At 37.8% G+C, this 102,401-nt stretch overlaps 1 protein-coding gene across 4 annotated transcripts; it reads left to right on the forward strand.

Moving 5' to 3' along the window:
• The first annotated feature begins 19,704 nt into the window (after positions 1–19,704).
• On the forward strand, positions 19,705–101,329 carry MAPK8 (mitogen-activated protein kinase 8). 4 transcript variants are annotated; one of them, XM_037803752.1, is made up of 13 exons: positions 19,705–19,929; positions 21,217–21,308; positions 56,302–56,472; positions 59,982–60,111; positions 63,720–63,778; positions 63,871–64,009; positions 77,650–77,815; positions 81,152–81,223; positions 82,982–83,164; positions 83,446–83,570; positions 84,101–84,164; positions 89,241–89,318; positions 96,940–101,329. In XM_037803752.1, exons 3-13 carry the CDS (start codon positions 56,351–56,353, stop codon positions 97,083–97,085), a joined length of 1,284 nt encoding a protein of 427 aa, XP_037659680.1. In that variant the 5' UTR covers positions 19,705–19,929; positions 21,217–21,308; positions 56,302–56,350; the 3' UTR covers positions 97,086–101,329. The 4 variants fall into 4 exon arrangements, with proteins under 4 accessions (XP_037659680.1, XP_037659679.1, XP_037659682.1 ...); XM_037803751.1 differs by lacking the exon at positions 81,152–81,223 and adding an exon at positions 81,588–81,659 and having other exon boundaries at positions 19,709–19,929; XM_037803754.1 differs by lacking the exon at positions 81,152–81,223 and adding an exon at positions 81,588–81,659 and having other exon boundaries at positions 19,731–19,929; positions 96,935–97,083.
• Positions 101,330–102,401: the final 1,072 nt, after the last annotated feature.

Here is a 102,401-nt window from a genome sequence, read left to right on the forward strand (position 1 = left end):
TATAGATGTTTGATTTATTGTATTGAGGTGATAATTGTGGTTGTGGATGAGATTAATCAGGACAAAAGGATATAGAAAGAGAAGTCCTAGCCTTTGAGGAATTCCACCTTTTAATGTCCAGATAGAGACAATGAGAAATCACTAAAGAAACCTATGAAGAACTGATTTCATTGATTCAGGACAGTGAGTTACTAAGGAAGCTAAGGTGTACGAGTTTCCTATGGCTCTTGTAAAAAATTACCACAAACGTGGTGGCTTAAAACAAAAGAAATTCATTCTTTCTCAGTTCTGGACATCAGTAGTCTGAAATCAGAATTACTGAGCCAACATAAAGGTGTTGCAGGACTACGTTTCCTCTGGAACGGAACCTAGGGAAGATTTTGTGCTTTGTCTCTTCCAGTTTTTGGTGACTACTGGCATTCCTTGACCATGGCTGCCTCGCTCTGCTCTCTGCTTTCATGGTCATATTGCCACCTCTTCTCTGTGCCCAATCTCCCCATTCCTCTTTCTCATAGGGATACTTGTGATGACATTTAGAACCCAACTGGATAATCCAGGATTCTCTTATCTCAGGATCCTTAATTTACTCACATCTTCAGAAACTTTACCAGGTAAAATAATATTCACAAGTTTCAGAGATTAGCACCTGATATCTTGGGGGAGGGGGAGCATTTTTCATCCACCATGTAAGGGAAGAGAATGCATCAGTGATTCAATTAACAATTATGTCAAATGCTTCTGAAAGATCAGGTTAAAAGTAGATTGAAAAAATGTGCTTAGAGAAACCTGTTTGATGGAGTCAGAAGCCAGATTAGAAGGAGTTAAGAGTGGATGGGGTTTTGGTAGCTAGATGTTGCAAGACCTATTGTCTTCTCTTCAGTAAAGACTGAACTCTGGGAGGAGAAGTAGATGAAGTAGGTTGGAAAGTTGAGGAGTGTTCTAGTTTGCTAATGCTGCCGGAATGCAAAACACCAGAGACGGATTGGCTTTTATAAAAGGGGATTTATTTGGTTATACAGTTATAGTCTTAAGGCCATAAAGTGTCCAAGGTAACACATAAGCAATCAGGTACCTTCACTGGAGGATGGCCAACGGTGTCCGGAAAACCTTTGTTACAAGCTGGGAAGGCACGTGGCTGGCATCTGCTCCAGAGTTCTGGTTTCGAAATGGCTTTCTCCCAGAACATTCCTCTCTAGGCTGCAGTTCCTCAAAAATGTCACTCTTAGTTTCACTTGGGATATTTGTCCTCTCTCAGCTTCTCCGGAGCAAGAGTCTGCTTTCAATGACTGTCTTCAAACTGTCTCTCATCTGCAGCTCCTGTGCTTTCTTCAAAGTGTCCCTCTTGGCTGCAGCTCCTCTTCAAAATGTTGCTCTCAGCTGCACTGAGTTCCTTCTGTTTGTCAGCTCATTTATATGGCTCCAGTGATTTAATTTAGATCCACCCTGAATGGGCAGGCCAACACCTCCATGGAAATTATCCAATCAGGGTCATCACCCACAGTTGGGTGGGACACATCTCCATGGAAACACTCAAAGAATTACAATCTAATTAACACTGATAGGTCTGCCCACACAAGATTACATCAAAGATACTGGCGTAATACATTCAAACTGGCACAAGGAGAATGGAGAAAATTTGAAATGGGTTGTAGAGACTGGAAAGTAATTGCAACAGAGAAAAGAGCATTACTGGGCAGTCATTTGATGTTGATCGTGAAACAATGGTTGTACCCATATGTCTTACTGTGTTACCTTTTTCCTCTGTACTTGGGTGTAGATAGAGAGAAAGCAGATAGTTGGGTTCATCTGTGGTTGGGATTTTGCTAGACAGGAAGCTAAGGAATTTAGGGTGTTGACAAAGATGTTTTTAACACAATGGAGTTTGGAATCTTAACTTGCTTGAGAAAAGAAATGAGTTTAATAGAAGGAAAATAGATGGGAAGAAGGTAGAAGTCAGTGTACTAGAAGTTCATCTGAGGTCAAAGAATGTTCATAGGCGGTTAATGAGAAAGCTGCCCTGAAAGAGATTGTGGTTAAAGTGGGGTGCCTGAACTATGTTTTCTACAGGTGGGACAGTTTCAGATGAAGACAAGATCCAGATAGTGACCATGGGATTAGGTGGCTAGGTTTGAGTGGAAAGGTAGGTTATTGTAAATGAGGATGTCAAAGAGGATGTCAAAGAAATGAAAGACCATGGTTTTGGAGGATTCAGTTTCATGGGTGTTGATATCACCCAGGGTAATAGTAGGGCTTTTAGAGTAAAGGGGAGAGACTTTAACTAGGTGTTAAAGTCCTCAGTGAATGACGTGAGTGGGGTGATGAGGAGACCAGTTGATCATAGCAACAAAGAGGGGAAGCAGGTATTATAGCCAGTAACATGAGCTTTAAAGGAGCAGGTGTTTGTGTATGTGTCTTAACAGAGAATATGTCTTATCAGGGAATGATGGTAGCAGTGAGGAGTAAACAGGATGCCTATACCTCCATTCATGAGGGCATGGAAAGGGGTGGTTTCAGACAAGACCAGGTTCCATTCACAGCAAGTAGTCAAAGCACAAGGTGGGAAGAAAGACTGAGTGTATAGGAGAATATGGAGCTGCATTTCTAGTGGCTCCATGAAAGGTTTGGGAGGGGTAGGGAGAAGTGGAGGCCTGGGTCAAGGCCTTAGAGGATCTTGGGAGGCTCCAAGATCATGGAGATGAAGGTGGTGGGGGTGAAGTTTGGCATTGCAGTTATTCTTTGTTGAAGTGAGGAATGAGAGCATGATGAATGTTATCTTGCTCTTCTCTTTGAGGTGGTGGGCTCTAGATCAAGTGCCCAGAATCCCAGAACACCTGAAGTGAAAGCTGCCCCATCAGTTGATTGCAGTCTTGACTTGCCTTACAAAGCAAATAAGTTTTGTAGGTTTTATTTCTACTGTTTTTAGGAAAAGGGAGTAGAGGACTAGGAACAAGAAGTGAAAGGAGGCAGAGGAAACAAGGTGGTACAATACATAAAAATATACTGAAATAAGTGCAGTGAGCTTAACAGTTACAAACCTGGATTTTTCTTATTTATGGATTTGCACTACTTTGGTTCCTGGGCTGATTACCCTTTGTAGCATTTTTATGGTGTACCTCGCCTCTCCCACTTAACCAGGCTATACATACAGAATGCAGACTAAATAACTTAAAATAGAACAGTATCAGAGTAAACAAAGATCCTGTAATATTTTGATTCCAATTATGGGAATTCCTCTTTTGTGACCACAGAGAATTTAGAGGCAACTATAATTGGATACTTTTGAAAATTATTATAAGTAATATAGTCCAGATGAACCTTAGAAAGTTTAGGGTAACCAATTTGCTTTTTCTATATACGTATTTAAACTGCACAAATTTTGTGAGCTGCTTTTGAGTTTACAGATTCTGGTACTCTTTATAACTTCCTGTTGTCTTTATTCCTTAGGAGCTACCCCTCTTTAAGGTAGTCTACAGATTGTGTCATCTGCTGTTTATTTCCCTCTAGTCATTAGTTTTTCATCATGTACTTAACAAAAGCATTTGTTCTGTTATTCCTGCTTTGGAGGTCACTGTTCAGAAGCTGGTTGAGTGTCTTCTTGGTGGCCATTCTCAGTATTTATTTCTAAACTGACAGACTTTTTTGCTTATCAGGATCTCATTGTTGATGGACTCTGTAGCCTCACAGTGTTGCAAGATTAATCATCCTGATTAATTTTAATTCAAAATATTTGTTGAAGTCTTCTGTAAGCAAGGCAGTTTGCTAAATACTTTAGGAAACTTCAAAAAAATGATTCAGATTTATTCTGACCTCCACATGCCTATGTTCAAATTGCATGGGGAGGTAGTATATAGGTAAATATGCCCAAATTGCCTAGTTATAATTGCTGCAAGACAAATAAATTAAATATGCTGTGGCAGTTCAGGAATTCTAGGTAAATGGTGATGTTCTCATACATGTCTTTCTTTCTGTCTTCCTTCCTTCTTGCCTCTGAAATCCAGATAGAGGCAGCAGATAAAATCTAGTCAGATGCTTTCTAAAAGAAAAACATCTGAAACAAAAGTGATGCAGAAAGGTTAAAAGTTAACATTTTTTTTTCATGAATGTTGATAAAAGATCATAAAATTGCAAAGGAAACCAAGAATTAAAATATTAATATCCAGTGTAGTAGACTTCAAGGCATTAAACATTAAGCAGAACAGAAAGGGTTTTTTATATAGAAATCAACAGTTCATAATAAACAACAGAAGTGGGAGACATAATACATAATTGTATGAAGAGAATAATTAAAACCATAGGGAGGTGTTAGAGATTTAGATAAACCCGTCAGGAACTCCTAGTTTCGTGGTTTGATCCAATGTTTCTATGAATTTCTCACTTTATTTCCTCATGATTGCTGGGTGCCTTCTTAATTTGACCTGCGACTCAGTCAATCTGTAGGCCCTAGGTTCTTTGTCATTTTCGCTAGAAAGTTAATTCTGTTATCTTGAACTACATTACGAAGTACTTGTAGAGTCATAGGAAGGCAAAATAATGAAATGAATTAGCATTTCTTTATGAATCCAAGATCTGATTTTTTAGCACACAAACCCACACACATACCACTTACTATCAAGTCTTACCATGAAGAAAATACAAGTAAACTTAAAAATGATGCAGTATATGCAAAGGAGAGGCTAAACTTGCTTATAATTGTGCCTAAGTGTCTCCCCCTGAGTACCTCTTTGTTGCTCAAATGTGGCCCTCTCTCTCTCTAACTGAGCCACCTCAGCAGGTGAACTCACTGCCCTCCCTCCTACGTGGGACCCGACTCCCAGGGGTGTAAATCTCCCTGGCAATGCAGGATATGACTCCCGGGGATGAACCTGGACCCAGCATCATGGGATTGAGAATATCTTCTTGACCAGAAGGGGGATGCAAAAGGAGACGAAATACTTTGAGTGGCTGAGACATTTCAAGTGGAATTGAGAGGTCACTCTGGTGGACATTCTTATGCATTATATCGATAACACGTCTTAGGTTTTAATGTATTGGAATAGCTAGAAGTAAATACCTGAAACTACCAAACTCCATCCCAGTAGTCTGGACTCCTGAAGACGATTGTATAATGTAGATTACAAGGGGTGACTGTGTGATTGTGAAGGCCTTCTGGATCACACTCTCTTTGTCTAGTGTGTGGATGGATGGATAGAAAAATGGGGACAAAAACCAAATGACAAATAGGGTGGGATTGGGGGGGATGGTTTGGGTGTTCTTTTTTTACTTTTGTTTTTTATTCTTATTCTGATTCTTTCTGATGTAAGGAAAATGTTCAGAAATAGATTGTAGTGATGAATGCATAACTATATGGTCGTACTGTGAACAGTTGATTGTATACCATGGATGATTGTATGGTATGTGAATATATTTCAATAAAACTGAATTTAAAAAAAAAAAGGAATTAATTCTCACTACTGATGACTTAGGACATGTCAAGTATTTTTCTTTCAATTTAGTTGGTGTGCTGGTTTGGATGTATTATGCCCCCCAAAACGCCATTATCTTTGATGCAGTCTTGTGTGGGCAGGAAACATATTGGTGTTAATTGGATTGGAGACTTTTATTGGATGTTTCCATGGAGATGTGATCACTCAACTGTGGGTGAGGTCTTTGGATAATTTCCACAGAGGTGTGGCGTCGACCATTCAGCATGGACCTTGATTAGTTCATTGGAGCACTATGTAAGCTCAGACAGAAGGGGCGAGCTTGCTACAGCCAAGAGGGACTCTGAAGAATGCACAGTTGCTGAGAGAGGAGCTGCAGATGAGAGACAGTTTGAAGACAGCCAATGAAAGCAGACTTGTGCTCCAGAGAAGCTAAGAGAGGACAAACGCTCCAAGAGCAACCAAGAGTGACATTTTGAAGAGGAGCTTTGGCCTAGAGAGGAACGTGTGGGGAGAAAGCCATTTTGAAACCAGAACTTGGAGCAGACACCAGCCACATGCCTTCTCAGCTAACAGAGGTTTTCCAGACGCCATTGGCCATCCTCCAGTGAAGGTACCTGATTGCTGATGCATTACCTTGAACACTTTATGGCCTTAAGACTGTAACTGTGTAACCAGATAAACCCCCTCTGTAAAAGCGGATCCTTTCTGGTGTTCTGCAAAAAGGCAGCGTTAGCAAACTAAAACAGTTGGGTATTTGAATATTTCAATTCCTAAAAAATTAATTTTTAAAATCAGTTCTAAAATTTTATGCAAGTAAAGACAAATACATGGAGTTAAAATGTCACAATATAAAATAATGGTTAGGTAATACACTTACTCTCACAGATACATACATCCTACTACAAGAGTAATAAATGCATATTATTTTTATTTGCTCCCCTCCCCATGCTTACATTTATGTTTCCAAAGAATATGTTTGATGCAGATTCCAAAGTCCTTGACCATGAAAGCACTTAATTGCTATAAAAGCAATTAATAATAAAGTGCATGATCTGGGGTATCATAAATCACAATCCATAAAAGACAACAAAGAACTAAAGTAGATGTTGGGAAAAGATGAATGATGAGTGGTCCCTGAGGATCACCAGCAACATACAATATATCTTCCCCTCAATATACTGTCTCCATCCAGTTATGTTCCACTTGGTTTGTGTGGGTGGGATTTTCACAGCTTTGCTTTATCTTTTAGAATGTATTGTTATGTAAAAACATAGTATTTTGAAACATGATGTTATTTGATTGCTATTCCTTTAAATATGACTCAATTATTATTTTTATCTCATAATATTCAGTTCCTTCCTGATATATAGAATTTTCAAGAGATGTTCTCATTTGGAATTTGGAATTTCCAAGAAAAAAAACCTTTTAATAAAGTAGTTCTCATTAAAAAAAAAAAAAAAGTGATGCAGTTTAGACTTCTGCTTCCAGAAGTTTGGAGTAGATGTACTTTTCCCTATTTCTTCTGTTATTTGTGTACAGCTAAAAATTCTGGACATTCTATATAAAACAAACATAAGGTTCTGAAAGGGGAAGAGAAGAAGGTGGATCAAATCAGGATTTCTGGTCCGACACAGTGATGAAAATCCTGTTTGTTTGCTGTTGTTGTTCTTCTTAATTGCCTTGTATATCCCAGATTGGGTGTAAAGAGGCTGTCATCGCAGAAATGTAAATGAGTACAAATAAAAGCCCTAAGAGGAGCCTATTCTTTTTAGCCAAGGACCAGGACAGGGACAGCTTGGTAAGACAGAAGACTTTTTTTTTTTTTTTTTTTTTTGTAAACATTTTTTTATTGTGAAATAAAACAAATGCAGAAAAGTGATAACTTTCAAAGTACAGTTTACCAAGTAGTTATAGAGCAAATTTCAAAGTGTGGTATGAGTTACAGTTCCACAATTTTAGTTATTTCCTTCTAGCTGTTCTAATACACTGGAGACTATAAAGAAACAGCCATATAATGCTTCAGCAGTCACAATCATTTGCAAAATTCTATCTTCTCTGTTACATCTCATTCCTTTCATTTGATCATTATCTCAATCTTCAGGGATATTTGGGCAATGACCATTCTAACTTCTTCATGATGAAAAGGGGTGTTGACAATATGGCAAAAGCTCTTTCATTTCCTTACTCATTGACTTAACAATATGCACGAAATGTGCACTAAACACTTAATGTGGCAGATTAAGGATGCCCAACAAATTTCTTGACACTCGTCCCATTTTGATGGGTTTATGTCTCTTCTTTTTTTTTTTTTTTTTTTAATCATCATTTTATTGAGATATATTCACATACCACGCAGTCATACAAAACAAATTGTACTTTCGATTGTTTACAGTACCATTACATAGTTGTACATTCATCACCTAAATCAATCCCTGACACCTTCATTAGCACACACACAAAAATAACAAGAATAATAATTAGAGTGAAAAAGAGCAATTGAAGTAAAAAAGAACACTGGGTACCTTTGTCTGTTTGTTTGCTTCCCCTACTTTTCTACACATCCATCCATAAACTAGACAAAGTGGAGTTTGGTCCTTATGGCATTCCCAATCCCACTGTCACCCCTCATAAGCTACATTTTTATACAACTGTCTTCGAGATTCATGGGTTCTGGGTTGTAGTTTAATAGTTTCAGGTATCCACCACCAGCTACCCCAGTTCTTTAGAACCTAAAAAAGGTTGTCTAAAGTGTGCGTAAGAGTGCCCACCAGAGTGATCTCTCGGCTCGTTTTGGAATCTCTCTGCCACTGAAGCTTATTTCATTTCCTTTCACATCCCCCTTTTGGTCAAGAAGATGTTCTCCATCCCACGATGCCGGGTCTACATTCCTCCCCGGGAGTCATATTCCACGTTGCCAGGGAGATTCACTCCCCTGGGTGTCTGATCCCACGTAGGGGGGAGGGCAGTGATTTCACCTTTCAAGTTGGCTTAGCCAGAGAGAGAGGGCCACATCTGAGCAACAAAGCGGCATTTGGGAGGAGGCTCTTAGGCACAACCATAGGGAGGCCTGGCCTCTCCTTTGCAGCAACCATCTTCCCAAGGGTAAAACTTATGGTGGAGGGCTCAACCCATCAAACCACCAGTCTCCTATGTCTGTGGTCATGTTAGCAACCATGGAGGTGGGGTAGGCCAATACCCCTGCATTCTCCACAGGCTCCTCAAGGGGGCACTACATCTTTTTTTTTTTTTTTTCCTTGTTTGTCTTTTTTCTTTCTTTTTTTTTTTTTTTAACTTTCCCTTCTTTTTAAATCAACTGTATGAAAAAAAAAGTTAAAAAGAAAACAAACATACAATAAAAGAACATTTCAAAGAGACCATAACAAGGGAGTAAGAAAAAGACAACTAACCTAAGATAACTGCTTAACTTCCAACATGTTCCTACTTTACCCCAAGAAAGTTACATAATATAGCAACATTTCAGTGAACTTGTTCCTACTACATCCATCAGAAATTAACAGACCATAGTCATTTCTGGGCATCCCCAGAACGTTAAATAGCTTATCTGTTCTTCTTGGATTATTGTTCCCCCTTCGTTAATTGCTCTCTACTGCTAGTTCCCCTACATTCTACATTATAAACCATTTGTTTTACATTTTTCAAAGTTCACATTAGTGGTAGCATATAATATTTCTCTTTTTGTGCCTGGCTTATTTCGCTCAGCATTATGTCTTCAAGGTTCATCCATGTTGTCATATGTTTCACCAGATCGTTCCTTCTTACTGCCGCGTAGTATTCCATCGTGTGTATATACCACATTTTATTTATCCACTCATCTGTTGAAGGACATTTGGGTTGTTTCCATCTCTTGGCAATTGTGAATAATGCTGCTATGAACATTGGCGTGCAGATATCTGTTCGTGTCACTGCTTTCCGATCTTCCGGGTATATACCGAGAAGTGCAATCGCTGGATCGAATGGTAGCTCTATATCTAGTTTTCTAAGGAACTGCCAGACTGACTTCCAGAGTGGCTGAACCATTATACAGTCCCACCAACAATGAATAAGAGTTCCAATTTCTCCACATCCCCTCCAGCATTTGTAGTTTCCTGTTTGTTTAATGGCAGCCATTCTAACCGGTGTTAGATGGTATCTCATTGTGGTCTTAATTTGCATCTCTCTAATAGCTAGTGAAGCTGAACATTTTTTCATGTGTTTCTTGGCCATTTGTATTTCCTCTTCAGAGAACTGTCTTTTCATATCTTTTGCCCATTTTATAATTGGGCTGTCTGTACTATTGTCATTGAGTTGTAGGATTTCTTTGTATATGCAAGATATCAGTCTTTTGTCAGATACATGGTTTCCAAAAATTTTTTCCCATTGAGTTGGCTGCCTCTTTACCTTTTTGAGAAATTCCTTTGAGGTGCAGAAACTTCTAAGCTTGAGGAGTTCCCATTTATCTATTTTCTCTTTTGTTGCTTGTGCTTTGGGTGTAAAGTCTAGGAAGTGGCCGCCTAATACAAGGTCTTGAAGATGTTTTCCTACATTATCTTCTAGGAGTTTTATGGTACTTTCTTTTATATTGAGATCTTTGGTCCATTTTGAGTTAATTTTTGTGTAGGGGGTGAGGTAGGGGTCCTCTTTCATTCTTGTGGATATGGATATCCAACTCTCCCAGCCCCATTTGTTGAAAAGACCATTATGGCTCAGTTCAGTGACTTTGGGGGCCTTATCAAAGATCAGTCGGCCATAGATCTGAGGGTCTATCTCTGAATTCTCAATTCGATTCCATTGATCTATATGTCTATCTTTGTGCCAGTACCATGCTGTTTTGGCAACTGTGGCTTTATAATAAGCTTCAAAGTCAGGGAGTGTAAGTCCTCCCACTTCGTTTTTCTTTTTTAGAGTGTCTTTAGCAATTCGAGGCATCTTCCCTTTCCAAATGAATTTGATAACTAGCTTTTCCAAGTCTGCAAAGTAGGTTGTTGGAATTTTGATAGGGATTGCATTGAATCTGTAGATGAGTTTGGGTAGAATTGACATCTTAATGACATTTAGCCTTCCTATCCATGAACATGGAATATTTTTCCATCTTTTAAGGTCCCCTTCTATTTCTTTTAGTAGAGTTATGTAGTTTTCTTTGTATAGGTCTTTTACATCTTTGGTTAAGTTTATTCCTAGGTAGTTGATTTTTTTAGTTGCTATTGAAAATGGTATCTTTTTCTTGAGTGTCTCTTCAGTTTGTTCATTTCTAGCATAAAGAAACATTACTGACTTATGTGCATTAATCTTGTATCCCGCTACTTTGCTAAATTTGTTTATTAGCTCTAGTAGGTGTATCGTTGATTTCTCAGGGTTTTCTAGATATAAGATCATATCATCTGCAAACAATGACAGTTTTACTTCTTCTTTTCCAATTTGGATGCCTTTTATTTCTTTGTCTTGCCGGATTGCCCTGGCTAGCACTTCCAGCACAATGTTGAATAACAGTGGTGACAGCGGGCATCCTTGTCTTGTTCCTGATCTTAGAGGGAAGGCTTTCAGTCTCTCACCATTGAGTACTATGCTGGCTGTGGGTTTTTCATATATGCTCTTTATGATGTTGAGGAAGTTTCCTTCAATTCCTACCTTTTGAAGTGTTTTTATCAAAAAGGGATGTTGGATTTTGTCAAATGCTTTTTCAGCATCTATTGAGATGATCAATTGATTTTTCCCTTTCGAGTTTTTAATGTGTTGTAATACATTGATTGTTTTTCTTATGTTGAACCATCCTTGCATGCCTGGAATGAACCCCACTTGGTCATGGTGTATGATTTTTTTAATGTGTCTTTGGATTCGATTTGCAAGTATTTTGTTGAGGATTTTTGCATCTATATTCATTAGGGAGATTGGCCGGTAGTTTTCCTTTTTTGTAGCATCTTTGCCTGGTTTTGGTATTAGATTGATGTTAGCTTCATAAAATGAGTTAGGTAGTGTTCCATTTTTTTCAATGTTTTGAAAGAGTTTGAGTAAGATTGGTGTCAGTTCTTTCTGGAAAGTTTGGTAGAATTCCCCTGTGAAGCCATCTGGCCCTGGGCATTTATTTGTGGGAAGATTTTTGATGACTGATTGGATCTCTTTGCTTGTGATGGGTTGGTTGAGGTCTTCTGTTTCTTCTCTGGTCAGTCTAGGTTGTTCATATGTTTCCAGGAAATTGTCCATTTCTTCTACATTATCCAGTTTGTTGCCATACAGTTGTTCATAATATCCTCTTATAATTTTTTTAATTTCTTCAGGATCTGCAGTTATGTCACCTTTTTCATTCATTATTTTGTTTATATGGGTCTTCTCTCTTTTTGATTTTGTCAGTCTAGCTAGGGGCTTGTCAATCTTGTTGATCTTCTCAAAGAACCAACTTTTGGTTATATTTATCCTCTCTATTGTTTTTTTGTTCTCTATGTCATTTATTTCTGCTTTAATCCTTGTTATTTCTTTTCTTCTACTTGGTTTAGGATTGGTTTGCTGTTCATTTTCTAGCTTCTTCAGTTGATCCATTAGTTCTTTGATTTTGGCTCTTTCTTCCTTTTTAATATATGTGTTTAGTGCTATAAATTTCCCTCTTAGCACTGCTTTTGCTGCATCCCATAGGTTTTGGTATGTTGTGTTCTCATTTTCATTCGTCTCTATATATTTAGCAATTTCTCTTGCTATTTCTTCTTTAACCCACTGATTGTTTAGGAGTGTGTTGTTTAACCTCCAGGTATTTGTGAATTTTCTAAGTCTCTGATGGTTATTGACTTCTAATTGTATTCCATTGTGGTCAGAGAATGTGCTTTGAATAATTTCAATCTTTTTAAATTTATTGAGGCTTGTTTTATGTCCCAGCATATGATCTATTCTGGAGAAAGTTCCGTGAGCACTAGAAAAGTATGTGTATCCTGGTGATTTGGGATGTAATGTCCTGTAGATGTCTGTTAAATCTAATTCATTTATCAGATTGTTTAGGTTTTCAATTTCCTTATTGGTCTTCTGTCTGGTTGATCTATCTATAGGAGAGAGTGATGTGTTGAAGTCTCCCACTATTATTGTGGAAACATCAATTGCTTCCTTTAGTTTTGCCAATGTTTCTCTCATGTATTTTGTGGTACCTTGATTGGGTGCATAGACATTTATGATTGTTATTTCTTCTTGCTGAATTGCCCCTTTTATTAGTATGTAGTGGCCTTCTTTGTCTCTCAAAACATCCCTGCATTTGAAGTCTATTTTATCTGAGATTAATATTGCTACACCTGCTTTCTTTTGGCTGTAGCTTGCATGAAATATTTTTTTCCATCCTTTCACTTTCAGTTTCTTTGTGTCCCTGTGTCTAAGATGAGTCTCTTGTATGCAACATATTGATGGTTCATTTTTTTTGATCCATTCTGCGAATCTATATCTTTTAATTGGGGAGTTTAATCCATTTACATTCAACGTTAAAACCGTGAAGGCATTTCTTGAATCGGCCATCTTATCCTTTGGATTATGTTTGCCATATTTTTCCCTCTCTCTATTAATATCCTTTATTGTACCCATACCGAATCTCTTTAGTACTGAACCTTTCTCCAGTTCTCTCTGTCCTGTCTTTGTTTCTCTGTCTGTAGGGCTCCCTTTAGTATCTCCAGTAGGGCAGGTCTCTTGTTAGCAAATTCTCTCAGCATTTCTTTGTCTGTGAAAAATTTAAGCTCTCCCTCAAATTTGAAGGAGAGCTTTGCTGGATAAAGTATTCTTGGCTGGAAATTCCTCTCACTCAGAATTTTAAATATATCGTGCCACTGCCTTCTTGCCTCCATGGTGGCTGCTGAGTAGTCACTACTTAGTCTTATGCTGTTTCCTTTGTATGTGGTGAATTGCTTTTCTCTTGCTGCTTTCAGAACTTGCTCCTTCTCTTCTATGTTTGACAGTGTGATCAGTATATGTCTCGGAGTGGGTTTTTTTGGATTTATTCTATTTGGAGTTCGCTGAGCATTTATGATTTGTGTATTTATGTTGTTTAGAAGATTTGGGAAGTTTTCCCCAACAATTTCTTTGAATACTCTTCCTAGACCTTTACCCTTTTCTTCCCCTTCTGGGACACCAATGAGTCTTATATTCGGACGTTTCATATTATGTATCATATCCCTGAGGTCCATTTCGAGTTTTTCAATTTTTTTCCCCATTCTTTCTTTTATGCTTTCATTTTCCATTCTGTCATCTTCCAGGTCACTGATTCGTTGTTCAGCTTCCTCTAGTCTTGTACTATGAGTGTCCAGAATCTTTTTAATTTGGTCAACAGTTTCTTTAATTTCCATAAGATCATCCATTTTTTTATTTAGTCTTGCAATGTCTTCTTTATGCTCTTCTAGGGTCTTCTTGATTTCCTTCATATCCCGTACTATGGTCTCATTGTTCATCTTTAGTTCTTTGAGTAGCTGCTCTAGGTGCTGTGTCTCTTCTGGTCTTTTGATTTGGGTGCTTGGGCTTGGGTTATCCATATCGTCTGGGTTTTTCATATGCTTTATAATTTTCTGTTGTTTTTGGCCTCGTGGCATTTGCTGAACTTGATAGGGTTCTTTTAGGGTTTGTAGACCAGTTGAAGTCCTTATCTCTAATTTATCAGATCTACAGCTTCGTGGAGTACACTTTCTCTAACTAACCAGCAGGTGGCGTCCACGAGCCACCTGTTCTCCACAAGCCAGATCTCCCCTGCTTAGCCTTTTTGTGAGTAGGGGAGTGAGTCTTGTGGGGCCCAATTGGTGTACCAAGCTTGCGTGTGTAGTTGGTGTTGCCTGCCCTGTATGTGGGGCGTGTTTCTGGGCAGTCGGGGAGGGGGGGTGGCCCTAACAATCAAATCTCCCTGATGATCCTAGAGTTTTAAAGCTGCTGCAATAGTCTAATCCTTCAGTTCAGTCCTGCCACAGTTTGTCTCTGCCAGTGACCCACAAGTCTTTGGTATTGGCGTATGGCTCCTGAGACTTGCAAGTGGGCCCCTCTTCCAGGCTGTGCACCCCGGGTCCTCTGTTGAGGGATGACTGTGCTATGTCACAGGTGAGTGCCGTCCCCCCAGGGCAGTTCTGGGCTGCTGGGCTGTGTTGGGAGGCTCCCAGTCTGCTCAAATGATGGCTGAATGGGGCTCTGTTAATTCACACTGCTCCCCCTTCCCAGCTCTGGGACATTCAGCTGAGGTTGCAGGGAAGGCTAATGTCCACGCCCAGTTTTGTGGTGTGTGCCTGTTATTTGAAGCACTTCCGTCACACTGGGTTGTCTGGGGCAGCTCTGGGCTATGGGGCTGGCGATGGGCAGGAGTGTTTCCTGTCCACCAGGATGGTGGCTGTGAGCGGACACCCCCCTTTTCTTGGGAAGTTGTGTTGTTTAGTGAATTTTCTCAGCCACTGGATTATTGCCTTTTGTCTCAGAGCTCTCTTAGTTCTGCTCTTGACTTGACGTGCCCAAATTTCAATTCTTTGAAGCTTTCTGTATTGAGTTTCTTAGAGTAATTGTTTTAGAAAAAGCAAAAAGGATTAAAAAAAAAAAAAAAAACGGCCCTCCTCAGAGATCTAATGGGTTATTGAAATGCTAATAGACAAAGCAACCAGGGCCATTAAGGAAAGGTCCACAGGGCAGAGAGATCAGCTTTGCTTCGGGATTTGCATATGCGCCTCAAGGCCTGATCTCCACCCTTCCCCTTTCTGTGTTCACCAGAACTCCAAAAATCCTCTGCTTTTATTTTGGAGTTTTTCGTGTTGCTTTTTTTCTATGCCTGTCTCCTCTCTGCTGGGCTGGCTGCTCTCAGAGTCTCTGGTGTCTGGTCTCAGTCTATGTATGGTTGGAGTTTGAATCAGTAGAATGAGTTTCCGATAAGAGCAGCCACTGCAATTCTCCCTTCTCCTTCCCGGAGCTGACAGCCCCTCCTCCCCCGGGACTGAGCCTGGCAGGGAGGGGCGCGGGTCCCCTGGCCGCAAAAACTTACAGATTTTGCTGATCTCAGCAGTTCCACGTTTTCATGAGTGTTGTATGAAGTATGCCCAAAGACAGATTGCTCTGTGGTGTCCAGTCCACGCAGTTCCTGGCTTTTTACCTACTTTCCTGGAGGAGTAACTAAAACATACAGCTCACCAGTCTGCCATCTTGCCCCGCCTCCTATGTCTCCGAAGACTTTTATGTAGTGACCACTTTACTCCAGCCATGCACCACGGAACAAACTGCCACCCCATACTGAATAACAAAGACCAAGTTGGGAAACTAGACTTTCACCTAAAGAGTATCCCTGCCACCCCCGCCCCAGCCCTATAGTGTCAGCTGCGGGGTAAGGAGCAGTGACAAGATGCTTTTCCCCCTCCCAGCTAGGGTGATAGGGTGATAGCAGGGAAGGCCCAGCATAAAGCTCCTTCCTTCCGTCCCTCCACCAAACTGTGGTCAGCAGAGGCCTAGTAGTGGACCTGGACTTCCCCTACCTAATATGTCAGCCTTGTGAAACAGTAGAACAGCAAAGACAAGGAAAAGATTTTAAAAGTATCTAGAGGGGGCAGACAGATTTATCTTAAATAAAAAACAAAACGAAACACCAACCTGAAATTCTACACCAAAGGGAAAAAATAGGAAGGGGAAATTAGACGTTTCAAACAGACAAAACCGAGAGCATTGGCAATTAACTAGGCTTCACTAAAGGAGATTCTGGAGAATATACTCCAGGCAGGAAGACAGTGATTCCCAGATGGAAGGTCTGAGAGGTAAGAAGGAATGAAAAGCAAAGTAGGAGTAAATAGTTTAGTAAATCTAAACAGTGATTTATATAAAATTGTATTCATGTCTCTTGGGCTTTAATAAAATAAGAGAGAATTAATGTTTGCCAATGATAAGCCTCTGTCCCTTTTCTCATACCATTCATTCCCCTCCTTTACAGCCCTTGTTGCCTCTATCTCTATACACTTCTACACACAGGGAATCTCAGAGTGATACACAACTGATACTTTTCTCAGACTAAATTCTTGCCCTCCAAGGTGTCTGTAAGCATTGCATTTGTATCTTACGGATGCTTGTTCCTGCCTCTTGTTAAAATGAGCTTGAATAAGTGTCTCATTTGGTGTATCAGGGAGTCATCTTTATTTCCTTTTCAGAGCCTGGGACACAGACTCCATGCTTATGTGAATGAATGGGAGAAAAAGCCACAGTTTCTTTTGTATTACCTTCTCTAATGGGGGTGTAGGGAGCTAAAACTATTAAAAGCTTAGCTTTGGGAGTATTATTAGCACTAATTTATTTCAGGACCACAGTTTTATGGATGAGAAAAATGAGCCTGCAAAATTTGGGTGAATTGCCTAGTATCTCATTGCTTAATTAATTTGCAGCTTCTGAAAATTTTAAATTTCACATTCTGACTTTCAGAAACAGTGCTGCCGATTTGAGGACTTTGAAGGGTTTTAATCACCACTCATTTCTCCAACCCAGCTGCCTCTCATTCTTCCTTGAACCTTCCCTGGGCTTGGAGTTTTAAATTTTCTGAATTTCCCGGAGCCTCTGGGCCCTCAGCGCACCTCCTGCCCTGGGTTTGAGTACTGGTGGGGGTGGGGAAGGTGGGAGTCATAAGTGAACTGGGGTTGCTGTAACCCAAACTGGATGGTATTTCCCCAGGCGGAAAGGGGGCCATCATTTTCTTCATTTAATCCCACAGAGATTCACTCTTACTCCCATTTCTCTTTTCTCCGTAAACTTTTTGCTTTGTTTTATTGCCTACTGTCTTCCTCCAGTCCTTGTAGCTGGTACGAAACCATTGTTTTCTTATTTTCTGTACCGTCTTCTGCAAACTTACATGTGTTTTGATGTTATGTGAAAACATCATAAGGAAGAGTGTTTGTCTTTTGGTGTTTATCTTTAGTTTTTCATAAAATCAGAATTCCCTCCAAATTAACTTGGTATCCTTTTATCTTTCATCTTTTCCCAGCATCTACTTTAGTTCTTTGTTGTCTTTTATGGATTGTGATTTATGATTCCCCAGATCATGTACTTTATTATTAATTGCTTTTATAGGAGATAGTTGGGACGATCCAACATTTTTCTTACAGAATTAAACTTAATTTTTTTCTTTTTTCCACTAGATGGTGCAAGTGCACCACTTTGGCACCTCAGATTGGTATTTGCTTGCTCTCTTGAGTTCTGCTTTCTGCATGCTGCTTGCTTTTACGTTGTCTAGATGAGCTCTTATCTGGACCAGTTATTCCAGTGCTTCATACATATGCTATGACAAATTTTCTGGTTATTTCTGAACTTCTGAAAAGGAGCTAAAGTGTTCTTTATATTAAAAGCAGAGACCGTACATATATAAGGCTTAGAAGATTTTGTGTTTTGTTTCCAGGAGCTGTTTTGGACTTGTTCAATTGTTAATAATTGATTTATAAATTCTCTCAAATTCAGTATACAATTAATAATTCACACCTGACTCTTAGTCACTTGCAGGATGTAGTTGTGTTTTAGGAGTCTTCGAGGCACCTGGGACTATTTGCTTCAGTTCACCCTGTAGTAACATACATTGAATAGTTATGTGTTTGGCACTGCTCTAGGCATTTGGGGGGGGGGGGGCAGGAATACCAGAATGAATAAGACAGAATTGTTGATGAGCAGGAAGCCCATTGTGTTTATTTTTTTTTCTTAAGTTTCTGAGGCCAAATGATGAGTGGGATGAAGTGATTGATGGAGACTCGGTTTGTAACCAATCATGTATATAACATGAGGAGAATTTCATTTCTTTTTGATATTAACCCTGTTGATATTGTATGAAAATAAGAATTTGTAAAAATCATTTTCTTTATAAATTTTTTATGCACGTGATTGGTTGTTATGAGTTAGTAAGTAGAAAGAAAAGGGAAACTAAGATAAGATTGAATGCTTATCATGTGCCACTTTCTTACTTAGTATACATTATTTAATTTGTTTGTCCCATTAACCTGGAAGACAAGTAAAAATATCTGCATTTCACAGATGGAGAAACTGAAGAATCAAATGGGCTAAGTAAGATGCCCAGGGTCAGATAGCTAGTATGCGAAGAGGCAGGATTTAGATGCGCATCAGACCTGCTTCAAAGCCCTCATGCTCTCCAGATATCCTTGTAATCTCTTCAAAAGATGGTGGTGGTGCCTCCGAAAGGGAAACTTGGTCCTGTGGGAAGATGAGGGTTGCCTTTTTTTTTTCCTTTTGACCAAGAGAAAAGTTATTTTCTGAAATGGCAGAACCGTTTTTAACACTTAAATCAACTAGTTTGATAACTTCTATTTCTGAAAGGCAGAAAACTCCAAACAATGGATTGATATCTTTTGACACTTTATTTTTTAAAAGGCTCTTTCTACTATAAGAAGTGCTCTTGCCAAGCCAGAGCAGTTATACCTCTTTTAAAGATAACCTTAAAAGGATAGGAAAGTTGGTCTTAGAAATTGATTCTTCCAGAGAAACCGTTTGTACCTAATAATCTTATTCTTTAGGCATAGTTTATATTTAATGCCCATGGTAATAACTTATGAGTTTCTTTCATCAGTTTAAAAATACAGTATATTAGTTAAGGAAGATGCAAGTTTTTGACATAAAAATTACACATTATAATTTGTTTCATATAAAACTGCCTTGAATTCTCTTTATTGTATATGATCTGCATATATAAGCTGTATAAAACAGAAAATACGGCTGTTATCCAATGCTCTTAAGGAAATAAGAGTGAAATAAAGTAAAACAAGCGATAGAAGAATCTCACTTAAAAGGGGGTACTTAGTTTCTTTATGGCTATGGTATCATTTTTCTTGGCTCTACCACTTTGTCCTTTTATACTGTACCAGAAAAGATTCACTACATACACATTCTTCATTGTTTTAAAAGCTGAAATTGTACCTTCGCAACTATTAGAGTGAAAAATAATTGGTGCTGCCGACTAAACCTATTGATGTCATTTTGTCTTCAGATCTTAGCTAATCAGTGTCATCCTCCTATGATCATGAGTAAATTTATGTCCCCTATGTCATTTTATATACTGTTCTACTAGTTGCTTAGATATACACTGGCAATTTTATTTTTTATATATTGACAATGTATTACTTTATTTACACAGTGTTTCCTAATATGGAAGTTCCAGAGCTTTGCCAAATTTTGATAGGAAGATGATGATAAACTCAAGAGATTTTTATTCTGTTTTCTGAGGGAGAAATAAAATTATTCATTTTTCTATAAACAGTCTTTGCAAAGGTGTTTAAGCATTGGAATTTCTAGCCATTTTATTATTGATACCTATGTCCTGAATGATTTCTTTAGTCATGAGTATAAGGAAGGAAATTTGAACTGTCCGAATATAAGCATGTTCAGTGAGTTATAATCATGATATAACAGTTGGATAACTATTATGTCTTGCTGAATCAATTTCATCTAAACCTTAACTACATACCCTATTTAGTCACTTCCTGACTCAGTAATGGGAAATCACAATATGTAGCAATTTCATAGCTGGCATGATGACTTCATAGCTTGCAGACTTTCTTTGGTAAGTAAAGTCAAAAAGAAATAAAAGAAAATGAGAACTCTTTTAGTATATAACTTACCTAGTCTGTTTCTGTAATTTGAAATATCTATGAAAGTCCTTATGTAATAAGAGAACCCAGGGCCATTTAAACACTTAACTCATTGTAACTTTTTGTTAGTTGGAAATGAGGCAGGTTTTAAATGAATATTTTTGATATATATTTTAATTCCCTATATCATGTAAATAGCATCAGTATGCTATTTTGACTCTTTTGACTTCATTCCATAGGAAAAAATAACTTCTATTGTGATACAGTACACACATATGTATACATACAGTTTTCTTTATTTGTGATAGTTATAAGGTGCCGTGACGTGCCAAAAAAACTAAACTACTGCTCTTAGGAAAAATACAGGAATAGGTTCCTGAGAATGTCTTGTTGCAACATTTTTGTCAACTGATCAATACATACCCTTGTTTTATGTGTGTTTCTTTTTAAAGACATCTTATTTAATAGATATTGATTCATCGGTGTTGAACTCACAACCCCCACAGCATTATAACTTATGCCTGAATGAAGGTGCATTGTAGCCTCTTTGCACTTAGGAACACTGGACAGCACTTCACGCTACACTTGGGGGTTGTTTTAAACAGTGAATTCATCAACAAAAGCACAAAAATGTGAAAAACCTGACACTAAATATACATGAGAAGGACACTTGTTTCCAGTATGAAAACTGAAGTAAGAAGGCAGAATGTTTTTTGTTTTTTCTTTCAGCCTCAGCTAGAATCTTGCACAATGGGCGACACAAATTTTTCACTGCTCTGTGCATGGCCATGAGTAGAAGTGCCTTGAGTATTGATCTGGGAGGTACATCTGAATTTTAGCAAGCAGACAGATTTGCAAAGATGGAATCCAGGAATAATAGGCTTGACTATATCCATATGTATATATACACACATATGTATATATGAAATAGAAGTTTCACAGATACTTATCCTTACCATGTGAGCTACATTCTCATATTTTCTGTTCTCCACTACTTCTTTGAAATAAAATTCTGATCTACTAAATTGATTTCATAAACTCTCAGTAGATTGTGACTCATAGTTTGGAAAACACTGCCATATGGGATTGAAAAATAATTTTTTTACACTAAGTATTAGCACTACTGTTCTGAAGCCACTCGAGTATTTTGAAAACTTTTTTTTCATTGCAGTTTAATCATTGGCTTAAAAAAAAAATCTTACTTTCTTGATTCCTCCCTACTGCACAGTCACCAAATGTTATTTCATTCTTCTTTTCAGGACTGGAAAATTCTGCTGAATGACTAGAAGGTGTTGGACCAAGAACCATCTGAGGTACCACGCCCACAAAGGAAAGTTTAATGTTGATTGAGGTATCTTTGTTATTTTGTGGGTCTTCACAATTAAGGCATTTTAGTTAATTGTAAATACACCTCAAGTTAATTGTTTAAAGAGATGTCATTACTCAGGACAGAGCATCAACCTTGGTAATGGAAGCATTCCAAATATTAAAAAGTCTATATTACAGATGCAATTTTATTCATCATGAGTAACCATGATTATTATCATAAAATGTTTGAGAATCAGTAGTTTGGGAACATTAACAACTCAGTCACTTCATTTATATTGACTTGCTTTACATGTTTTATCTTTACATAACTAAGAAACTTATACATAGACTCTATTGTATATAAGTTAGAGGCAGTTTTTGAGCAGAGGAGAGAATATTTCTTAAATACCTACTTGCTACAGAAGATAGTAGAATGGATTTGAATGGGGTGAAATTAGGTAGGCAGGGAGATTAGTTTGTAAGTCATCGAAATAGTTTCAGGACGAAGAAATGAGTTTGAACTAGGGTTGGAAATAGAAAAGAGAGAATTTATCAGGATATTAGGGTAAAATCAACATGATTTGGCAGTTGATTAGGTAATTCATTTATAGTATTTGAGTGTCTGCCTTGCAATTCTGGGAACACAGCAGTGAACACAACACATGCTCTTTGCCCTCAGAGAGCTTTTAGTCTGGTAGAGAACTCAGACATTTCCAGTGCACCATGGGAGTGAGTGCTCTGATGACTGAGCTTGAATAGGTCTTGACTGGGGGAAGTGAGTGGAGAAGGAGGGAATGACTGGAGAAGTGAGGGGAAAGAGCATGTTGCAGGCAAAAAGAAACTGTGTGTTAACCTGGAGGTAAGAGGGATTGGGTCCATTATGGAACTGAAAGAAGTTTGCAGTGGCTAGATTCAGGGATTGGAGAGGGACTAGGAAGGGAGGAGGCTGGGACCAAATCATCCAGAGCCCTGTAAACCCCAGTCAAAGGTTTTGGCTTTTTTCTATGAGCATGGGAGAGAACCATCAGGAGAGATTCAGGATCAAATTTGCATGTTAGAAGGATTCTTTTAATTGAGGTTGTTTTTGTAAATCAGAACTTTAAGCAAAAGACAAGGAGAGTGATACAGAGAAGATCAAAGGAGGAAGTGCAGCTGGACCTCACAAAGGTCTGGAACCAGAAGTGGGAAGTCAGATGGTCGAGAAATGGATCAGGCTGTCTTCTCTCTCTCTCACGACATGGTCTCCTGTCTCTGCTTTTCTCTCATGTGTCTGCTTCATTGTTCTTTTTTTTTTTTTTAATCATATTTTTTTTAGTTGTAGAATATAACATATATACATAAAAGTGATAGCTTTCTAAGTACAGTTTAACAGATAGCAAATTTCAAAGAACATATAGGTTACAATTCCACAGTTTCAGTTATTTCCTTATTATGAAATATAACATATATACAAATAGGTAATATCTTTCAAAGTATGATCTAACAAGTAGATGTATAGGAAATTTCCAGAGTTATTATGAATTACAGTACCATAGTTTCAGTTATTTCCTTATTGCGAAATACGACATATATCCAAAAAAGGTACAGCTTTCAAAGTACCATTTAACAAGTAGCTATAGAACAAATTTCAAAGGATGGTATGGGTTACAGTTCTACCATTTCAGTTCTTCCTTCTAACTTTTCTAATACCCTAGCAGCTAAGAAAAAGTGAATTATATAAAGATTCAGTATTCATAATCCTTTGTTAAATTCCATCTTGTTTGTTGCTACCCCGTTGTCATTTTTATGATACTGGTTTCTGTGCTTCTCTAACTGTGTAGTTGACCCACAACATCTGATTTTTTCTCCCAACTCCAAATCCCCTGGAGAAAATCTGATTAACTCATTAAGTTAGTTGTTTTCCCATGGTCTAATCTTCATAAACATAACTGCTTCAGAGCCCACCCATTTTCTGATAGTTAAGGGTAGATTTTGCAGAAAGAACTGACTTCAGAAGATTACTCTGGCTGCAGAATAAAGAACTGGGGGCAGGAGACTAGAGACAGAGGACCCCTGGAGCGGAGTGGAGTGATCTAGGCGTTAGATGGTGTTGGCCTGAGATAGGTGATGGAGTAAGAAGAGAATGGACTTGTGATAGATTAAAGTCGAATCTCCAGAATTTCATGGTAGATTGGACGTTGAGGGGATAAAGAGTCAAGGATAATGTCCATGTTTCTTGCTTGAACAACTGAGTAGTGGTTGGTGGTGGAAATCCCTGAGCTGGAGAAACTTAGGAGAAGTACATTTGGTGGGGATTTAGGGAAATGATGAAAAAGTCATTTCTGAACATGCAGAATTTTAAAAGTAGCTTTGAGATAACCAAGTGGAGATGTCTGGTAGGCCATTGAATATGTGTAGTCGGAGCATTGGAAGAAGTTCACCAATCAGTAAATGTTTGAAAGTCTTTGGTTTTAAGTGAAGATTGAAGCCATGAAGGCAGATGAGAAAGTATAAGAGGGCCAAGACCATCCTGAGGAGACTTGTATTTGAGGGTCTAGTGGGAGAAACAGAGCCTACAAGGGAAATCAGAGGAACCAAAGAATGTGGGAAAGAGTGTGTAGCGTTTTTAGGATCCCAGGGAAGGAGCATTTTAGGCAGGACACTAGTCAGCAGTGTGAGGGGCTGCTGAGCAGTGTAAGGAGGACTAAAGTTCTGTTGGTTTCACAGCAAGGAGATAGTGGCTGACCCTTGGATGGGTTTAGCGGGAATGTGAAAATGGAAGGCAGATGGCCCTGGGTTGAGGGTGACAGTGAAGTTGGGTTTTTAAGTGTATGTATTTTTTTTTTATTTTTTATTTTTTTTTAAATTTAATTTTATTGAGATTGTTTACATACCATATAATCATCCAAAGATCCAAAGTGCACGATCAATTGCCCATGGTAGCATCATACAGCTGTGTATCCACTCACCACAATTAATTTTTTTTTTCAATTTTTAGAAAATTTTCATTATTCCAGAAAAGAAATAAAGACAGAAAAAGAAAACTAAAGTCCTCCCATACCCCTAACCACCCTTCCCTCCATTATTGACGCATGGTATTGGTATAGTACATTTGTTATTGATGAAAGAATATTAAAACACAACTAACTGTAGTACATAGTTTGCAATAGGTATATTTCCCCCTATATATCCCACTATTATTAACTTCTAGTTAATAGTGTCATACATTTGTTCATGAAAGAGATTTCTAATATTTGTACAGTTAATCACAGACATTGTCCACCACAAGACTCACTGTTTTATACATTCCCATATTTTAACCTCCAACTTTCCTTCTGGTGACACACGTGACTTCTGAGCTTCTCCTTTCCACCACATTCACACACCACTCAGCACTGTTAGTTATTCTCACAATAATGTGTTACCATCACCTCTGTCCATTTCCAAACACTTAAGTTCAACCTAGTTGCTCATAATAAGCAACTGCTCCCCATTCTTTAGCCTCGTTCTATATCCTGGTAACTTATACTTGATGTCTATGAGTTTACATAGTTCATATCAGTGAGACCATACAATATTTGTCCTTATGTGTCTGACTTATTTCACTCAATATAGTGCCCTCAAGATTTCTTCATAAACCCGTTTTTTTTAAGACAGTTTTGTTCACCCACCATACATTCCATCCTACGTAAACAATTGATGGTTCCCTGTATAATCACATATTTATGCCTTCACCACAAGTTATTCCAGATTATTTACTAGCTGTTCCTGGTTGTTCAATAATTGTTCCAGGGGGAAGTATGTATTTTTTTGTGTTTGTGTGTCCGTTGTTTATGGAATTGAAGAATACAATGTTGATGAATGGTATCAGTTGGGATACCTGCAGAATAAGCTTGCTAAAAGGCAAAGAGAGTTTGCTAAACCTGCCAGTAACAGGTGGTTCAGGTTCTTGGGACTAAAATGTCTAAAATTATAAGAGAGAAAATTATAAACAGAAATGACTTCCAAAGAGAGAATACTAGCCAGGCTGAAGACTGTCAATTTACTATTTCTTTTTTTTTTTAGTTTGCAATAGGTATATTTTTCCCTATATACCCCTTTATTATTATATTTTTATCTTCATTTTATTGAGATATATACACATACCACGCAGTCATACAAAACAAATTGTACATTCGATTGTTCACAGTACCATTACATAGTTGTACATTCATCACCTAAATCAATCCCTGACACCTTCATTAGCACACACACAAAAATAACAAGAATAATAATTAAAGTGAAAAAGAGCAATTGAAGTAAAAAAGAACACTGGGTACCTTTGTCTGTTTGTTTGTTTGTTTCCTTTCCCTATTTTTCTACTCATCCATCCATAAACTAGACAAAGTGGAGTGTCGTCCTTATGGCTTTCCCAATCCCATTGTCACGCCTCATAAGTTACATTTTTATACAATTGTCTTCGAGATTCATGTGTTCTGGGTTGTAGTTTGATAGTTTCAGGTATCCACCACCAGCTACCCCAATTCTTTAGAACCTAAAAAGGGTTGTCTAAATTGTGCGTAAGAGTGCCCACCAGAGTGACCTCTCGGCTCCTTTTGGAATCTCTCTGCCACTGAAGCTTATTTCATTTCCTTTCACACCCCCCTTTTGGTCAAGAAGATGTTCTCCGTCCCACGATGCCGGGTCTACATTCCTCCCTGGGAGTCATATTCCATGTTGCCAGGGAGATTCACTCCCCTGGGTGTCTGATCCCACGTAGGGGGAAGGGCAGTGATTTCACCTTTCAAGTTGGCTTATCTAGAGAGAGAGGGCCACATCTGAGCAACAAAGAGGCATTCGGGAGGAGGCTCTTAGGCACAACCATAGGGAGGCCTAGCCTCTCCTTTGCAGCAACCATCTTCCCAAGGGTAAAACCTATGGTAGAGGGCTCAACCCATCAAACCACCAGTCCCCTATGTCTGTGGTCATGTTAGCAACCATCGAGGTGGGGCAGGCCAATACCCCTGCATTCTCCACAGGCTCCTCGAGGGGGCACTACATATTTTTTTCCTTTTTTTTTTTTTAAACTTTTTTTTCTTTTTTAAATCAATTGTGTGAAAAAAAAAAAAGTACAATAAAAGAACATTTCAAAGAGACCATAACAAGGAAGTAAGAAAAAGACAACTAACCTAAGATAACTGCTTTACTTCCAACCTGTTCCTACTTTACCCCAAGAAAATTACCTAATATAGCAACATTTCTGTGAACTTGTTCCTACTATAGCCATCAGAAATTAACAGACCATAGTCATTCCTGGGCATCCCCAGAACGTTAAATAGCTTATCTGTTCTTCTTGGATTATTGTTCCCCCTTCCTTATTTGCTCTCTGTTGCTAGTTCCCCTACATTCTACATTATAAACCATTTGTTTTACATTTTTCAAAGTTCACATTAGTGGTAGCATATAATATTTCTCTTTTTGTGCCTGGCTTATTTCGCTCAGCATTATGTCTTCAAGGTTCATCCATGTTGTCATATGTTTCACGAGATCGTTCCTTCTTACTGCCATGTAGTATTCCATCGTGTGTATATACCACATTTTATTTATCCACTCATCTGTTGAAGGACATTTAGGTTGTTTCCATCTCTTGGCAATTGTGAATAATGCTGTTATGAACATTGGAGTGCAGATATCTGTTCGTGTCACTGCTTTCCTATCTTCTGGGTATATACTGAGAAGTGCAATCGCTGGATCGAATGGTAACTCTATATCTAGTTTTCTAAGGAACTGCCAGACTGACTTCCAGAGTGGTTGAATCATTATACAGTCCCACCAACAATGAATAAGAGTTCCAATTTCTCCACATCCCCTCCAGCATTTGTAGTTTCCTGTGTGTTTAATGGCAGCCATTCTAACCGGTGTTAGATGGTATCTCATTGTGGTCTTAATTTGCATCTCTCTAATAGCTAGTGAAGCTGAACATTTTTTCATGTGTTTCTTGGCCATTTGTGTTTCCTGTTCAGAGAACTGTCTTTTCATCTCTTTTGCCCATTTTATAATTGGGCTGTCTGTACTATTGTCATTGAGTTGTAGGATTTCTTTGTATATGCAAGATATCAGTCTTTTGTCAGATACATGGTTTCCAAAAATTTTTTCCCATTGAGTTGGCTGCCTCTTTACCTTTTTGACAAATCCCTTCGAAGTGCAGAAACTTCTAAGCTTGAGGAGTTCCCATTTATCTGTTTTTTCTTTTGTTGCTTGTGCTTTGGGTGTAAAGTCTAGGAAGTGGCCGCCTAATACAAGGTCTTGAAGATGTTTTCCTACATTATCTTCTAGGAGTTTTATGGTACTTTCTTTTATACTGAGATCTTTCGTCCATTTTGAGTTCATTTTTGTGTAGGGTGTGAGGTAGGGGTCCTCTTTCATTCTTTTGGATATGGATATCCAACTCTCCCAGCCCCATTTGTTGAAAAGACCATTATGACTCAGTTCAGTGACTTTGGGGGCCTTATCAAAGATCAGTCGGCCATAGATCTGAGGGTCTATCTCTGAATTCTCAATTCGATTCCATTGATCTATATGTCTATCTTTGTGCCAGTACCATGCTGTTTTGACAACTGTGGCTTTATAATAAGCTTCAAAGTCAGGGAGTGTAAGTCCTCCCACTTCGTTTTTCTTTTTTAGAGTGTCTTTAGCTATTCAAGGCATCTTCCCTTTCCAAATAAATTTGATAACTAGCTTTTCCAGGTCTGCAAAGTAGGTTGTTGGAATTTTGATCGGGATTGCATTGAATCTGTAGATGAGTTTGGGTAGAATTGACATCTTAATGACATTTAGCCTTCCTATCCATGAACATGGAATATTTTTCCATCTTTTAAGGTCCCCTTCTGTTTCTTTTAGTAGAGTTAATGTAGTTTTCTTCGTATAGGTCTTTTACATCTTTGGTTAAGTTTATTCCTAGGTACTTGTTTTTTTTAGTTGCTATTGAAAATGGTATCTTTTTCTTGAGTGTCTCTTCAGTTTGTTCATTTCTAGCATATAGAAACATTACTGACTTATGTGCATTAATCTTGTATCCCACTGCTTTGCTAAATTTGTTTATTAGCTCTAGTAGCTATATCATCGATTTCTCAGGGTTTTCCAGATATAAGATCATATCATCTGCAAACAATGACAGTTTTACTTCTTCTTTTCCAATTTGGATGCCTTTTATTTCTTTGTCTTGCCGGATTGCCCTGGCTAGCACTTCCAGCACAATGTTGAATAACAGTGGTGACAGCGGGCATCCTTGTCTTGTTCCTGATCTTAGAGGGAAGGCTTTCAGTCTCTCACCATTGAGTACTATGCTGGCTGTGGGTTTTTCATATATGCTCTTTATCATATTGAGGAAGTTTCCTTCAATTCCTACCTTTTGAAGTGTTTTTATCAAAAAGGGATGTTGGATTTTGTCAAATGCTTTTTCAGCATCTATTGAGTTGATCATTTGATTTTTCCCTTTTGAATTGTTAATGTGTTGTAATACATTGATTGATTTTCTTATGTTGAACCATCCTTGCATGCCTGGAACGAACCCCACTTGGTCATGATGTATGATTTTTTTAATGTGTCTTTGGATTCGATTTGCAAGTATTTTGTTGAGGATTTTTGCATCTATATTCATTAGGGAGATTGGCCGGTAGTTTTCCTTTTTTGTAGCATCTTTGCCTGGTTTTGGTATTAGATTGATGTTGGCTTCCTAAAATGTGTTAGGTAGTGTTCCATTTTCTTCAATGTTTTGAAAGAGTTTGAGTAAGATTGGTGTCAGTTCTTTCTGGAAAGTTTGGTAGAATTCCCCTGTGAAGTCATCTGGCCCTGGGCATTTATTTGTGGGAAGATTTTTGATGACTGATTGGATCTCTTTGCTTGTGATGGGTTGATTGAGGTCTTCTATTTCTTCTCTGGTCAGTCTAGGTTGTTCATATGTTTCCAGGAAGTTGTCCCTTTCCTCTACATTATCCAGTTTGTTGCCATACAGTTGTTCATAGTATCCTCTTACAATTTTTTAAATTTCTTCAGGATCTGCAGTTATGTCACCTTTTTCATTCATTATTTTGTTTATATGGGTCTTCTCTCTTTTTGATTTTGTCAGTCTAGCTAGGGGCTTGTGCCAGTTTGAATGTATTGTGTCCCCCAAATGCCATTATCTTTGTAGTTTTGTGGGGCAGGCATTTTGGTGATGGTTGGATTTGCTTGGAATGTGCCCCACCCAGCTGTGGGAGATGATTCTGATGAGATGTTCCCATGGAGGCATGGCCCCGCCCATTCAGGGTGGGCCTTGATCGGTGGAGCTATATAAATGAGCTGACTCAAAGGAAGGAAACAGAGTGCAACTGGGAGTGATGTTTTGAAGAGGAGCAAGCTTGCTGGAGAGGAACGTCCTGGGAGAAAGCCGTTTTGAGGCCAGAGCTTTGGAGCAGGTGACAGCTGCCTTCCTAGCTAGCAGAGGTTTTCCAGACGCCATTGGCCATCCTCCGGTGAAGGTACCCGATTGCTGAGGTGTTACCTTGGATGCTTTGTGGCCTTAAGACTGTAACTGTGTAGCGAAATAAACCCCCGTTTTATAAAAGCCTATCCATCTCTGGTGTTTTGCATTCTGCAGCATTAGCAAACTAGAACACTTGTCAATCTTGTTGAACTTCTCAAAGAACCAACTTTTGGTGATATTTATCCTCTCTATTGTTTTTTTGTTTTCTATGTCATTTATTTCTGCTTTAATCCTTGTTATTTCTTTTCTTCTACTTGGTTTAGGTTTGGTTTGCTGTTCATTTTCTAGCTTCTTCAGTTGATCCATTAGTTCTTTGATTTTGGCTCTTTCTTCCTTTTTAATATATGCATTTAGTGCTATAAATTTCCCCCTCAGTACTGCTTTTGCTGCATCCCATACGTTTTGGTATGTTGTCTTCTCATTTTCATTCGTCTCTATATATTTAGCAATTTCTCTTGCTATTTCTTCTTTAACCCATTGATTGTTTAGGATTGTGTTGTTTAACCTCCAGGTATTTGTGAATTTTCTAAGTTTCTGATGGTTATTGACTTCTAATTGTATTCCATTGTGGTCAGAGAATGTGCTTTGAATAATTTCAATCTTTTTAAATTTATTGAGGCTTGTTTTATGTCCCAGCATATGATCTATTCTGGAGAAAGTTCCGTGAGCACTAGAAAAGTATGTGTATCCTGGTGATTTGGGATGTAATGTTCTGTATATGTCTGTTAAATCTAATTCATTTATCAGATTGTTTAGGTTTTCAATTTCCTTATTGGTCTTCTGTCTGGTTGATCTATGTATAGGAGAGAGTGATGTGTTGAAGTCTCCCACAATTATTGTGGAAACATCAATTGCTTCCTTTAGTTTTGCCAGTGTTTCTCTCATGTATTTTGTGGCACCTTGATTGCGTGCATAGACATTTAGGATTGTTATTTTTTCGTGTTGAATTGCCCCTTTTATTAGTATGTAGTGTCCTTCTTTGTCTCTCAAAACATCCCTGCATTTGAAGTCTATTTTATCTGAGATTAATATTGCTACACCTGCTTTCTTTTGGCTGTAGCTTGCATGAAATATTTTTTTCCATCCTTTCACTTTCAGTTTCTTTGTGTCCCTGTGTCTAAGATGAGTCTCTTGTATGCAACATATTGATGGTTCATTTTTTTTGATCCATTCTGCGAATCTATATCTTTTAATTGGGGAGTTTAATCCATTTACATTCAACGTTATAACCGTGTAGGCATTTCTTGAATCAGCCATCTTATCCTTTGGTTTATGTTTATCATATATATTTTTCCCCTCTCTCTATTAATATCCTTTATTGTACCCATACCGAATCTCTTTAGTACTGAACCTTTCTCCCAGTCTCTCTGTCCTTTCTTTGTTTCTCTGTCTGTAGGGCTCCCTTTAGTATCTCCAGTAGGGCAGGTCTCTTGTTTGCAAATTCTCTCAGCATTTGTTTGTCTGTGAAAAATTTAAGCTTTCCCTCAAATTTGAAGGAGAGCTTTGCTGGATAAAGTATTCTTGGTTGGAAATTTTTCTCACTCAGAATTTTAAATATATTGTGCCACTGCCTTCTTGCCTCCATGGTGGCTGCTGAGTAGTCACTACTTAATCTTATGCTGTTTCCTTTGTATGTGGTGAATTGCTTTTCTCTTGCTGCTTTCAGAACTTGCTCCTTCTATTCCGTGTTTGACAGGGTGATCAGAATATGTCTCGGAGTGGGTTTATTTGGATTTATTCCATTTGGAGTTCGCTGAGCATTTATGATTTGTGTATTTATGTTGTTTAGAAGATTTGGGAAGTTTTCCCCAACAATTTCTTTGAATACTCTTCCTAGACCTTCACCCTTTTCTTCTCCTTCTGGAACACCAATGAGTCTTATACTCGGACGTTTTATATTACCTATCATATCCCTGAGGTCCGTTTTGATTTTTTCAATTTTTTTCCCCATTCTTTCTTTTATGCTTTCATTTTCCATTCTGTCATCTTCCAGGTCACTGATTCGTTGTTCAACTTCCTCTAGTCCTGTACTATGAGTGTCCAGAATCTTTTTAATTTGGTCAACAGTTTCTTTTATTTCCATAAGATCATCTATTTTTTTTATTTAGTCTTGGAATGTCGTCTTTATGCTCTTTGTATCCCGTACTATGGTCTCATTGTTCATCTTTAGTTCTTTGAGTAGCTGCTCCAGGTGCTGTGTCTCTTCTGATCTTTTGATTTGGGTGCTTGGTCTTGGGTTATACATATCGTCTTGTTTTTTCATATGCTTTATAATTTTCTGTTTTTGGCCTCTTGGCATTTGCTGAACTTGATAGGGTTCTTTTAGGATTTGTAGACCAATTGAAGTCCTTATCTCTAATTTATCAGATCTACAGCTTCGTGGAGTACACTTTCTCTAACTAACCAGCAGGTGGTGTCCACAAGCCACCTGTTCTCCACAAGCCAGTTCTCCCCTGCTTTGCCTTTGTGGTGAGTGGGGGAGTGAGTCTTGTTGGGTACAATTGGTGTACCAAGCTTGCGTGTGTAGTTGGTGTTGCCTGCCCTGTATATGGGGCATGTTTCTGGGCAGTCAGGGAGGGGAGGTGGCTCTAAAAATCAAATCTTCCTGGTGATCCTGGAGTTTTAAATCTGCTGCAATAGTCTAATCCTTCAGTTCAGTCCTGCCACAGTTTTTCTCTGCCACTGACCCACAAGTCCTTGGTATTGGCATATGGCTCCTGAGACTTGCGAGTGGGTCCCTCTTCCAGGCCATGCACCTCCTGGTCCTCTGTTGAGGGATGACTGTGCTATGTCACAGGTGAGTGCCGTACCCCCAGGGTGGTTCTGGGCTGCTGGGCTGCGTAGGGAGGCTCCCAGTCTGCTGAAATGATGGCTGAATGGGGCTTTGTTAAAGCATACTGCTCCACCTTCCCAACTCTCGGACAATCAGCTGAGGTTGCAGGGAAGGCTAATGTCCACACCCAGTTTTGTGGTGTGTGCCTGTTATTTGAAGCACTTCCGTCACACTGGGTTGTCTGGGGCATCTCTGGGCTATGGGGCTGGCGATGGGCAGGAGTGTTTCCTGTCCACCAGGATGATGGCTGTGAGCGGACACTCCCCTTTTCTTGGGAAGTTGTGGTGTTTAGTGAATTTTCTCAGTCACTGGATTATTGCCTTTTGTCTCAGAGCTCTCTTAGTTCTGCTCTTGTCTTGACCTACCCAAATTGCAAGTCTTTGAAGCTTTCTGTATTGGGCTTCTTAGAGTAATTGTTTTAGAAAAAGAAAAAAGGATTTAAAAAAAAAGGGGGGGGCCTCCTCACAGATCTAATGGGTTATTGAAATGCTAAGAGACAAAGCAATTAGGGCCATTAAGGAAAGGTTCACAGGGCAGAGAGATCAGCTTTTCTTCGGGATTTGCATATGAGCTTCAGGGCCTGGGCTCTGCCCTTCTGCTTTCTATGTTCACCAGAACTCCAAAAATCCTCTGCTTTTATTTTGGAGTTTTTAGTGCTGTTTTTTTCTATGCCTGTCTCCTCTCTGCTGGGCTGGTTGTTCTCAGATTGTCTGGTGTCTGGTCTCAGTCTGTCTATGGTTGGAGTTTGGATCAGTAGAATGAGTTTCCGATAAGGGCTGCCACTGCAGTTCTCCCTTCTCCTTCCCGGAGCTGGCAGCCCCTCCTCCCACGGGACTGAGCCTGGCAGGGAGGGGTGCAGGTCCCCTGGCCACAAAAACTTACAGATTTCGCTGATCTCAGCAGTTCCACTTTTTCATGAGTGTTGTATGAAGTATGCCCAAAGTCAGATTGCTCTGTGGTGTCCAGTCCACGCAGTTCCTGGCTTTCTACCTACTTTCCTGGAGGAGTAACTAAAACATACAGCTCACCAGTCCGCCATCTTGCCCCGCCTCAAGTGTATGTATTTTTAAAAATAGTAGGGTCTTGGTCATATTTGAGTGCTGTGAGAAAAATTGGTAATCATTTGAGCAAGGTCAGGAGAGTTATTCAGAATACTGTTGCCTTATGATAGTGAAGAATGGAGCAGAAGTATGTGAAAATTGTTTGGTTTAGTGAAAGAAGTAGGTATTACTTGACTTATATTTTCTCTAGGGAAGGGTTGGTATCATCTACAAGTACGGTGAACAGGGGGACTATTTCAAATAGCTGCTGTAGAAATTGGCGAAGGTAGCTGAAGTAGGGAAATTGAAGATTTTCTGTCCGGCTTAGATGGAGTCCTTTAGTTTAAAAGCAGCACCGATATGCACCATCGTATTTATATTGTTCACCAGTTCAGGTATAGGCTCAAAAGGAGGAGAAGGCTAGGTTGTCCTTGTTGTACTGTTTCAGATTGCCTCAAGAGGAGATGTTGGTAGGGGTCTACCTAATGGACTGTGGAATAGAAGATGAGAAAGGACAGAAATAAATACAAGAGAGAGCTATGGGGAAAAAGTAGAGTTGTCAAAGTTCTGGCGGTCCTTACAGACAAGGAGTAAGTGAGAGGAACGCAGTGTAAGAGGTGGGAGGATAGGAGAGTGATTTGTAAGGAGAAGGTGATGCCATAGGAGAGTGAAGCAGCAGACTGGAGAGTTCCAGCCTAGACCACTGGGAGAGTGGCATTGCTGATAAAAGAAACGGACAGGGGAAGGAAGTGTGAGTTTGGGAGTGAAGAAAAGATTGATTTTAATTATTTTGGGTTTGAATACCTATGGAACATTCACATTGAAAATACCAGGGAGGATCTTTTTCCATCAGTGCACTTCACTGTGCTATTGTTTAACATTGTTGAAGATTCCTTTAGGAACAAATAAGTACACTTAAACTTATTTAGCACTGTTGATATTCTTGAATCAAAAAATCCAAACAAAAAAACACCAAGCCATTTCATCAGTTCTGCCATCTGGAATGTTGGATGTCCATGTTACGTTTTTTTTAAGTGATTTCATGAGTTTTTCCTTATGTAGGTTATGGAACAACACCAAAAAAGTCATGTCTTTTTTTGGTTGGGGGGGCAGAGTAGGGAGGAGAGGATTAGAGAATATATACTTAATATCTGTTATAGGTTCATCCGGAAAAAAAAATCTGCTTTTTTACTCTCTGACTTTTGTTGTTACTTTGTTGGTAATAAAAAAAGATTATTTTGGCCAAGCTGTGGACCTGATCCTGTGAAGGGCAACTTGAAAATGAGATTGAAATTAAAATTGAAGGAGTTTCTCAGGATTGATTATAGGTTTTTAGCTGGACAGTTAAATCTTTTACTAATCTTGCAAGTCTTCAACTCAGATTTATCATATCTAGTTATTGCAATCAAATAGAAATGCTGTTTTTCTCCCTCTCTTGCTGAGGTCTCAGATTTTGAAGCTGGTGTAATTTACTCTCATTCAGATAGATACATTTTTTTCTTCTGGGACCAGGCATGTTTAATTATAGAAAGCTGTTTGTTTTGGGATCATTTTCTTCTAATGTGTATCTAGTACTTTTTAAAAATTCTGATCATAATTACATTGCTGGTAAGATAAATTAATGGTAATTATATGCAGAATTAACTAATATGAATAAAATCATTCTCTGTAAAATGCATCTGGGACACTTCTCATTTGCTCTTCCTAATTTGTGGTTTTAGAAAGTATCTCTGGAGGTGGTTGAGTGTGATCAACATTTTCTTCTCTTGTGAGCCTGGGAATCTTATTAATAAAAGACTTGGAGGATAAAGTTAATATTAGAAAATATCAGCCATTTGAGTCTTTCTCAAGAAATGAGTTATTGTATATGACCAGGTTTTTTGGTAGATGAAGAGTTAAACATTAAAGGAGCTTTTAAAGCTAGGTACTCTTTCTCACATAAGAACATAGGAACATTTTCTAGACATTGGCAAGTATGAGATTTTCTTAACTTTAAAATATCTTTGAGTACCTTGGGAAGTAGTATATTTGTCCAAATTAGGTTACCTGTGTTTATTGAATGGTATATTGTTGAAAAAATTGGCATTGCTTTTTAGTCACTAACATCAATAATCTGGATATAGTTGAGTGGCCCAGAGCTAGCTTTCTAATATTTTGAGACGTTTGCTATTTTGAGTACAAAGTAATTTTAGAATCTTGGATCCTAGCTAATTGAACTGTTATGGGAATATTACACCAATATTGGGTTCTATTACTTAAAATTTGTTGTTTAAAAAGAAGCCAGTTTTATTTTATCTATCATATCCCTGAGATCCATTTCGATTTTTTCGATTTTTTTCTCCGTTCTTTCTTTTGTTTTTCATTTTCTGTTCTGTGGACTTATCAGACTTTGAGTCTTTGTTCAGCTTCCTCTAATCTTGTCCAAACTTAAGACTCATTGGTGTCCCAGAAGGGGAAGAGAAGGGTAAAGGTCTAGAAAGAGTATTCAAAGAAATTGTTGGGGAAAACTTCCCCAACCTTCTGCACAGTATAAATACACAAAGCATAAATGACCAGCAAACTCCAAATAGAATAAATCCAAATAAACCCACTCCGAGACATATTCTGATCAGACTGTCAGATACTGAAGAGAAGGAGCAAGTTCTGAAAGCAGCAAGAGAAAAGCAATTCACCACATACAAAGGAAACAACATAAGGCTAAGTTGTGACTACTCAGCAGCCACCTTGGAGGCAAGAAGGCAGTGGTATGACATATTTAAAATCCTGAGAGAGAAAAATTTCCAACCAAGAATAGTTTATCCTGCAAAACTCTCCTTCAAATTTGAGGGAGAGCTTAAATTTTTCACAGACAAACAAATGCTGAGAGAGTTTGCTAATAAAATACCTGCCCTATTCCAGATACTTAAAGAGAGCCCTACTGACAGAGAAACAAAGAAAGTAGAAAGAGATACAGAGAATTTTAACAGACATATATAGAACCTTCCATCCCAAATCACCAGGACACTCATTTTTCTCTAGGGATCACGGATCTTTCTCTAGAAGGGACCATAGGCTGGGACATAAAACAAGCCTCAGTAAATTTAAGAAGAAAAAAGAAAATTGAATATATTCAAAGCACATACTCCAACCACAATGGAATACAAATAGAAGTCAATAATTTTTTGAATTTTACCGTCTACCAGAAAACCTGGTCATATACAATAACTCATTTCTTGAGAAAGACTCAAATGGCTGATATTTTCTAATATTAACTTTATCCTCCAAGTCTTTTATTAATAAGATTCCCAGGCTCACAAGAGAAGAAAATGTTGATCACACTCAACCACCTCCAGAGATACTTTCTAAAACCACAAATTAGGAAGAGCAAATGAGAAGTGTCCCAGATGCATTTTACAGAGAATGATTTTATTCATATTAGTTAATTCTGCATATAATTACCATTAATTTATCTTACCAGCTATGTAATTATGATCAGAATTTTTAAAAAGTACTAGATACACATTAGAAGAAAATGATCCCAAAACAAACAGCTTTCTGTAATTAAACATGCCTGGTCCCAGGAGAAAAAAAATTTATTTGCTTCCTACATGATATAAAATATACAAACTGTAAGGACAAATCAGTGGTTTTGAACTCAATGTAAAATATGTAATTTTTGACAAGAACTATATAAAGGTGGGGGAATGGAGGAGTATAGGAACATAGTCTATGTGTCCTATAGAAGGTAAGCTGGTATCAAAGAGAAATGGGGGAAGGGGCAATGGGGAGTTAAGAAATGAGTGTAAGGTTGCTGTTTGAGGTGAAGGGAAATTTCTAGCAATGGAGGGTGGGAAGGTGATAGCATTACAACATTCTAAATATGATTAATTGCACTAATGGAATGCTAGGGAGGGGGTGGAATAGGAAGATTTAGGCTGTATATATGTTTCCACAGTTGAGGAAAAAAAAACAAACAGTCTAAATAGACAACAATTAAATGCCAAGGATGACCCTGGATAGGATCGGATGATGGAGGACAGGAGGCTCAAAGGGACATAGTTGAGACATAAGGAAAAGGAAATATAGAACGTAAGCTTTGTATCATTGTTGAATCTCTTGTACTTCTTAGCTGCGCTTAATGGGATTGCATAAAAGAATGTTCTTGTTCATGGGAAGTATATACATGAATTACAGTGTATGTTCAAGGAGGTGTGCAGCTAGCTCTCATGTGTCCAGAAGACAGAACAATAGATGATGGATGATAGATAGGGAGAGAGGGAGGGAGGGAGGGAAGGAGGAAGGGAGGGAAAGAAATAGCAGTGGGACAACATGTTAAAGTTTGTGGATTGGGGGGTATTGGGGGGGTCAGGGAATGCTGGAGTTCTGTGTATGGAGTTTGTATGGTTTTTGCAACTGTTCCTATAACTTTGAATTTATTCCAAAATAAAATGTTAAAGAAAAAAAAAAAAAAAAAAGCCAGAAGCATGTCCTTACTTTATCTCTGAGGACACTGCTGTCAAATCTTACGATCTTTAATAAGTAACTTGAATGTTGGAATGAAGTCTTGGGAACCAGTTCTGAGTATCAGTGATTTAATGTGGCTGACAGATTTTGTTAAAGGCATCTTCCTCAGAATATAGAAATTCTGAAGGGGATACCTGTGTTAGCATCGTTTTGTAGTATAATAAATCTAGTCATGTAAACACAATTAGTAATTAAATCTGTTTTATGAATAGATTTTACAGAACCTAATTGCAGAAGTACATACCAGGCCTTCTTCTCCAACTTTGTGGGTGGATGTGTCTCTCTTCTAGACTCTCCTTTGTTGGTGGCAGTCATATTCTCCTAGAAGGGGCATGCTAGATCTGATTAGCATACCCAGTAGAAAGATGCCTCGGTGGCCTGGGCACCAAGGTTATCTCCTGGCTGAAACAATTTTTTTCTGCACTGATGTGGACCTAAAGAAACATGGTAACCATATCTATCCTTAAAGGATTCACCTGCTTTCATAGAGTTTCTGTGTGGTAGTACCAAGAAGGAAGAGGAAGAAGGAAGAGCCTCAAATTTAGAGGACGATATTTGGAAGAAGCCCTTATTAAGACTTAATTTAATAAAGCCTGAGTCAGATGAATTAATTTGTATGATTCTGACCTCTTCCTGGAAGCCTGATTATGATATATGGCATATCCTTACGATATAATGATGTACATGAATATGACTTTTGAATAGCTAGCTATACGTATGTTCTAGTTTGCTAATGTTGCCGGGATGCAAAACACCCGAGATGGATTGGCTTTTATAAAGGGGGTTTATGTTTACAAAGTTACAGTCTTAAGGCCATGAAGTGTCCAAGGTAAGGGGGTACCTTCACTGAAGGATGGCCAATGTTGTCCAGAAAACCTCTGTTAGCTGGGAAGGCACATGGCTGGTGTCTGCTCCAGAGTTCTGGTTTTAAAATGGCTTTCTCCCAGGACGTTCTTCTCTAGGCTTCAGCTTCTCTCCAAAAGGTCACTCTCCATTGCCCTTGGGGTGTTTGTCCTCTGTTAGCTTTTCTGGAGCAAAAGCCTGCTTTCAAAGGCCGTCTCTAAAATGTCTCTGTAAGCTTCAGCTCCTCTCTCAGCTTCTGTGGATTCTTCAAAATTTCCTTCTTGGCTGTAGCAAGCTTGCTCCTTCTGTGTGAGCTTTTATAGGGCTCCAGTAAACTAGTAAAAGCCCACACTGAATGGGTGGGGCCATGCCTCCATGGAAATTATCCAATCAGAGTTATCACCCACAGTTGGGTGGGTCGCATCTCCATGGAAACACTCAAAGAATTGCAGTCTAATCAACACTAATACGTCTGCCCATACAAGATTACATCAAAGATAATGGCATTTTAGGGGACATAATACATTCCAAACTAGAACAACGTATCTTGTAGAAAAATAAAAAACAGAGATATGACAGTTCAAATAGTTCAGACAGTTCTGCCCATCTCAGAGAGCTTATGTCCTTGGAGATGTGAATGTCCCGTTCTCTCAGTCTTAGTTGCTACATGTCTCCACAGGGTGAGCATCTCATAGGTGGTATGGTTCTACTTTAAATAGAAAGGTGGTCCCTAAAGGTGATTGTACTAAATGTTATCGTACTTTATAATTAAGGTATTGTCAAGAGTGATTTTGGTTATGCAATTTTTTCTGCTTGTTTAGAAGCGTGGAATCCTATACACACTGAGTGAGCTGGTTTGAATCCATTATGTACCCCAGAAGGCCATGGTCTTTTAATCCATTCTTGTAGGGGCAGACTTATTATGGGTGGGATCTTTTAATTAGGTTGTTTCCATAGAGATGTGACCCACCCAGTTGTAGGCGGGACCTTTTACTAGCTTATTTCCAGGAGATGTGGCCCCACCCATTCAAGGTGGGTCTTGATTCATTTACTGGAGTTTAACTTTAGAGGACCGACGACACAGATCCAGCTGCTTATATATGCAGACAGAAAGATGTTTGGAGGTGCTAAACTAAGAGAGACGCTTAGAGAGAAAATTCCCAGAGACATTTTAGAGACAACCATTGAAACCAGAACCAGGAGAGAAACTAAGAGATGAAATTCAGAGTTTGCCCTGCAGAAACTAAGAGAGGACCCCCAGACACTTAGAGAGAAATGAATGCCCTGGGAGAAACAAGCAAGGACACATAGCCAAGAGAGAAAAGCTAAGCAGAAGCTAATGCCCAGAGAGGCCCAGCAGACTCCAGCCATGTGCCTTCTTCCCATGTGACAGAGGAACTCCAAATGCAATTCACCTTTCTTCAGAGAAGGTATCATCCTGTTGATGCCTGAATTGGGACATTTTCATGGCCTTAGAACTATAAATTTGTGGACTAATAAAACCCCATTGTAAAAGCCAATCCATTTCTGCTATTTTGCATTCCGGCAGCTTTAGCAAACCAAAACACTGGGGTTAAGTCTAAAGTCAATACATAAGACCAAAAGTCAGAAATCACTCTTAAAAGTTTGCTAAATCATAAGAAACAGTATAAAACCTTTTTGTGTGTATGTATACGCATACATACACACACACACAAACACATCATCCTGAACATTAATTCTTAGGCATATTTAAGTTGGAGAATCACTGAGCTAGACAAAAGGGTGAAAGGAAAATACTAAGGTTTAGGTTCACTCCGTTCTGCTTTAAAGATGGGGGATATGTAGAGAATTCTAAAATGTACCTTCTTGCCTTCTGCCTTACTTCGTTTTGTTTTAATGTCAAGCTTTTAAAATATTAATACTTACTAGTGGTTTATTTGTTGTGGGGGTAGCAAAGCTAGTAGAGTCTCACCTTTCTATGAGATAATTCTTAACTCAGATGATTATATTCTTGAGTCAGTCATTAAATAGATCTGTGATGCAACTTTGTTTTATTGTAGTTTTCTTTATATCTCTTTTCTTTTCCTTTGGTATTTTAATAAAATCATGTTTGAGAAGTCATGCTTCTCAGCCCCACTAGGGGAAACAAAAGATTTGAGATCAGTCCATGATTGAACTAGAGTGGGAAGAAAGGGAAGTTAGTGTGCCCCTTTCAGTTTATGGTGTCGATGGGACTCCATTAAGAGGGTGAAAGTGGGGTAAGTAGCTGGCAACTTCCCAATTAGACATTCTCCTTCTAGAGCTGTTCTGCTAATATGTTTTCCCCCTCTCCTCTCTCCTCCCCCTCAGTTTCAAGAAGATAACCTATATCCTTACCTGTCCAATTTATCATCTCAATTAAGGGATTATTTAAAGATTCCCTTTTAAGAATGTGCCCTGAGTGAGAATGGGGGTAAGTTCTGGTGTCCTTAGTTCAATGCCAATGGCCCTTTAGGATATGCTCAGACCCGGGCTAGACTTTATTTATGTATGGCTCCTATTATGGAAGAAGAACCAGAAGAAACATCATGTCCAAGATTGTGCACTGTGTGCTCAGCACTGAGTAGGAACTGTCCTAGGGAAAGAGCAAAGCATAAACCTTGAGAGACATAGAAATGAACTAGCTGCATCACCCTAATATCAGAGCCAGATAAAGACATTGCAAGAAAAGAAAATTACAGACCAGTATCCCTTATGAACATAGATGTGAAAAGCCTAACCAAAATACTAGCAAACCAAATGCAATAGCACATCAAAAGAATTAGCAACTGTGGTCAAGTGGGATTTATCCCAGGTATGCAAGGGTGGCTCAACATAAAATCAATTAATGTAATACATCACATTAATGGAACAAAGAGGAAAACCACGTGATCATCTCAGTTGACGCAGAAAATGCATTTGACAAAATCCAGCACCCTTTCTTTATAAAAATGTTCAGAAAACTAGGAATAGAAGGAAACTTCCTCAACATGATAAAGGGCATATATAAAAAAACCCACAGTTAACATCATACTCATTCGTGAAAGACTGAAAGCTTTTCCTCTAAAATCTGGATGCCCACTGTCACCATTCTTATTCAGCGTTGTACTGGAAGTTCTAGAGAGAGCAATTAAGCAAGGAAAAGAAATAAATGACATTCGAATTGGAAAGAAAGAAGTGAAAGTTTCCCTATTTACAGATGACATGATCCTATATATAGAAAATCCTGAGAAATCCACAAGAAAGTACTAGAGCTAAAAATGAGTTCAGCAGAGTGGCAGGGTACAAGGTCAACAGGCAAAAAGCAGTAGCGTTTCTATACCCTAGTAATGAATAATTTGAAAAGGGAGTCAAATATCTAGGAATAAATTTAGCCAAGGGTAAGGGACTTGTACATGGAAAACTACAAAACATTGCTGAAAAAAATTAAGAAGACCTAAATAAATGGAAGGACATTCCATGTTCATCGATTGGAAGATTAAATAGTGTTAAGATGTCATTTCAACCAAACATGATTTACAGATTCAGTGCAATTCCAGTTATAATTCCAACCACTTTCTTAGCCAGTCATCAGATTTATTTGGAAGGGTAGGGGTCCCTGAATAGCCAAAGCCATGTTGAAAAAGAAAAACAAAGTTGGAGGACTCAGACTTCCTAATTTTGAAACTTATTACAAAGGTACAGTGTTCAGAACAGCATGGTTCTGGCACAAGGGCAGACATATAAACCAATGGAATTGAATTGAGAGTTCAGAAATAAACCCTCACGTCTGTGGCCAATTGATTTTTTTTTTAATTAAATTCAGTTTTATAGAGATATATTCACGTACCAGTCATCCATGGTGTACAATCAGCTGTTCATAGAACCATCATATAGTTGTGCATTCATCACCCCAATCTATTTTTGAACATTTTCCTTACACCAGAAAGAATAAGAATAAAAAATAAAAGTAAAAAGGAACACTCAAACCATCCCACCCTATTTTTCATTTTGTTTTGTCCCCATTTTTCTCCTCATCCATCCATACGCTGGATAAAGGGAGTGCGATCCACAAGGTTTTCACAATCACACTGTCGCCTTTTGGCTCAGTTTTCCCTAGTCTTAACCAGATCAGCTTCATTCATATCTCTACTTGAAGTCTGGGCTCTTTTTCAGCTTTTTTTTTTAACAGTTGCTGTATGCATTAATACTGACATTCATATCTGCTGACCTCTAGCTTTGAGTTGCAGGTGTCACACAGATACCCAACCTTCCAGAGACCTATCAGGATTGGAGTTTGATAGTGTCAAGTATTTGCTTCTAGCTATTCTAAATACATTAAGACCTAAAAAGGGTTATCTATAGAGTGCATAAGAATATCCATCAGAGTGGCCTGTCAACTCTATTTGAAGTCTCTCAGCCAGTGAAACTTTGTTTCTTTTTGCATTCCCCTTTTGGTCTAGAAGATGTTCTCAGTCCCACGATTTCAGGTCCACATTCTTCCCCGGGAGTCATGTCCTGCATTGCCAGGGCGATTTACACCCCTGGGAGTCAGGTCCCACGTAGGGGGGAGGACAGTGAGTTCACCTGCCGAGTTGGCTTAGCTCGAGAGAGGGCTACATCTGCGCAACAAAGAGGTACTCGGGGGAGACTCTTGGGCACAATTATAAGCAGGTTTAGACTCTCTTTTGCAGTAATGAGCTTCATAAGGGCAAGCCCCAAGATAGAGTGCTTGGCATACCAAACCTTCAGTCCTCAATGTTTGTGAGAACATCAGCAACAATCCAGGTGAGCAATGCCAACACTTCTGCATTTTCCTCTGGCTCCTCAGGGTGCCCTGCAAATATATTTTTATTCTCTGCTCGGGTTATTTTGGGATGTGTCGCTATTTCACAGTAACCCGTACAAACCTACCAGATCTCATTTCCTGTTCAGAGTTCCATGTAATTATGGTGCTTGAACAAACTGACTGTAGAAGTTATATCGTTAAGGAAATATAGGTCCTGCACCAAATAAACTTCTCTTCCCTTGGTCTCACAAGGAAGTTGAAGTTTTAAAACACAGCCAGTTTCGACCTTTACCTTTTGGCTCAGTTTTCCCTAGTCTTAACCAGGTCTGCTTCATTTATATCTCTACTTGAAGTCTGGGCTCTTTTTCAGCTTTTTTTTTTTTTTTTTTTAACAGTTGCTGTATGCATTAGTACTGACATTCATATCTTCCGAGCTCTAGCTCTGAGTTGCAAGTGTCACACAGATACCCAACATTCCAGAAACCTATCAGGTTATATACAAGGGGATCAGCATCCCAGAATTTGGAGATAGCCATTACAATTCAGGAATAGATGTGACTTACAATCTGGGGACTATTACAATAATCATTTCCCTGTTTGCCTGTGCTCTAAGATTCAATTCTGAGTTTACATACTGTAGTTAGTCTGTGTTGGTGAGGCATTATAGTGTTTGCCTTTGTTTCTGGCCTTCTTCACTCAAAATGCTGTCTACAGGATTCATTCACCTCGTTGTGAGTCTCACAGCTTCATTGCTTTTCGTAGTTGCTCAATATTCCATTGCATGCATACACCACAGTTCACCATTCTGTTCCTCAGTCAGAGTACCCTTAGGCTACCTCCACCTTTTGCAAATCATGAATACTGCCTCCATAAACACCAGTGTTCAAATGTCCATTCATGTCTCTGCTCTCAGATCTTCTAAGTATATACCCCATAATGAGGTTGCAGAAAGGTATGGCACCCACATACTTAGCTTCTTGTGGAACCACCACACTGACCTTTAAAAAGGCTACACCATTCTGCCTCCTCATCAACAGTAAATAGGTACATACATCTCTCCATGTTTTCTCCAGCACATTTATCCCTATTTATATTTTTTCCTGCAATTTTATAGAGATATAGTCACATACCATACAATTATTGTGGCCAATTGATTTTTTTTAATTAATTAATTTTTTATTGAGATCGTTCAGATACCATACAACTATCCAAAGATCCAAAGTGTACAATCAATTGTCCACAGCCCATTATACAGCTGTGCATCCATCAACACATTTTTTTTTTCAATTTTTAGAACATTTTCACTACTCCAGAAAAGAAACAGACAAAAAAAAAAGGAAACTCACATTCTCCCATGCCCCTAACCACGCCCCCCCTCCATTATTGATTCATAGTTTTTGTATAGTACATTTGTTACTGTTGATGAAAGAATGTTAAAATACTACTATAGTTTATAGTTTGCAATAGGTGTATATTTTTTCCCTATATGCCTCTCTATTATTAACTTCTAGTTATAGTGACATACATTTGTTCTAGTTCGTGAGAGAGATTTCTAATATTTGTATAGTTAATCACAGACATTGTCCACCACAAGATTCACTGTTTTATACATTCCCATCTTTTAACCTCTAACTTTCCTTCTGGTGATGTGCGTGACTCTGAGCTTACCCTTTCCACCACATTCACACACCTTTTAGCACTGTTAGTTATTCTCACTACATGCTACCATCAACTCTGTCCATTTCCAAATATTTAAGTTCACCCTAGTTGAACATTCTGCTCATAATCAACTGCTCCCCATTCTTTAGCCTCATTCTCTATCCTGGTAACTTACATTTCATGTCTATGAGTTTACGTATTATTATTATTTCATATCATTGAGACCCGGCAATATTTACCTTTATGTGTCTGTCTTATTTCACTCAATTAAGTGCCCTCAGGGTTTCTTCATCAACCCATTTCTTTTAAGATGGTTTTTTTCAAACACTATACATTCTATCCTAAGTAAACAATCGTTGGCTCCCCATATAGTCACATATTTATGTATTGAGCACCATCGCCACTCTCTATATAAGGACATTTCTTCCCCAAAGATGGAGGAAGAGTCAAAGAAGGCAGAGAGGCAAAAGAAAAAGGCAAGAGAAAGAGAGAAAAACAAAAAAAGAAATTTGATGACTAGAAGGTGACAAAAGGAAAGATAGCATTAACCTGAAGTAGAATAGAGAGACAACATCACCAATGCCTGGAGTCCCATACCCTTCCCCTATTTCCCACACCCCCATATGCATTTAGCTTTGGTGTATTGCTTTTGTTACATTAAAGGAAGCATAATACAATGTTTCTGTTAATTCTAGCCTCTAGTTTGCATTGATTGTATTTTCCCCCCAATCCCACCCTATTTTTATAACATCTTGCAATGTTGACATTTATTTGTTCTACCTCATATAAAAACATATTTGTACCTTTTATTACAATCTTTGAGCATCCTAGGTTTCCCTGAGTTGCACAGTCCCAGTCTTTGTCGTTCGTCTTTTGTTCTGGTGTCCCACATTGCTGTGCTACTATCTCCCAAAATTGTTTTCCAAACCTCTCACTCCTGTCTTTTCCTTTCTGTCTGCAGTGTTTCCTTTAGTGTTTCCTGTAGGGCAGGTATCTTGTTCACCAACTCTGTCATTGTCTGTCTGTCAGAGAATATTTTAAGCTTTCCCTCATATCTGAAGGATAGTTTTGCCGGATATAGGATTCTTGGTTGATGTTTTTTCTCTTTCAGTATCTTAAATATATCACCCCACTTCCTTCTTGCCTCCATGGTTTCTATTGAGAAATCCTCACATAGTCTTATCAAGCTTCCTTTGTATGTGATAGATCATTTCTCTCTTGCTGCTTTCAGGATTCTCTCTTTATCTTTGATGTTTGATAATCTGATTATTAAGTGTCTTGGCGTAGCCTTATTCAGATCTATTCTGTTTGGGGTACGCTGCGCTTCTTGGGTTCTTAATTTTATGTCTTTCATAAGAGATGGGAAATTTTCATTGATTATTTCCTCTAGTATTGCTTCTGCCCCTTTTCCCTTCTCTTCTTCTGGGACACCAATGATATGTAAATTCTTGCTTCTCGTTTTGTCTTTAAGTTCCCGGAGATGATGCTCGTATTTTTCCATTCTTTTCTCTATCTGTTCTTTTGCGTGTAGGCTTTCAGGTGCCTTGTTCTCCAGTTCCTGAGTATTTTCTTCTGCCTCTTGAGATCTGCTTGTGAGAAACAAGCACTATTCCTAAAAGGAATAAACGCTCACCCAATTGTGGAGAAGAAAAGAATTTATTCATGATCTTGCCAGAACGGGCGCCCAACCAAAATGTAGGGGTTGGCGCCCAGAACAACAGACTCAGCAGTATTTATTCCCTAAACCTAACCGCAAATCCCTCCCCTGTTTCTCCATTGGCTGGGTACTCCAGAGGTTACGTTCTATTGGACAAGCCTAACTAGCCCGCGCAAATTTGAAACATGCAGCCTGCCCAAATTGGAAACATTTGAAATACCTTTCCCACACAAATTTGCAACATTAGGAAGGGTTGGAACCAATCCCCACCCCTGACTATAATGGTTATGCCCAGGCCTCTTTAGAGCCAGTCTGGACTAGTTTGGTAACAAGTTATGAGGCTATTTTGAGAACCTCTATTCTGAGGCTCCACCCTGCAAGGATAGTAGATAGTGGGCGGATAAGCAGGGGGACTGACTGTGGATAGTGGGCGGATAAGCAGGGGGACTGACTGTGGATTACAGTTTGTCTTTTTAACCTTCTACCATTTCCTTAACTGCCCCACCCTGCTAGGCACACCTGTCCTGTGTGAAAGCTAAACTTAATCTCATTCTCACATGCTGTTGTATGTTTCCAGTGTGTCTTTCATCTCTTGTGTTGTGCCTTTCATTTCCGTAGATTCTGCCAGTTGGTTTTTTGAACTTTCAATTTCTACCTTATGTACGTTCTGTGTTTTCATTATACGGTTCATCTCTTTTGCCAAATCTTCCCTAAACTCTTTGAATTCACTTATTATTAGTTGTTTCAAGTCCTGCATCACAGTTGAAGTGCAAGTTTGTTCCCCTTACTGGGCCATAACCTTGTTTTTCTTGGTGTAGGTTGTAGTTTTCTGTTGTCTAGGCATGGTTTCCTTGGTTACCCCAATCAGGCCTCCCCAGGCCAGAATGGGCTAAGGTCCCAGAAGGAAGAAATATTCAGTATCTGGTTTCCCTGAGGGCGTGTCTTAGAAAATTGGTACACCCTGTGATGCCTCCGGTCACTGTGCTTTTCTGCCCAGCAGGTGGTGCCTGTTAGCGTATAATTCTTGACTGGTGTAAGGAGGTGTGGCTCTTTTTCCCCAAGTTCTGAATGAAAGGCAGGTAGTAGAGCTGGGCCCCACCCCTTTCCTCTTAGAGAAGATAGATGCCCTATGGGGAGGTCATTAGCATTTCAGTGGTCTCTCTCTGCCTGTGCTATACTTGTCTTGGTCACAAAACTGGGAACTGAGAATGGCTGAGGCTTTCTCCACTGAGTCGAAAAAGGAACAGAGCTAGTCCGAGGAGACCCTCCAGCTCTCCAAGGTCAGTCATCACCCAAAGCCTCTGTCTACTTGTTGGGGATTTGTACCTTGTAGTGAGCAGTTCATACTCCCTAATTAAAACCCCAGTTGGAGCTCAGCTGAGCTATATTTGCTTGCTGGGAGAAAGCTGCTCTCTGGCACCACCAGGCTTTGTAGCTCAGGCTGTGGGGGAGGGGTCTCCCGATTCGGATCCGCGGTTTTTACTTACAGATTTTATGCTGTGATCTTGGGCATTCCTCCCAATTCAGGTTGGTGTATGATGAGTGGACGGCATGTTTGTCCCCCTGCAGTTATTCCAGATTATTTACTAGTTGTTTCTGGTTTTTTTTAGTTGTTCCAGGGGGACTACTTACCTTCTACTCCTCTCCGTGCCGCCATCTTAGATCCTCCGTGGCCAGTTGGTCTTTGACAGAGATGTCATGTCCACTCAGTGGGAAAAGAGTAGTCTCTTAAACTAATGGTGCTGGGAAAACTGGTTTTCCATATGCGAAAGAATGAAGGTGGATCTCGACCTCACACCATGTATAAAAATTAAGTCAAAATGGATCAAATATCTAAATATAAGAACCAAAACTATAAAACTCCTAGAAGAAACCATAGGGAGACATCTTCAGGACCTTGAATTAGGCCTTATTTTTTAAGACTTTATACCAAAATCATGAGCAACTTAAGAAAAAATAGATAAATGCGACTTCATCAAAATTTAAAAACATCTGTGCATCAAAGGACTTCATCATGAAAATAAAAAGACATCCTACAGAATGGGAGAAAATATTTGTAAACCACAGATCCAGTAAGGGTTTAATATCCAAATGTGTAAGGAAATCCTACAACTCAACATTAAAAAATCAAACAACTCAATTAAAAAATGGGCAGAAGACTTGAATAGGCATTTCTCCAAAGAAGATAACACTGATGCCCAAGAAGCACGAGAAAGATATGCAACATCATTAACCGTTAGGAAAGAGTGCAAAACAATACAGAAGATCATGGAAACTAAAGTCTGATTCTTTGAAAAGATCAATAATATGGATAAAATTCTAACTGGGTTGATCAGGAAAAAAGAACAAATTACAGTAATAGGAATAAAAAGAGAGGACATGACTAGATGTTATAGACCTTAAATTGGACAACTTAGAGGAAATGAGCAAATTCCTTGAAAGCTGCAAATTACCAAAGCTCATTTAAGTAGAAATGGATAACCTGAACAGCCCTGTATTTGTTAAAGAATTTAAATTTGTAATTACAACCTTCCTTCAAAAAAAACTCTAGTCTTAAAAGGCTTCGCTGAAGTGTTCTTTCAAGCATTTAAGGATCAAACATTTCAGGATGAAGTATCAGTTTTACAGAAAGTCTTTAAGAAAATAAAAGAGAGTAAAACCCAACTCGTTTTGTGAGCTCAGCATTACCTAATATCCCCTATAAAAGTAGATGCAGAGACCTTTGAGGAAATTTTAGCCAACGAAATCAGGTTTATATGAAAAGAATAATATGTTGTGACCAAGTGGGATTCACCCTAGAAATACAAGGTTAGTTTAACATTTGAAAATCAGTGTAATTTACCATAGAAACCAACTAAAAATACTATATGATTAACTTAACAGTTTCAGAAAAATCATTTCACAAAATCAAACATCCATTAATAAAAATTTTCAGTAACTAGGAATTGAAAGGAACTTTCTCTGCTTAATAGAGTACATCTAGTAAAATCCTGTAATGTCATCATATCTAACGGTAAGAGACCAAAGGTTTTCCCCTTAAGATCAGGAATAAGGGAAAGATAATCTGCTTGCATCACTTCTACTTGGCATTGTTTCAGAGACTATCACTAGCGCAATAGAAAAGGAATTCAAGGTATCCACATTTGAAAGGAAGAAATAAAACTGCTTGGGCATGTAGAAAATCTCAAAGAATACAAAAAAGGTATAGAACTCTAAAGTGAGTTTAGCAAGGTCACAGGATAGATCATTTAATAACAATTATTTGTGTTTCTCTATAGTACCAATGAATAATTGGAAATGAAAAGAAACTATTACTAATAATGGCATCAGAAACATTAATACTTTCAGACAAGTTGAGCAAAATTTGTACAAGACCTGGTATGTTGGAAATTACAGACATTGCTCAGAGAATTTACAGGGTACTCAAATAAATGGACATGGATACCATGTTAATGTATATGAAAACTAAAAATTGTTATTGTGCCATTTCTTCCCAAATTGATATATACCATTCGATTCATTTCCAATCTGTATCCCTGCAGGTGTCTTTTAGAAGTTGACAGGTTCATTCTAAAATTTATGTGAAAATGCATATGACCCAGAATAGCCAAAATAATTTGAAAAAGAGCAAAGTTGAATGACTTACATTAGCTGATTTCCAGACTTACTATAAAACTGCATTAATCAGGAGGTATGATATTATGCTATTGGTCTAGGCATAGATACAGAGATTAATAGAATAGAAATAGAACCACATATGTATGTTCATTTCACTTTTGGCAAAAATGTCAAGAAAATTTGATGGAGGAAAGGGTTATCTATTCAATAAATGATTCTGGAGCAATTGGACATCCAAATGCAAAAACAGGGAGCCCTAACCTTTACCTTACACCATTCACAGAAATTAACTTGAAATGTATCATAGATTAAAATTAACTTGATTGCTAATACCATAAGACTTTTAGGAGAAAGCACTGAGGAAAATCTTTGTGGATTTGCAGCAGGCAGTGATTTCTTAGATCAGATGTGCAAAGCCAGCCTTAAAAGGAGAAACAAAACAGAAAATAAACCAACCAGTTGGATTAAATCTGAATTAAAAATGTTTGTTCTTCCAAAGATTCTAATACAATTCCTGCCAAAATCCTAGCAATTTTTTTGTAGATATGACAAGCTTATTTTAAAATTGATCTAGAAAGGCAAAGTAACTGGAAACAACATTGAATAAGAAGAATAAAGTTGGAGGAATCACACTACCTGATTTTAAGACTTAAAATATAGCTCTAAAGTCAAGACATTGTGGTACTGGCCAAGAGATAGTAATCAGTAATAAAAAAATGTGGTATATGTATGCATACAGTGGAATACTATTTAGCAATAAGAAGGAATGAGGTCCTGAAGCAAGTGACAACTTGGATGAACCTTGAAGACATAATGTTGAGTGAAGTAAGTCAGACACAAAAGGACAGATATTGTGCGATTTCACTAATTAACTAGAATGTGTAAACTCTTAGTCATAAAATGTAGAATATAGGTTACCTAGAGATTGACAGTAGCCAGAGAATAGGGTGCCGTTGCCTAATAATTTACAGAATTGTTAACGAGGTTAAACTTAAATGTTTGGAAATGGATAGAGGTGATGGTAGTTCATTATTGGGATTATAAGTAAAGTGCCATATTGTAGGTGAATTGATTGAAAGCGGTTGTTTAAAGTCTTGTATCTCCCCGATTAACACTACAAATATAAAAAAGTTCTTGCGTGAACTACTGCAAATGTATGACATTTGTACAAAGAGTTAATAATAGAGTGGTATATGGGAGGAAATGACCTATTGCAAGCTACGGACTATAATTATCAGTAATACCTTAATATTCTTTTATGAACAGTAACGTGTTCCACACCAATACTAGGGGTCAATAATGGGGGGGTAAGGGATATGGAGTGTTTGGGATTTTCCTTTTTGTGTGTCTGTTATTCTCTTTGGAGCAATGAAAATTGTCTAAAATTGAGTGTGATGATTGCACAACTAAGTGATGATACTGTGAGATATATACTTTGGATGGAATATATGGTATGTTAATATATCTCAATAAAATTTGCAGTTTAAAAAAATGGAGCACTGCAGGGATGAATTTTAAAAGCCTTAGGCTGGGAGAAAGAAGTCGAGCATAAAAGATTACACCACTGTATGATTATGTTTGCATGAGAATCTAGAAAAGGCACAAGTACTAGGATTGAAAGGAGGTTAGTGGTGAACAGGGTCCAGTGGCAGAGGATAGAGATTCACCGTCAGGGAACATTTTGAGATGATAGAAATGATTTTGGTAGTGCTTACAGGATTACAAATGTATTTATCAAAGCCATCAGATTTTCCAGTTAAAATTGGTAAATTTTTTACCATATTTTTTTTGTTGTAGAATATAACATACATACATAAAAGTGATAGCTTTCCAAGTGCAGTTTAACAAGTAGAGAGCAACTTTCAAAGAATATTATGGGTTACAATTCCACAGTTTCAGTTATTTCCTTGTTATGAAATATAACATATATACAAAAAAGGTAATATCTTTCGAAGTATGATTTTAACAAGTAGATATATAGGAAATTTTCAAAGTTGTTATGAGTTATATAGGACCATTGTTTCAGTTATTTCCTTATTGTGAAATATAACATATATACAAAAAGGTATAGCTTTCAAATTACAATTTAACAAGTAGCTATAGAACAAATTTCAAAGGATGGTATGGGTTACAGTTCCACTTTTAATTCTTTCCTTCTAACTATTGTAATACCCTAGCAGCTAAGAAAAAGAAAATTATGTAGAGATTCAGTAATCATAATCCTTTGTTAAATTCCATCTTTTCTGTTGCTACTCCTTCCTCTAGTTTAATCAGTTTCCTGATCTTCAGAGATGTCTGGGCAGTGACCACCCTAACCTGTTCATGTTGAAAAGGGGTGTCAACTTTATGAACAAAAGGGATACACCTAGTTGATGTTCTTGAAGAGTCTATTGCCTCTGGGTTTGGGACTTAGCTGGCATAGGAGCACTCTGAAGGATTTGTTTCTGACGAATAAACTTAGTGAGTGAAACTTCTGTAGAGTCTCAGATAGAGATCCAGGTATTCTCTAAGGTTTTGGGGACTACTGTTGACTTGGGCCTATCATATTGTTGTCATTGGGCATATCTTAGGTGAAGCTTGCATAGGAGTAACCTCCAGGACAACATCCTGACTCTATTTGAATTCTCTTAGCCACTAAAACCTTATTTTGTTGCCTTTCTTTCCCCCTTTTGGTCAAAAAGGCATCCTCAGTCCCTCAATGCCAGGGTCAGACTCATTCCCAGAATCCAAGTCCCACATCGCCAGGAACGCTCATTAACCTTGGGGGTCCTGTCCCAGATCAGGGGGAGGGTGATGAATTTAGGCTTAGAGAGAGAAAGTCCACATTTGAGCACCAAAAGAGGTTTTCTGGAGGTGATTCCTAAGCATGATTACAGGTGGGCTCAGCCTCCTCTTTACAGCTGTAAGTTTCACCTAAGGAAGCCTCAGTATCGAGGGCTTGTTTTATAAAGTAGGGGGTTCCTAAGTTCACGTAGCGTATGTTATATCGACGATAATCCATCCATATCTCACATCATCATCACTTAGATATGTAATCCTCATCGCTCTCCATTTTAAACAATTCTCATGACCCAAAGCATGTCGTAACTCTTGTCAGCCTTTAATTGTTTGTCCGTAGTATTTGTATCATGCTAGTATGATATTCCTATTAATTATAGTCCCTAGTATGCAATGTGTGGACTTTTCCCATGTAAAAATTGGTAAATTTTTGAGTACCTTTGCATGCACTTTCTTCTGCCTGAAGAACTCTTTTCTCTCCCTGCTGAGTTAACTTATATTCAGTGTTGAGATCTTACACAAACCTCGCTTTGGCAGGGGAATCCCTTCCTGACCCCCTATTGGTATCCCCATCCCTTCAGAGTCCTCACATGTATAGCAGTCACTGATCATCATAGTCTCTTTTTCTGTCTTAACTGCAGCTCTGCAAACTCCAGCTCTTGTTACTGTTGGTGTTCACAGTACTTAGTATAGTTTTTGACTCAGGGACTCAAAACTGTTTACATGACTGAATATGAGTGAGTAGAGATTTCTGTCTCCTTCTATTCATAGGAGTGGTGTCTGTGGCTTCTTAGAGCCGAGGATACCTCCAGCTGGGTGGCCTCTATCTGCTGCCACTGCTTTGTTTGGACTGTGAGGGCACCATGAACCCCACTCTTGTTGCTGGTCCACCTGGTTTTGAGAATGGGAAGAAGCCTTTTCTTTTCCCGACCTTTATTCTTTTAACAGAAAGGGAAACCTGCCCAGGTGCATGTTCCTGGATCTACTCAGCTTTTTCTTTGATTTCCAGCCATTCGAGAAACTCTGAAGCACAGCCTTTTTGTTACCTGCTTTGGTAACAGCGAGTCAGCTCCTGTGACGTGCCTTAGAATACCTATTTCTCTCCTGGTCTTTACTTTTCTTAGGAGAGGAATGCACTCTTCCAGGTAGACATAGGAACTGTCACCAGCAGGCACAGTTGGATCACTTGGCTTGAAGCCTGTTTAAACTTCCAGCAGTTGAACACACTATTGTCTCTGTCCTCTGTCTCTGAGACTCGGTCGCTGGAGGGCTGGATGAAGGGCCTGGCACCCACACTTTCCTCTCCTCCTCCCACTTCTCTTCCTTCTTCCTTTCCTACTTTAGTAGGGAAGAGGGAATTCAAGTTAAGGTAGGAGATTGATCTGGATGGCCAGTACCCATATTTAATCATTGTATGAATATGGTTGAGTTTTTAAATCCTTACTAAAATTCTTGTCTTTGAGCTTATAGTCTGTCCACTTAAAATTTATGAAGCATCTCATTTCAGAACATTCTGCCCCTCTGTCCTCTTAGGATTATTACGTATTAGTTCATTTACTAATTTTGGAACTGTTTCTCTAGTCCTTTCTTTCATTTATCTGACTCCTTTATCTAATTCCTCAGTTACCTCCATTTTGTTAATCTTCTATTGTAAAGCTTACATTGTTTGGATTTTCTTGTTTAGTTTTTGTTTAATTTTAACTCCATCAGACCGAAGAATCCTCATTCATTTTCTCTCTCTCATCTGGATTATTGTCATAGCCTTTCAGGTTTTTTGTTTCCAGGCTTGCTCTCCCTCCCTCCTGCCCTCCACCTCCCCATGGCTCCCTCCCCCCCATTAAAATTCAGTTCTTCCAAGTTCAGGAGCCTCTGCAAGATCTGGCCGCAGATCACAGCACAGTGTCTGGCACATGGTAGGCACTTCAGTAAATATTTGTTTAATTCTTCGCATTGTAAGTTTTAAGATTTTTTTTTTTTTATGCCAGCATTATCTCACAGCCACAAAAGAACCAGTAATTCTTCAGACCTTACTGGTTTCATGGTTTATCAGAGGGCAAAAGTAGGTTAGCACTGTCTTGCATGCATTTTGGAATAGGCTACTTTTGTATAGTAAAGGTGGTTAATAGATTTGTAAATAACCAATACCTAAATGGATAGAACAAGACTGTCTTGACTTTTAATCCAGCAGGTGGTAAAGAACTGTTGTCAGAACTTGGTCCCTGCTTTTGAGGCCTGAAACAGTTCAGAACAATATTGCTTTGTGTTTCATATCCTAATATACTGAATGTTCTTTCTCTCTTCTTGATCTTATATTTTCTACCCTGTTTCTCATCCTTTCAACCATTGCAACCTCAGCACTTGCATTATATCAGGATGTGGCTGCTGGGGTAAAGAGGTTGAAGGCCTCTGTCTGTTACAGTGAAAGCCCCCCTACACTCTGATGCTCCTTTTTCGGTAGGTAGGGGCTATGCCTGCTGACTAACTAGTCTGTTACTGGTTGTTTCTTCCCCACCTGAAACTTTAAATGAAACTGTTACTTTTGAACAAAAATTTTATCAATTTCCCACAAAAATTAAGATTTCAATACTCTGTATTAAACATGTAAAAATAACTGGTTTTAAAATTTCAACTGTGGAATTGACTTTAAAAACTTGTTTATCATTATTTGCTTGCTTTATGTATGACAGATGCTAATTAGGTTCTGTGGTGTTTTTTTCTATTTTTCTTTTTTAATGAAGCAGCTCTTAACGTGATTTAGCAATCTGTACTACTGTCTGTTAATAGAGAGTGAGAGTTTATATTTTGAGATTAAATAAGGTCATTTTGTTAATATCACATTTTGTTCCGTTTTGCAGCTTTTTGGTGAATTTTTGGATGAAGCCATAAAATTAATTGCTTGCCATCATGAGCAGAAGCAAGCGTGACAGCAATTTTTATAGTGTAGAGATTGGAGATTCTACATTCACAGTCCTGAAACGATATCAGAATTTAAAACCTATAGGCTCAGGAGCTCAAGGAATAGTATGGTAAGTTTTTGCCTTGAAAAATTAGGCAAAGAATTTTTAATTACTACCTTTTCTCTTTTCATAATAGATACCTTGGTAAATATTTAACTTTCCTAAAAAATTTAAATTAAAACTATAAAGATTAAATTAACATAATAATATGGTAAATTGTTTTATTTAGGGATTAATGCAAATAGTAAGCAAAAAATTGTTTAAACTGTTTAAATTGTTTGATGGTTGTGTGGCTATCAAAATCAACATAGCTTTATAAATCAGCAATGTCATCTGTAAATATAAACAGTGATTAAATACTTGCCCGTAAGCCATGTAGAGATAAATATCTATATCAAGAAAGAATGTGGCATGCTTATTAATTCCTTGTATACATTCTATTCCCATAGCTAATTGTTTAATGAGAAGCTTCACTTAATCATCACTTTCATACTCACAATGAAACTCTGGAATTTCAGAAATATTATTTTACCCTGGGGAATAGAGTCAGCTAATATCATTTCACTGTATGTGTTTCAAAACTCATATGTATCTTTAAATTGATTTACAAGCTAATTTCTTCAACAGGCCCAGGCTTTATAGATCAGCATAATTCCTTATAAACTGAAAGAAAGTGCACTTTGGGATAGTTCTGCTAATGATTTTAGATTCTAACTTAGCATAATAGCTAGTGTTTTGGGAAATTCTAGACCTCACTCAAGCACAATTACATCTTTATTACTTCTTCTTGAACCAGATTTGTTTCAGAATCTATTAAAAAATCATAAGTGTTTATGACTCAGTAATTCTCTGAGGTTCTAGCAAAACTCTTGCTCATGTGCACAAAGAGACATGTATAACGCTGTTCTTTGCAGCACTTTTTGTAATAGCAAAAATTGGAGATATCCTTGAGTCTAGTAGGAGAAGAAAGAAAAACTGTGGTGTCTTCATACAGGGAAATACTTTATAATGTTTAAATTGAACCACAGCCATAAGTAGCAACATGGATAATCTCAGAAATGCAGTGTTCTGTTTAAAGGCAAGGTATATACAGGTATTACACCATTATTGGTACAATATACATACACTATGATACCATTTTGATATAATTTATAATATACATAATATATATAATGATATAAAATAATTTATATAATATATAATTTATAATTTATGGATGCATACATATGTAGACAATTATAAAGGTATGCATAAACACCAAACTCAGGGTAGTGCTAATCTCTGAGAATAAAGGGAAAGGAGTTTTACCTATAAAATTATATTTCTTTAAAAACAAATTCAGGACAACTATGGTAAGATAGTAAGATGTAACAAATTTGCGTTAATAGGAACATTGGCAATTATTTTATTCTCTTCACAATTCTTGAAGTAATACATGGTATCAAAAATTACAGAAGCTGGGATCATTTCATAAATCATTATTAGCTGATTGTCATTTTATTTTAAGAAAGTAAACAACCACAAATTAAACTTACTGAAAATGATGTGATCAAGTCAGTATCACAAAGATTTGCAAAGCCGGCTCTTGTTTCAGATTCTAGCTCTGTGCTTTGCTGACTTTATGATTTTTGGTAAGTTAAAACTTCTCAGCCTGTTTTCTCACCTCATTTATAGAGTTGATGTGTGGGTTAGATTATATTATTTATAAAATACTTAATAGTGTTTAAAAATATGTTTCAGTGCCTTCACTTATCCTCAGGTAAGTCCGTATTGAAATTCTTTGGCATACAAAAATTTTTAAAAAATAAATTGTTTCAGAAACTCTCTTGACTGCTCCTGTCCTAAGGAATAAATATCTTCAAATTTTCACGTAAGGTGATAATTTCCATCAAAAAACTACTGTGATACAGGCAAATAGAAGCAAAAAATTGTTTAAACTCCTGTGACTATCAAAATCAACTGAAGAACTTAATAAAAAAATAATTAAAAAAAATTATTCTGGACCCCAAATAAAGATAATATTATTCACTGGTTTGGAACCCCTAAATCCCCAGATGTTTCTGATTTTTGCATATTTAGGAATCAACACTTAGAAATCTGATTTATTCAGATACAAAATAGAGAAATCCACTCAGATGCTTTTGAACTTTTAGAGGTTGAAGTATTTCTTTGATTTTCTTATCTTAAAAATAAAAACCTGCTTTTTTCTGAAGAGTCAAAAATTCTGATCTTTTTGTATGACCCCTAATATTTTGTGTGTGTGTGTGTGTTGGGCAAGACACATCTATAAATTTTGTATTTTTAAAGTAAGAATTATAACATTAATGTATGTATATTTTGTTGTGCACATATGTATGTATATACACTTAGACACTCAGACACACAATAGTTACATGGTATATATAGATTGTATAGATGTGCCCACTCATACAGTATCAATTTGTTAATATATATAGTTCTACACTATATTTGATATGGAAGATGGCTACAAAAAAATTCAAGTTTTCAGTTAGGTGAGAGAAATTTTAATCAGTAGTGCTGACTTTCCAACTATTACATAAACAGAAATATAGAGTATTTGTGCATTGTGTGGTCCAGTATGAAAAACATGGACATGTCTTAGTCTGCTAGTCCCAACTTTGCATTCGGCTTTCTGGCTAACTTTGGACAAGTCCCTTGACTTCTGGCCCTGCATCAGGCAGTGGTGAATCCACAAGAGATCTTCTTAAAATCTCTTTCAGTAACAAAATTCTGTATTTTTTAAGGCACTTTCCCTTATTCATGCTTCATTTTCTCTTTTCTGGCTATACTACCGGTACTGTTTGTTCAGTGTCATGGCATAGATGAAGATGTAAAGAGTAATGAATATGATGTCAATGGCCCAGAATTACAGGTTTCACTGACAATTATGAAATAACTTCTGATGTCCTGAAATCTAACATTTGCACTTTTTAACACTTTGACTTTTAGTTTATCCTCCAAAAACAAATTTTTAAGTGCTTTACTTTTTAAATTACAAAATTCTTCAGTTATCGGTACTTCTGTATGTCCTTTCCTCTTTCTATATTAGTTTTGTGTCCAAAGAGGATAGAAGTGATGTGTTTAAGTAGAATTCTTCAGCAGGGATATTTTGAGTAGAATTCCTGGCCACATATGCTTTCCACCCTGTCTTCCCTTTGTGTAGGTGCAGGGGCAAATACTCATTTCAGCTTTGCTACCTAGTGGACTCACATGCTCGTTAAACAGCTGGGCATGCTGGCCCAGTGCATGCATGTTGGATCCTGAGGACACACAGTGAATAAGCAGGGTCCCTGTCTTCATAGCGCATTGTCTCTTTGACTCCTTTTACATTTTAAGAAGCAGTTGCAAACAAGAGAAAAAGAAAAGAAAGAGTTGGTATACATTGTCGGAATATGCCATAATCTAGGTATAGAAGAAATACGTTAAATAAAGAATACGAAATTGATCCAGTTATTTATCTTTGGAGAAAGTGAGGAATCTGCATGAGTATTTCATAAATTCAGTTTTACAACTTTTTGGTTGATTTTTTGTTTTTGTTTTTAAATTTCTAATTGCAGTGCAGCTTATGATGCCATTCTTGAAAGAAATGTTGCAATCAAGAAGCTGAGCCGGCCATTTCAGAATCAAACTCATGCTAAGCGGGCTTACAGAGAGCTAGTTCTTATGAAATGTGTTAATCACAAAAATGTAAGTGAACATACTAGTTTTCTTAAGTATAGATGAAATCAGTATTCATAAATATGTAAATATCAGAGACGATTTTTAAGTATTGAGGGTTTAAGTTGTTCTGGGTTGAAATCTTCTTTAAAATGGATATATTTCTGCAGTGTGAAGTTTGTTCTCAACTTTTAAATTATCAAAAGAAAAACGGCTTCTGACATTAGACTGTATGTGTAATTTTTATGACATTTGATTTGTAGCAGGAGTTTTAAAGAGATGAGTACTTTAGAAGAACTTATTTGGGCTTGATCTCATCTTCTACTTTGTTCTCTGTTGGGCTCTATCTTCATCTTAGCACACAGATGAAATCGTTTCAATTATACTTTGACACTGGAACTTTGTTTAATAATACTGGATCTACAATTCAAATTACTTCCCCCATCCCATCCCCACTCCTTTAAGTGATGGCAGTATTCACTTATCACTCTGTGTTTAATGATGATAAAGTAGTTTAGCAGAAACTTTTTGAAAATATTGGAATTAGCCCACATTTTGTGATGTGATTACTAAACTTAACATGTATTGAGCTGCACTCAGCTCTGCACTGAAGGAAACTTAACTCTGAAACTTAACATGTGCTGAGCTGCACTGAAGGAAGTTGTGGCAGCTGTTTATCCAGCTGGGAGCCAGGCATTTTTTTTTTTTTTTTTTTTTTTTACTGGTGGCTTTTTGCCCATGGATAGAGCCGCTCCTGCCTGTTTTGGCCTGGCAACCTGGGTTTGTGGCAGTGGTAGTAGCAGCATTGCCTTGGTTTTTCACTGGGGACAAGTCACTTAACCCTCTCAAGCCTGACTGACTGCCAAGAGAGATGGTCACCTGGATGCAGTGGAGGGTGTAGAAAGCCTGTCTCACGTGATTGGCCTCCAGCAGAGGTGGCTGCGCTGATCCATCCAAATGGTGCCGCACACTTGGAATTATTTTCCACTTCCTGGTAGATGTTTTTGTAATGTCTTGCCTTTTAAATACTTTCATGTTTTACACGAAATATTTCTTCATTAGTCTGTACATCTCTGGTTTTCCGCACTCTTCTCATAGATGTTTTTGAGGTTCTTTCTTAACGTGGTCGCTTATTTCTGAACTTACTTTGATATGTCATTTCACTGAGAACAGAGTAAAGTAAATCCATGTCAGCTTGAATCCTCCCAGAAAAGCTCAGGCCTATGCTTCTTCTCTTTAACTGTGGATGCCTTTTGGTAATCACGTCACCACCTGACGTACATTATCTAAGCACGTTATTCTTTTATGCAAACTTACTGTATAAATAAGTCACATCTCACCCTCCCCATCTTTTTTTTATTATTATTATTAATTTTTTTTCTTTTGGGGAATTAAACATAGAATGTATTACTTTCTTTTTCTCCTTATTAAATTTCATGCATGAAATTTGGTTCCTCTTCCTGGACTATTAGGATTGCTTTTTTCGTCTTTGTTCTGACTTTTCATTTGTTGTGCTCACTTCTCAGTTTTGCTCAGGATGCCTTCCTAATAGCTGGATTGGTTCATTAGCAACTTTTGGAAATACTGCAAACAATTTTATGTGTCTAACTATAAAAATTATCCAGTTATCCTCATTTCTTCATCTTATGTACATGTATGTTATTATTAGAAATATTTTCAAGAATACCTTTTTGGAACCTTTACATACCAAGTCTTGTTGCATTTCTCTGATCTACTGCTGCTTTTCTTTGTTTTCCATGTTTTTTATAACAGCTTTATTGAGGTATGATTAATATACCACATAATTTATTCATTTGAAGTGTACAATTCGGTGGTTTTAGTATATTCACAGGTATATGCAACCACCACCACAGTCAATTCTAGAACATTTTCATCACCTCAAAAGAAACTCCTTACCCTTTAGCCATCATCCTCCTAAACCTGTACCTCAGACCTAAGCAGCCACTAATCTACTTTCTTTCTCTGTATGTCTTGATAATCATTAATGCCTCTCTTCTACTCAAGGATTTCAAAGATATTAGTAAGAGCAATTTTACTACTTCTCCAAGTCTCCATGTGTTCAGTTACTCTGATTAGGAGACTTGAATTCATTCAGAGCAGTTAGATGCCGCCTTTGAATCACTTCTGTCTTAAACAAATTTGTCTTATCCTTTCTGGTCTGAATATTATTTCCCTGAATTTATTCACTGAACAAATGTTTGAATGCCTCCTATAAGCAAAGCTTTGTGCTTAGATGAATAACAGATTCTGCCCTCATGAAGTTTATGTCTAGAAAAACATTCCCATCCCTAAGTAAAATTGTTAACAAACACTTTAGAAGTGTGTGTCAGGTACCATGCTATGTGCTGGGTCTATGAAAGTGAATAACACATAATTCTAGTAAGAATCCTGGTGTGGTAAGGACAAGGCTCTTGTGAAAATGAGCCTGTATGACAGTGTGTTGAATTTCATAAGAACATGTAAGGCACTGTGGGGACTTTCAGCTCTGTCATGGATTAGGGGTTGTCAGACTCTGCAAAAGAGTTCAATCTTAAAGATAACTAAGTTCACTAGATAAATGGCAAGCATAGGGAACTATGTTTAAAGGGATCGAGGGCTTAAAAAACAACTATGTTCCTGAACTTAATTTATTGTGGCTAAAGTTTAAAACTGAATAGAGGACTTAATAGAAGATAAAGTGGATTGATGTTGTATCATGGAGGGCCTTGAATGTACTGCTTGGAGTGTCGGAATTTATTTGTTGCCTTGAAGTTTTTGAAGAAGTGAGTAATATGGTCACATTTTTCTTTATATTACAGGCAGTAAAATGGTAGCTGTATTTGCAGAAAACCCTTGGTTAGGGAGCCTAGTTTTAGAAGTAATTATATCGTGAAAGTCTAGATGTTAGAATCCTCGACTTGCATAGTAGCATTGGGCATGGAAAGAAGCGGTTGAAGTTCAGGTTGATGATTGAATGGATAGAATCCTTTTGAGTATTTATTATGTTGTGTATAGTGAAGGAGTCAAAGATCATTCAGAACTTTCTACTGTAAAGGAGTGGGTGACAGTGTGTTGTGTATCTGAGATGTGTTAGCTAGTCAGGGCTTTGAATGCATTTTTGGAAGTTATCCACATAGAGCTGTTTGGAGAGAAAGACACAGATAATATCACCCAGGGAAAGGGTACAATACAAACAGAACAGAAGAGGGATGAAAACAGAATGGTGGAGAAGAAGACTTGCCTATGGGTGAACCAGAAGAAGGAAGGAGAATGAGGAAAACTAACAATGTTCAGTGTTACGAAAAATCAGGGAGAGGGGAAAGGGAGTAGGTGGAGATACTGCATAACATAAGAGCTGGCAGAAGGTATGTAAGATCTTTTGACAAATTATGCAGAGATTTGCATAATTTAGGTCCCTGATAATTGAGAGTGTTCATAAATGGGATGGATAATATGGAGCTTTTCTGTTGATAAAGTTTTAATATATAGAATAGAAAAGAGATTGCATTAGCTTAGAACATAACATATGAAAGTTTTTAAACTGGTAGCGAATTTTTTTAATTCTGGATTTGCAGTTCCCGAGTGAAAGTATTATAAAGTAGTTTCTAATTTTTTTCCTCTCTCTGTTTTTACCACAGATAATTGGCCTTTTGAATGTGTTCACACCACAGAAGTCCCTAGAAGAATTTCAAGATGTGTAAGTGTGATAATTAAATTTTTTTAATGTTAGGACATTGTTCTTAGATTGTTGCTGCATACTTGAGCTGTCATCTTTTTGCACTCTCAAAGTTACATAGTCATGGAGCTCATGGATGCAAATCTTTGCCAAGTGATTCAGATGGAACTAGATCACGAAAGAATGTCCTACCTTCTCTATCAGATGCTGTGTGGAATCAAGCACCTTCACTCTGCTGGAATTATTCATCGGGTTAGTAGAAAAAAAATATATTCTTTAAACTCTTTTGTTGAGGTAAAAGTCACATAACATGAAATTAACCATTTTAACGTGTAGAAAAATTCTGCTGGAATTATTCGTTGGGTTAGTAGAAAAAAATATATTCTTTAAACTCTTTTATTGGGGTAAAATTCACATGACATAAAATTAACCATTTTAAAGTATACAATTCAATGACAATTCAACTACCACCTATATTAAGTCCGAGTACCTTTTCATCACCCAGTAGAAAACCCTGGACTGTGAGCAGTCACTCCCCGTTCCCTCCTCTCCCCAGCCCCTGGCAGTTAGCAGAAGGGTTTCTGTATCTATGAAATTTTCTATTCTTGAATAGAAAATGTGTGAATATCGTTTATGTCTGGCACAGTGTTTTTGACTGTCTTTTCTTTTTATGACCAAATAATGTTCCATTGTATGTATATACCACATTTTGTTTATCTGTTTGTGTATTAGTGGGTTGTTTTCCACAGATGAACATTTGGGTTGTTTCCACCTTTTGTGAATAGTGTTGCTATGAACATTCTTATACAGATAATTGGTTTGAGAACTTGTTTTCAATTTTTTTTTTTGGTATATATTTAGGATTGAAACTACTGAGTCATGTAATTCTGGTTTTAACTTCTTGAGGAAGTGGCAGACTGTTTTCCATTTACAAGATTTGCAGTTTCTCCCTATCCTTGCCAACACTTGATATTTTCTGTTTTGTGTTTTTTGTTTTTGTTTTTTTAATAGCCGTCCTAGTGGGTGTGAAGTGTTGTCTCTTTGTAGTTTTGATTTGCATATCCCTAATGGCAAGGCATGATGAACATCTTTTCATGTGCTTTTTGGCCGTTTGTACGTAGTCTTTGGAGAAATGTCTATTCAAGTCCTTTGCCCATTTTTTGTCTTTTGTTGAGGCGTAAAAGTTCTTTATATAATCTGGACCCTAAACTTGCCAGGTATATGTTCTCCACTTCTGTGGGTTGTCTTTTCACCCTCTTGATAGTGTCCTTTGTTGCACAAAAGTTTTTCATTCTGAAGTCCAATTTATCTATTTTTTCTTTTGTTGCTCAGGTTTTTGATGTCATATCCAAGAATCTGTTGCCAAATCCAGTCATGAAGATTTTCCCATTTTCTTCTGACAGTGTTATTATTAGCTCTTAATGTTTAGTTCTGTGATCCATTTTGAGTTAATTTTTGTATATTGCATGATGTATAGGGTTGAACTTCATTCTTCTGCATGTTGAAATCCTAGCACCATTTGTTAAAAGAGACTGTTCTATCCCCAGTGAAGTCTTGGCACCCTTGTTGAAATGTTTATTTCTGGACTCTTAGTTCTATTTCACTGACCTGTATTTCTATGCTTATGCCAGTACCACACTGTTTTGATTACTGTGGCTTTGTGCCATAAATCTTGAAATAAGGAAGTGTGAGTCATAACTTTTCTCTTTTTCAAGAACATTTTGTCTTTTTGTGGTCCCTTGCAGTTCTCTTTGAATGTGAGGATTGGTTTTTCTATTTTTGCAAAAACAGCTGTTTGGAATTTTGATAGGGATTGTGTTGAAATCTGTAAATCACTGTAGGTAGCACTGTGTTGCCATCTTAACAACATTAAGTCTTCCAGTTCATGACCATGGAATGCCATTCCATTTCATTATGTCTTTTTTAATTTCTTTCCTCAATTTTGTAGTTTTAATTGTACAAGACTTTCATCTCCTTGGTTAAATTTATTCCTTGGTATTTATTCTTTTGGATGCTATTATGTATCAAATTGTTTCCTTAATTTCCTTTTTGGATTGTTCATTGCTAGTGTATAGAAACACAACTGGTTTTTGGGTGTTGATCTTATTAAATTACCTGCAACTTTGCTGAATTCATTATTAACTCTAGTAGTTTACTTGTGGATTCTTTGGGATTTTTTATACATAGGATCATGTCATCTGTGTATAGAAATAGTTTTACTTCTTCCTTTCCAATTTGTATACCTTTTAATTCTTTTTCTTGCCTAATTGCTCTGGCTAGACCTTCAAGTACAATATTGAATTTCAGTGGTGAAAGCAGGCATCCTTGTTTTGCTCTTGACTTCAGGGAGAAGGCTTTCAGTCTTTTAAGACTGAGTAGTATATTACTTGTGTATTTTCCCTACCTGTCTTTTATCAGGTTAAGAAATTTCCTCCCATTCTTAATTTTGTGAGTGTTTGTTCATGAAAGGGTATTATTTTGTCAAAGCCTTTTTGTGACAATTGAGAAGATCATGTGGGTTTTTTTAATCTACATTCTGTTAATGGGGTGTATTACATAAATTGATTTTCTTAATTTTGAGCCATGCTTGCATTCCTGGAATAAATCCCACTTGAGCATGGCGTATCATCCTTTCAGTATGCTACTGAATTAAGTTTGCTAGTATTTTGTTGAGGATTTTTCCATCTCCTCATAATGGATATTGAGCTGTAGTTTTCTTGTGATGTGCTTTTTCTTTGTTGGGAGGTGTTTTATTGCTGATTCAATCTGTTTCCTTATTGTGGGTCTGTTCTATTTCTTCTTAGTTTTGGTAGTTTTTGTGTTTTCAGGAATTTTCTGTTCCATCTAGGTTACAAATTTGTTGATAATTATTCATAGTATTTTTTTAATAATCCTTTTTATTTCTTTAAGGTTGGTAGTAATGTCCTTATGTTCATTTCTGACTTAGTAATTGGAATCATCTTTTTTTTTTTCCTAAGTCTGTATAGTTGAAGGTTTGTCAGTTTTATTGATTTTTTTTTTCCAAAGAACCACTTCAGTTTTATTTTCTCTGTTGCTTTTCTGTTCTCTATTTCACTTATCTCCACTCTAATATTTATTATTTCCTTTCTTCTCTTGGATTTTTTTTTAGTTTGTTTGTCTTTTCCTAGTTCTTTAAGGTGTAAAGTTAAAATTAGGGTATTCTGATTTTGTTCCTTTTAGCTGTGAATTTCTCTCTGTGCACACTTTCACTGCATCCCATAAGTTTTGGTGTGCTGTATTTTCATTTTCATTCATCTGAATATATTTTCTAATTTCCCATGTGAATTCTTCTTTGATCCATTCTTGTGTTTAATTTCCACATATTTGTGTATTTTCGAATTTCCCTTCTGTTACTGATTTCCAGTTTCATTCCATTGTAGTTGGAGAAGAAACTGGATGATTTCAGTCTTTTGAAATGTATTGAGGCTTATTTTGTAGCCTAACATATAGTATACCCTGGAGAATGTTCCATGTGCACTTGAGAAAAATGTGTATTCTGCTGGTTTTCGATGGAGTGTACTGTATATGCCTATTAAGTCTATTGGGTTTATAGTGTTCAAGTCCTCTGTTTCTTTACTGATCTTCTGTCTGGTGGTTTTGTCCATTATTGAAAGGTAGGGTATTTTAAGTCTCCAACTACTATGGTTGAACTATTTCCTCCTTCAATTCTGTCAGTGTTTGTTTCATATATTTTAGGGCTCTGTTGTTAGGTGTGAATATGTTTATAATTATCATTTCTTGATGGATTGACCCTTCTATCAATATATAATGTTCTCCTTTGTCTCATAATAATTTTTGACTTAAAGTCTATTTTGACTGATAATAGTGTTACTTTCTTTTGGTTACTGTTTGCATCTAATACATTTTCCATCCTTTCATTTTCAACCTGCTCATGTCTTTGGATCTACAGTGAGTCTTGTATAGATAGCATTTTGTTGGATCATGTTTTTTGTCATTCTTCTAATCTCTGCTTTTTAATTGGAGAATTTAATTCATTTACATTTAAAATAACTACTAATAAGAAGGGTGTACTTCCACCATTTTGCTCTATCTCATTTCCTCTATTGCCGCCTTTTGTATTTAATTGATTTTTAGTAGTATCCTGTTTTGATACCTTTCTTATCTCCTTCTCTATAATTTTTAATTTGTAGTGGTTTTGATAGGGATTACAATTAATGTCTGAAACATAGCAATCTTTTTTTGAATGGTATCACCTCAGCTTCAGTAGAATGGAAAAACTTCTCATATACAGCTCTGTCCTTCCCCCTTGATGTTTATACATTGTATGTCCATTAACAGAGATGAATAATTGTCTTTTAAATTATATAGGGGGAAAAATGAGTTACAAACCAAAAATACAAACTGCTACTGGCTTTGGTATTTGTGTAATTACCTTTACCAGTGTTCTTTATTTCTTATTTCTTCCTGTGGCTTCAAGTAACTGTCCATTGTCCTTTTATTTCCACCCAAAGGACTCCGTTATTTCTTGCAGGGCAGATCTAGTAGGAACAAACTCCTTCCACTTTTGTTTACCTTGGAATGTCTTGATTTCTCCTTCAGTTTTGAGGGATAGTTGTGCTGCATATAGAGTTCTTCTTTGATCGTATTTTCCTTTTAGCACGTTGCACATGTCGTCCCACTTAGTTCTGGCATCCATGATGGTTTCTGATGAGATACTGGCTTTGAATATCGTGCATAATGATACACTTCTCTCTTGTTGCTTGCAAAATTCTCTTTGTCTTTTAATAGTTTGATTCTAATGTGACTCAATACAGATTTCTTTGCATTTATCCTTTTTGGAGTTCTTTGCTTCCCTTGGAAGTGTAGATTTATATCTTTCACCAAATTTGAGTTTGGTCCATTATATTTTCAAATATCCACTCTGTCCGTTTTTCCCTCTCTTCCCTTTCTTGGACTTCCATTATGCATGTATTGGTACACTTGATGATGTCACACAGGTCTTATAGGCTCTGTTCATGTTTTTTCATTCTTTTTCCTTTCAGTTCCTTACACTGTGTAATTTCAGTTGTCTTACATTCAAGTTCACTGATTCTTAGGCCTGCTAAAATCTACTGTTGAAACCCTCTAGTGAATTTTTCATTTCAGTTATTGTACTTTTTGATTCCAGAGCTTCTATTTGGCACCTTTTTATAATTTCTATCTATTTATTTATATTCTCTATTTGTTGAGATATTCTCCTGGTGTCCTTTGGCTTAACACTTTGTCCATGGTTTCCTTTAGCCCTTTTTAGCCTGTTTAGTACAGTTGACTTAAAGCCCTTGTCTATGTTTCCTTAGGGACCATTTCTGTTAATTTCTCCTGTGATTGAGCCATACTTTCTTGGTTCCTTATATGCTTCATAGTTTTTAGTTGAAAACTGGACATTTGGAATTTTATGCGGTAACTCTGGAAATCATATTCTTCCCCCTCTTCGGGGTTTGTTTTGTTGCTTGCTGTAGGCTGTAGTCTTTTGTTTAGTGACTTTTCTAAACTATTTTTTATTTAAAGTATGTACTGTTTTTTGTGTGTGATCTCTGAAATCTGTTCCATTAGCTTGTGATTAGAGATTTAAGAGATTTCCTTGAATGCCTAGAGCAAAAGAAAGAAAAAGAAAAGAAATCCAAGGGATGAAAGAAAAAAAAAACTATCTCAGTCTTTTCAAATTGGTTCTCTGTTGGGGCACTCCTTCGTCACTTAGCTAGGTTGTTTACAACTCTGCCTTAGTCTTCACTTCCTCTTTGGGCTGAGCCTAGAAATCAGCGAGAAGTAAAAGCTTAGGGTCTCCTCAGGTCTTTTCTGAGCCTGCATCCTGCCCTGCCTGTGTGGGTTGCTCTCTAAACTCCCTGACGGATGCAGTTGCTTTTCAGTGCCCTAATTTTCTAAGGAATCTCTCTCCAGCTCTTCTTACCAGGCTTTCACCATGTCTGTTGTTTGCCTGATATTTAATGGTTTGCTCCAGGCATCAGTGGATTGTTAATTTATCTTACAGTTTTCAAGGAATACCCTCTGCACAGCTGTGTGAAACAAAGGCAGGAGCCTTGCATCCATCCTGCAGGTAACTCCCAGATGTGTTAAAACAGACAGGCACAGTTATTTGAGAATAGGACCTGCTCTGCTTCCTCGAAAACCCAGGACCAGGAACCCACACTGGAAGCCCTTATACTGACTTCAGGGACCTCTGCTGGGCTGGGGAAGGGTGTAGAAGTGTGGGGCAAGGGCAAGTTAAAAGACCAGCAAGCCTTCCTGCCATTTTCTTGAATCAGCTTTCACTTGGTTGCTGTAAATCTGAGTATTTCTAGAGTTCTGACGGAGTTGATTTTGACAGTTTTTGTGTGTTTCTGTGGAACGACAGACCCTTACTGCTATAATTACTGTGTCTGTTTTGCTGATGGCACTGCCTATCACCATACTCTTGGAGGATCATATTTCACTAGTTTATGTGGAGTGGTGGAAAGGTTATTTTTGCTCTGATATGAAGTAGTAAATCTGCTGTCTTTACGAAGCATGTAAAGCAGAGCTTCGTTTCCTGTATAAACTCAAAATATGTACAGAAATGTTTTATATTTTTTATTCTAGTTTTTGTAAATAGCTTTATTTATTTATATTCCATACAGTTTGTTCATTTAAAATATACACTTCAGTGTTCTGTGGGGTTTTTTTTTGTTTGGTTGGTTTGTTTTTTGGTATATTCACAGGTTATAGAATCATTACCGCCATGGTCTAATTTTAGAACATCCTCTACCCTACCCCCTATCCTAAACAACCACTAATCTACTTTCTGTTGCTCTATATTTTCTTGTTCTGGACCTTTCATATAAATGGAATTATACAGTATGTGTTCTTTTGTGGCTGTCTTCTTTCACTCAGCATATTTTCAAAGTTCATCGATGTTGTATCATGTATCGGTGTGTCATTTTCTTTTTATTGCTGAACAATATTACACTGAATGGTTGTACCTCATTTAATTTATCCATTCATAGTGATGGACATTTGGGTTCCACTTTTTGGCAATGATGCTGTGAACATTTATGTACAAGTTTTTGTCTGGATGTGTTTTTTTAAATTCTAATTTTAATGATAAGTTACTGTGTTTTTGAAAAATATTTCATCTAATTTGAATACTTCCTTGAAAAATTATTTAATTCAGTGGAATAATGTCTTGCCTGTAATAACCAAACATAAAATAAGTGCATAGATTTGTGTCACATTAACTTATAAAACAAAGACAATTATGTAGCTGTCTGGTCTTACCCTTAATTATCATTCTAACCAAATCTATATTATGTATGCAACTGCTGTAAGATCATATCTAATGCAGTCTTTTTGGTGTTGTTTTGAAAAGGGGTATCGACATTATAGGAAAAGGGAGTAACATCTGGTTGATGTTCTTGAAGAGGCTATTGCCCTGAGGTTTTGGGACTTAGCTGGCATAGGAGTTCTCTGGAGGATTTAAGTTTCTGAAGAATAAACTTAGTGAGTGAAACTTTTATAGAATCTCAGATAGGGATCTGGGTATTCTTTAGGATTTTGGGGACTACTGTTGACTTGGGTTTATCATACTGTGGCCATTTCACATATCTGGATGAAGTTTGCATAGGAGTAACCCTCAGGACAGCCTCTTGACTGTAGTTGAATTCTTTTAGCCGCTAAAACCTTATTTTGTTGCCTTTTTCCCCCCCTTTTGGTTAAAAAGGCATTCTCAACCCCTTCATGGCCAGGGTCAGGCTCATGTCTGGAATCCATGTCCCACGTTTGCCAGGGAGACTCATGGGTGGAGGGTGATGAATTTATTTGCAGAGTTAGGCTTAGAGAAAGTCCACATTTGACTTTCTCTAAAGAGGTTCTCTGGAGGTGACTTCTAGGCATAATTATAGGTGGCTTAGCCTTCCCTTTACAACCATAAATTTCATGAGAGCAAACCTCAAGATCGAGGGCTTGACTTATAAAGTAGAGGGTTCCTAAATTCATGTAGCATGTGTTATGTCACAATAATCTGTCCGTATCTCACATTCATCACTCAGTTGTACAGTCCTCATCCCTCTCCATTTTAAATAATTCTCATGACCCAAAACACCTCGTAGCTCTTTTCAGCCCTTAATTATTTGTCCCTAGTATCTGTGATACTGTTATGGTATTCTTGTTAATTATAGTCCCTAATATGCAATAGGGAGATTTTTCCCATATCCCATTCTGTTGTCGACTCTCTGTACTAAGGTTATACCTTAGAAGTATATCATGCAAGCACCTATCTATATTTGTAGTGTTGATCTGTGGGACACATGCCTTTAAACAACCCCTTGCAATCCTATTTGCCTTCAGTACAGCTCTGATACTTATAATAATTGACACTCTATTATAATCTTTAAACAACATAATAGAAATATCCTTAAATGGAAGAGTATATTATATTCCTGACCCCATTATTCTTACACAGTGTGAAATAGAGCAGATAAGTTAAACTTCTGATTTTTGTTTGTTGCCTTTATTCTATAGACTAGGACAATACTCTGCTACTGTGAGAAGTTAATTTGGTTTTAGTAAAGTAATATCTTCCAAATAGAAAGTTTCCAAATTACTTGGGATAGCAGGAGGATAGAGTAGAAATCCCAGACTGAATGGTAGAAGATAGAAAAGAAAGCAGATAGTAGGAAGTGTAAAAAGAAATATTATATTACAAAAGACCAGTTGTGTATGTTATATATATGTAAATAGGATTAACCTTTTAAAAAGTTCAGATTTTATCACAAAAGAAAAAAAATTTCACACCTAAATAACAGACACTTGAAACTTGGTTCAAAGTTTGAAAGCCAAAGTGTTGGCATAGATGGACTAGGAAAATGCAAAGATGAAAACAAGGGTAAGTATATTAACCGGGTGAAGTAGAATATGGTGGGAGTAGGGAAGACACATTTGATGGGATCAGTCATTTAGTAAAAATGAGGGGTACAGTCTACTTTGGAGGAGTAACCATGAAGAAACTTGATGTAGCAGGACAAGTAGAGTTGAACCAGGACTGGACAAACACAGTTAATGTTGGGAGACTCTAACATACTCCCTCAGTAACGACAGATTAAATGTTAAAAATAAAATGCAACTGGAAAAAGTTTACATAATGTAAAAAAATTGAGCTAATAAGAGATACACTGGAGTCTCTTACCCCTTTGAAGAAGATTATGCCTTTACTTAGGGCAGGCTGTCTGGGAAACATACTCTTGGGTGGAAGTAAATGTGTGAGAAGTTTATTGGGAACGATTGCAGGATCTGCATCTGTGGGCATAAAGGAAGTAAATGGACAGAGGGAGGAATTGCATTGGGTGCAGTCACTCCCAAGGCCTCAGCTGATGCCTCAGCCTGACCCGTGTACCCTTTAGGCGCACTGTCCTTGGGGAGGGGCATAGCCTTGGAAAGGGTGGCTCTCTCTGGCTGAGGACAATTCTTGCAGTGAGATTTGCTGAGAACTATCAGTGGGTAACACTCCCAGCAGCCTCAGTCCTGAACTTGGGATCTGAGTAGGTGTCAAGGCACCCTCTTTGGGCCACCCTTGCACCACTTGGTCCCACTTTCTTCATACAGTAAATTCTAGAATCTGCTCCTCCAGGATTTTGTTTGGTTTGTTTTCTTGGCTTAATAGGTGAACTACAGTTCCCACTTTTGTAGCTGGGCTTGAGGCCATGATTGATCCTTACCCTGTGCTCCGCTACTTGTTCTCGATTCCCCTCACCTTTGACTAGACCTCTGCTGACTGAGATTGCTTTCCTGGTGAAATAACCTGAACTCTCGTCCCTTGGGAGGTCTAGTGCAAATCCAGACTGTAGGGGGAGGGGTGACCCTGTTCCACATAGTGACCCAGAGGCCCAATCTGCATGGGGCTCCACCATCTAGATAGTTGCTGGTCACTGGGTGGGAGGTGGGGGAAGCTGGAAATGGTGTATATTGGCTCACAGGTCACTTGCACTCAAATCCCTTTGGCAGAACTAGTCTTAAGGACCTGCCACATTGTGAGGGAACTTAGAAATATAAGGAGAGTGGATTTCAGAGTGTTGATGACCACCACGCTCCCTGCCACTGTCCACTCTTCTGGTTCTCAGGCCTTCCTCTGTCCCCTTTATTCCACACCTGGTACATGGCCACCTGCTCTACAGGGGAGATAACCCAAAGTCCCATTCCATCTAGGCATTCATCTCCAGCTTCTGTGCTGCGCTGCATAGTGATCTCTACACAGAACCAGGCATTGCTCCTCCTGGCCAGAAACAGGAACTAAAAATGACCAAATTATCTGGCCATTCCACATACCCTGCTCCCTACCCCCAAGCCCTAGATACAGTGGTGGAATGGGACCAGGATATACATAATGAACAATCCCATTTGGAAAACTGAAAATGGGGGAGTCAAAACAATCACTTAGTTTCAGTTTGAAATTCTGCTAGGTAGACATTCTGTGTCCCTTGCCCTGAATCTGCTCTCTAGGAGGAACACCACATTCATTGTTTTCTGGGGTCCCTTGCTCCACGCTGTGGGAGATTCCTCCTAGAATATATCTAAACTGGGTACTGAAGAATGTATTCTTGGTGCTCCCAGCTAGCTCTTCTTGCTTCCTCCTTTAAAAAGGTTGGGGCCCAAAGGTCATTTTTTAGGCAGTCTTTCTCACCCTCAGCTCTATTGACATTTTGGGCTGAATAATTCTTTCTTCTTAGAGGCCGACCTGTGCATTGTAGGATGTTCATGGCATTCCTGGCCTCTGCCCACTAGATGCCAGCAGCACTCCCCAGTTGTGACAGTCAAGTGTCTCTAGACTTTGCTGTATAGTTCCTGGAGTTCAAAATCCCACTGGATCAGTAAATACTTCATAGGGCATTCACAGGGTTATGGAGTTTTTTGATAGTACAGCTCTCTCAGAAGCTTAAGAGTCTTCTTATCTTTTGATTACAGTTCTTTTCAAAGCATATTTGTTGGCTCACTAGCCCCAGATTCTTTGGCTTAGTGTGGACTGTCTTGAATCTACCTTTTTTAAGCTTTCAGGCTTGTCTTGGCAGTCTGAAGCAATCTCATCAGCTGAAAGATTTTGCAGGTCTTTTTCCCTCAAAGACTTTCTGAATTGTTAACGTGAAAGTGAGGGCATAAGAAACAGACTGAAGAAATCAGTGGCCCAGAACAACATGGATGACTTGCTCAGGGGTCTGCAGGTTGGCTTTATGGCACTACTCCAGACCACGGATTCGGTTTAGGTTTCTTCTGTATGCTTCTCATTCCGGAAGCCAAGCTGAAGGAATGCCTCCCCGAGGCATCCTTTTCTTGTGGTGAAGTGCAGAAGACCAAGAACCAAGCTAATCCAAGCAAGCACACTTAAAATGTCTCCTCAGATCTGGTGAATATCATATTCCTTCACATTCCTTTGGCCAAAACAAGTCACATGACTAAGCCCATCATCAGTAAGTATACTGGTGGTGGGGGTAGGCGGTATTTGCTAAATAGTCTGCCATACTTGTTCTTTTTTAGGGGTCTGGGAGCATTTAGCCTTCCCAGATGGCAAGAGTCTGAAATTCTGGATTATTCCCTGTCATTTCTACTTTTAAAGCATCTGGTTTCTCTGTGTTCCTCTTCTCTCTCTCGTAATGCCTTGCCAGTTGCAGCCAGTAGCCACCAACACACACTACTAAGGTTCTGCTTTTCAGCCTCTTCTAGAGCAGGGGTTGGCAAACATTTCTGTAAAGGACCATATGTAAATGTTTTAGACTTTGCAGATGATATTGTCTCTGTCACAGCTACTCAACTCTGCTATTGTAATACAAAAGCAGCCATAGACAATATTAAATGAGTGTGACTGTTCTGATAAAACTTTCCTTACAAAAGCAGATAGGCTGTAGTTTGCCAATCTGTTGTAGGGCTTCAGGTTCGTAAGGCAAGTGCTCTGCCTTCCAAGTTATTGCAGGTGACAGCATCATGAATTGTTTTGCGACTGTCTAACCTGGATTGCTTTTCCAACGTTTGATATTAATTTCCGTGCTCCTTCCTTCTCAGTTGCCAAGCCCCCATCCTGTGTTTTTATCATACCCCATTCCGGAGAACAATTTCAGTATTAGAATAGGCTAGACTATGTTGAAGTAACAAATAAACCCTGAATTCTCTTTGGCATAACACAACAGAGGTTTATTTCCCACACTTTGTGTCCAAGATAGTCATGGTGGGAATAAAGACTATTCTTTCCAGCCCAGGGAGGCCACAGAGGGTCACCAGAGCAGGGGAAAAGTCAGTGGGAGATTGTGCACTGGCCTGCCTGTTCTTTGTTCCCACTCACATCTCATTAACTAGGTGTAATTGTGGGGCCTTGTCTAGTTGTAAGGGGAAAAGCATGGGAAAAGAGCTAGAATGTTAGGTTAGCCCCACTGCCTCTGCTACAAATTCATACTTTCAAAATTACTCTTCTCATATGTTCAGCAGTGTTATTAATAACATCTGTAGAAATGTGCATATTGGTATACAGGATGAACATAACATTTTTGGGGGCATTTTTTTGACTGTTTTTGCATCTATTACTTTAAAAAAAATGATATTTTGTTCTTAATTTTTCCAAAATAAAGTGTTTAAGGTTGGACTCTTATTTGTAGCTCTGGGGCACTAGAATGTGCTAGTGTGAAGAGCCTCTAGTCTTTAACCATCACAGTAGTAGACATTGCAGTAGTATTGAAGATGGTGATATTTATTCTCAAGCATGCAGTGTTACCTTGCTGAGGCATCTTGGAAGTATTAGCAGCATTATATTTACAGAAAACAGTAATGAAAAACTTCATTTTCTCTTTCAATAAGTCTGTTGGTCTCTTTGTGCATATTTAATTTCATGAAGCTTATATGACTCCTAAACCCTCTATGATTGCCTGTCAAAATATGATAGAGACAACGTACATGCTTTTCTGGATACAGGCCTTAGAAAAGTAATCTTTGTCTTTAAGATGAACAGCTTTTTTCTTCCTTTTTATTCATCACTGTATTTAACATATGAACTATAGACCTAGATATTGCATGTAACTACAGGTAATGGAATGTGCTTGTGTTGTGCATATATGATTGCTTTTTTCTTTGTCCCTTGGTTTGTAATAGAATTAGTTGGTGCTAAGAGACAACTTGTGTTGAACATGGAGCTGTGATTGTTTATGCTGCTGCCTTAGCAAAGAATTCCTTAAGGTTAGGGTTAGGCAGAAAATCCTCAAAATGTCAATATTTAGTATTTAGTATCATCAACAGCAAGTTATTATATATGGATTAGTGGCACCAAGAGAATGATGTCCTACCTTTACAGGCAGACAAAAATTTGAGGAGCAAATTTGTGTGGTATTAACTGGGAAATCAGTGATGGAAAGAAGGATAATATCTATTTTGGTCCTTCAGAATTAAACATCTGCCAGTTTAAAAGGCTGGATAACATTTAGTTGGATTGTCATAGAATGCCCTGGTATTAATCCATTGTATCCATATAAAGCTTATTTGTGATTTTTAAATGAGATTTTAAAATACTGGTGATTTATATGCCGATGAATATAAATGTAACAACTCCTTCTCTGTTTCTTTTACCGTAAGTTCTTAATGTGAGCTTTGAGATGCCTTTCAAACCGTTTTATTCCATTTGCTCGAAAATCTGTAGCTAATCATACTTCCTAGTAAATAAAACATTACTCACTTCTCTACTAACTGTCTGCATGTATAAATGTAAAACCTCAGGTTTGCCTGTTAAGGTGAATCTGTGCACTGATACCCATTACAGTGGGATGAATGATCAGTGATGTGGATTGTTTTCCAGGTGATGTGGTGACTTAAATGTGACCTGCACAATATTCTTATATATCTTAGCAGTCATTTTTTATTTTTATGTTTTGAAGGACTTAAAGCCCAGTAATATAGTAGTAAAATCAGACTGCACTTTGAAGATTCTTGACTTTGGACTGGCCAGAACTGCAGGAACTAGTTTTATGATGACACCTTACGTAGTGACACGCTACTACAGAGCACCTGAGGTCATCCTGGGGATGGGCTACAAAGAAAACGGTCAGCAAACACTATTTATTTGAAACATAGTTTTGATTTATTTTCTTTTTTTTGTCTGGTTTCTTATGTAAATATTTAAGCTAAGGTGCATGGAGTTAAATGTGTATCATTGAAATCTGTATCAAGAATATGAAAGTAACTGTAAAATTTGTCATAAATGTTTAGAAAATTGTGGGGACCTTCTTCTTTAAAATATAAATACACACACCATCAATACTACCATTGCCTAAATAATTTGTTGCTGTGCCCCTGAAACAGAATATGTCATTGCTTGCCTGTAACTTAGAAATAAGGCTTTCTGGCATAGACTCAAGGAAGTATTTGTTTACTGAAAATTTATCTTTAGTAGTAATCCTAGTTTGCATTAATTAATGCCCATATTTCCAACCTCATGAAATTAAAGTGTTTTAAGAAGTGCACTCTTATTTTTTCTCTACCTCTCCATACTAAGTGAATTTTAGGGGATTGGACACCTGCTTTACTCTGTCAGCATGTTTGGTTTTGTTGCTGTATTCTCCCGATTGTAGGATTATTGGTTTTCTTGTTTACCAGTACAAAATGCGAGTGAATTAACCTTACCCAGTTGAACTTAGAGTTGTCAGCTGAGCAATTCGCTGTCAAATAATGGTGATGGTAATAGCACTTATGGTAAACCTCAATGGCTACCATGAGGCCATTTGGCAAAGCTGATGGATAATTAAGGTGGCTTCTTGCAGGAAGTAATAATGTTTCTTCAAAGCTTTGAGTTCCACCTTAAAGAAATGATATATAGTATTATGCATGGATATATTCAATTATGTCTATCAGTCTTAGAGCCAGGGTTGAAGAAGATTACCTGGCATGAAGATCGTGAATTTAAGATTGTTTTCATACATACACATAACATTTATATGTATATTTAATTCAAGAAGAAATTTTGTTGCATCTCAGCAATTTAGGAGCCTGCATGAGATTTTACTGACTTAAACTGTACGCTAACTTCATCCAAAATGTTCCCTAGGATAGGACTTAAACATTTTTCTAGCTAGTAAATCTGGAAGAGCAGAACATTAAATTTTAACCAGGAAATTGTGCTTAGTGAACTTTCAAGATTCTTTTTAAAGCTACCATTCAGCTGAGGATTTTAGCTTAAATTCCTTCTCAGTGCTAATTTTTAAACAATACTTTAAATATTTACTGTCCTCTTAAATAGTCCTGCTATTTGATTTTCTTACTCTCTACCCCATAGAATCCAACAAGTTCGATTGAGTGACTGGTATCTTTATTTTTGAGAGTAGATACTCTGGTTGACAAGCGGGACGATTACTTTTGCATTTACTGGAAACCCACTGTCATAGGCCTTGTCCAATATGTGTCACTTAGTGTCTTATGAGGCGATCTTGGGAAAGCTCCCTACCAGAAATTAGCACCAGGAAAACTGTAACAAAGAATTGACATGCTTTCCTCTCTTAGATGAGGAGACATAGTTGTATAGATCACCTTATGACCTTTTTTTCCTTTTTTTTTCTTTTATTTTTCTTTGGCTCCAGGTAACTGGGTCAAATGAAGTGCTTAATCACGGTGGCAGCATTAGCCCCCAGTGCCCCCAGTGTTAGGCAGAAGTCCTTCCTCTTTTCAGGGGTGCCTCCCACCCCCCTCCCTGCCTGCTGCTGTCCTCACAGGCTACCTGGGAAGGGTAGTATAATGGACTGTAACTGCCAGATAGACTAAGCCAGGAAGCCCTTTTTAAGCTAGTTTTGTGTACGAATCAGGCTCATCATGTTCTTAGAATGCTTTCACTGACTTTGATGGTATCTTCTCTATGTTTGCAGCTTTTGAAATTTTTTTTGTTTAAAAATAGGTTTTTCTTAACTAGTTACCTAAATAAGTTGTGCCCTGAATGTTATCTAAAGTTTGCCATTCTTTATAAGTCTGTGGGGAAGATTTATTAAACAGGTTTTTGCCAAAAATGGAAACTGGAAAAAGTGTTTCTCTTACAGACTAATGTATAATATTGTATTTCCTCTAAAACTTTTATTCCAGAAGTTGAATCATACCTTAAATATTAAAAGATTTGTATGCATTTTAATATGAAATTTTAGGGAAACTTTATTCCCACAGGATTTCCAAAAGTTGTTCCTACTTTTGCTTCTAAGACTCTCTTAATGAATTGGCATTCTCCTTTTAAGAGTGTATTTAAAAAGTACAGACTTTAATTTCCTGAGTTTCCCAATATGGGTAAAAGGTTTATCACTCCCTAACTTCCATTTCTGCCTTTTCCGTTTTTCTCTTAAAGAGCTGGTGCCTTCAGACTTCAAATCCAAGTGCAGATTTCCAAGTTTCCTTTTAAATTGTTCATCCTTTCCTCTCCTGTTGAACTGCATGCACACACTCTCCCTTCCTTATTTGATTCTCAGACCCAAAGCTGTAAACTTCAGGGCGTGTTGTTAGTTTTAATAAGGCCGGTGGAAATCCCTAAATTGCCTGTCTCCGTGTCTAGCAGATTCTTTCAGCATTGATTAGGGCTCCCATTTGAAGTCGGCTAGGGCACTCTTTGTAGGTAATAAATCTGTGGGAACTTGTATACTGTGTCCAGCCAAAACTAACTTCATCAACAAAAAGTAGTTTGGTTTTATGGGTTTAAAGAACTTTTAGGTGAAGGTCATGGAAAATACTCTTCTCAACATTTTCTTAATTGAATTAGTTGTTCCCTTTCTATGCACTTGGTTCCTTTTGGGATGGTAGGGTAAATGTAGCACGATGTTGCCAAGAAAATGATATAACATAAATACAGCTCTTCTCAACTAGATTGATTTATGAAATCCCTTTTGAAAAATGTTGAAGAGCCTTAGATTAACATTTTACTGTTAATTGTTCATAGAGACATAATTTTTCTGTTAAATATTTTAATATGCTAAATTATTGCTGTTCATGCTTTTTTATTTGACTTAAAGAGAGAGTGTAATGCACAGCTGCACTTCAAAATTGTATAAAGATTTATAATTTTGCTACCTCATGTACATCTTCAGTTTTATCTATTACAAAGTTTCATGTTTTATAAAGAAATTCTCAGGTACAAAATGTAATAATAGGTTTTTTATTTCGCAATTTCTGTGCATAGCTCTCACTTTAAAATTAGATATGTAGTGAAAAGGTCACATTTTACATTTGCTTTTGTGAATCAAAGCCTTTGGCAAATATTTTGTGTTTTAAATTATTCCATTAGCTAAAATTAAAATCACTTTTTTCTTTTTGTAATGTTTTTGCTGTTTTTATATAATGCAGTCATATTATGCTTCTTTGATTTTGAATGACCTTTTGCTTTGCTTTTCCTTCTTTTGTGCTGCAAACATATAGTGGATTTATGGTCTGTGGGCTGCATTATGGGAGAAATGGTTTGCCACAAAATCCTCTTTCCAGGAAGGGACTGTATCCTTGCGCTGCTGCAGCAGTTTAATTAGTTAGGTGAAGAGCTTCCTTATTTCTCTAATGACAATGAGTATGGTACATTCATACAGACTTTTTTAAAAACAGACAAAGTTTGTGGCTGTTATAGTTCATAAAATTGTTCGTAAAAGAAGCTGAAATATTTTTAGGCTGCATCTGGCAGTAGGACATACAGTCTCTGCTGGTAGTCAGAGCACATTCACTGTCACTCATTTTTATTCTTTACTGCTTTTTATCATGTAAAGTGTACATGGTGTGTGTGATTTTTTTTTAATGTTTTTTTTATTTTATTTTATTTTATTTTAACCAAAATCTTTATGTTAATGTCATTGCATTTTGTTTTCAGTTGACATTTGGTCAGTTGGGTGCATCATGGGAGAAATGATCAAAGGTGGTGTTTTGTTCCCAGGTACAGATCGTATCCTTATCTTTGGCCTAAAATAAATAGTTTCTGAAGGTCAAAATGTATGACAGCACCTAAGCTTCGTCAGGTATAATGTATTTTGTCTCTCCCTAATAAATAATAAAGTAATGTAAAATTACTCTTTCAAAATACCACCTGCTATCTGACATAGATCTTCCTTTCCCTCATTGTTTCTTATGTTAATTCTGAAAACTGCTCAAGTATAATTATCCGTAGCTGTTTGCTGCCTTTGAACTGATTTATTTAACTTAAATAAAAAAATCACAGCTTGCATTAAAACTTTCTAATTATACACTTGAGTGAATCTAGAAGTGCTTAGGATTTGGTATGAAATTTGGAATTGTCTTTTGCTTCCAGTCCTTTTGTTTTGCCTCCATTCCCCACCCCTCCTTTTTTCAGTGTTCTGTGTGTTTTGTGTCTTTTGCTTGTCTCATTTCTCAACATAACATATACTGATCCTTTCATCCAAGAATTTCAGCAGATATGTTGATGATTAGGTTTGGGTTCATGCTTTTCTTCTTCTGACTATTTTTAATATTTCTATTAACAGTCATCTGTTACGTGTTTATCAACTACTAACAATTACTTAAATTGTTTTAGGAGGAGGCATTGGAGAAGCCAGATTCCTTGGGTGACAATAAGAGAGTCTTAGGCCTCATTCTTCAGGGGCTTAGAGTGCAAAAGCTAGGAGGAAGGAGGCTGGGGAATTGTAACCTTTACAACTAACTGATGTACTGAATCTTTTTCATAAGTCTTGGAGCTTTAAAAAAAAACTTTTTTTTAACATAAACCAAACAGAGTGGCAAAAGAAAGTGCTACTTTTATCAAAGTCATCATTTTTATTCCTATTTTCTGTTAGTGTCAAAAACTCAGAAGTAGGACTGATGATAGAAATAATGCTATTTTCTAGGAAATGCATTTATGTTTTCTGATAGGCTGGAAGGCAAATTTCATATTCTCAAAGTGTGTGCACTTTGCATTTAGACTCCCTGTGTATAGTAATTACCATTATTCTTTGAGTCACCTATAATTTGTACTTATCATTTGTAAGTTTAAGCTTCCAAATTTATAGTAAAATCAGGGTTAATAGACCCACATACATACACAATAAATAAAGTTGACAAAGCTTATTTATTGATTCTTTGCACTTACAATCACTACCTTTGGCAAGGTGGCTGTAAGTTATAATATTTATAACTGCCACATTCTTTCTTATAGTTTTTTAAAGTGCCATTTTCTTGTTATTTTAATATGGTTATGATCACTGTGTTGAAAACATTAGATATGGAGTATTTTTCTTAGCCATTTGATACTAGATATTGATCAGTGGAATAAGGTTATCGAACAGCTTGGAACACCATGTCCTGAATTCATGAAGAAACTCCAACCAACAGTAAGGACTTATGTTGAAAACAGACCTAAATATGCTGGATATAGCTTTGAGAAACTCTTCCCTGATGTCCTTTTCCCAGCTGATTCAGAACACAACAAACTTAAAGGTATCTTTTATAAATATACTTTCAACCCCATTTTGTGTGCTTGTTTGTGTGTGTTCATGTTCTTATGGGCCTTAAACCAGGGTTATCTCTGGGTGGTAGAACAGTGTGAGGATTTTGTTTTTTTTCTGTAATTTTGTATTTTAATCATACGTATGAACTGATATTCTTTGTAAAACATGGACTTTTAAACTAAATGATAATGTCCAGTTATTGATAATAACTTAATGATAATCTGAAAACTTTACCAAGATATGTGTACATTAACATCATTATTTTTGCAGCCAGTCAGGCAAGGGATTTGTTATCCAAAATGCTGGTCATAGATGCATCTAAAAGGATCTCTGTGGATGAAGCTCTCCAGCACCCATATATCAACGTCTGGTATGATCCTTCTGAAGCAGAAGCTGTAAGTTGTTTTCTTAATGTTTGAGGAATATATTGCATTCTTAAAGTTAGAATTGCAGTTAAGTTTGGATAAGACCTTTTTATTTTTAAATAAAAATATAGGTGAATAATGTTAATGTTTTCTGTTTTTGCATAAGGCATGCCTTAAGCTAATGAGTATATCCAGACACTTTCCTACACAAAATAAAGTTACTTCTCCTTGTTCCTTACCTACCTGCCTTTATACCTGATCAGAGGAGCTGGAATGCTGACTTGCTTTGAGGGAACATCCTAATTTAGTTATAAAGCAAATCATCGTGTACAAGGCACAACAAATTTCTGTGATATGGACTGTGAAAATTTCAAAAGTTGAAAGGAAAGGATGGTTCAAGATCTTTCTTCCTGAAGTGAAGGAGTCTTCCAAAATTAGTCTGTCTAGTTGTTGATGATTAGTCAGTTGTGCTCTAATGACACATTTTTACAAGTCCGCCATCTGGTTAATAGTTCCAGTAATTATAAAGACTCAATTTATTGTTGCCTTGTGTTTTTCAGCCACCACCAAAGATACCTGACAAGCAGTTAGATGAAAGGGAACACACAATAGAAGAGTGGAAAGGTAACATTTATCAGATTCTTAGAGATCAACTGAAATTGCTTCTGGCTTTTTATGTTGATTTTTTTAATCATGATAGGGAAATTAAAGCTATTTTCTATTATTCATAACTGGTATTTGGTGATGTGATTATTAATATTTTGCTTGAGTCAGAAGTGAATGTCCTTTCCTCCCTGACTCTTAATCTCCCAAGTTCCCCATCCCAGAGGCAGGCCCATTAATAGTGTCTTTTGTATTCTTCCATCTGCAGATACACAAACAGGTGTGTTTATTGGCTCTCTCTTCTCCCTCCCACCCTTTTTTAACCACAGGTGGTTGTCTAGTACACACATTTGCTTTGTTGCTGTAACAATATGCCTGGGAGATCATTCCCTCTTGGTCTGTAGATCCACCTCACTTGGTACAATATAGCTGGCTAGTGTTCTCCTGAACGGATGTGTCACAGTTTCTGTATCTACTTCCCTCCCGGAGAGCTTGTGTCCAGTCTGTTGCTGCTGCGGACAGCTGTTCAGCATTCTTGTGCACATGTAAGGACCTGCCTGTAAAGCAGATTTGCTGGGTCAAAGAGTATCTTTATTTCCGAATTATTCTCCAAAGAAATTATAGCAGTTTTCACTTCCATCAGCATTGAATGGGAGGGCCTATTTACCTCCACTGTTGCCAACAGTGTGAGCTAATTGTTTACCTTTGCAAATCTTAATAGAATAGTTTTATTTTATGAATGTGGTTGAACTTTAATAAACATGCCAGGTAATTTTTAGATCCTGTTTTATCTCCATTTGTATTACTGCCATTTAGTGTTTTGAGCACTTTGTGGCTTCATGATTTTGGGTAAATCACTTGATCACCTTATTTGCCTCATCTTAAGATGGAGACAAAAGACCTGTTTTGTTAAGAGATAAGTACCAAAATACTGGAAAGGTGAAAAGGACTGAAGTATGAACCTAAGCAGGTAGTCCCAGCTATAAATTTACTTTGGAGGAGTGAATTTGACTCTTTCTTCTTAGCAGTAACCAGAGAGTAGTTTCCCCTCAGTCATCTTGGGAGATACCTGGTTGACTCTACAGAGCCCTCCCGCCGTGTGATAGAATTGGGCAGGGCCAAGTGTGGCTGTGCATGTAAGGAGTGATATGCAAAGATGTAACTGTGATCCGGAGTGCCGAAATAACTACCTGATATTTTATCCCTCTACATTTACGATAGATATTTACGGTGTTTCATAGAATCTTAATATGCCACCAACTATAAGATGTATCATTATTAACACTCAGAAAGAAAAGACACTGCCAGTTACACTGTGACAAAAGATTGACTGTAAGATGTGACCCGATTTCAGAGATACTAAACGGTGAAACAGTGCCTCTTAAAATCAGTGAAAGTAGTATTTTCATTTGTAAAATGATATATTTGGGTTTTTTGATTACTTTAAAAATTTTTACCTTTATTCTGTGTCTTTGTCTCTGTGGTCCAAATGTATTTTGGTAATTACCCACAAATTGTCTTTTTTTAAGACTTGCTTAAAAGATTTAGCATCATGGAAAAGGAAAATCCATTGCCAAAGCCTTTGATTGCAGACTGCTTTGCCTGGTTAGCATTCCTAATTAGCTCTGGTTCTTAATCCTTTTCCACAAAGACATGCTGTTTTCTTTTTTTCTCCTGTCTGGAATATGTATCATTGCTTTTTGTTTCTATGAAGAAAAGCACCTCCTGTTCTTTCCTCTATCCAGACTTGCATCTTTCTCCTTCCAAAACCAAGAAGGTTAGCATGACCAGCACAGTTAGGTGTCTAGCTCTTGTTCATCCCAGTGTGCCCACTTGCTGTTACCTTACTACCAACTAAATGTTGTCAGACCATTGTACCCTGTAATCAAGGGTTCCAGATCACAAGTTTAATCTTTAGGAAATACATAAAATTCTTGCAATTCTATGCAACAGTTTGTGTTTGTACATTTTTCTCAGGAGAGTGTTCATAGCATTTATGTAATTTCCAAAGAATTTCATGACCCAAAGAAGAGAAGGAATAATGGCTACATAACTCCCACCAGAAGGTTCTACTTAAGTAAACATTCAGAAACACATGACTCAAAAAGCCTGCACTTGACAGCAGATTCACTTGGAAAACTCGAGGGCAGAAAGCACACACCAGCAAGACAGCAGCCATGGTCTCTCCTGGGTGGGAGGAGTCCCACAGCAGGCCACACAGCTGTCCAGAAGCTGGTCTCCTTGACCTCCTGTGAGAGAACAGGATTCCGACGGGTGGGTGTGAGTCACCCGGGCTTTAGAAGCACACATGGGAGTTCATAACAGATCCACAGGCACGGCTTCCAAAGGGTCCTGCAGGGGCATGCCCTGCTTCGAAGGTCCCCTCAGGCACTTATAGTCCCTTTATAGTCCTTCCAGTCAAGATACAGTTTCCCCACAGAACCAGTTTTTACCATAAACAGTGTTGTCTGGTGACACAGCTGAAGTTCTGTCTCTATCAAGGATTCAAGGAAAGCAGAGCTATACAATTTAAAGGTCACTTTTGTCTTTACAGAAGGAGAAAGGGCTTTTGCAGCTCTACCATGGGCTGTAATTCTTACAATATTTAAGGAATTAACTCTGAATACCTGAAAGGGTTTCCTGTGCCAAGAAGTTCATTGCTGCATTGTTTATGATAATGAGGAGACTGGTCAATCTAAATGACCTATAAAGGGAAAACTGTCATAGGCTCTCCTTCACCTGCTCATGGAGATAGTGCCCACGAATACTATTACTAGGAGAGTGTGATAACATGAAATGTTTGAAATTAAGTGAGAAAGGCAAATACAGACATTTATGTAGTTCAATTGCAACCACCTTTTAAAAATCTGTGCATAGATTTAGAATTAGAAGAATATATGACAAAATGTCTGCACTGTTTGCTTTTGTGCTATGAGATGAGTGTCCACTTTTTTCCTACTCTGAGTATTTATTTTATGGTAAAAAAAATTAACATTTCAAAGATTTTTCCGTACAGTAATTTAAACTTGCCTTGTAAGCCACTTGCTACTGCTAGCAGTTTATAACCTATTTCATGAGAAGTCAGTCTTAATCTTGAAAGAGAATAGAACCTTTTTCTCATACATATTTAAAGCATAATTTGATGAGGTTTTAAAATAGATTATACATTGGTTTTTCGCTAAGTCACAGAAGTCTGTCCTTTTTAGCTATGTGTCTTTGCTTCTTCTGCATTTTATAGCTGAACTTCAGTGGCATAAAGTGAGTCAGAAATGCCATAGAAATCTATCTTACATTGGGCCTTTAAAAGAGATACCTTTGTTGGTTTGATTAATTGTGCAAGCATTGTATTCTCTTCATTAAAAATTCAAATCATATAGAAGTATAGAAAGTAAAAAGGATGCAAATCTTTTTCCCCTAATCTTGATATTATTTTAAAATTCAAATAAATAGAAAAGCATCAAAACTGTGAGAAAGCATAAAAGTTCTTTCCAACTCCAGTCTCACTAGTTTAATGTCTGGACTTTTCTTTGTATGAACATACAAATAAATATTCAGGTATAGTATTGTGTTCAGGGTTCCCAAGACCACCCCCAGGTGGTCACTAGGCAGACTCTCAGGCCTCAGCCTGTAGCCATAGTCATAGCTATGATTTAGCACAGCAAAATGCTGCAGAACAGAATCCACAAAAGGAAGAGGCTCCTGGGGCTAAATCCACAGGTCACCGGGCACAGGGTCCAAAGGGTCCTCTCCCAGGGCAGTCAACACAGGACGGGCCTAGTTCCTCCAGTCGTGTGTGGTGACAGCATGTGTGAGAAATCATTAGAGACTCGGTGTCCCAGATTTTTGTTGAGGGCTGGTCACCCTCTGCCTGGCATATACCAAAATTGCAGACTCCCAGGAGGAAAGCAGATGTTCAGCATAAACCATATTGTTTGCACAGACAGTTGAGGCACAGTGAGCCACTCCTACTCCTATCAGGGAATGATGGGGATTGTACCCAAACCTGTGTTCCCAAATGCCAGCAAGCAGGCCTTTCTAAGGCTGGTGTCTCAGGCCTGCTGTGTTAGCTCTTTTCTGCACAAGTATATATTCTTTTTTTGTTTTGTTTTTTTAACATAAATATGAGGCCCTGGATTCTTAAAAAAACAAAACAAAACAAAACAATAAAGCATGTATTAAGCATTTTACCTCTCCCCAGAGTTTATTCCCCTGTATTAACTGTATATGCTGTTCCTCACTAATCTAAAACTTCGTGAAAATTTTTAAAATTAATAGGAATTGAATTGGAAGTGATGTGCTCCAGATGTGTACAACTGAGCATTATTCCCATGCTTTGGACAGTGGATTTGAACTTCCTCTACTCAGCTGCATTTCTCTGGTCCAGAGTTCTAAATCTATACCTCTATCCCCATTTACTTCCTTCTTTCACACTTACAGAAAACCTCTGATGATTTTACCTTTTGGAAAAAATGACCGCATGAAATCAGCATGGTCATACATAACTAGAGTTAGGTTCTTGACAGTGATACCATGTCATGCTGGATGACTCGTAAGGAGTTAAATGTGGCTGCCTGCATCTTTTTCCCTGTGTTTGTATGTGTATTCCGTTTTCAGTAAAGCAGGCTGCCACACACTCTTGGCTTTAATCTTGTAACAGAAATTTGCCGAGCACTTCCAGTGCACTGGCACTATGCCAGGGGCTCAGGAAAGAGAAATGAAAACAGCACTTGTCAAGCTCTCACAGAGACAACTCTGCAGACATCTGGAATACAGAGTAATATGTGGTATGAGATAGTGTAGTAAAGGGGCTGGAGGAATAAAACAGGTAAAGCTGCTAAACCCAGCTCTAGCCTTAAACCAACTCTGGAAATATTAGTTGTGGCAGAGATTTTAGTTTCTTGTGATACCATTCACAGTTGAGGATCAAGGCACTTGTCATTGACTCCTGTGAATCTTAGGCTGATGTGGACCCTCTGCCATTGTAAGGACACTATTCCAAGTACTTAACATACATGAGAATGTTTTACTTAAAATGGTCATCTTCTGAGGTTGGCTGTCACACTCTGAAAAGTTCATTTTTGATTGTCTCTTTTTCAGAATTGATATACAAAGAAGTTATGGACTTGGAGGAGAGAACCAAGAATGGCGTTATCCGGGGACAGCCCTCTCCTTTAGGTTGGTTACAATATAAGCTTGGTGAAGATCACAGTTACTTCTTGCCTTGGAGACTTCAGTGGGCCCAAAACCTGCAGTTCTTTCCATCTTTACCACCATTGTTATTCAGAGTTTAATAAGTATAAAGAGTGTAATTTGGTTGGTTAAATTAGAAAGATATCATGCACCATTGTACTATTATGCATTTAAAAGTTAATATGTTGGTAACTTTATAAAATGCACATCTTTCTCTCTGATACCGATGTTCGGCTAAAGAACAGAAACTTGAAACCTTTTTTTGTTGTTGTTGGCATTGTTGCTTGTCTTTGAAGAAGAAATTTCTCAAAATTCAATATACTTTCAGTGATTTTTTTTTTTTTTTTTTTTTTTTTTTTTACAGAAAGCCATCATTTATTTTATAATCCTGTATGATGAATATTCAGGTATTTTTGCCGTGTTAGTATAGAATAGTGTTGTAATGAACATTCAAAATACATACAATTTTAATTATATCTGTATTTCCTTATCACATTTTTTAAGAAGTGGAATTATCAAACCAAGGTTAATAAATTATTTTAGGTCCCTGATGCACTTGAAACATATTTTCAAATTATTTACAGAAAGGTTCACAATTTCCACACCTACCAGTAGTAATGGGAATCTCTGTGATATCACATACTCAAAGCACAGAGTAATTTAGTAAACATTTTTGTTAATTTGGTAGCAAAATGAAAAATTGAATATTACTAAATTTGCATTGCTGATTTATGAGGTTATACGTTTTAAAATATAATTTTTTTGTCACATGCAGTTTGAATTTTATAAGTTTTATCTCAGGTCCTTTCCATTTTAATTGGGGGTGAAATTTTTCTTGTCAACTCATACAACCTCTTTCAGAAGAGAATTGATACTTACTTGAATGAAATAATTTGTTCCAATAAATTGTTTGCCCTTGAATTAAAAATATTTTCACATAGAAACTTTAAAAATGTATGTGATTAAATAATTTGGTTGTCCATTTGCAGTGTTTTCCATTGTTTATATTTTCAGAAATTCATGACCAATTCAAAGATCAGATACTAGTTATCTTTACTTTCCTGTTTGTTTGTTTTTTTTCATTTTTATTGAGATTGTTGAGATAACATACAATTATCCAAAGATCCAAAGTGTACAATCACTTGCCCCTGGGTACCCTCATACAGCTGTGCATCCATCACATTTAATTTTTGTTCAGTTTTTAGAAACTTTTCATTACTCCAGACAAGAAATAAAGTGAAAGATGAAAAAAGAAAAGGAAACTCTAATCCTCCCCTATCCCTAACCAACCCTCCTCAATTGTTGACTCGTAGTATTGATGTAGTACATTTGTTACTGTTTATGAAAAAATGTTGAAATACTACTAACTGTAGTATATAGTTTGCAATAGGTATATAGTTCTTCCCTATATGCCCCTCTATTATTAACTTCTAATTGTATTGTCATACATTTGTTCTGGTTCATGGAAGCGATTTCTAATATTTGTACAGTTGATCATGGACATTGCCCACCATAGGATTCAGTTTTATACATCCCATCTTTTGACCTCCAACTTTCCTTCTGGTGACATATATGACTCTGAGCTTCCCCTTTCCACCTCATTCACACACCATTCGGCGCTGTTAGTTATTCTCACATCTTGCTACCAACACCCCTGTTCATTTCCAAACATTTAAGTTCATCCTAATTGAACATTCTGCTCATACTAAGCAACCACTCTGCATTCTTAAGCCTCGTCCTATATCTTGGTACCTTATAATTTCATGTCTATGAGTGTACATATTATAATTTGTTCCTATCAGTGAGACCCTGCAATAATTGTCCTTATGTGTCTGGCTTATTTCACTCAGTATATTGCCCTCGAGGTTTTGTCATCAACCCATTTTTTTTTTTTTAATATAGTATTGTTCACTCACCATACATTCCATCCCAAGTAAATAATCGATGGTTCTCTGCATGGTCATACATTTATGTGTTCACCACCTTCACCACTGTCTATATAAGGGCATCTGCATTTCTTCCACAAGGCAGGAGGGAGAGTCAAAGAAGGTAGAGAGGCAAAAGAAAGAGGGAAAAAAAATGACAGCTAGGAAGCAGCATAAGGAAAAATAACCTTAAATCAAAGTAGAATAAAGAATCAGACAACACCACCAATGTCAAGTGTCTAACATGCCTCCCCTATCTCCCCCTCTTATCTGTATTTACCTTGGTATATCACCTTTGTTACATTAAAGGAAGCATAATACAATGATTCTATTAGTTACAGTCTCTAGTTTATGCTGATTGCATCCCTCCCCCAATGCCTCCCCATTAACACCTTGAAAGGTTGACATTTGCTTGTTCTCCCTCGTAAAAGAACATATTTGTACATTTTATCACAATTGTTGAGTACTCTAGATTTCACCAAGTTACACAGTCCCAGTCTTTATCTTTCCTCCTTTCTTGTGGTGTCTCACATGCTCCCCACCTTCCTCTCTCAGCCGTATTCATAGTTACCTTTGTTCAGTGTACTTACATTGTTGTGCTACCATCTCCCAAAATTGTGTTCCAAACCACGCACTCCTGTCTTCTATGACCCTGTAGTGCTCCCTTTAGTATTTCCTGTAGGACAGGTGTCTTGTTCACAAAGTCTCTCATTGTCTGTTTGTCAGAAAATATTTTGAGCTCTCCCTCATATTTGAAGGACAGCTTTGCTGGATATAGGATTCTAGGTTGGCGGTTTTTCTCTTTCAGTATCTTAAATATGTCACCCCACTTCCTTCTTGCCTCCATGGTTTCTGCTGAGAGATCCGCACATAGTCTTATGAAGCTTCCTTTGTAGGTAATGGATCGCTTTTCTCTTGCTGCTTTCAGGATTCTCTCTGTCTTTGACATTTGATAATCTGATTATTAAGTATCTTGGCGTAGGCCTATTCATATCTCTTCTGTTTGGAGTACACTGCGCTTCTTGGATCTGTAATTTTATGTCTTTCATAAGAGATGGGAAATTTTCATTAATTATTTCCTCTTTTATTGCTTCTGCCCCCTTTCCCTTCTCTTCTCCTTCTGAGACACCAATGATACGTATGTTATTGTACTTTGTTTCATCCTTGAGTTCCTGGAGACGTTGCTCATATTTTTTCATTCTTTTCTCTATCTGCTCCTTTGTGTGTAGGCTTTCAGGTGTTTTGTTCTCCAGTTCCTGAGTGTTTTCTTCTGCCTCTTGAGATCTGCTGTTGTATGTTTCCATTGTGTCTTTCATCTCCTGTATTGTGCCCTTCATTTCCATGGATTCTACTAGTTGTTTTTTTTGAACTTTTGATTTCTGCCGTATATATGCCCAGTGTTTCCTTTACAGCCTCTATCTCTTTTGCAATATCTTCTCTAAACTTTTTGATTTGATTTAGCATTAGTTGTTTAAATTCCTGTATCTGAGTTGAAGTGTACGTTTGTTCCTTTGGGCCATAACTTTGTTTTTCTTAGTGTAGGTTGTAATTTTCTGTTGTCTAGGCATGGTTTCCTTGGTTATCCAAATCAGGTTTTCCCAGACCAGAACAGGCTCAGGTCCCAGAGGGAAGAAATATTCAGTATCTGTTTTCCCTGTGGGTGTGTCTTAGAAAATTGCTCCACCCTGTGATGCCTCAGGTCACTGTGCTTTTCTGCCCAGCAGGTGATGCCTGTTAGCCTATAATTCTTGACTGGTGTGAGGAGGTATGGCCGTGTTCCCCCAGGCTCTGGGGTCTGGTTCTGAATGGAAAGGGCCCCACCCCTTTCCTCCTAGAGAAGACAGACCCCCCAGGTGGAGGTCATTAGCATTTCAGTGGTCTCTCTCTCTGCTTGTGCTGTCTCCACCCTTCCCAGAGTCACAGCCCTGGAAACTGAAAAGGACTGGGGCTTTCTCCATTGAGCCGAAAAAGAAACAGATGGTCCCCTTCAGACCCAGTCCAAGGTGACCCTCTGGCTCTCCAAGGTCAGTCATCACTCAAAGCCTCTGTCTGTTTTCTGGGGATGCGTACCTGTAGTGAGCAGTTCACACTCGTTACTTAAAACCCCAGTTGGAGCTCAGCTGAGCTATATTTGCTTGCTGGGAGAGAGCTTCTGTCTGGCACCACGAGGCTTTGCAGCTCGGGCTATGGGGGAGGGGGTCTCACGACTTGGATCCGCAGGTTCTACTTACAGATTTTTTGCTGTGTTCTCAGGCATTCCTCCCAATTCAGGTTGGTGTATGATGAGTGGATGGTCTCGTTTGTCCCCCCGCAGTTATTCTGGATTATTTGCTAGTTGTTTCTGGTTTTTTGTAGTTATTCCAGGGGGACTACTTAGCTTCCACTCCTCTCTATGCCGCCATCTTGCCCCGCCTCCTGTATTTTCTCTTTCAGTGATTTTTACAGCCTTTACTTTGGTTAAATAAGCAAGAGTTTCATTCATGTGATGGCAGTGAATCTTTCATTTTTTATCTTTTTTGATATTTTTGATTTGATTAGTTTAAGGCATGCCATTTAAACCAGCATTAGAAGGTACTTAATTCTCTAAGAAGAAAACTGAAAGTTAAGTTTTCCTTTATCATAAGTTGGTCTTTCATTTCAGTACTCAGTAAAATAGAGAGTTGAGGGAAAAAACAAAATGACAGAGAAATGTACATAAGAAGCACAAACTAGACAGACGCACTTGGTTGGTGTATGTGATTTACCTCATGCAAGCCTCTAAAACTCCAAGGAGGAACGATTATGTGCACATTATTGATGAGGAAACTGAAGTTCAGAAAAACTGAATGACCTGAGATTTCAAATCTAATATGTGAGAGAGCAAATACTTGAAGCCTGTTTATCATCATTTCAAAGTGCTTAGTTTTTTTCCATCATTCTGTACCGCTTCTTGCTGACAGCAGAGAATTCTCTGGCTATAAGGGTCATGATGGTTTGATGGAAGAGGTGAAATGTGAACTGGGCCCTGAAGGCTGAGTATAGTATTTCAACAAATAGGTCTAGATTTTGAGGAAAACTGCCATTTTAATCTTCCCTCTAAAGGTTTTCTACATTCTCAGGAAAAAAAAAAACAAAAAACGGGTATTGTATCTAGTGTCTTGCTTTATGGGCAGAATTTTTAAACTATGGTTTTAGTTGCCCATTTTTTGTTGTGAACTTAAGATTATTTAAAGAAGTTTAAATAATTAAATTATTTAAAGAGTTTCGTTTTCTAAATTCTTGCTTGAGGAATGCAACCTTCCAAATTTTAGTATAGTTTCCGTTGAAAGTACAGATTGGCTTTTGACAGCTTTAGGAACATAAGGGGCTTAGACAAGGACTGCCTGTTTTGGAAATGGCTTTTTCTCTACAATTCGATTGTAATAGACTAAAAGTTATGTTATAAATGCTTTCATAGCATAATTAATGAGCTTTTTATTGCTATATGATAGAAGTTTAATCAAATTGGTCTTGATGGAGGCTCAAGTAGGATTTGAAAAGTCCGTTTCTAGGGAGAGTTTACACTTCAGCATGCTACCCTAGTGAGTGGCCCATCATAATGTCAAAATGTTTGAGTAGACATGATTATCTCATAATAGAGAGCAGTGATATTTGTTCTTAATTTATTTATAAGTGAAGAATCTGGATCCTAGACAGCACTTACCTGTGGTCACAGCATGAATCAGTGGAAAAGGTCAGGGCTTAAGGTTTCCAGAAATTTTCTGGATTTTCATTTCATAGCTTGCAGTGAAGAGTTTTAGTTGATTAAGCTGTTATAAAAAATATTCAACTCCTGATTATTACAAAAATAGAAGGACCAGTCTTTGATAGATCAAAATATCAGGTAATCACATTCCCATTTAATTCTAAAGTTTGAATCATATTATTTTTCCCAGTGGATATACTTCCTATGTTTATTTTGGTTTGACTTATAGTAAAATGAGTTTGCACGCCTTTGAGTGTGTAGAGACTCACCCGAGAAAGAAGTGACCCAGATAACTGACGTTAAGGATTTTCCAAAATATTGCCATTCAACCACTTGAGTATTTACTGCATTGTTTTAAAGTTCAGAGAAAACAAGTATTTTTCTCTTTCTTAGTAATTGGATTTTCAGATTAAAATCAAGTTAACTATTGTGATGCATTTAAAAGTTAACTTTTATCATTTTATCAGATTAAGAAATTTGAATAAAATGAAAGAGATCCTGAACTAGAGGCAGGAGAAAGTAGATATGGTGGTACCTTTTTATTATTTGAATGTTTCAGTACAAGTTTGAGAGGCTAATATGGTATGTTATTGAGGGTATTGATGGTTGTGGTTCTATCCCTTTTTACTTCCCATCCCCTTCCTTGTGGCCCTAAAGATTTGACTGTTCCCACTGCCCTGCCCAGTGCATTATTGCATTTGAAGACAAACTTTCAGAGGAGCTTTCATATTCAAGCCTCTTGTTGCTAGTCTTTAGAAGGGAATGGAGGGATATTCTCAAATGCTCAGAGGTGATGGGAGCTGTTGGGAGAAAGGAAAGCAGGATGCGAATTTCAGGCCTGAGAGAAGAGAGGAAGAAAAGAAGCATGACCCAGACTCCAAACAAAATGATCATTAGTGCTTTTCGTCCTGTTTGGTTTCCGCTTCACTGGGTGCCTGGGCCTCACCCCCAGAAATTCTCCTCAGTGCACAGTTTTGAAACCATTGTTTTTATTCTGTATATGTGTTCTTGAGAACATTTGTTATAAATTGCATTACTTGATATACTGAAGTTTGGAAAGGCTTATATTTGGTGATGATGTGGTTCGGAACTCCTTTCCTAGTGCACAAATTACCTCTTCCCTCTCCCCCAGTGTGCAGACCTCATTTCCTCCTGCTTCCCGCTCCCTTCATATGAGAGGATCTCCCTTCCCTGGTGAAGTCTTCCAGTTACCCAGAGATGCTTGGTAGATGATACTTTTGGTAAAGGAAATAGTCTGCCTCTACTTTATTTATCTTTAACAGATCCATTTTGCATTTTCAAGTATTTATTGGACTAGAAATGACAAGACCTGAGTTTACCTAACTAGGCCACTTGTGTGACCCAGGCAACTCATGTAACCTCACATAAACCAGGGCAGTTGGATGAAGGTTCAAATGCTTTTTTTTTTTTTTTTTTTTTTTTTTTTTGTCTTGGCTTTTGCTTAAAGCAAGATATACCAGAAGTATTGTTTGGACTTTTTCTTCTAAATGAAAAGATATCATAAATCGTTTCTTATGGGGCACTACTAGTTTTTAACTTTTGGGTCATTTGGTCCTTTCAGATCCTTTCTCCAACAAGATGTAAATACAGACAGTTTTGCATTTATCCTCAAGAGTTCAGATATACCCTGAAACCCATTCATGGATCTGGTTGTAAGACCATTTCTGGTTTTGACCTAAAATTCTTGTCTTGAACTGAAAAATTAGTGCAAAGGACTGGACTCCGGGTTCTAGACAGTTTCAGGATTCTCACCTCATAGCTTACCATGAAGAGTATTTGTGAGTCAGTTTTGTGTTGAATGCCATTTGTGGGTATCTTTAGTGAGCCTTCTGAGCCCAGGAAGAAAATTATTACCCATTGGAAGTAGTACAGTGCAAGCAGCTCGGTCTGCAACTCTGTCTGCAACTGATTTGCTGTATTGTTTCTCATAGCACAGGTGCAGCAGTGATCAGTGGCTCTCAGCATCCATCGTCATCGTCGTCTGGCAATGATGTGTCTTCAATGTCAACAGATCCGACTCTGGCCTCTGATACCGACAGCAGTCTGGAAGCATCAGCTGGACCTCTGGGCTGTTGTAGATGACTACTTGGGCCTTGGGGGGGAGGTGGGGAACGGGGAGTCGCTTAGTCATTGATAGAACTACTTTGAACACAATTCAGTGGTCTTATTTTTGAGTGATTTTTCAAAAATGTAGAGTTCATTTTGTAGTAAAGTAGTTTATTTTTTTTAATTTTCAAGTGCTGTAATTTAAAACTTATGTTGTGTTTAAAAACAGCAACAAAACTGTATTGTATTTTTTGCTGTAATTAACTGTATAATGTAAACCTGATTATTTTATCATGGTTTAAATTTTTTGCATATTTGCTTTATCTTATGCTGCTGATTTTTTTTTATGAATTTTTAAGATTTTGTTTATCAAAGCAACTATTATGTGGTGACTTGCCTATATCATGAATTATTTAAGATTTTTATAGGTTTTTTTTTATTAGAATTTATTTCAGATGTTTTGTTCATGATACTATCCTTCAGGGTTACGTGCTTATCAATGAAATAACCCCAGAGGAGTGAGGAAAATTACCTGTAGCCAATTACATTCAGGAATAACTGCTGTAAATGATGAACATGTTACGAAACCTCCACTATTTGCTACTTGCCAATCCTAATTCAGTTACAACAATTGGTAGATAATTCTACATGAGTTTTGACAAAAGCCCCATCTAAGTGTCAGAATCACTCAGAGCACGTCTTTGAAGATGCTGGGCGTCTGTCACTACCCTCCCACTCCCCCACCCCACCCACAGCAGTAAAGTGAAAAGAATGTGGTGTATTCTGCAAATTTGTGGCATGCTCAGAGCTTTATGATCACATGAAATCAAGAGGATACTTCATGAATAATACATTTCAATGCAAATAAACAGATGGTTCACTTCTCCTAGCTATGAGCCTGTTTTTGTCCACCCTGAGTTCCTCTGTACTCAGGCTGTAGGTCCCAGCATCAGTCTAGAGTCTGGTCTTTCCCTTTCCTGCAGCCTCGGGCTTTGGACCTTTGGGTTTCCTGTTACTTGGAGGTTCCGGAGCCCACTTAGATTTCTCTAGGCGAGGTATCGAAATAGCAATATACCGTTCATCTGAAAATAGCACACAGCCATATGTAGGTATCATTTTCTTAAGGACTTTCTTCACACTGAGCAGAGCAGGCATACATGGTGGTTATTGAGTCTGAGTCTTTGTTTTTTAAATACCTGATTATCAGTACAACACACAACCTGGATGTTGAGGAGTGTTAAGAACGGTGCTGCTCCTGACAAGTGTATGTTAACTGTTTACATTTTATATCTGCAGAATTATTTCTCTATAACTGACTTTTCCTAAGTAAAATGTCATTGAAGTCTCATGATGTCTGAAATACACTGTTTGGAATGACCCTTGGCACCTTCTGTCGTCTTTGGAATGGGGCATTTCACGCAGTGAAATGAGAAGTGCTCACTGGGTCAGCAGCAAGGCTCCGGGCAGATGCCTGTCGGGGTTTGTGGCCGGCAGGTGCGAGAGTAGGTGCGGCTGGCACGCCTGGGCCGCAGGTCTGCGCGGCATGGACTTGTGCCCTTACTGCAGAATGCCTTTGGAGGGAGGCATTTTAGGTCATTGTTAATGTGCAATATTTCAGATGAAAACCATTATTAGCCTTTTTTATATGTTTTGAAATAGCCAGTTTGTTTTTGAGGGTTTAAAGTCTTGATTTCCAGCCTCTTTTGAAGCTGTCATCCTTTTTATCAGACCCTTTTCTACTCATACAACATGGTGCATTATTTTTTAGGAAAATTAGAATTTTGAGACTATTTGTAGCACCTTTTAAATCGTGCGAACAGGATTGGAGTCACAATTTTAGCAGAAGTTGAGCCTGAGTGTTTTCTTAGTTTATATTAGTTTGGCAGTTGGTTAGCTTTGTTTTCTCTAGGATAGATTATTTCACTATTGCACTTTAACAGCTGACATGCTTTCAGAAGATGCCCATATTTTAGATTTGATTGCTGATAAGCCATCTCTGTGGATGCAGATTTTGGTTATGCGAGGAGAGCCAGGTATTCTTGCTGTGTCCTTGGGGGTAGCTGCCAGCTCCCGTTTGCCAGTCAGCACGTTTAGTTGAATTCAGAGCAAATGAACTCTGATTCCTTAATGTAGACTAAAATACATGTCGTGCCCTAGGTGTTTAAAATACCACATCTGAATACAGCCTTCCTTCTTCACGTAGATGAGTTAAGCTAAATGCATATTGGTTCTTTTTATTTTAGAAGTTTTTTGAATCTTTAAAACATATTAAGCATTTGTTTTTTTCTTTTTTAATACAAATAAGATGTCTATCAAGCAGTACTTAGGTAAAGCCACCTTACTTACCTTCTAATTTTGGTTGTTCAACTTTATGTACTTAAGATGCCTGTTGTCTTACTGCCAGAAAATTATTTTGACCGAGATTCATTATCCAACTTTGTAGATTAGGAAAAAGGCACTAATTCTTTCTACATGTGTCTTCCCGATTACTGCTTTCTTACCCTCTAATGTATACTGACCATTTGTAAAATGATCATGTTATTGAGATCTCTTAATTATAATATTCCTAAGTAGAGCATCTCAAACTCTTCCCCTGCTGTTTGCTAAATAGGGCTCATTTGCTCTGCGCCCTCAGCTGCTGGTTGTCCCTGGTACGCACCTCCCAGGTTGCTGTAGTCACCGCGGGCTCACCTCAGTCTCTTACACGAGAAGGCCTTTAACCATGCAGGGAAGCTGGCTCAGGTGAAACGGCTGGCTTTCTTGTAAGCCTTTTCATCACTCTTTTCATTCTAATCCTGTGTGTTGTCCACAAAGATGAAGATAAAGAGAATATCACTGCCTAATAGTGAAATCAGCAGCAGGCACATGAAGCTGTTTCCCAGGTTACGGATAAGACTTGGTTTACATTATTGGCCAGTATCTGCTACATACATGAAGAATTAACTACTCAGTGTTGCCTAGGCACAGACCTGCACAACATTTTGAGGTAACAACATAGTATATTTTCAGAAATACTCTTGTAGTTTGTGTGTGTTGTTCATTAGTCACACCTTAGCTGTGGAGAGGATGCATGAAGCCCCGTGACCCCCAGTAAATTTCTCTTACCAGTAGAAAAAGCAGACGTCACGTCCTGTCTTTAGCAGCCCTCTTAACTATTGTCTCCCCATGTCCTTTTACATGTTAGTGTAGATTGTGTTTCTACTGATCTCTTAGGTTTTCCCTCATCAGGGGAATCTGATCTTTCCCTTAATAGCAAGAAAACTGAAGAGGTAAAGGGCATTGAAGCAGAAATGTTTAGTTTGGGGTACGATTAGAAAACTCATAAGGCAAACAAAAGTCCTAATAAATTTCAAACTAACCACTTTTAGTTAAGTGCTCTTAAGGCGAGTCTGGTAAGAGTAACACTTTCCTGACCATTTCTGGGATAGAGTCTCTTGGTTACTGGAACTTTGGAGAAATATTACCTGTGGATTAGTTTTGCACAATGTTCTATTCTCATAATGACTTACAAAATAAACTAGGTTTTTATTGAACTACCTCACACTAATTTTCTATGCTTTCACAAGTAAGCTGTTGCCCATCCTGTTAGATCTTTCCTGAGTGTGAATTCTCAATGTGTGTTCAGTAAGCACTTCATAGCCAGCGCTGGCACAGTTCCAGAAAGTATGTAAGAGGCACACTGACAGTAAGAGACACTCGTGTAAAATCTTTCACTGTGTATCTTGGAAAGTTGTGTTAGATGTGCTCATAGAAATTATTGCTGTCTGTTTTTGTAAGTAGGAACCTGCTCGTGATTTCAGTCCATTCTTTACATTTTACAAAAGGAATAAATCTTAGTAAATTTTACGAAGAAATAAATTACTTTTGTAGGCCCGATATTTGGTATATTTTTGAGAAGCTCTTAATCTTTTAGTCGAATGGTGAAGTTCAGCTGAACCAGCTGGATGCCTGGACTGGGACATCTGTTTTCTCATGACAGTTCATCCTGTTCAACAGGTTTGAAAACCTGAAAGCCTGCATATGATAATTGACCTTTGGTTTTCTACCCATCTGATGCCATTCCTTCTTCATTCCTCTCCCTTACCTGCACTCCATCCCCTCCCCTCTCCTCTAGATGAAACAAAATGGGGCACTTTGTAGAGAATGCTGAGATAATTATTGTGGTTTTTAATCATCCATGCCCTAGTCATTAAACCTACACCACTGGAATGTAACATTGTTATCTAGTATGTCAATTGGTTATAATATTTTAAATAAAAAAGAAAAAAGTGGTATGAAAATTACGGAATTAAGAGTTTCTTCATTGAAAACAAAATATAAACATGCAGTAAAAAGTCTTCCTTGGCAGTTTCAGGTTTGGGGTGGAAGAGGTATTACTGGGGCTGGTTTCTCTAGATTGGGATTTCATATAGTTTGTAACGAGCCTAAACAGTTGTCCTGGTTTTCTCCTTTATCTAGGCTGGCTTTTCTGGTGTTTGAAATCACTGGAGAAACTTGACCTATAATAGGGGAGTTGGCTTCAGTGCCCTCCCTGGTTCTAGGTAACCATATGAGCGGGCAGCCATTGTCACCTGGCAAAAATGAGCCTTGAAAACTGGGTCTGTTTCAAAACAAGGGGTTTCGCTTGGGACATATTTCCGGCTTTTCAGTGTGAGTTTTCTCTTTGCCTGCAGGGGGGGCACTGCCAGATGGTGGATGAGGCCCCCGTCTCCATGCCACCCCAGCCCCTGGAGGGTGACACTGCTCCATCTTTGGCTCACTCTGGCTCCAGGTAACCGTGTCTCCGTGCCGTGGCCACCCTCGCTTGCGCTCTCGCGTACCTCCTCTGAGAGGAAGAGAGAGGATGGGAGCAGCCTTTGCGCACGACGCCTGCTGCTTGAGCAGCCCAGGTGGCCGTTGGCTTCGAGCATTCTGTGTTATCGTCATCATTGGAGAGGTCGCTAATAAACTAGGTGGCAAAAGTAGGCACCAAAATGTTGAGTTTAAACTTGTCTTCACTTAAGTGGTTTTTTAAAATTTCCACCCTGTCAAACCAAATGAAATGGAGTAATTTCTCCTCCTTAATTTAGGTTTTGCCATTTCTTTTAGCACTGTTCCTAGAAAGGTTCATTTAACTTGATGTAGATCAAGATTGATTTGTGTTTTCTGTATTTTTTCAGCAGCCACAGGTTATACGGCAGTACTACTTTGGACTTCATTTGAAACTAAAAAATACCTAGATGGGCTTTGTAAAATGTTGGGTTTCTGTCTGACACGTATTTCATTTAATTCCATCGTGTAATGAAAGCGTGTGTGTCTGAGGCCCGCCTGCCGGAAGCTGGGGGTGAGGAGACGCACACGACGACACTGTCC

This window comes from Choloepus didactylus, chromosome 15 (genome assembly GCF_015220235.1).
Source record: "Choloepus didactylus isolate mChoDid1 chromosome 15, mChoDid1.pri, whole genome shotgun sequence".
Classification (NCBI taxonomy): Eukaryota; Metazoa; Chordata; class Mammalia; order Pilosa; family Megalonychidae; genus Choloepus; species Choloepus didactylus.

Excerpts from the sequence above, each read along its gene's own strand:
- MAPK8 (XM_037803752.1), top strand. The coding sequence starts at position 56,351 with ATGAGCAGAAGCAAGCGTGACAGCAATTTTTATAGTGTAGAGATTGGA. Across the intron at positions 60,112-63,719 it reads AATGTGTTAATCACAAAAAT|ATAATTGGCCTTTTGAATGT; the intron begins GTAAGTGAACAT and ends TTTTTACCACAG. Across the intron at positions 77,816-81,151 it reads GATGGGCTACAAAGAAAACG|TGGATTTATGGTCTGTGGGC; the intron begins GTCAGCAAACAC and ends GCAAACATATAG.